Source organism: Miniopterus natalensis, chromosome 5, assembly GCF_054644295.1.
Source record: "Miniopterus natalensis isolate mMinNat1 chromosome 5, mMinNat1.hap1, whole genome shotgun sequence".
NCBI classification, from domain to species: Eukaryota; Metazoa; Chordata; class Mammalia; order Chiroptera; family Miniopteridae; genus Miniopterus; species Miniopterus natalensis.
The window spans coordinates 14,017,007-14,126,284 of record NC_142085.1 but is presented as its reverse complement, the minus strand read 5'-3'; the positions used below and the strand labels follow the sequence as shown (position 1 = coordinate 14,126,284).

Below are 109,278 nucleotides of genomic sequence, written 5' to 3'. Positions count from 1 at the left end.
TCCTCTTACATCCCTCATCTTCATATCATGGCACACGCACTCCATAAACACCTGTTAAATGAACGGGCTCTCGAAGCACCTGCTCAAGTTCTCTAACTCCTACAACAATGGGGGGGGGGGACACATACTTGTCGACCTAAAGAATGAATTAATTTCGCGAATACAATGCGTGAATGAGGGAAAATACTTATTGGAAAATGCTCGGTATTGGGAGAAACTTGGATTCCGTCGGCCGTGCGGCTCCGGGAAAGTCCTTTCCCTGTTACGATTCTCAATTTCATCATTTCGGGAGAACTCAAGGGCTAAGCCAGATCATCCCTAACGGCGTCCTCCCGCTCTGGAAACGGCGCGGTTTCCCGCGGGGCGGGGCGGGCCAGGCCTGCAAACGCCGGCCCCCCCGAGCGGAGGCCCAACGGCCGCCCGGCGGGCGGGGCGGAGGGCGACACCTCCCCTCGCCCTCACCCGTCACGTGGACGCCAAGGAGGACGCCCTGGGCCGTGGCCAGCTCGGGTTCCGCCGCCGGGGACTTCCCGAAGACCAGCAGGTCGGGAAGCAGCGCCGCCAACCGGGCCTCCACAGGCCAGAGCAGCGGCGCCCTCACCCGGTCGCCGGTCGCCATGACAGCGGCAGCTTTGCCCGCGGAACTACCGGAAATAGCGTCCCCCAGTATAGCAGCCAATCCGCATGACGGTCCTGGTGGGGCCCTCCCACGGACCAATCAGTGTGGGCTTTCTTGTGGCGGCGCTGATCTAAAGCTGCCGTGGGCCCCGCCCCACCTGCCTCGGAACCTCCCCCTTTGCTGTGGCTTCCGGGGCGGGGGGAGAGGCGGAAGGCGGGGCAGCCGAGAGCAGGGCTGTCAAAGCCTGTGCTAGTGAAGATGCCTCTCCGACAGAAGGGATCACCTGGGACGTGTCAGTAGGGTGGTCTCTGCGTCGTATCACGGGTAGAAACCGGCCTTCCCTTAATTTCTAAGGACAAGTTCTACTGGCACCTGGCTAAAGCACACTCGGTGGTTTTAAACATCGTTAGATTAAGGCTACTTTACTGTTGGTCTGTTTCAATTGTTAGGGGAGAGATTCTTCTGTTTCTGTTGTCAGCAGGATAGGTCTATTGGGTCTCTCATGGTAGGGCTCCCTGTGGCTGTGTTTTCTCTTAATTCCTGGTTCTGACTTTTGTATGATAATGACTCTAAGGTTGACAGTCTTGCTCAGATTCATGCAGAACACAAAGCCGTATGAGGATGAGCATGCAGTGTATTTTTAACAATCAGAAAAGCATTTTAGTCTTTTCTACAGAAATAAAAAAATCTAAAAATTTTATTTTCACTATAGTTCTACACCACCTAATAAATCAATGCTGTTTTGGAGGGCTAATTTTACTCAAGGAATTACTTCTTTGCATTTTGATTAACACTTCCAGTAGTAAGACCAAATATATAATCAGCCCACAAATGACAAAATACTTGTCAGCAGGGTAAGAAGGCCAAAAGGGAAGGAAAAGAGATTAAAAGGAGAGATAGCTAAGAGGCCTGGACACTACACATGTCTGTCTACAGAGATCAATTTCAACATTATAAACAACCTAGAACCCAAGAGATGTAGACGTCTCAAAATTCAAATCACTTTTTAGTATTTTTATAAATTTATTTTAAAAAATAACAATTGCAATGACATCAATGATCAAATCGCCTGTACTCCCCCTATTGCTGAGGGGAAAAATATATATAATTGAGTCCCAAAGGAAAATCAAGACATTATTATTATCAGGCACTCAATAGCCAAAAATGTTGGTCCAGTGGTATAGACACTGACATGTTCAATGTACCAGTACAATTAAAATATATACACTTACAATTATCCTGCAAAAAAAAGCACTCAAGAAGTGAAATAACTATGTATTAAACCAATTATTCACTCATCCATTCACTCTTTCTACATCTAGAAGTCATCACTACAGTCACAAGGATATATGAATAAAAGAACTTCTGGCAACAAATAAAGAAAAAATCCAAACCTCAACCCCCTCCACTTTGTGGGTTATTACGGTGTGCTAAAATGACCACAATAAAAGGGTCATGAGTTAGCTGAAATGCAATGACGAAATGACAACTGAAGCATTTAATTTTAAACAAAACTCAAATGCATGAAGAAGTAATTCTGCTACAATAAGGTTGGAATCACTATGTACAAACTTACACACACAAATAAATAGCATTTTAGAATTGCTATTGGCTTAAGTACTAGAAATTAGGTCTGAGGAATCTTTCTGAACTCTGTACCTTAAAGATTCTTAAACAAACCAAGGGATAGAAATTCCTTTGTTTTTAGTAATCTATCATCTGAAAAATTTGGGGATTACTGGATAAAGTTAACATCTAAAACTCATATAGAGCCAGAAGTTTCTAGTGAGCCTACCAAAGAATCAACCCCTCCACTCCCCCACATCTGGAAGCCAGATGACTGGATTCCAGGAACTAGAAAGATACTTCACTTCCTGCTTTCTTTGCATAGCTCTGTCCCTCTATTTCTACCATTACAATGCTTTCCCTTTGTGATGTTTCCTTTAGAGAGTTAAGTATTTTCTCTCTCTTAAAACAATCAGAGTAAAATATAAAAAGACCCAATCTTTACTCTTGGTATTTAAGTCAAACCCAAACGTTCCTCAAAATAATTTTCCTTTTGTTTTCACGATAAGCAGAAACTCTTCTGAAATATATTTCTACCGGGGTTCAACATCTAGAAAAGAAATGAGGCACAACCCATTCTGGGAACTGTGGCCCAATTCCCTTCCCTACAGGCACCTCTATTTCCAGTCTTTAATTTGTCCCCAGAATGTAGATGCAATGTGAAAACTTTCCTGCACAAGGCATATGGAGAAAGGGGGGAAGCAAATGGAAACTGGCACCGAGTCAGCTGCCATGGGAAGCATGAGTATGTCCGTTTTCTGGGGCCAGCACAAAGCGTTGCAGGAGTGAAGCCAACATCCACCATAAGCTTGAGCAGATAACCTGGAGACCATCCAGGACAGCTTGATCGAACAGTGCTTTCCAGAAATTGTCAAGGACCAAATCTCAGACTTCTACTTTCCGTTGTTAAAAGGTTATAGTGTAAATGTATTCTCTTCATTTTAATGATCCATCCTAGGCATCCATCCACTGAAGAATCATGCTATATGACAACACATGGGTGTATATACTACTCTTTTTCTAGACTGAAACACATAAACCCTTCTGTTTTCCAAATGTTGTCACCAAGCCTCTGATTGAAAATCTCTAGTTTGCCTCTCTGTTTAGGAGTTACTACAAATGTCCTCAGCACTTCAGCACAGTTGTATTGTTTTGTTCTCTACTTAGAAAGTTTCAAGGTCCAATACCTTCTAAATTGTATTAAAGTAACCATAGTAAGAACTATGGTCCAGATGACCTGTCAACAGATGGACAAGCAGATCACAACTGGTCAAAGCTAAAAAAGATTCAGCAATTATTATTTTTAATGCTTGATTCTTTTATCATTCTATTCCCAGAATTAGCTTTTCCTTCGCTGGAGTCCAAAAATACCAACCTATCATCTGGGCAAACAGAAATTCTTATTATTACCACAGATTATATGAATGTATCTCAGAGAATTTATTATTTCCATATTACGAGATGGAACTTCCATGCCCAGAAGTCATCTCTGAATACAAAGTGTCCATTCACATAGCCTGAGATCCCTTGTCAGAAGGATGGAGGATGGTGTTTAGATTCCACGGGAAGGAGTGGGCTGCAGCTTCCCTGATTGCAGTTTAGCTGGAGAAGGTTGTTCGTCCCTGCTGAGACAACTAGCTGGCTTCACCAGTCAGCATCTAAGTGCTGTGTGTGGTACTGCTGTGCTGGCATGAGTCCTTTGCATCATCCTAGTCCATGAAATGTCAATGCCATCAACAGTCTAAAATAGGTCCTGACTGAAGGGTGAGACAAAGCCTTGCAAGTTCAATTTGCCAGACACCACTGCAATTACAATACTGAGCCACTTATTAAAAACTAAGTGGGTTTCTGTCCTGTAGAAAAGGGCAGAATGTGATCATCAGTGTCCCATCGGAAGAAGTGATCAATTTCCTGGTATAGTGGCGAGGAACATGACCTTGATCAGCTCCATCACGTGGCCTGGGGTTAGGACACTCGGATGATCTGTGTCATTGCTTCTTCATCTGTTTGGTTTGGATCCTAGAGACAAAGAAAGCATAATAATGGTTAAAGTCCTTTGCAAAAGCAACAGGAACTTGTTGCTTTCACTACTTTATCATTAAGGGCATAGACACAACTTTGCCAAGTAACCCAAAGGCCTGCATGCAGTGTGCATACATGGATTAAAATGCAGCTCCATTTGGAAACAGGAGACAATAAATCTTATTTAAAAGGATTAAAAATCTGATCTAGCCTACACTCCATTCCTGAACACTCCAGAGTTGATAGCAGACCTGTGTTGTGCTCTACCCTTAGTGTTTAAGGGTCCTTAGAAGCAGCTAAGAAAAAGAGAGAAGCCGTCTCATGCAGTACTTTTGTGTCATTATTTTACAATCATCATATTTCAATGCTGAGCACTTAGCAGAGCTAAGTGATTGGGATTTATTTAATGCACTCACTTAGTTAAAAGGTATAGTGTAACCTAGAGGTTACAGATAAACTTGGTGCCCAGATGGGTAAACTGATTTGCTTGGGCTAGAGTCAAAAAGTTACTCAGGAGCCCAGCAAGGACCAACTGCCAAATCTCTTGGTACCCATTTAATATTCTTTCCACTAAACTCTGCCTGCTGCCTCTCACAACCCGAAGTGTTAAGACAAGATTTGCCTGTGGAAGTTTTTTGCAACACTCCACAATAACTGCCTTTAGTTCTTCTACACCAAGGCTCTGAAGCCTCAATTGGCATGATCTAAGGATAAGCTGAAAGATTCTGAAGGTGGTAGGCCTGGAGCTTTGTCTTGGTCAATGAGTGAGAAAAACAACAGCATTTACTGAGCCCTCAACATGCACTAGGCTAAGGAGGCACCTAATGTGACTTACTACATGAAATTCCCACAACATTCCTGTGAAGTATCAACAGCACCCCACTTTACAGGTGAAGAAACTAAAAGAGGCTAAAAGACGCTAAGTAACTTGACTGAGGTCATATTGTTAGCACAAGGAATTAGCAGAGTTCCTGGCACAATGCCCACAGCTGGCTTCTCTACATCTATACCCTGCATAAAAGAGTAATGAGAAAGGAGTGGTTCTCACACTACACATAGGAATTAATAGTATAGAAGGAATTAGTGCTCATGTGTAGGAACACCACAGAATACCAGTATGACTGGCAGGCATGATGAGGAAAAGTTCCTTGGATGTTGTACAGAAATAGTTTGTGATTTGATGCAGTAAAAATGAGAAACTAGCATGCATCCTTGAGCAGGGGCCTGAAACAATTATAAAAGCACTACCTTCTAAAGACTGACTGGGCTATAATGGAGGTGGGGTGTGATGGTCATACAGAATGAAGTAGCGGTGAGTGGGTGGCATCCATTAACTCAACAAACATTTACTGAGTGCTTGTTTAGGATGGGGCATTATGCTAAGAGCAAAACAATCCTCTACTCTTTACACAGCTAATAGTCTAGTGAAGGAGACAACCACTGCACAATTACACAAATAAGGCAGTTCAAGTACTATTAAACTCTAAAGAAAAGGTAGATGTGGGGAAATAATAGGGTAGGAGAGACAGACTCTGGATAGGGTTGGCTAGGGATAGCCTCTCAGATTTAAACCAAGACCTAAAAGATGAGATAGCCATGCAAAAAGATGGGGAGTGAAAAGCTTTACAGATTGGCTGTTTTGAAGACAAAGGTCCTAATGGCAGGAGACAGAACAATGAACAGTACAAGCAAGAGCATAAAGACCAAGGAGTAGGAGGAAATGAAGCCAGAGGCAGGCAGGACCTAGATCATGCAGGACCTTGTTGGCCAAGGTAAGCACTTTGGATTTTAGTCTTAAGTGTAAATGGGAAAGGATGGAGGGTAGAAGTTTAAGCAAGATGCTGATGTTATATGATATACATTTAAAAAAGATCACACTAAGATGTGGCTAATGGACCAGGGTGGCACAAGATTGGAAGGGAGACCAGTAGGGAACTGTTACATTAACTGAAACAAGAGAGAGAGGATTAGACTAGGCTGACAGCAGTTGGGAGGGAAAAAAGTAAACCGAATCAGATTATATTTTAGAGATAAAACCAAAAGTTGGACAATTCTAGTAACTGAGTGGATGGATATGTCACTTGTTGAGATGAGTGGTTGAGGCATTAAAAAAAAAATCAAGAGGTCTATTTGGATATATTGATTCAGAAATGCTATAGAATAAAATCAGTGGAATTAGATGTAAGAACCAGTACAATATAGGAGTTACAGAGTAAATCCTGGAATTACATTGCCTGGGTCTGAATTTCAGTTGTACCATTTTATTAAGTATTTTACTTAGGCTAACTATTTAACCTGTTCAAACCTCCGATTTTACTGTAAAATGGAAACGTAATTCTTACCTCATGGGGCTTCAGGTTGCTGTAAAGATTCAGTGAAAAAGAAAAAAGTAGCTTATAAAAGCACCTAACATAATGGCTGGCACATAGCAGTAAAGTGTTAGCTGGTGGTGTTCTTTGAAAATCAAGATAAGTGAGAGTATCAAGAAAGACTATTAAAAAAAAAGGAAAGTATTAATAACTGGCAAAGGTTGAGGGGGTAAAAAGGCCACTGGGTTAAAGACCTTTAAGTGCTAAAGACCTTTAAGACAAAATGGACAGAATGTTGCGTCCAATTTAGAGAATAGCAAGAGAAAAATGCAAAGGCTTCAACCCAAGAAAATAGAAAGCAAGAAGAATGAGAGGTTTAAGCCTTCTTACCTGCATATGAGGACTATCCTTCTCCTTTGGAGAGAAAAACCGTCCACCTTCACCACGCTTCCGTGCCATGGCATGACGGTGCCGAGACTCATGCAGGTATTTCTAAAACAAGAGAAATAAAACCATTTAACTACTAGCTGGAACCAGCACAGTTATCTAATGCACAAGTTCCATCTTCAGTAGTTCAGAAAAGCACTGATTAAAGCCATCATGGGCACTTACGACTTTGAATTATGGAGAAAGCTTTGGGGAAAACACTAGATAGCAGCTTACCGTATATAACTACTATGAGAATGTAAATGCTAAATAAATATTATAAATTCAAAAAAAGACTACTCGAAGGTATCCCAGAGACAGCTAACTATCACCCAATATGTATATATCCGTTCCTTTGCTTTAATAACGGACCAAATTTTCCTTGGGCAAATGGCTGCTTAGTAAAAAGACTGCATTTCCTACCCTTATTTGCAGGTAACTGTGGCCACGTAATTAAATTTTGGCTAATGAAATATATAAAACTTCCTAAAAGTTTCCTTGAAAGAGAGTTGCCTCTTTTGTTCCATTTGCTCCTAGGCTGGAGCCCAAGCAGCCATCTTGGACTATAAGTAGCGTACTAAGAATATCAGAATAAGACGGGGAGAATGGGTATCGAGGGCTGTGGAAATGTGCTACCAGCTCAGGACAATTTATCTCTGGACTTCTTTTATGTAAGAAAAACTTTTAAAATTTAAGCCAGTATTATTTTTTTGTCTCTGTAGTTGCAGCTGCATATAGCAACGACAAATGATAACTTTTATAAAAGATAAGAGCTATCTATCTACCTTCAGTTGTTTGGAAGGTACTCAAGGAAATAAATCATATAAAAGGTAATCACTTCTCAAAGCAGAGCCCTGGTACTCTCTTCCTACATCCTTCCCAATGTTACACATACCCTTCTTTCCTTTGGAATTTTCCCTTCTGCCTCTAGTTTGGCTCGGGCTTGCCTCCTCTTAAGTATGCGGTGGTACTGTTTGGCATTCACATAGAGAGGCTCTTCCTCGAGCATCTCTGCCCCAGGTAGAGGGATTCTTTGGATAGCAGGCACAGAGCCGGCACCAGGTACCATCTGTGTGAAGAGAACACTAGTTTATTAAAAAGTGACATGAAGTATGGACACAGGAAACAGTTTCTTAATCCATGTTAATCTAGTTTCTTCTGACTGCTACCAAGAGTAGCTTTTACAGGGTATTCAGTTAAATGCATTTCCTGGAGAACATTATGTTTTAGAACATAAAACTAAATGCATTTTAAACAAACATTACAGATAATTACATTATAGGGGGCCCAGGAGCCACACTAAGAAACAACATAACCTGATCCAAATTCTTGTCCATGCATGGCTCCAGTTTCTAGGAATGTCTGCTGCCATCTAGTGGTCCAGAACAGTAATCAAAGACAATAAAATAGTACAAAGGAAAATAGGGACAAATTTACCAAGTGCTACTTAATGCCTATAGTTATACAACTAATTAAGTTAACTTACTATATAATTCAATCCTAATTTTTCTAAACAAACAAAAACAAAACATTGTACTAAATGTATGATGAAACAAGTCTCCTTTGCCTCACTCCCTTACCAACTATAACAACTTTCAACATCTGCATTGTTTCTTCTGGTAGTTTCCTCCATCTCAGTGCAGGCTTCTATTACTCAATTCTTACGTTATCCATTTTAGGTACTACAGACTGACATCCTATTTTGACATATGAGGCTTTAGCTTTCACACACACCACCCAACTCTCCTTCCTTATCTTCTCAATGTATTTATACCACATATTTTTTCTTCTCTGATTATAATCTTTCTGAATTTTAGTTTACTTCTTGTTTCATCCACTAGAGACAATGTATTTTCCAACTGCCAAAGATCAGTAGTCTAACTCTCCCTATTATATCTCCAGCACCAAGAATAGTGCCTGGCACACAGTAGGTCCTCCGAATGAATTGTGGTCTGTTGTAATGTTTATTATAAAAGTAGATCGCTGTAACTGCCTTAAGGATCAATCTCAAGGCCAAGAAGTCAACATTATAAACAAACTTTATGAAAGACATCAAATTGCAGATTCAAGAATTTTGCAAAGACAGAGAGATATGTGGAAAAAGAAATTATAGGCGATAACAGTGAGCTGAAGAATCAATATTCTTACCATGACCATCCCTCCTGAATTGACCACATTGCCTGCCACTGGTAGTGTCACAGTGACAGTCCCTTGTCCACTGCTGGTTGTATTGGTGTTGGCTCCTGTCTGAACAATCTGTGCTCCTGCCAAACTGGCTGCTGGGATGGTGATCATGCCTGAAACAGGGACTGTAACTTTAAGAAAATAAAACATAAAACAAAAAACAGGTACACAGAAAGAAGGGAACAGAGTTAGGTCCTCTTCTATCTGGCACACTCATTCACCCTGGAAAAACATACTAAACAGCACAAGGGGGGAAAAAGCACTCACCCACTCTCTGCCTGGTTTAGTACATAAAACCCACATAATAATCTTTGAAACTATTAACTTTCTGGGTACTGGCTTTGAATAAATCTATCCTTGAAATGGATACTTTCCTGGGCATTACAATAATAGTTTTCAATGGGTGGTGAGGCAGTTTGGAAGCTTCCTCTTCTATGGGTCAGTCTGACTAAAGCTATATCCAGTTTTTGTACATATGAACAATCTGCTTCAGGATGGAGATTTTATAAACCTGTAAGTTGTTCATCCTAAACTGACAATGAACCAGCCAGTTGCAGGTCTGAAACTTAAATCAAGCACCCCAAGTTCCCAAACTATCAACAGCAGCACGTGAGGAGGATGTGTTTGCCATTATCTGTTTGGGCTCCTGCCAGTGCTCAATCCAGTTCAGGCCCTCTCTTGAGTCATACACGAGCACTGTTACTGTATTCACTGGATCTTGCATACTGCTAAGTCTTTAATCTTAATTACAAATCAAACCTTTAGTCATGGAATATGAGATGTCCTTTTAAGATTTAACTATCTGACAAATGCCTCCAAAAGCTCTTAAGTTCAGTTTGAGGCACCTCCTCCTCTCAAGCCATATTTCACCTCTCCCTTCTGTTTGCATCACCTATTCCTAGGACATATCTCTATAAGAGCTCTGCACTATATGTGTTCACAGTATGCCTTCTTTATTAGACTAGAGGCTGTTTGAGGAAAAAGTTCTTCTTTCTTAGCAAAGTTCTACATACATAATAGGCATATAAGTCTTTTTGGAATAAATTAACAATGGAGTGGCACAGAAAAAAATACAACTAAGCAACAACACTCCAAATGCCAACTTGATGCTGATCCATTTCTCCCTCTACCAACGAAGAAACTCCTATTTCTAATCTTTTATTTAGAAAGTGTTAAGCAGAAGATTATTATATTAGTTCCAGGTGTAAACCCCAGTAAATAGACTTTACATAACTTACTAAGTGATCATCTCAATAAACCTCATACCCATCTGACACCATACATAGTTATTAGAATATTACTGACTATATTCCCACGTTGTACTTTACATCCTCATTAGGCCCAGTCTTTTAACTACCACCCCAGGGACTCCTACAAATGGAATTAACAATGGTCATGTATTGGTGATAAGGAACCAACAATCAATGGAGACATATTTTTTAATAAAAAATACATTTCATGTAGAGGTCACCACAAAATTTCTGAAGTATCATTTGCTTAAGGGATGAAGATGATGCCCCCAAAAGTAGACAGAAATGAATGGGCACACTTACCTTGCTGGAGAATGGTGCCATCTGCATTAACTGGCTGATAAACGATGGTCTGCCCTTCAGCAGTCTGTGCCACTTGCTGACCCTGGACAGCAATCTGCTGTTGTGTCTGTAGGAAATAAATCATGACACAATTTAACAGATTCTAAAACATCACAAAGAAAAGAACCATATAGTCTTTTTTTTTAACATCCTCACCCAAGGATATGTTTTTATTGCTTTTAGAAAAAGAGGAAGGGGGAGAGAGAAACACTGATGTGAGAGAAACACCAATCGATTGCCTCCCGTATGCACCCAGACCCGGAATCGAACCCTGAAACCCAGGCATGCACCCTGACTGGGAATTAAATGCTCCAACTAACGGAGCCACCTGGCCAGGGCTAGTCTTTTTCTTAAAAATATTTTTGATGGTCTTCTCCCCCATTTCTACATGTGAAACATGGCTCAGCTGTCGGACCCTTCCAAATCAGCTATGCTCCTGTGTCCACCAGCTGGTAGAACTACCTGGCTCTGGCCAGCGGTGACGGCTGTCTGGGGCTGCTGGATGATGATCTGCTGGGTCTGGCCCTGCTGGCCCTGAACCTGCACGGCCTGCCCACCCTGGATCTGGATCTGTCCGGGTGGCACCAACTGTATCTGTGGAAGACAAAACAAAGAAAGCTTAGTACCTTGCTGACACTGGTATCTTTCGGTCCTAGAGCATTAGTTACCCAAATTACTCTACACAGTGGAAAATGCTGTGAAGAGGAAAAAAACAAAACAAAACAGCAGTCCTGTTCTGCTATTATTTATGAGAGATAACTTGTTTTCCACTTATGAAACAATGGAGGAGTTCTGACTGCTGCCCGGATACTGAATGATATTACGGAATCAATGGCAGCTTTTTAAAGATGATACTGCTGGCATCATGACATTTATTTTTAGAGCATGTTTATTTAAAAATACATTCTGAAGTATTTTTTACTGATGAAATGATATATTTTATATTCAAAATGATTCTTGAGAGAGTAGGTGAATACAGATGAAACTAGAAAGACTGATTATGTGCTGATAACTATTGAAGATGGGTGTGGTGATTCATCAGAGCATTCTCTTTTTTGTCTATGTTTGAAGTTTTCTCTAATAAAATGTTGGGGGGAAAATAAGTCATTTCCAGTTTTTCCAACTCTAAGCTGGAATTGTATAAAAATGTATACACCTCTATCAAGGAGGAGACCTCCTTGAAGGATGTATGTCTCAAGCCCCAGACCCTGCCAGATGAGCACTGGACCAATGGCAGTTGCAATCTCACTAACTCCATCCCCCCAAATTACAACAAGACAACATTTGAGGGCTAACAACTTCAATGTGAGTATTCAAACACAGTACAACTGTTTTCTCATCTTTAAACTAAGAACAAAACTACCTCCTCCCCTAAGTCATGAGGCCAGCTTTAGAACACTTTTAATGCTATTTAAAAATATTTAAGACACCACTTTAATAATAAACACCAAGATCGTGTCTTCGTAATTACAGTGGTTAAGCTTGGGCAGATGTGAAAAAGTGGGTCATATAAGGCTGGTTTGTTTTTTTAAACAAGTCAACAAAGTTTGGGAACCTTGGGCTCTGTGGTATTTATTACAGTAGTATTTATCAAAATAGGGTTCTGTGATTCCTTAAGTATAACTTAACTTCTGAAAGGGTAGGGTTATGAAGAGAGAAAAAACAAAATTAGACCCATAAAATAATTTCTGGAAGTGTTCGACTTCCCACTTGCAGGTTTACTTTAAGGAAGGGGCAATGTCCAAAAAAGATGACCAGAGAAAGCAAGAGTCAGAGAACCTCATTTTGAGTTTTCCCAAAAGTTTTCCAGGGAAGCCTCACTGTCCTGCAGATATCACTCCCACATGCTAACTGCCTTTACAAGGAAATTCTTCTTCCCAGTCCGGATTGTGCCATAACAAAAAATGTACATCTAATCCACATTAGTTCCTAACCTTGTTAGGTGAACTGTGTCTCACCCAGACTGTTGCCTAGTGTTTCAAGGTGAATGTAGCAGGTTATATTTTAAATCATATTTTAGATTTAATCAAGGTGAGATTCATTTTTAAGTTAAAGTTCAGAGATGGCTCCATCTAAATACGGCATTGCTGTTTTTAGTTTATACCTTTTGTAACTGCTGTCATCATTCATGCCTTATTCACCACAACTGTGTTGAGCATTTTTATATTTTTAGTAACTGCTTTTGCAAGCTAATTTATGTACTGATATTAAAATGAAAAAGTTTGTTTTTAAAAATTTAAAATAGTATACAAAATCCTTAAACATGCAGGGAAGTTGAGGCTATCATATCAGACATACCCACAGTCACTGTTCAGATTTAACAAGCTAATATTCTGTCATATTTGCTTCGTTTAACATTCCCTTCCCAACTAAAAGGTAATCACTCTACTAAAACTGGTGATACTCCTTACAGAGCATATTTTATACAAGTATATCCATAAAAATATATAGTGCTGCTTAATAAGTTTATAAATCTCAAGTAAATGGCACCATATTGTATCTTTTTATAATTTGCTTTTTTCAGTCAATGTGGTGGTTTTCAAGGTATAGCTAGTTGAAATAGAACTAGTTCATTCGTTTCATTTGGTATAAAGTATCACGCTAGATAATTATACTCTAACTTATTCATCCATTCCTGTTAACTTTTGGGTTTGGTACTATCCATGGTTTTTGGAATCTGGTAGGGATCTTGGAATATATTCCCCATGAATAAGGGGGATTACGGTAGTCAAATCAAAATTTTTTAAATGTCTTTTAAGAAATCCTTCTCTATCCCACTGCATAAAGAAAATTCTCCTGCGAAGAGAATCTAGTTTCCCAGTATGCTCTTTTACATTTAGATCTTTAATCTATCTAACAGGTATTTTTGTATATAGTATGACTAGAGATTTTCTTTTTCTGTATCACTTTTTTTAAAAATTAAAGTTGAGTTGATATACATTACATTAGTTTCAAGTGTACAATATAGTGACATAACACTTATATGCCTTACAAAGTGTCACCATAAGCCAGTCTAGTAACCATGTCACCATAAAGCTATCACGATATTACTGATTGTATTTCCTATGTCATATGTTACATCCCCATGACTTATTTTATAACTAGAAGTTTGTACCTCTCTATGCCCTTCACCTTTTTCATCCTTCCCCATCGCCCTCTCCTCTATCATCAGTTGTTCTCTGTTAGTTTTGTTTTTTTTAGATTCCACATATAAGTGAAATAATTTACTTGTCCTTCTGACTTATTTCAGTTAGCATAATACCCTCTAGGTCTATCCACGACGTACATCTATATAATTCTTAAACCATTTCTTCACTAATATTTTATGCTATTTTTGTTATATACCAATTTCCAATATTCTTGAATCTATTTCTTGGCTCTCTATGCCAGTTCCATTGTCTATATCAAGCCAGGGAGCCTAACCTAAAATTGTATGCAAAATTTTCCATGAATCTGGACATCTACACCTTTTCTAAGAGGGCACAGGATCTCGTTGGAATTCTAAAATAGAGGATGCAATGTAATAAAGGTTAAGAAGTACTTTTCTAAAAGAAATAGCTATTCAGAACACAATTCTTATAAAAAAGAATTGAAATCTTATGCATCGGAAGAAAGGCTATGGAATCTTACCTAGAGCCTTATATACGTAACAGAAAACAATTTTCCTAGGATGATTTGACTAGTTACTTACAGTCCTGCTTGGTGAGAGGAGAATAAAATAACCCTGTAAGAGACTCTTAAAGGCAAATATATAAATAAATTAACTAATTCCATAAAATCACAGAATTTAGAGCTGGAATGAACCCTAGAAATCACCTGATGTAAACTGCATTTTCAGATGAGAAAACTGACAATCAAATGACTTGGACAAGATCTGAAAGCTTGTTTAATGGCAGACCTGGGAATGAAAAGTCAGGTCACGGCAGCCCCAGCGCCGTTCCTAGCACTAGCACATCATCTCCATTCGAGAGTGGAAAGGAAGGCGTGGCGGGGGGACGACGAGGCGGCAATCAGAACAGAAATGAAATAGCAGTGTAAAATAGAGTCAAGTACACATACTTATTTAAAGCCTTATACATTTTTTCATGGAGAAATGTGGAAACTGTTTTTAATCCTAACTACAACTCTAGCGTGGCAAAAATATGCCAACAGCTTTAAAAATGCTCTTACTCCTTACCCAAGCAATCCCCCCCACTCCAAAGAAACTACCCAAAGAATTAATTCAACTGAAAAGAAAACTACCATGCTCAAGGAAATTTATAGTAACCTTACCTATAAAAGTAAAATAAATAAATAAATAAAAACAAAGTGTGCGTGGGGGTGGGTGGGATTGATGTGCCTCCCTCACAGGTAAGGATTTACCAAAACAAAAAGGGGCAAAGGAATGTGGAAAAATTAAAAGTCTGATTTATCAAGCAGTGTGATTATGGCTGACTTTTTCCAAATTATATTAAATTCCTCCAGAAAAGCTAAGACATTAATGCTATCACTTCAACTGTTAAAACAAAATATACACATATAGTATAATATTAATAGTTCTTCCCCATCCCCATGCTATTAAACATATATACAGAGGGGTCTGGCTATTAATTACAAAGATGGTATCACACAGTGCACGTTTTCTTACAAATTATTTTTCACCAGAAGTACCTCGATATTAACCACCCCCATGTCAACAGTTCATCCTTTTAATAACGTAATATTCCACATCTGAAGACAGTATGACTTATTCAACAATTTCCTTATTCTTATTAATAGACATTCAGGTCACAAAACAGCTTTTTGGCAGTATAAGGCTGCAATAAATGTATTTGTATATTTCTCCCTATATATTGATGCTTTTAGTCCTATAGGATTCTCAGAAGTGGAAGAGGTTTATGTATTTAAGAGTGAGACGCTTTTCCAAAATGACTTCAAAACTTCAAATTACCTAAATAATGAGTTTTTCCTTTTCTCCACACCCACTGTAGAACTAGATATAATCATTCTTTTTAATTTTTGCCAAATTGACAGAAATCCCTCTACTTACAAAATTTGATGCCAGAGTTGCATGTAACATCATACTTACTTCTTAATCTCTTCTATATTTTTGTCTTTACCTTTGTTTTCTGTTTCACAATCAGTCTTTCCAGTAGATTTATCTATTTTAATGATCTGCTTAAAGAATCAGATTTATTCTTTCTACATTTTTGTTAGTTTTCTACTTCAGTAATTTTAACCTACTTTTTGCTCATTTTGTTCTTTTCCTAACTTCTTATGAGAAATATTATTCATTTATTTTCAATTAAAATTAAAAGTATTTTGCTTTAAATACAGTGCTAGGTGTGTGTGATGGGTATGGACTGAAATAACTTTTTTTCATCACTTGCTAGATAACTCAAATTACATGGAAAGAAAAGGGGAACATTTCTGAGGAAAAACAAGAATCGCCAAAGCAGATTGTAAATTTCCTCCCTCACTGACTAGAAATACCAACAAAGGTCACCCAATGAATTACTTTTATTAAACAAGATTCCCATCTCTTCATATTCTTTACATTCATTCAAAAATCATGCCTAATTAGTCCTTACCAGAGATGTACAATTTCTGTCTAGTTCTGCTTTATCACTGGTACTACAAAGGTGGACTAATGACTAAATGCAAAGAGAGTAGGAAGCAATTATATGCAACAATACCAATTGTCAAACAGCTTGTAATAAATTATTCTTTAAAAACCTCTATTCTGATATTCTGTCCAGACACTTTCTCATACCACTCACCTGCTGCAAACCCTGTGTCCCAGATACAGGTACTTGCATGATGGTTTGGCCTTGTCCACCAGGGACAGCCTGGACCATGATGGGTTGGCCAGTTGATGTGATCAGCTGGCCCCCACTGACCTGTACCATTAATGGCTGCCCCTGGACCTAGAATAAAATAAAATAAGCACAATGAAATAACATAAAACACAAAACGGTTTTTTACTAAAAGACAATCACTGGAACTATTTTGCTGCCTTGCTAGAGGGGAAAAAGGCAGGAAAGACCCTAAGATAATAAGTCTCAAGTCCTGTCTTCTTCAAGCATCTATGGTATCTCTGATTAAAGGCCAAGCTGAATATTTCAGTCAGCTATAATGGAGTATATCAAGTCTTTGGAGGTTTCAATATATATAAGGCATTTATCACCAAATACAGGCTATATTCATGAGAAGCGTTTAATCAAAATGTCAAGACTATTTGCCATTTTAGAATAATATCCAAGAGTGATCTCTGGTCAGGGCTGAAGAGGAGGCAATGAGAAGGGTGGCTGGTGGTGGTGATGACGGTTAACTACAAATTCTAAATAACCCGGAGGAAGTAAATCAAACTGTACCCAGCAATGACCCCAGGAGGCTGGGTAACAAGCCTTTCTGGAATCTTATGTAGAAGACCTTTTCTCCCCATAGTTTCTCAAGCATAAATGAAATATACTTCACCTTATATTTTGGGAATTCTAGTTTGGTGGTTGATCAAAGAGCCCACTAGTAAAAACTGCCTAGACATACTTTCTGGTCAGTTTGCAGTACCTGCAGTGGAATTTCTCACACTGGACCCTGCAATACCTGCAGTTATTTTAACTAAAGTTAGTTAACAGAAGCAATGGCAAATATGGAAATTACACAGAGCACTCAAATATAGCAAAAAATTTCCCAACTTTGAAGCTCCCATGAATAAACAGAATATTTTAAAAGCCAGGACATTGTAAATGCTTTCTTGTACATTCCTGAGTCCCAATATAAAAATAACTAGCTAATAGAAATGCTTTCTAGAAGCCAAAAAACAAGCTATTTTAAAAGAGAAATGGAATGAATGTTCAACAGAATAGCTAAAAGTCAAAAACTTTCATTTCCAGATTCTGTTTTAAGGAATTACTTGTAGCATTACAAAAGAATATTTGCATGACTAAAATAGTTATTTTTAATGCCAGTGAAAGAATGTTCAAATAAAATTAATAAAAAGATCAATCGGTCCTAGGGAAGTAAATTAGGCATTAAGCACACCCTCCCAAGTGTACTAGAATCTTTAGAAAGTCAAAACCCTAGCTTTTGTTAAACCATTCATTGAGAAATTCCACTTTAATATTAAGAACTTTACAATCTGATTCTCATGCTTTCTCCTTTCCTTACTTCTCCACCTCAATCAAATCCCCTTTGTTATACCAATGTATGCATATGCTCTACCAGGAAATATTTTTTCAGAATATTTATTGCATGAATAACTGAAAGAACTATTTAAAATTCTCCAAAATAATGAGACCCTTAAGGAATGGTTTCCATTATTTCCATAAAGTGTCTCTATTTATTTTAAATAAAATCTACATAGGTAGGGAACACAAGTTTTAAGGCATAACTATAATAGTTTTCTGGCTCTCCATCATCTTAACTTCTCCCCTCATTGACATGCTGTAAGTGCACATAATAAACCATTTGAGACTCCAAGGAGCCCACTGTATTTACAACATGATTACAAGGATACATGCATCAGACAAAAAGCCATACAGTTAAGAGCATGTTACATTCCCATTCCACAAGTGGTTAATGACAATATTATTTTACACATCAATAAGATGAAGCAAGCATGAAAAACAAGAATTACAAGATGTTGGACTCTGAGATTTATAGTTTGGGAGAACCTCCAAGTTCAGGTTCTTTCAGCCTAATTTATGTTGAGAGTTGGCTGTATATCATCATCAAACACTGGGTGGCAGATTTGGGGGTTGGGTCAAAAGGGTAAAGTAAAATGATTACAATAAGGAGTAGTTAGCTGCAGGATGTTTAGCAGCACTAGTAATAAAGTGAGATGCCGGTTCTACATTCTAGGTCCTACTTTGAACCATTTCCATTTAATGGAGGGAAAAAAAAAAGGGCACTAAAGTCTTGCCAGTTTCTCAAAACTACAGTCATTTCAGTCAAAGTAGCCTACAGGCACAGAAAAGACTAATGCTCCTACTTCTAATTTTATATAGGAGCTGGCCAAAATATCACCCCAAATTTGAGTATTTAACTTGGCCAACATATTAGGGAAATGCATTGGTTAAATAAGAATTCTCATAGTGGCTGTAACACCTAAGACCTATAGAAAGCACATCCCACTTATGTCCAATCTAGAGGTAATCTTTGCGGGATAATCTTTGCGGATCTGATAAAAAGACAGGCCACTATTTTCCCAGGAAATAGTAAAGAGGCAGCAGTTAAGAGATTAACAAGATTTAGTGATTAGATGAAACTTGCCAAGTACAACGATTATTTTGCACCTGATTTGCCCTTTTAATAAAAATAAAGGACAATCTAGCCTAGCTAATGTACATATATTTTCTTTTCTACTATTATAATAATAATCATGAAATTTTACCTTGCAATCTGATACAGAGTTTGAGCTCTAAATAGGTTTTAATGTCACTTGTAAGAATTTCTTCCTGTCCCTTGTAATAATTCTTTCCAAGGCATTCCCAAAGAAATACATTTAGCTAAATGCCGTTTTCAGAAAATTCACACTGGAGTCACTACATGACTTGGCACGAAACATTAGAAAACTGGCATGGTATAAGCCTCAAAGACAAGTTAGCATCCAAGACATGCAACTGACTTTGCCATTCCTCCTTGAGATCCTACTACAAACAGCACCAGACATGAGGAAAGGAGAAGTTCATGCAGTGCTTACAGAGAATCAGAGAGGGCACCACTACCTGGAGGGTCTGGACTTGCTGGCCTGAGGCCGATGCCACCTGGGCCTCAGTCTGCAACTGGACAGCAGTGACACCACCCTGCTGCTGAGAACAGGAACAGGAAGAGCTTGAAATGTGTCAGGAAGGAAATGTATGGTTCAAGACATGAGATCACTTTACCTCTTAGAGGAGAGGGAGGGAGTTGTCTTTCAACAACCCTACCCTATGCAGGACTTTCCAACTGTACAGACTCCCTATCCTGAAGCTGTTTGGTTGAAGGAAGCAGGGTAGAAGATATTAGCCCTTCGTCCTCACAGTGGAACTCAAAACACACTTCCATGACTCAAAAAATGTCACTTGTCATCTTTAACACAAAAATTTTTAAAGCAGTCCTTCCCTCCACAAATAGGCATTTGGTCCTTTTGCCTACAAAGTTATTTTAATGCTCTTAATATTTCTTCAAATGAGTTCATAAGAACAAAGGTTTTAACAGCCTTAAAGATACAATGAATTTCTGGGGCTTAAATGCAATCATTAGAAAGAAAAAACAAAGCAATCACTGTGAACCAAATCATTTTCATGAGGTCACTACTCTCATGTCCCCAAACTAGGATTACTTCTACTCAACTGGAATACCTTAGAAGCATTTTCAACATAATTTTTATGTCCTGTAATAGTAAGTTCTGACAGAACAAAAATTCACCCACCAGGGCACTGGTGTGAATGGAAGGCCCTTTGTGGAATCCCTTTTACAAAGAAGGCAGTTGAAAGAAGCTGCCAGAGCCACAGCAGCTGTATGGAAGGAAAGACAAATAAAAGAGTTTAAATAATTACTCTATTAATCAAGAGTAGCTCCTTCCCTTGATCAGTAGATAGAAGAACTCACTATCGAAATTTCCTTTGCCCTCCCTACAAACTACTTTTCTGTATATCTAACATCCATTTTGGAAACAAAATATTTCCAGTCTTGGCCTAAGGTTATATTGATACATGATAATTTCTTTTCTTCTAGAGAGAAATACAAGGAAAGTTTCACTAAAATGAAGCTGGATATAAAGCACCAGAAAATGTAAGCTGTGTATAAATTCAAGAAAGCTATCCATTTAACTAAGAATAAACCAGTAGCAGGGAATTCCTTTCTAATGTGTGTTTATCCAAAAGAGCGGCTGTTTAACTACTATCCTCATGGTAAACTAGAACTTTTCAGAATAAGTACTGTGGTGGATCAAATCAAAGAGCTGGATTTCTTGGACGCTGACTATCCTGGTTTGTGTATTGTGGTCAAAACCTTAGTAGATCACTCACTAGCTTAATCAAGAAGAGAAACAACCAAATTGAATCCAGAAAAAACAAAAACTCCGAATTTCCATCTGAAAACAGACTAGGTGTTTTGACTTTTGGTAAGATAAAAAGGGGCAATTTAGTATTAAACCAAGCTCCCATGAAGAGCAAATTCTCAATGGTCACAGGCTGGATAGAGTTCTGAACACAGAAAACAGGAGAGAAATGACAACAAATTCAATCTTCAAAAAGCACTTCATTAGCACAAGTCCTCAGACTCATCATTTATAAGATCTGGTGCCTCTGAAGGAATTCCCCCATTGAGTAGTGCTGTTATCAGCTTCATTGCTGTGACATTTAAAGAAGTTTCACTTCCATACCTGTTGCTGAATCTGTCCGGCCTGTACAACAATCTGCTCTGTTGAACTATTGCTGTTCGCTGTATACTGCTCCATGGTTTTTCCAAGTTAGAATCCTGAACACAGTGAGTTTCACTCCGGAGATTGTAGAAGACTGTGAGATGCACCCCTATTAGAAATGTTGGGAAAGAAACAAGAGTAGGGATTGTCAATAAGGCTTCACCAGGTGATTAACCTTGAAACTTATCACTGTACTTTATTTTTAAGAAATCAGCATGAGAAACTAGAAAATTTTTATATACAGTGTCATTTTTAACTAGAATTACATGGCACAATCATAACAACACTACCATATTGCTATTTCACATTTTAAAAATGCTTTTAGTCATTTCATTGGCAATCTTACCTTGCAATACTAAACGAATAATACTTGCACCTTAGAAATACTCATGAGTTATAATATCACTTTGTCATAAGGCTTATTTAACACGAATTTTTAAGTCTGCACACATACTTTAGAGAAAAACGTTTAATTTATAACACACTTGTTGCCCCCCAAACATGTTACTCTAGTTTCCTAGGTATTTAAGACTTCAGGGTTTATATTTAGTAAGTAAATTACCCAGACCTGAAATCAAACGTTTATTTTGCTTATCAAAATCTCTATTAAGTGCTGCTAAGTAAAAAAGCCCTAGCGAAGATTTAGGAGTCTGCCTTTTAATCCAGAGCAAGAAATAAAACGGAATTATACTAATGGCAAAAATAATTTACAAATTAGAAATAAGGAAAATTTTTAAATGGCTAGGATCTTCTCTAAAAAGAACTTAAGTTTTCCCCAGTCTTGAATTTGAATGCCTAATAATATGCCGCCCTTTATTGTATCATTTTAACTTCTTACTATGGCAATTTTCAAATATATACAAAAGCAACGAAGAACATTATAATGAACCCCATAGCCCTCATCTAACTTCAACAGTTCTCAACGCACAATCTTGTTTCACATATGCCTCAATCACTTTCCATGCTCTGCTGGATTCTTTTGGAGCAAATCCCAGACACCACATTACTCCCCAAATCCATAAATACTTTAGTATCTATCTCTAAAGAGAAATACTTGTTTGTCTTTATCATTTTATCACAAAGATACTGTGTGTCTACAATATCATTCAAACATTAAAAAATTAGTAAGTCCTTAATATCATCATATAGCTAGTCAATGTCCAAATTTACCATTCTCATACACTTTAACAGTTGAAGGCGCTTTTTGAAATAAGGACACAATTAGGTAAATTGGAGTGATATTTGAGAACCATGAATCAAGATTTGATTAAAAAATTTAAGGGTAATTCTATTTAGAAATATGGGGGAGGCACAGGTATATAAACAAAATGCAGTAAATCTTTTTCTTCAATTTTTCTCTAGGCCTTCATAAATCCTAAAACTTGAATGATAAAATTATGTGAGCTAAGCTGCACATTACAGCAGCAAAGCAAGGCACCACTCTCCATAAATCTACACATAGTGGATGAAATTAATCACTTGTAAGGTGTCTCAATATTATGTGAAATAAAAATATATTCAAGTAAATGTCCAAGTATTTAGGAAGAAGTGTATTGATGTAAAAAATTTACTTTGAAATGAGTCAAAAAATAAGATTGATGGATGAATGGATGGAAGGATAAGTAGATATCTGGTAAGACAGGTATGGTACAATGTTAATGGTAAACTCTAGGTGGTGAGTATATAGGTGTTTATCATAAAATTCTAACTTTACTGTGTGTTTGAAAATTTTTACACTAAAATGTTGGAAGAAAAAAATCTAACAAAAATTAAATAAGCTCATCACTCATAACCAAAATGGTATGTAGTGTATAAGAGCCATAAATTAGTGACAGGATGACTGTCATCACAGGACCATGCACCTGGTCATACAGTTCACCAACTCAATACCTTTGCTCTAATGAAATACACACTAAGCAAGTACCTAGTTTTAATTTGGATTTACATATAGTCAATAAGGAGCACATATAATCAGCAACACAAGTAAATTTGATGGCTATATTCTCATTATACACTGACAAAATGCCACTCTGATCTTTACATCAGTCTCTTCTGAATTGGTTGACTGAGTCAGCTCCAAAGAGACACCTGAACAGTAAAGTCAGGTTTTGAACCAGACTAAGTGGCTCTGCCAGGGAAGTAAACTATCTTCCCTAAACTCTATCTTGTCTCTAACTGCCAGTTACACATGATACATATATATGACTAAAGAATTAAGGGTCGTGATACAAAAGTGTAAATGTGACTTCATTTATATAAAACCCTAAAGGACAATAGTAATCTAGAGACAGAAAGCAGATCAGTGGTTCCCCTGGGACTGGAGAAGGACAGGGGGAGAGGAGAGGAAGGGGAAAGTGGGAGACTGGTTGGGCTAGAGTACCTGGACCTTTCTGGAGTGATGAAAATGCTCCCCCCCCTCCCCCAGTTTTTCCACTGATTTTTAGAGTGGAGAGGGAGGGGGAGGCGCAGAGGGACAGGCATTGATGTGAGACACATCGATTGGTTGCCTCCTGCACACACCTTGTGGGGTGGGGGTGGGGTGGGGGGCTGAATCTGCAACCCAGGTATGTACCATTGACCAGGATTTGAACCTGAGAGCCTTCAGTCCAAGGGTCGATGCTCTAACCATTGAGGCACACTGGCCAGGGTGTGATGAAAATGTTTCATATCTTCATTATGGTAGTGGTTCCACAGCTGTACAAATTTGTCAAAACTCATCGAATGGAAACTTAAAATAATTACCCTTTGTATCTAAACTATATCTCAATAAAGTTAATAAAGTTAATTTAAAAAATAAGTATTGTCAACATAAGAAACATTCAAACCTGTGAATAATTTTTGAGTTTATTTGAGCCAAACTGTCAGACAATTGCAGGGAAGCAAAATCTCAATGGATTTAGATAATGCTCTGGAGAATGGCAGTTTTGCATCTTATTTTATACATTACAATCAAAAGAGGAGACATATGTGGATTATATAAAATCCATTGGTGATAGATTAGGGAGGCGGAAAGAAGCAAAGTGGGGAAACCTCTGGGATTGGATAAAAGGTAAAATAATAGACATACACTTCTTTTACTTAGGTGGGTGCAGGATAGTTAATAGTCAACAATTAACTTGATGACAATGAGGGGATTTGTAGTCTCTGCAGAGCGGTGCCTGTGCTTTGAAGGGTCTGGAAAAAGGAAAATTACTTGGACTTTCCAAAGATACATTATTGTAGATGCAAAAAGACAACAGACTGGCTCAGTTAAAGTAAAGATTGACTTTTGTCAGGAAAGATACTGGCCTAGGACATGACTACCCACTGTAACTGCTTTTAGTTAAAAAGTTTTTAGTCTATCCTTTGTGGACTTTAGGTCTTTGAGTTTGCAAGGCCGCTATGCAGGCCTTGTCAGGTTAGCATGTGGCTCCTTTTTGCCCACAGTATCATGAAGGAATGTCCTCTATATTTTAACACCACCCCAACCCCCAAACCCCTTATTATATGAGATTCTTTTCTTGACCACTAATTTCCATCTTACTCAAATAGCATATTAATTACTAATAAACAGGTCATGCAGATTTTCTTAACTAATTTATCCCAGAACACAAGTGCTACAAATTAAACACATTTAAATCCACTATACTCTGAAGGGTAAAGAAAGAAAGCAGCTTCAAATCTAATAGCAATCCTCTCTCATAATAATGTTAAACTGATTCAGTCTGGAGCATGATACTGATATTGCTAAAGGTGAATGCAGTAACACAACTGGCTTCAGTGAAGCCACATGCACTTATTACTGTGAGCTTCAGTTAGCAGAACTGCTACAGGCAGTTAGACAGACATGAACAGAGCAAGGATAACGGGCCAAGTACAGGAACTCACCAGGGCAGAAAGCCCCAGATGACTACCAAGGGGCAAAACTGGGAAAAGAAGAACCTCACCCCCAGGGTAAACTTTCCTTCCCTAGCATATTGCTGGTCATGTGGTTTGGACCCCCTGACCTTTTCCTCCCTAAAGATAACATCTAGGCCTCAGTTGTATTTCAGCTCCAGGCCCAGAAAAGCAGCAAAACTAGACAAGTGATGTCATGGCTGCCTTGGCTGCCTCAGGCCCAGCTGCATTGACCAATGACCCTTGCCCTGGTACTGACCAATCAGTGGAGACCACAACCCTAAAACAGCACACCTGGAAAACTGATGAATATTCTATTGAGACCCTCCTGTGAGGCCTCCCCTAAGATTTCCACCTTCAAGGGAGATAAATACCCTCAACACAAAGGATCCAAAGTATACCAGCTCCATTCCCTTCCGTCCTTCTTCCCTCTAAGGGACCCCATGAGACTTGCAACCAGGGGAGCAAGGGGCAGCAGCAGCTCATCCCGGGCTAACCTCCTAAATCTGTCTCCAAGGCTCCCTTTTCTCTGACTTCTCAGTGAGCCAAAGCAGCAAAGCCTAGGCTCTCCTGCTGCTTCTTCCATGACTTTCCTTGATGCGCTATCCTAAGTGTTTTTGCTGTGGCCAATACTTGCTTGCTTCGTTGTGCTTTATCTCTTGATTGAACTCTTTCCTTCACAAAGACAAGAACTGAGGTTGCATCATCTCGCCAATAACGGAACTGCAATAAAATCTGACGTTGTCTTTCCTTAAGTGCTACTCTGCCCAAGATTCTGACAAAATTAAGTCAGCCAGATTTACTCTGTCTAGCTCTTGTTTGTAACTCAAAGTTTTGAATGTTTTCTGCCACAAAGAGAGTGTTTATTCTGGCTAGTATGAAAATTCCCTTCTTTCCACTTCAAGGCACAGGAACTGAAGTGCAGCTAATTATTAGGAATCCACTCTATGTGGATCCACACACATTTTAAAGCTTAAACTTCCAGAAAGTCAACTGTAAGCATGTGAAAAGCCCTCATATTTGACAATCACTACCAGGTAGAGTCTAGAATAGAAGCTTTCAAACTTCTTTGACCACAATTCACAGTAAGAAACACATTTCTTATCATAAATCACTACACACATAACATTAAAAAAGTAACTGAAACAAAAGTTGCATGAATACTTATCTTTTATAAGATACTTTGGTATTTTCTATTTATTACAAAAAATCACCAGCATTAGCCCTCTAAATTGATTTTACAACTCAACAAGTGGGTCCTGATCTTTGATAAAAGATTAGAACTAAGAGCTGTCCAGCTTCTTCACTGTCCAAGAGGTTTCTGGATTAGAGTTTCTAATTTGCTTGTTTTCTCCACCAACAACGTATATCATGTCCCAGACAGTGTTTTAGAAAAAGAAAACTGACACAGATCCTAACTTCAAAGTCTTTAAATTTAGCAAAGGAGTAAAAATCTGTACTGGAACCAAAGTGAAACAAATTAATACGGCAATCTGGAGAAAAGAGATTTCTTCCACTGGGGATAGATAAATCAAAGAAGACTTTAGGAAAAAGGGGCATCTGACCTGGTGTTAAGTGCAAGACAGACTTACATGTGATGATGTGGGAGGGGGTGGAGGGCTTCAAACGAAGAGCCAGCATAGTAACAAGGACACAAAAATTTCAGCATATGAACAGCTTTTATGTAAAAGGCCCCATAAATCAAGTGAAAGATAAGAGGCCAGACTACTGTCTCTCAAAATTCTAAGCAAAATTCTTCTGCAGACAGGTGGGAGCTCTAGGTGTTTAGTAAAAAAGTAACCAGACTATAACTGTCTTTCAGAAAGTCTAGGTTGGTAGTTTTAAAGTGACCAGGTATGACACACTGCCCCATCTATCAATGTGGATAATAAAAATGAAAGAACACTGGATTAGGAGTTTTCTGAAACCTACCAGTTGTATCACCTTAGTAAATGTGATTTTAAAAAAACAACGAAAACAGATACCATATACTGAATGCCTACTCTCTGTGCTAGGGATTGCGCTAGGTGCTTTGCATAAGTAAAAACTTTTAAAGTCCAAGGTAAATCTCCCTTTCTTCCCCTAAAGAAGCCACTGTTGCCTGGCTGGGAGTGGCTCAGCGGTTGAGCCACCACCTAGGATCCAGGCGATTGGTGTTCGACTCCCGGTCAGGGCACATGCCCGGGGTTGCACGATCAATCCCCAGTAGGGGGTGTGCAGGAGGCAGCCTATCAATGACTCTCTCATCACTGATATTTCTCTCTCTTTCTCCCCCTCTCCTTTCCTCTCTCTGAAATCAATAAAGATGTATTTTAAATTAAAAAAAAAAGTGTTTTTTTTTGTTTTTGTTTTTTTTAAAAAGCCACTGTTATGGGACAGAACCTAACAAGTCAAAAACTTGTTTTTCCAATCTTAGAAAATATTCTTTATGGAGATATACAAGTGCTTTCATCAGTTGGGCTGTCCAGCCTAAACTCTTACCACTGCCCACTGCCCTGTCCTACCTTCCCTCTTTCACACAGCACAATTTGGTGCCTGTACCCATGCCCTTCTTTCTGTTAGCAATCCTCTTCCTTACTGTCAGGAGAAATCCAATCATCCTTGAGGCCAACCAAAGTGTGGCTAGGATAAGCCTTCTAGGAGAGTGTTGTAGCTCACACATCAGTACAGTACTTCACACAACTGAACCTGGCCCCGTTATAGGACTAACCGTTAGGTATTCATTAGTTGTTCATCTGTCAATCTCCACTAGGCAGGGAAGATTCTTATTTACATCTACCCACTCCTTCCCTATCAAATAGGTTGATGCCTGGTACATATTACTAATTGCTCCATACTTGGTTGTCAACAGATTTCTTCTCACCCGACCTAAAATCTCACAATATCTGCTGAAAAAACGTCAATATGGAATTGGTTTATTTTTTTCTACTACACTTTCCAAGAGAGAGCTGTGGACTGAGCTAGAAAGTCAAGCTTGACACGTTCAAAGTGACAAAGAAAGGTGAAAGGAAAACGAATTGTACACTGTCAAGGAATGGAGAGTTCATTAAATGAGCAATGGCTAGAACAGTATCAAAAGCAAGTCGCGCAGCCTCCGGGAAAAGGAATGCGAAGGGCTACTAGCAATCTCCTGTGAGGTTCCAGGCACCGCGTGGGCCGGCCTGAGCGCCGGGACAAGAAAGGGGAGACCGCTTGGTTGGGCTCCAAGACTGAGGTGTACGGTTCTGCCCTGGCGAGCGGGGCGGGGAGGGGAGGAAATGACGAGCCCAAAGGGGGTGGTAACGGCGCCGGCCCGGGTCCCGAGGCTAGCGTGATGGAAGGAGGGGCCCGGGCGAGCTGGGGGAGTGGGCGCACTAACCGACTCCCCCGCCCCGACCAGGGGGAAGCGGGGGCGGCCCCGCCGAGCGCAGAGGCGGGGACGGGCCGGGCCCCTCTTCCCGCCGCTCCCGGGGCCCTGTGGCCGCGGCGCGCGCCTTCCCGAGGCCTCCCTGCCGACCCAGGAGAGCGGGGGACACACGGACACGGCTCACGGAGGCCTGGGGGACGGGAGCCTCGCGGGGGGGAGGGGGCGGTTTCCCGTCCCGAGTGCCGGAGCGTGGAGAGTGCAAGGGCGGGCTTAAGTATGAGGCTGGAGCTACCAGGAGGAAACCACCGAGGCGGGCGCGTGTGTGTACCTGAGTGTAGGGACATTCGGGGCAGGCAAGCCCGCCACTCCCGAGGCCGAGGTCTGAGAACCTTGGTCTAAGGGTCGAGGGAACCGGGACGCTCCTCCAACTGGCACTGGCACCCTGCAAGGGTCTGGACCCCGCGGTGCCTGTCCCCGGGGGCGCCATCCCCGCGCGGGGCAGCCCCCTGCAGGCCTCGGCTGGGAGTGCCCCGGGCGCCCGCAGGCTCGGGGCCGGGGCAGCCAGCCCGACGCTCGGCTAGGCTCAGCTCGACTCCCCGGGCTCGACGGGAGCCTGGGCCTCTCCTGAGTGGTCAGCGAGACCCGCCAATCGGGGCGCTGGGGCCGGCTCTGGGCCGCTGGATATTGGCTCCTCACACTCACCGTGCCTCGCTCCCCCGGTTCGCTGCCCGCGCTGATTGGCTCCACTACCGGACTCCGAAACCCAATCAGAGGCTCCAGCCGCCGCTGCCGCCGCCACTGCCGCTGCCTCGCAAAATGGCGAACCCGAACAAAGGGGAATCGGGCCTCCCTCCAACCGCCTCCGCGCAGGCGCCTCTGAGGCCACGCCTCCTACCCCACCCCCCACCCCGCTCTGGGCTCGCCCCACCCCTAGTTGAAGGAGCTCAGCGCAGGCGTCCCTGAAGCCACGCCCACTTTCCTGATTAGATACCACTCCGGACCGAAAAAATACGCAGGCGCCTTTTAGACGCGCCAGTCTCTTCGACTCAAGTGCTACTCTGAACATGTTACTGCGCAAGCGCAAACTAGCTCCTTCGCCAACTTCCCACCCCCTTCTATGCAGGCACTGAAGGCACACCCCTGGGCTAATGCGCAAGCGCCGTTCCTTCCCGCTCGAGGCGGCTGTCTCGGTACGCATGCCCGGGTGGCCGCGGGAGACTCCACGGTATTTACCGCCGGAAGTTCAGCGGCCATCACCAAAGAGTGGTTCGGCCGGCTAGCTAGAGGGGCTTGTTTCCGCGGCGCTCCCGGGTGGTGGGCGGCCATTTTAAGTGCGTACTCTTCAGGGCTCTGGCGGGATTGGTTCCGCGTCTGGTCTCGTCGGCTGCTGCCAACCCACCAGGGCCGGATCTGGAGCCCTTCCCCGCGGGGCGGGACCTCCTCACCGCCGACTGCAGGTGAAGGGTAACCCCGGCACGGTGGGGCTTAGAGCGAGCTTCCTCGTTCCTTCCCACGGGACCGCGGGACAGGCTGTACACCTGGCGGACCCGCCTTAGGGTAGGAGACAGAGCGTGGGAGGCTCCTCTGGACTCCCCACACCCCCGAAGGCGGGGAGTAAGCCTTGAGAGGCCACCTCCCCTCCCCTTCCCGCGCGGGCCTGCACACTCCCCCTGGCCCGAAGTCCCTCCTTTTTCTTCTAGGCCGTACCCACCGAGCTCCGGGGCTGCCCAGCCTCCGCCGGGCGCGGGGAAAGGAGGAGGCGTGTCTTAGGGCCGCCTTTTCTGCGTTGGCCGAGCGGGCGCCCCTGGGAAGCGCCAAATGCGAGCCGAGCGCCGCAGCCTCGGGAGCAAAGGCATTTTTCCTCCTCCTGGCCCCACGAGCTGTGTATTGTTCCTACAGGCCGAACGAAGTCACATTCACTGATGAACGATGGGGGGGGGAAATAAGTGGGTGGTCAGCGCCATCTGAATACAGTATATCCAGGCTGCCTAAGCATTGTCCCTTCCTTTTTCCTTCTCGTAGCTGAAGAAACACTTAAATTCTGGAGATAGCAGCAACTCGGTATCATGGCCGGCAGCCCTAATGAAGATGCAGAAGGAAGCAGAGTGCGTAATAACTGCTCACTTACGGTGAACTGAAATTCAGAGTAATGGAGGTCAAAAACATAAACACTTTTTAATTAAACGAATAATTGAATTGTCTTTTTTTCTCTCTCTAGCTGATTTATTTTCGAAAGGCTAATACAACCTAGACAGAGACCAGCCGTCGCTTTCCTTTTGCATATGTTTTAATTCGTTGTGGTTAAATTAACTCCTTCAATTCTAAGGATTGGGCTTTTAATCAAGAAGGTGGGGAGGAGTGGTGGACATGGTAAAGGAAAACAAAGAAATAGCTTAGTATTTTTCTGTATCTAATAAAACATTTTTTCCCCTTTGCACATTTTAGATCGCTTATGTGAAAGGAGACCTTTTTGCGTGCCCCAAAACAGACTCTCTAGCCCATTGTATCAGTGAGGATTGTCGAATGGGCGCTGGGATAGCTGTACTCTTCAAGAAGAAATTTGGAGGGGTACAGGAACTGTTAAATCAACGTGAGTTTCGAAAACAGCTTAACTCTTCTGCTCTGGCTAGAGCATCTTTTGACCTCCTGTTATACTTAGTAAACAAGATATACTTGCAAAGAGGGGGTTCCTAACCACTGAGTACTTTTAAGTCATCAGATTAAGTTTTCCACCACAAAAGTAGCCTCTAGTTTGGGTCCTTATTAAATCAAGTTTGAATTCTTGTAAAAGTTTCTAATTTCTTCCCCCTCTACCATAAAGCTCTGTTGATAGTACTTCACTTTTCTGAAAACCTTAATAACTGAACTGCTTAGCAAAATCCACAGGTATTAGCTTGGCATTCAAGATCTTCTGTTTACCCATATTGTATTTAGTAGTTCGGAATTCTCTTTTTTATAGACTCCTCCTATTACTTTCTACCAATGATTTTTATTTTTTTTTAAATATTTTTAAAAATATGTATTTAAAAATATTTTTATAAATATTTTTTTAAGGGAGAGGGGGAGAGATAGAAACATCAATGACGAGAGTCATTGATGGGCTGCCTTCTGCACGCCCCCTACTGGTGAGCCAGCCACCAACCCCACCAGACAGGGAATCTAACCCACATCTTCTGGTTCATGGGTCAGCACTCAACCACAGCCACAGGGGCCGGGCTCTACCAATGATTTTACACCAGAGATGTGTATTAGAATCATGTGGAGCTTCTGAAAGAGTTGCTCAGACCACAGTCCAGGCTTAGTCATCTCCTCTACTGGTGATTCTGACCCCAGCCTTTCACAGCAATTTTTTACTGCTTTATATTGTAGTTATATATGAACATGACACTTTCTCTTGATTGAAAACTCTTATAATTAGAAACCTTTTTGTACACTTATGTTCCCCATAATGTTTAAACATTAGCTCTTTGTATGTATAAAGGTCATTATTGAATGAACACAGATTTGGCAAAGGAAGAATGCTGTATATTCTAAAACATTTCAAGGCAATAGACAAAGTTTTTTAAGTGAACAGTAAGGGTGTACTTGAAAACAGGAGCAGGACAAAAGATGGGGTGTGAGGTAAAAATAGTTGAGAAAACATGATTAAGAAAGCTAGAAGCTAAGGAATGTAGTATTTAGGAAGATACGGAGCATAGTGTTCATAGACAATAAATAGGTTTCTTTAGAGTTGAAAATTAGTTCTGAGGTAAACAAATCTGTAAAGATTTTTTAAAAAGGTAAGGATGGAGATCAGTGTTCTGATTTTTCTTTCTACTATTAAATAACTTTTTCTTAGAAAAGAAATCTGGAGAAGTGGCTGTTCTGAAGAGAGATGGACGATACATATATTACTTGGTAAGACAGGGCCAATTCTCAATATGTTCTAAGGGTTGGTGAACAGATAGGCTGTACTGAGTTTGTGTTGATCATGATATTCCATTCTAGACAACCAAAGATGTCAACAGGCTGCTGATTTCATGCCAACTCAAGTTCAGTGGTGATGGCTATTTGGAGCTCTGGGTTAGAAAAGAAGCTGCATCCTAGCTCCAAGGAAAAGAGTACTATGACATCTACCAAAGGCCTATTTTCTAAGACTTGGAAAAGTTAGGGATGCCTCTTATAATTTAATTCCTTCCTGAAAACCTTAATAACTGAACTGCTTAGCAAAATCCACAGGTATTAGCTTGGCATTCAAGATCTTCTGTTTACCCATATTGTATTTAGTAGTTCAGAATTCTCTTTTTTATAGACTCCTCCTATTACTTTCTACCAATGATTTTTATTTTTTTAAAAATATTTTTAAAAATATGTATTTAAAAATGTATTAGAAACTTTTACAAAATGATTAGAAAAACAATAGTATCTCAAGAGACAGATTCTTCCGTAGTAAATGCACTCAGCTGCCTTCCTGCCTGCTGCCTCAATGTGGGATTCTTCCACTAGCCAAATGGTCTTCAGCCCCAGAAAGAGTGGCTTCTTGGTGATGGTGCTTGGTGACTTACAGCCACCCCTCTATGAGCTTGATTTGGATAGCGCAGTAAGTGGGTTCATGTCTTTGAGTGCTGTCTTTAAGACTGCTGTGACTTCACTATTATTTGGAATACTACCAGTTTGTCTGTGGTCTTTTATAGAGAAACAAAAAGCAGGCAAGCATAGTTTCTAAGTAAATAGACTTAACAGGAAATTTCAGGTGGTGTGGGTTCTTGTTACAGATATACAGCTTATCTCTGGGAAGTGGCACAAAGACTTTCACCTACTTTGCTTAAAAACAATACACAATAGGCTCAGCCTGTTAACCTCCTGGTCTTGAGAAAAGGAAAGATTATTACCTGGCAGTGTCTGGGTTTTTCAGGCCCTATTTAGTTGATTTTCCTGAAGGTCTCCCATAACTGGAAGGGACAGTATGACATTTGTCATTTCTGCTTTTAAGACTATTCTATAAAAATACACTTTTTGTTTCAATTACCAGGATGCTGGGAGAACGTGGTGGCTTTTCTTTGGCTATCATTTTGGACTAATAGAAATTTGAATTCTTTCTTTGTACTCAGATTACAAAGAAAAGGGCTTCACATAAGCCAACTTATGAAAACTTACGGAAGAGTTTAGAGGCCATGAAGTCGCATTGTCTGAAGAATGGAGTCACGGACCTCTCCATGCCCAGGCAAGGAAATGTAGGCCCTATGTGAAGACTTGATTGGTGGGGTTTACTGTCTTAGACAAATGACTGAAAGGCTTAATCCAAAATACAGACTTAAAGGTGGACAAATTTCAAAACTTTAAAAAAATCACCAGTGAACCGGTTGTTAGACCTTACGCTAAAGCATACTAATTTCTTAGCCTGGATTGAAGGGCTCAGGATAATTATCTTAAAACCCACACCTGTCTCAACCTATGTAGTAAGGAGGAACCATTTTAATCACATTTGTTAAATTTCTGGTATCCTCTGCCTGAAGCCTAGCCTCTGCTGAAGCATTGTAAACTTAAGAACCAAGACCAAGCAATTGTGATTTCCCTCTGGGCCACTTCAGGTTTCCTAAACCTGTTAATCCTGTGCAGAGAAGGTTGTAAATGATCACTACCTTTTAAACTGCGTGCTTGTTGATGTTCACCTTGGCAGTAACCAGAGGGTATGTTCTTGATATAATGTCTTAGACCCTACCTGTTGGGAAATTAGGGAGTGGCGTTGGGGTTTTTAAGTGTGCCCTTTGAATCCTTTTCAGAAAATAGGTTTGGGGTCACTTCCTGTCACCTAGTTTTGAGTCAGTGTTGACCATGCATGCAGGTTTATTCCAAGCTCCAAGTTGGTTATGGGGCTATAGGGTCCCTTGTTACACTGGTCTTTAATATATTTATGGATTATGTATCAAACTTTTTTTAATCACAGTATTTTTTCAGGGACTTAATCATCACATTATATGAAATTAGCAGTTTTAAGCCTTTCTTTTTTCCCCTAGGAATGTTGAGGATCAATAAAGTAACATCTTAGAAGAAAGGTGCTGGGTAATAGAGTTTTGTGGGTCGATAAAGGTTTTTCACCAGGAAGTTGCAAAGACCAGAATTGCAATCAGCTTTGCATTTCTCAATGTTCCATCTTGACTTCTTTTTTTGCAGAGATCCTGTCTTTTGTCTTCCTTATAACCTTCCTTAACTTTTCATGATCATATGTATTTTTTAAATACCAGTCGTTTCTCATCTACCCACAGCCAGTTTTCATCAATAGGAGGGTAGTGAATCTCCCATATCATGGTGGTTATACATTTCTAAATGTTGCTTGAAATTATTGGAAAGGGGTAACCAGTAGGCAAAAGAAAAGTGACAGCTGTGGGATGTTAGTGCTGCCAGGAACAGCCTTGGGTGACTCACAGCAAGAATTAACTTCCAAACTTCCACCATGTCTGCCTATAAGGGGTGAGATCAGATCATTTGTTCTTATGCTCTGGGTGAATGCAGCCTAAAGGAAGAGGGAAGGTGTGATTTCCTAGATACCTTCATTATAACCAATGGAGATGTTTTGTTTTTTTCAGGATTGGGTGCGGTCTTGATCATCTGCAATGGGAACACGTATCTGCAATAATTGAGGAGGTGTTTGAGGCAACAGACATCAGAATTACTGTGTACACACTCTGAACAGATGAGCGTTTTGGATGTGTCCATGTTTTTCTGCGTCATCCCAGCTGGGCCGTTGGACTGGGCAAACTGACTAAAAATTGTCAGAGGAGAGTTTCATGTGAAGTTGTCTGTGCTACAGGCCATGCTTGGGTTTCTGTATTCCCGTGGTTGGACTGGGACTCTGAAGGAGGGATTGCTTGGGAAGTGTTGCTGTGATTTTTCTTTGCAGGTAGGTAGGTAGGTAGGTAACAGCCTGCTATTTGGCAGGAAACTAGGTGTTGGGCCCTATGACCCTGTTTTGCTCCAGGATTCTACCTAATTTGTTTGGCTCACCACTAGGTGGCAGCATTGATTCCACTTCTCTGCTGTTTTAAGAGAAATTTCAGGAAGGATGAACGTTTCACTTCGTTAATTTTGAATCTTTTGTCATTTTTTGCGTTTACTTGGTATTATCCTTATGTCCTCAGATTCATCCTAGAAGATAATTTTGAGGTTTTGTTTGTTTAAATTACAAAAATGGGTTTTTACATTGTAAACAAGGAATTTGTGTAAACAAAAAGGGGAAAATAAATATCTTCTTGGGCTACAGTGAGGTTCTGTATGCATGTCTGTGTTCTGACTTGGATAGTGAAGGATTCACCTGTAAATTCGGAAAATTCAGAAGGGGGCTCCAGTGGGAAGAGCAGCAAGGTTAAAAATAAGAATGGACAGCATCTATGGATCAACATACTGTAAAGGCAGGCTTCTAGAATCCCTTCATGCTGAACTCTTCGGCCCACTACATAGTGTCTGTGATTGAACCTGCCTGAATTTAGTCAGGGAACATATCATATATGTTAAATGCCTGGCAATGTGCTTATTGCGGAGTGATGACTCAGTTGTTCTCAATAAAATCGATGCATCTTTTAAAGAAAAAAAGACCCACTTCCAAAACAATTCTATTTTGGTAGTTGGGGGGTTAGGGAAGATGGCTAGGTTTCTTTGCGTTTTTAAGCTCTGGAGAAGGCTGAGGTGTAACCAGCTGGGATGGAGAACAGTAAATATTAGTCCCCTTCTTAAGCTAAGAGAGCAGCACTGTGTTTTCTTGGTGGAAGAAGGTGGTTCATGGATTTAGCCAGTGGTGCAGTATTAGAGGTATTGGGAAAACTAGTGGAGGTCCACCCTCCGCTTACTGTGATATTATGAGTTCAAACAGCCAGACGTATTGATTTTTCTCCCTTGAGTGAATTCCAGGCCTTCATAGGACTTGCTTTCCCAAGTGTAAAGGAACTGGATTTTAGAATGTGCTTGTTGAAACACCAGGAGAGCACTGGTTAAATATAACCTTTGTACTTTATACTTACGTTCTTACCACACTGCAGCCTGATAGGAGGCAGCAGTTTCAAAAAGTATTTCACGTCTTTTGTAGCTCTGTGAGGAACAGACAAGTTCGTGTAGTTGGGGTGGGGTACTGCAGGAGCAAGTTCATTGTCAAACTTTTGGACTAAGGCTTTCCTTGGAGAAGCTTTGCTTCTGTTCATTAGTAGTAGTAAAATTGAGGGGGAAAAGGGAAGGAATGTCTGAATACACAAAACGGAAAATGAGAGTGGGTGATAAGAGGAAGTATTCTGCTAACTATGCAAATAAATCTTAACACTTGGGTCAAAATATTGATTTTGAAGGCTTCTACATTGAAAGGGATCAGGGCAAGTTTTTTTTCATGTAGTATGAACCTTGGTTCTTTTAACAAAGCTTAGTCTTGTGGAAAACTGGCAGTAAGTGGAATGCTGGGGACTCAGCAGGGATGTGATAAAATGCTTTGTTATTTGTAGATAGTCTTGGGGTCAAATTCCGATGTCTTATCACACTCCAAGCCTGGGGAAAGGCATCGCCTGATAATCAGAATGAGCACATTATTCCTGGAAACCTAGTTAGAGTTTGGCAAACACCCAGAAATTCACCTGTGAAATTTTACTTCTACCTAGGACTCAAATCTTTTAAGAAATGACACTTTGATGTCATCATGCCATCACCATCAAGTACCACATGTTGACTACTCTTATATTGTGTATCTGAACATTGAAATCCTCCTACTCCTCACTTCTAATTAATCAAGAGGCAAATTTGCTTATTAATTGGCTGTTGGAACATGGATATTTTATAAACAGATTCCCCATGCCTTTTGTTTCCCCCTCTACCATATTCCTTGTCTTCAGAGAAGGCAAAAGGCACTCAAGGAATCAGAGAAGAAAATATTTTGTGAAGGTCGAGACCAGGATGAGAAGTCTACATGGGAGAGTTAGTATCCTGTGTTGCCTAGACAAGTCCTGGTTTAGGCCTCCCTCCCACTTACAGTGTGGCTTGGGTCATAGCCTGGGAAATCCCTATTCCTGGGACTTGATCACTTCTAAATGTCCAAGTTCCCTACAAAACCTGGTCACAGAAAAACCACACCACTTCTTTTATTGTTGCTGCTCATTTTTCTTTTAAAAAAAAACAACAAACCAATTTAACATAAATGCATTTCTGGACATATTTCAAAGATCTGCACAGATCTTGGATCTGAGGCTCTTTGCCTTAAGCAGCCCATTTTGGGGAATAATTAAGACCCTCAAACCCATGATGCCTGGTGCCCATGCATGGTTGCTATTTCTCCGTGCATCTCTCTTTCCCAAGAGCAGCCTTAGAAAGAGAGGCACAGCTAAAATGATTTACAGCATGAGAAATGTATTTTGAGTCCTCAGAGGGCCTTGTGCTGTGGGATTGGTTGGTGTCGAATGTTGTCCAGGTCCAAGTGGTATTAGGAAGTCAGGCATGTCCCAGATGACCATACGTGTCACCACTGTCTCTTGGCAGCAGGCAGACCTTGAGAAAACAGAAAACGTTACTGAGAGCCCTGCTGGCCCCAAACAATGAAGTTTTCTTTTTGAATTAGGGCTTCTGTGTGCCTTCCCCAAGTCCCTGAATTTCCCTAGTGTCCTGTGACTACTGGTTTACCCAGGGTTGGATTTGTACAGAGAAAGCCCCAGAAGAGATCTGCTTTAACTCTGTTCTTTTGTGTTGAACACACGGTTAAATCCTAATCTGTCAGTTTCTAAAAGATGGAGTAAGAAATACGAGGAAAATTTTATTTAACACATGTCCTTTTCTTGGGAGTATTTTAATTAAGCAGAGTTGTTCTTTTGGGCTTTTAGATACCTCTATTTCATGCCAATTTTTTTAAAACTTGGTACATTTGAACCTTTTTAGGAACATGAGCAGCTCAAGTAGAGTACAGACAGGGAAGCATGTTAATAATGGGTTCAGATGATAGTTATGTTCACTGATGGAAAGAGGCTTATAATGTGGAACATGTCTAATAATATTTTATTAAGAATAATTTTACTTAGAAATGGACTTTTTCCATCAAACTGATTTATCTATTTTACTTGTTTAGATTAGCATAAGGTACAACCCTCAATTATCCAAAATAAAGCTGTTTTTAATCCTCTTTGAAATGCTTAATTTTTATAGCAGATTTATCTATCTTATTTGACTTAATGGGGAAAAAAGCCAACAACACACACGAATCCCTGAGGACTTGCTAGTTAGGCAGCTGGAAGAAGTGGCCCGTGACTCTGAAAGATGTTTAAGAAGAAAGTATACTAGGGTTAAAAATTAAGCTACCAGTCATCCTGTAGAATCTATGTAGGGTTTATAATTACAGTGATAGTACCTACACTAATAAAATCTTCAAGGAATTTAAAAGCTAATTTTGTATCGTTAGAGGTCACCCTTAGAAATCTGTATTACGGTTCACCACCACTCAAAGTGTAGTGTCTTATTTTATATGAGCAGAGTATCACGTTACATTACCAGACCATAGTCTCATTGAATTCAATGAATGGGTCCTGCTTTTTGTAAGAAATGGCTGAAATGGTGTCGTCACGGATTGGCGAATGCTCAGCTGGAGAATGACCAGGCCCACCAAGTGCACGTGTAATAGCAAACACCTGCCAACATCAAGCTCTAGAAATGGATATTTTCAAATGGTGTTTATCAAGCGACATCTCTTAACAATATTAACAATGAGAGACACCAAAAATGAATAACTTCATGGAAGCATGCTCCTTTCATGCTTTAGTAATATGAGTTATTCCAGAATTAAGATTAAGAGGGTGGTTAGGACCCATTCTCTGTTACTGGAGGACTTTAGTCAGTAACTCAGGCCCTATAAAGGGACTTAGTCATAGCATTGCTGTGGGAGCAAAGCAGATTAGACCAAATTCAAAAAAAGATAGTATAGGATTCTTTACCCTGTTTCCTGAGGGTAATCATCCTGTTTCTGTGAGAGTCTAATTTACCCTCAGCAAGAGGCCAGATCGGCCTTAATTGTGTCCTAATTATTTGCTTAAATAGCTAATTTTTACTTCCAGTTCTCTTATCACATCTTGATTATCTGTAGGTGGCTACTTCGGAGCTGCTGACTAATTTACAAACATCTTTTTAACCCTTTAAACATTCCTGCGTGGGAGAACTTGTTGCTGTATTATCCCCATTCCTGCATTCAGCATTTTTCTAGAAGTCCCGCTGAGGTCTTCTCAACATTAGAAAGACGTTCCTGCATGGTGCATTCACACAGCAAGGACTGGTCTCCCTCAAAGCAGAATCATTCATTTGACAACATGTAAGCTTGCTTCTCTGGCCAAAAAAAGTTGGGGAATTTAAAGTATCAAAAATGAAAAGAAAAAAAAAGTTGCCCCAGGTAGAATGAAACACCTGCTTTAGAGAAAAAACTGGAACGGTAGGATTGCAAATGGGGTGGGAGCAAGGCATCTACAAGGCATCCGGAATGAGTACTTCTGGACACACGTCCATGGGGCGTGCTTAGGGGATTGAGATATATTCTAGGCCCTCGTTTAGTACCAGGCCCTTGCACCATCTAAATGTTACTACAGAAAAAGCTTTCAGATTCCCATCAACCCTACTTTTCCATGTTATGGGGAAAGTTAGTCTGACATAAAGGGGTAGGAGGAAAAAGCATCTAGGGAGAGGAATTTGGAGGAAATAAAAGCCAGGATCTTCTGCAATGTTTTTACAATCAACCCAAAGCAGAAAAATGAAATCCTTCCCCAGGAAAACCTAAGCCACTGCTTCCACCTGGCCTCGAGCCTCCCGCCCGGGGGATGCAGTCACGGGGCCACGACTCACGTGGGGCCGAGCCTCGTGGCCTACTTCAGGATGTCGGCCAACTTCTCCTCGTAGTACAGGAAATTCTCCTGAATGTCCTCCCAGGGCTCAAAGGACTTGGACTCGCCCTCTTCCTGCTCCACAAAATTCTGCCAGATGTACTCGAAGTCCTGGGGCTTCATGATGCGCAGCCTGCAGCCGGCCGCCTTCAGCTGCCGCAGGGCGGCCTGGATGGGGGGCTCCTCCCACATGAACAGGCGCCCCACCAGGATGAGCAGCCGCAGGTTCTTGGTCTTGCTCAGGGTCTTGGCGATGCGCTCGGCGCAAGCCACGCAGGGGCTGGAGGACACGTACCAGGTGACGTTGTACCGCAGGGCAGGGTCGAAGGTTGGCACGACGGTGTTGAAGAAGGCCTCCTCGGCGTGCGCCGTGGCGTGCTCGTCCTCCAGGTACCCCCGGGACGCCTGCACCTGGCCGCCCTTGTCCTGCACTTCGATCACGTAGCAGAGGAAGGTCTTGTTGCGCCCAGAGCTGTACTCCACGTTCCGGAACTGGAACTTGAAGTAGTTGACAGGCAGCCGCTCCCTGCGGGTCGAGAAGACAAAGGGACAGGAGGGAGAGAGAACGGTGAGTTCTGGTGTCTAGGCCCAGCCTGGAGCGAGTGGCTCTCCAAGACCTCAGCATGCGTGACAAAAAGGCACGAAAGAACCCCAAAGGGCTGACCTGGAGGAAAGAGACTGTGGAGTGAGGTGTGCATTCTGGTCACCCCGTTAGGAAGGGTCTCCAGACACCTCACTGTCACTCGCTGTGCACAGCACACGCCTACATTCGAAATGACTCTTGAACCTGGCTCTACGTTAGAATAACCTAGAAGGTTCTACAAACAACGCCTGGGCCTCACACGAAGCCAGTTAGATCAGGACATTTGATCGGGGGTCCAGGCATCAGCATTTCTAAAAGCTCTCCAGATGATCCGAATTTGTGGCCAGGTTTGAAAGCAGTGTTGAAATAGTAACTTACAAAGCAGCGAGCATGTGAAGTTCCTCGTGACAGAGCAAGGCAAAGATTTTGCAGAGCATTTCGTGCTTCCGTTCCGCCTCCTTGTCACTCGAGTATGCTACATCTTGGGCGTAGAGTGGCCTACAATTTGCAGTGTCATGCTCTCCTAGCGACTGTTTCTCAAGCTTACCTTTTCCCTCAGGTGAAAGAAGGGTTGTCACAAAGTGTCAAGAATTTTTAGTTTTGAGGCCACACTACCTAAGGGTACCTCAATATGACTTAGCTTGTATGTAGTACTGAATCAGTTCAAAATCATGAAAGATTTGGCCTCTGCCCTCTAGATGCTTATAATCCAGCAGCTAGATTCTAGCTGGGCAGGGAAGATGTAAATAAGACAGCTGAAAACAGTAGAAAACTGCTAAAAATGAGTAGGTAGAGTGAAGGACATAGGAAGGCTCTTGAAAGTTTAGCCTTGATTCAGGAGGCAATAAAGAATCATTACAGGTTCTTGAGTCACAAAAGACCATAAATCGCTTCTCAGCCTTTTGGCTAAGATCAAGTGTAGCTGTTCTTATCAGCTTAATATCTGAAACGTCCTCTACCCTAGGACAATATATTAAATGGGTTTTTGGAGCAGGGAGGTGGAATGGGAGCTTGCTCCATCCACTCCACTCGTTTCTTGCAGTACTTCTGGGGATGGTATGCAAAAGAAAGAAAAAAGGAAGACATAGTAAAAGTCATGCCCATAGAAGAGGACTGGGGTGGCTTTAGGCAGACAGAGGGAAGCTGGGGAAACCCAGGGACTAGAGAGGGCATCCGAGTTGAAGGTTGTTTCTATCTTTATGCATATCGTGTGTTTTTCTAAAATAGGAAGATTTGTGCAGGTTTGAAGGCCAAGGAGAAAGCGGAGGCTTTCACGGGGGAGAGAAGTGCCAGAAGGAGAGCAGGGGGTGAGTAGCTCCAGCTAGGCAGCTGGAAGGCTTTCTTTTTTAAAAATGGAATCTCTGGGGAGCATTTGCGATCTTGCTCCCCAGCATGTGTCCTCAGTTTGGCTCAAATAAACTCTTATAAAAATTTTCAAAATAAAAATTAAAATGTAATCTCTGTGGCTGCCCCAGAAGATACCCTGAGGCAACCACTAACTTCGCCATTGCTCCCCTCCCTGTCTGCTGTTTCCCCAGAGAGGTCACCTGACTCTCCGGGCTGCAGGGGAATCCCTGGTATCCCAGGGTCTTGGCTTCTTAGGGGTAAGCAGCAGGTGCCAAAGAGCTGAGTAAACCTGAGCTGTTTCCCTGCAGTATTCCCTTCCTCCCATCACCAGTTTTATTCTACCCAAGTTTCCATGTCCCTTGCTGGCAAGTTAAGTTTCCACTTCGGATGGACGTTTGAGGACCCGGCCCGAGGGATTCCTTCGGGTACTATACTTAGCTCTCTAAGCCCCTCTGTCCCAGGTTGGATGTGTTTATTATTTACTTAATATTTTGGGAGAATGGATGACCTGATGATTCTCCTCTTCTCTTTCAGTCTCCGTGGGCTTGGCTCTCCCTAGTTAAACTCACCCCACCAGACCACTCCTGAACTTTGCCCGTTACTAAATGATCCCTTCTCTTCCTGGAATGGCTTTTTCCTTCCAAGAAGCACAGAGCCTACCTTTCTTGCCCAAACCCTCTTTTGCTCTTCAAGGCCTTTTGCCAGATCACCCCACTACACCCCGAGTCTAATCCAGAGCCACCTGTATGATGGATTCTCAGAAGTCCTCACTTAATGTCATCAATAGTTCTGCGACTTTAAGCAAAACAATGTATAAGAAACCAATTTTCCCATAGGCCAAGTGATATAAACAAGACTTAAGTTCCTATGGCATCTCATCAATGTTATCATGAAGCATCGTTGAAAGAAAAGTGGTTATTGGAAGACCTGCTGTATTCATGACCGTGTGATAGTCGTGGGGCTTCAGCAATGGCTGTCTGTGGTCCCTCAGGTTTCCTTCTGGAACCCCCCAAAGTATTGCTCCAACTTGACCAAGTACAGTTCAACAGAGAGTATGAATTTGGCCCAGCGTGCAGTTGCCAGTTGGCCAGGTGATCTGAGACTGCTGCTTTTCTCAGCCCCTCAGCCCCTGGGCAAGGGGAGAGGACCCACAGAAAAGTGAAACCCAAGAGAGAGGAAGAAAGTTCGCTTCTATAAATACAAATTTCCAACCCCTCTGGCCAGCAGCCTCATGGTCTCCCCTGTCCCTCAGCAGAGACAATAGAAAGACAAAACAGATGCCTCAGGAAGGGAAGTGCTTTCAAGGGGCAAAAGGAAAGTCAGGGAAGGCCTTGGCTCCCAGCCTTTCCTCTGGGCTTCCTCAGAGACTGAGTTTGCCTGGCTTCTTCTTTTTGGTCTTCTGGAAGGAGCATAAAGATTGAACGGGGTTCTTTGGGAATCCCCACAGACTGAAACAGCTAGGCCCTTGAGGGAAACCAGGGGAGCAGAGTTGGTAGAGGTTGGAAACTTCCCCAGGGAGCTAAGACACCATGGTCATCTCGGTGATGTTACAGAATCACAAAGTAAGTCAACACTATTATGTCCACTAGTAGAAGGAAGGAAATACTGACACTTCTTAAATTATCAGGCATTTTTTTCTAAGTAGCATGAGATGCCTGAGGACCACATTTACTTGTACTCTCAACCCCAGCAGATGTGTCACTGCTAAAGAGGGTGTGGGGGGATGTTGGAGTGGTGGTCAGGAGAGAGGTGTAGACGGTAGATTTTTTACCTGGACTCAGTCACTTCTTCAGGCACAGAACCAACAGCATTATTCCTACCCACAGCCTCAGATGGCACCTCTTTAAGCACCACTTTTTCATGCTTTCTGCAAATAAGACCATTCACACTTCATCTGCTTAGGAAGGCTACTGGGCATTGCAATTCTCTAGGCAGGAAACAGACTCAAATATCTAGAAAAAATTGGTATGATGGATGGTCTGCTTGGTGGAGGGGGAAGGGATGTAAGTAAATGTGTGTGTGTATTTTCCCCCTCGTGTTCACATTTAAAAACATTTGCACTTCCTACACATAAATCTATACAGTGAAAAGAAGCAACCTGGAGGGGAGTAGATGCTGGTCTGAGATTAAACATTTGCTCCAAGATAACCCATGGAGTGGAAAATCCACCCACAGATGATTGAGTGTTGACTCATTTCAGCTTTCGTTCGCAAGACCTGCTTGAAAGAGGCAAAATTGCTAGTTTTAGTTCCTGTCTCCTTTTCAGACCACTTTCAAAGTGATGCAAAGGAGGGGCCTGGTCAGAAGGAGGCGTGGAGAGAAGCCGGAGGTGGAAGGGACTGATTTCCTAGAGCTGCGCAGGGGCGTGGTGGGCTGCCTGCTGCTGACTGGCAGTTCTGGGGAGCCTGCTGCCCAAGGCAGGCCCTGAGCCTGCCCCTTTTCCCTGGCACATGTCTTTGCCCTGGGCTCTGACCTTTCCCTGGCCCTCAGTGGAGACCAGGGTGGTCAGAGTTAGTGGTGTCTTCTGTTCTTTATGGAACAAACCTTCCTGGCATGCTCCAGAGTCCAGGTAGGGGGTGAGGGGCTATGGCATTAACAGTGGTGTCAAAGGCCCCTCACTCCTTGCCTGTCCCTTTTCCTCTGAAGCCTGCCTCTTCCCTCTGTGTTCCTCCCACGGCCAGAGTAAACTACTGGAAGCTAGAGCAGTGGTCGGAAGGGGATTGGTCCCTTTGATGGCAGGTTCGGCTTCATGCAAAATCATACACAACATAAACTAGAGGCAAACACAGGTGCTGCCAGGCTGAGCCACAGCCACTCCTCACTGAGATGGAGAGACAGGACACAACCAGTGGTGCCCAGAGCTTCCCTAGAGCATGCTGAGTCCAGAGGCAGCCGGGGACCGTGAAATCCTCCTCTGAGCCCAGCACTGCTTGATCTTCATACATCCTCAATTTCTCTCCTGGAGAAGTTGTCCCCGAGGTTAATTCCCTATCTCAACACCTGGCAGAGAGCCCAACGCACAATAGGCGCTCATCACTAGTTCACTTCCTTATTCAAAAACAAGTATTAATTACGTGTTAGGAGCTGAGTACTAGTCTTGGTGCAGGGACAAAGCAGTTAAAAGGCAAAGTCCCTGTCCTCATGGAAGTTAAATACTGGTGAAGGAAATGGGCAGCAAATAAATGATTCCTGTTCAGTAAATATTTGTTGACAATAAAAGCCACCTCTTTATGGCTTTTTAAAGCCACAGTGTGATGATTTGGAGTCAGACAGTCCTGGGGTTCGCACCCTGCTCCATCCACTAGCTTTGGGCAAATTACTCATCCCTCCAAGGTTTGGTTTCCTCATCTGGAAGGTAGGTTGAGGAACCCAACCCCTCAGGTTCTGAACCACTGTGGCCACTCAAGAAATTAAACTTAGTATTGAGGGATGGTGCCTTTTTTGGGCCTCAAACCTTATCCCTCAGAGCCCATCTTAAGCACTCACAACCTCAGCCTTGTCTACTCTTCCTCTCACTTTCAGAGACTCCTCTTTTTCAGTGGTGTGCTAGCTTAGCACCCAGCAAGCCACGGGAAAGAGAAAACACCCTCATTTCTAACTTTGCCGACTTCTGTAAACACTCTCATTATGGCAATTTCAAAAACACGGAGTCGGGAAGAGAGACACACAATGGGCTCTCAGCCAGTGTGAGCCGGCTTGGGCAAACCCTGCAGCTTCAGACCCTTTCCTAACGCTTTCCCCCACGTTCTTGTGACTGTTCTCAGGCCTGCTTCCATCCTGGGAGCCCTAGCAAACCAGAATCACGACACACAGGGTCTCTCTCCCTCCATTCCTACCTGGTGCTCCCTCCTCACCACAGACTGTTTGCTGAAAAGCCATCTGCTCTCTCCTAGCTTGTGGGCCAAGTCTAAGGAGCAGTATGGACAGGCCCATCCCCTACCTGTGGGGACCCAGGCTAGGAGAGAGCCTGCTTGGGACCCCTTGACTCTAGGACATCTGGAAAAGGAAGGAGAGGAGAGTCAGTCCCTCATCCTGTCCCTGCATAGACACAGCCGCACCTCTGGGCTATTTTAAGCCATCTGTTTACCCCAGGGGCCCAGGAGACAGATCTCCACAGCTGTCACTTGTGGCCAGGAAACACTCAGGGCTCCACCTCCCTCCTGAGCTGCTCTCAGAGCACCCAGCAAGCTGCCCGACCTGTGACCCTTTTTCTGAGCTTGGGTCAGGGAAAGCCTCTGAACCACACTGCCCTGCAGTGGAGACAGCTGGAGCTCTGTTTGGTAAACCTGGGAACCAGGATGCATAAGAGAACAGGGGAAAGGACACTTGGCTGGAGTCAGACGACCTGCCACTTACTGGTTCTGAGGGCTCCAACAAGTCACTCAATCTACCTGACTCTCAGTTTTCCTGTCTGAGAGTGGCAATAAAATAGCTCCCTCCCCAGACTAGCACCATGCTGAGGGTTGAATGAGCTCATGCATGTGACAATATGCCATGACTGTGAAGGCCTGGATGGATGTAAGTTGCATTAGAGGGTTTAACCCTTTAGGACCTGCCACCCTGGGACTCCAAAGCCTGCCCAACTCAACAAACACAGTCCAATTCTGTCCTGAACCTACCCTGTGCCTGTGCCGGGGAGGTCACAGCCCTGCACAGAGTGGGCCTGTGTGGTCACGTCTGTGTGACCAAGACAGCATGCACCAGCTGCTCATGTGTCAGAAAAAGGATCTCCTTCCACAGAGAGCTCCTGGAGTTGAGGACTCTCCTGGCCTGCTGGCTCTAGGCTCTCTCTATGTCTGCATTCATCTGTGCCCCTTGCTTTTTGAATCCTAGGTTGAGGGCGAGATTAGTTGGTTGGGCATGGGCTAACACAAGTTGTGGGGCTCTACCCTGAACTCTTACCTTAGGAATTAGCATGCATTTTCCCTCGGGTTCTCTTAGAGGTTGGAAACTATCTGAGCTGGAAGGGGTCTTGGGAATCACCTAGTGTAGCTTGCTCATGTTACAAATGAAAAACGCTGAGGCCAGGACTGGAAAGTCACTTGCCCAGCCTAAAGCGGCAGTTGCATTGCCACCCAGGGATCCTTCGGCCCCTTGAAGGCATCGCTCCTCCATTCTTTTGAAACTTCTTCGTGAGGCCCCTCCTCTGCCTGCGGGCATTGCTGGACCCCCCGGAAGGAAACCTTGGGGCTCAGGAGGAAATGTGGCCCCACGTATCCCCTTATTCTTTGCGTAGGAACTTAGCAGGGTTTTCTATTAAAGGGACACAGAGGGAAGGGGGGGGACCACTTGGGGTTATTCCTGGAGACCGCACAATGTGGACGGGGCAGAGGGACCCTGTTTGTAGCCCCCTCCTTGGGGCCTCGAGACCCTTTGCTCTGGGTCCTGGTTCCTCCCGGTTGTGGCTCCAGGGGTGGGAATCCCTCCTCTGTCCAGAAGCTCCTGGCCCTGGCCTGTGTTACCTGTGCGGTGACCTCTCCGTTTCCCAAGGCGGGGAGGGGATGCGACAGCCCCTGGGGAAACTCAGAAAGGACTGAACAAAGACAAAACCACTTCTCACTCAGGCTTGGGAAAGGATGGGTCTCTCTTCCCTGCTTTAGGACCTTTTCCTCCTGAGAGAGGCTCTAAAGGAAAGAGTGAGACCTGCAGATAGAGGAAAGGCCCCCTCGGAAGCAGAGAGAGAAGCAGAGGGAGGAAGTCCTTTGACTGGGGCCACATTTAGACGTGCCAGTGTCCTCACCAGAGTCCCTGGGACTGAGCAGGGAGGCAAGTGATGCCCCAGGACCAGGAGGCCTCAGGGGTGGTTGCATTACCTCCAAGGAGCTCCTTTTACCTTCCCCGATTAGAGGGCCCATGGTGTCGCCCTGAGAAGCCAAGCGGCATTTGCTGCTGTGTCCCCGGCAGCCCCTACCGCGCATTCCTGTGCCCTCTCGCAGTTTGACCCTGACTCCTACTACTAGCATCCCAGGTTCCCCCAGCCTGTCCCCAGCCCGTGCTCCCCTGGGAGGAGGACCCCAGGCCACACCAGCTCTCACCCTGTGACGATCTCAAAGGGGGGCAGCTCGATCAGCTCCTTCAGCTTCTCGGGGTCGTCTAGGTTGTCCAGATCCTCGCCATTCTGGGAGGCAGGCGCCGAAGCCTCGGCGGCCTCTTCTTTCTGGGCCATGGAGGGGCTGTGGCCGGGGAGTAGCTGAGGGAGAGGAGAGGCCGCGATCGGGGCCAGGGCCTGGCAGCAAAGCCCCAAGCAGCTGTCAGCAGCTAAATCTGCTGGGGGATGACAGGCAGAGGGCTGGGCAGGCCAGGCTGAGTGTGCTCACCCCTCGCTACGGGTTTTATAAGTAGAGGCTGTCTGCCCCTCCCCAGGCCCTTTCCCTCTATCTTTTTTTAATTGAGTGACAGCGGGCGCCAGGCTGGGGAGGAATGGAAAATCTGGCCCTGAGTATCCCCTATTTATCAGTAGGCAAAGACAGGAAGCTGGCAGGTGGGGATGGCTTGACCTGCCCTCCCTCCCCTCCCCAGTCGAATACCTATTCATATTCTCTCCCCCCTCCCCCCTCACCTCATATCCTTCCTTCCCTTTGTTTCCCACCCAGCTTTCCCAGCTCCTTGGGTGGGGATTGTGGAAGGGGCTGGGGGGCATCCTGAGGTTTCGGAGAAAAGCGTTCCCAGAGGTTTATGGAGGATGAGGCTCGTGTTGAGGTGGCTGCAAAGAGCCCCAGGCCAGTTTGGTTGGGGAAAGCTGGGTTCAGGTGGGATGAGAGCTGCTAATTTGGAAAGAAACTGAATTGTCACCCAAGGAGAGTGGGTGCTGATTTGTCTGTTATGGACACAAAATGCAGTGTCAAATGTGGGAGCTCCAGTAGTGACAATCCTGCCTGCCATTTACGAAGCTTAGAATTTTTGAAATAGGCCAGACAGTGAGTTTAGTGGTTTACATGTGAAATCAGACTTAATGGTCTCAACAGCCAAGCAAGGCCATGTGTATTATCCCATGTTACACATGAAGAAACTGAGATGCACAGAAGGATTAAGGGCCTTGCTTAAAGTCATAAGCCCATAAGTGGCAGAGCCAGAATTAAAACACAGGCTTCTTCTTAGTGTGATTAAATTTACTGGGATGACATTAGTTAATGTGATTATATAAGTTTCAAGTGTGTAATCCTATAATACATCATCTGTACAGAGTGGGGCAAAAGTAGGTTTATAGTTTGTATGGAAAAATATTACAATAATTAATAAATAATAACACAAGAATAAACTGTGTTTTGTGGACTCACAACTGTAAACCTACTTTTGCCCCTACCTATATATTGCATCGTGTGCTCACCACCCGAAGTCTAGTCTCCCGTCACACATAATTGACCCCCTTTTGCCCTCTTCACCCTCCCCACCCTTCCCCCCTGTAACCACCATATTGTTGTCTGTGTATGTAAGGTGTTTTTTTGGCTGGTTTGTTTTTTTCTTTTATTGCTTTCTGTTTTATATCCCACACATGAGTGAAATCATGTGGTTCTTGTTTTTTCCTGTCTGACTTATTTCACTTAGCACGATACTCTCAAGAGCCATCCATGTTGTTGCAAATGGCGGTATTTCATCTTTTCTTAGGGCTGAGTAGTGTTCCATTGTACATATGCACCAGCCTTCATCCAGTCATCCATTGGAGGACACTGAGGTTGTTCCCATGGCTTGGCCACCATGAATAATGCTGTAATGAACATGGGGGGTGCATATATCTTCATGAATAAATGCTTTCAAAATTTTCTGGTAGATACACAGAAGAGGGATTGCCAGTCATATGGTAGCTCTACTCTTAATTTTTTAAGGAAGCTCCATACTGTTTTCCACAGTGGCTGTACCAATTTACATTCCCACAGCCTCTCCAACACTTATTATTTATTGTCTTATTGATAACAGCCATTCTAAAAGGTGTGAGGTGGTATTTCATTGTGGTTTTGATTTGCATTTCCCTTATAGCTAGTGGAGTTGAGCATCTTTTCATATATCTGTTGGCCATTTGTATGTATTCTTGGAAAAAGTGTCTGATCAGGTCCTCTGCCCATTTTTTAATTGAATTGGTTGGTGTTTTTCTTGTTGTTGTTGAGTTGTATGAGTTCATTCTGTAATTTGGATATTAGCCCCTTATCAGAGGTATTGTTGGCAAATATTTTTTCCCTTTCAGTTGGATGCCTTTTTGCTTGTTAATGGTTTCTTTTGCTGTGCAGAAGCTTTTTAATTTCATATAGTTCCATTCATTTATTTTTTGCTTTTATTTCCCTTGCCTTTGGGGTTAAATTCATAAAACCCTCTCTGAGACCAAGGTCCATAAGTTTAGAACCTATGTTTTCTCCTGTGTATTCTATTAAAAGTCAGGATTTTTAGTCCAGATGTCAAACATTCAACCACAGTGCTGTTTCCTCTCAGTCCTTTATTTATTTAACAAATATTTATTGAGCTTCTACTATGTGCCAGGTGCTGCTTCAGATACCAGGGATATAGCAAAGAACAAAGCAAATGAAAATCTCTGCTCTCATGGAGGTTGAGGCGGTTGGACAATAAACAGGGTAAGTAATACATATACTTAAGTATTAAGTGCTAAGGAAAAAGGTGGGGAAGGGGGACAGGGTGATGAGGGAGGGATGTTACATCCCTATAGGATGGCCAGGGAAGGACTTTGAGAAGGAGACAGTTGAGAAAAGATCTGAAGGAGGTGAGGGGAATAATAATATGAATATCTAAGGGGAAAGTGTTCGAGTTGGGGAAGAGCAGGTGCAAAGGCCCTGAGGTGGGAACAAGCAAGGACACCTGTGTGATGAGGCCAGAGACATAAATAAGGGCTAAATGGCCTGGGGCCTTATGGGCTGTTTTCTCTGAGTGAGATGGGAAGCTGCTGTCTTTGAACAGATGAGTCACATAACCTGACTTGTGTTTTTACAGCATTGCTCAGGCTGATGGTTGAGAACAGATCAAAGGTGAGAAAGAGCGGAAGCAGAGAAACCAGCTCTAAGCCTATTGAAACTAGTGAGAGACGGGGCCCCCCGAGAACTCCCTGAGCTGGCACAGTGTCGGAAGATGGATGGATGGTTTTTGCAGTTCACACAATAGGTGCTTAGTAGGCATCACAGGTTTTCACATTTGGGGCAATGCAGACACTCTTAGAACACTCTCAGGGCAACGGAAGGGTGGGGTCAGGGTCACCTAGAGGTTGCAAATGAGGAATGAAGGACACTGGGGAGCTGGGCTGAGCATGGCTCCCAGTGGGTTTGGGTGGTGGCTGTAAGAAGGCAGGGGACACTTCCATGGTCTAACTAGAGAGTAGGAGTCAGGATGGTTTGGAGGACTTGGGGCTCTCTTCTCCAGAGAGTTCTGAGCAGCATGGTGTCCAAAGGTCCCAAGTGTTTTTGTTTGCCTGGGATGGTCACAGTTTATACCTGTTGTCCAAGCATAATTACTACTAGTGCCCCTTTCACCCCCAAATTGACCCAGTATAGACAAAAAATAATATGGTCACCCTACCTGTTGGGTTTATTACTAAGAGTATTCTTATCTAAAGACTACTGTTTTCAGGCTTTTTTCCAGGGGTATAAAACGAGGAATAGTGGTAGGAGTGCCTGTGTCCACAAAGGAAAGGAAGCGATAGCTGATAAACAGAAAGCACAGATTATTATTATTATCATTACCCAAACACACAGCATTTAAATGCAAAGGCTGACTTTCTTCTTCCATGATCCACATGTGTCAAGGGCTCCTGTGTGCCAGGCCCTGCAGTAAATACTATGTAACGTTTGGGGCACCATCGGGCACTCTCCTGCATGATCTCATTTATTCCTCACACCTGTCTCACAGGGGCGTGTGTTATGGGCCTTATTTTGTGAGTTAGGGACCTGAGGCTCAGAAAGGTGAAGGGATTTGTGAAGATTACAGGAGGAGGTAAATCCAGGTCTTCTAGGCCTATGTTCCTGCTTCCAGGCTGCACCCAGCTGGCCCTGATGGATATATCTCTATACCATTACCAACATGGCAGCTACAGTGATGTGGTTGGATCAAGGGAGGAAGAGTATCATGTCAGGGGGAAGAAAAAGGGGAGGAGGGGGTCCTTTCAGTTCCCTGTTCCCTGTGGGAAAGACTTCTTCCCTGAGGACAGGTTCTTATATTTTGGCGGTCCTGCATAACCCTGGATTGGGAGGGGGGGAAATCCATATTTATAGCCCCATCTGAGCCCTTGATTCGCTGTGTGGTTTTGGCCAAATCACCTGGCACCTCTGGGCCGCAGTGTTTGCACCTGCGATGCAGCTGAGCTATTGCTCTTTTCCAGGATGGTGAAGGGGTGGAAGTGAGGAAGCGGGGCTGGCCCCCGAGGACCTGCAGTGTGGAGACAACCAGCGCGGTGAAAACGTTCTGAGCGAGTGATGCTGGGAGATGGTCCCAGGCTGACCCCTCACTCCCACCACACCCTATAGTTTCTCCTTTGACACTTGAGCGAGCACCCTAGACCTTCCCCTGGGCTGATGACGGACAGCTTCCTTTTTCCACTGCTCCTTTCCAGCCCCCCGCCCCCATCTCTGGAGGCCCTGGGCAGCTCTGGCTATTTATGGTACCTCCTGGGGGCCTGAATTCCTGGCTGGTCCTTGATTCTACTTTCCAAGTCAGAACCGTTTCCCCTGCCGGCCCCAGAATGCGGCAGCTAATCTGGGGGATCAGATGCCGGGAGCCTGGCTCCTCCTCCTGCAGCTGCCACTGTCCTCTTTTTAGGGCCGGCATCCCCACCCCCACGTCAGCACTATTGAGTAAGTTTCTATCAATATGACCCTCCTGCACTGGAGGAATCTGGGAAGGAAGGCATCTACTTTAAGATCATACAAGGAGTCCGGGGGATGCTGGGATGTGAATCCAGGTCTGTCGACCTCCGAGTTCCATGCTTTTCCCACAGTGTCATCCTGCCTGGAATTCAGTGACAGTGAGAGCTGACACTAGCACAGCCCTGACTGGGGGCCTGACGCTGGCCTAAGCAGCTCACACGAATGAACTCATTTAGTCCGCACGAGGATGTGGAGGTAGATAGCAGTATTATCCTCAGTTTTTTGGTGAGGAAGTTGAGACCAGAGAGGTCAAGTGAGTTGCCCAAGGTCACCTAGCTAGTGAGAGCTAGTGAGAGCTCCGTGCTTCCATTGTCAAGCTCTCAACCCCTTCACCATTCAGTCCCTACTCCTGCCAGGACTCCGGAGGCCAGGCTCTGGGGGAGGAGGGGCACAAAGGGGAGTCAGGGAGAAGGGGTTCCCGCAGGGAGATTGGGCTCTGGAAGCACTTGGTACATGAGGGAGGGGATGTGTGTAGGGGGGATAGGCATAGAGACACCAGACAGCTGGTAAGTGGGGATGGCAGCCAAAAAGGGGATTCTCCAATCTGTTCCTGTAGGCCCAGCCCCATCTCTCCAGGCCGCAGTGGCCGCAAGGAGCTGGGCTAGGCCCAGAAGAAGCCACAGCCTGCCTCTCTGGGTGCCATGTCCCATGGTCATTTCAGGAAGCATTCGGAGGTGCTAGGAGGTGGCCGAGGAGGAGGGAACAGGGCCAGGCCCGGCTATGCCTTGGGGCTCGGCTGGATGCCGAGCTGCCCTCGTGTGGAAAGGAGTAGAGAGGCCAGGAGGCGGCTGGTGGAAATAGCCTCACCAGGGGAAGGTTTAAATTCTCACCCTGTGAAACAAGACACTGGGAGCAGGTTGATGGAACGGGCGCTGTATGTGCAGGAACAGCTGGGACCCCAACAGCGCGTTGCCCCAGAGACCCGGCTTGAGACTGCCAGCCCCTTGGTCACTACTGAGACGAGGTACACAAACAACGGCTGGACGACGGTGGAGCCTGCCCCTCTAGCAACCGCTTTGTTGACATAAACATGGGGGTGTCCAGAGCTTTTGGCTGGGTAGGCAGAGGGTGCCAAGGGTCTCCCCGAGTCTGAGGTTGAAGTGCTAGAATCCCAGGAGAGGCCAGGATTTTCATTGTCCTGTGCAGGACAAACACTTGGTTTACTATGCAGGACACATTGCCCTGAGCCAAGTGGTGACACCCAGGACTTCGGTCCTGGCCACCTCGGTCCTCCACTCCAGTGGCCACTCCCAGTGGCTCCCTTGTGGTGTCTTTGAGGAAAGCAGTCTGATAAGGATCATACACATTATGTGACCAATGCTGTTCCTCTTTGGAGAGATGTTTGCAGGTCAGAGAACCTGCTGGGAGAAAGCGAGAAACTAAACAATCTGCTCCGGAGAGGAGAATTTCCACCCTGAGAAATGTGTTGGAGTAGGTGCAGGTGGAGGGGAGGGGCGTTTTTCTGGTGCTCCCCTGAACAGGTAATGTCTGGGGGTCCTGGGGAACCTCGGAGATATATACACTAGAGGGACAAGTGAGCCTGAAGGAAGCCACCAAAGTTCCTGGTGTGACAGAGAGGTCTCCTCCGGGTTTCGTGCTAGAAGAGGGGCCCAGGTGTGTGAAGGGTCCTTGAGAGCAGGAAGGGGGCAGGAGCCTCGGGGACTCTACCTGAAGATGAAAGAGGGAGCCCAGAGTCGAGGGCGTCCCGTCCGAAGCTGGGCTTTGTTTGGATGGGTAGCTTGTGAGCCACTGTGGAAGATCAGCAATGAACCCTTAAACACAGGGCTCCTGTGCTGGTTCCTGGAACTGCGAGAAAGGGCCACTCTGGGAAGGTGAAACTGGGCTTGGGGTGCAGGGGACCCTAGGAGGTAGAATGGCTGGTGGCCAACACAAAGGAAGACAGACTTTGGAGCCCTGGCCCAGACCTGACTATGCAAGGCGGGAGGGGGTGGGAGGCCTTACCTTCCACCACAGCATCTCCTCTACCTGCCCGCAGGCAGGAGGGGCCAGGGATGCCCGGAGAAAACGCTTCCTGCACTCTGCCCCCCTAACAGCCCCCCCAGCACATAACCCTACCAGTCTGCCCCCCTCACCGGCCTCTGAGCCTCTCCTTTCTGCAGACATTGGCAGGGGCGGAAGAGTGAAGGATTCAGGGGAGGAAAGGCACTAGAAGACAGTAGGAGCCATACCACCCTGGGGTGCTATTTTACGTGGTGCCGCTCCCTACCTCTCCAGACATGGGGTGGGACAGCGACATGTGGAGAAGAGCTGTCTCTCCCCCACCCACCCAGTGAGTCATCTTCAGACACCACGTGCCCACTCAGAGGCAAATGGAAAAACACGGCCCAAGGACAGAAGCACACACGATTTGAGTGGTGGAATCCTGGGACACATCTGGCAAGGACAGGAGGCAGCTCTGACTATTTAGGCACAACTCTAGGTAACAGGAGAGGAGGGCTGAGGGCAGTGTGTGCCCTGGGTCAGGTTCAGGACTGGGGGGTGGGGTAGAGGAAGAGGCCCAGGCAGGCTGGGAGACTGGGGGATTGAGGCTGCCACCCAGGAACCAAGGAGCTGGTGCAGAGGAGGATTTTAAGGACGACTTAGGGGTCAGAGGAGGAAAGTTTGGGGTTGGGGTCCTGCCGTTTCCAGCTGTTTCTGTGCAAAGCCAGGAAGCCCTTTAGTTTGGCTCATGCCATGGCAGGTAGTCACTCTGTTCCAAGGCTTGGGACACAGTGCAAGTCAAGCTTCCTTCTAGGGTCAAGTTTCCAAAACTAAAGGCCTTCTGCCCCTGGGTTTGTGGCTTGAGCTCACCCTGGAGAGATCAAAGTGATGCCACAGGCATGGTGCGTCTTCCTGGAGGGTCAGTTTAACTTCTAGACTTAGCTGGTAACATGAATAAAATGGGAAGCACATATCGATGATGCTTATATGAGATGGTGATGATAATAATAATGACAGATACTTCTAGGGTGTTGCTTGTCTGAGGTCACACAGCAATAGCGGAGCCAGGATAAGAGCCCATGCAGTGTGGCTCCCAAACCATCCTCAATCAAGATTTATAGATCACACTCCTAAATTTAAAAGTTACATGTATAAATGGAGCTATAAATTCAACTGAAACAGCTTTAAAAATGTAACTGACTAGTGTGGCTCAGTGGTTGAGCGTCGACCCATGAACCAAGAGGCCACTGGTTCGATTCCCAGTCAGGGCACAGGCCTGGGTTGCAGGCTCGATCCCCAGTAGGGGGCGTGCAGGAGGCAGCCGATTGATGTTTCTCATCAATGGTTCTCTCTCTCTATCCCACTCACTTCCTCTCTCTCAAATCAATAAAAGCATATTAAAAAAATGTGATTGGGGTGAAGACACAGTCCATGTGAACATGCAGGATAACGGGCCAGGGACTTGTGTGTCTGGCACTGGTCAGGCCGGTCCACGACCTGAGGGGCAGGCCCTCGCACTCCTGGCTCTTGGGAAGTTCGAGACGACTTGAAGCAGGGTGGGTCTCCGACTGCTGCATGAATCAGAACCCTGCGTGCTTTCTAAATGGGTGGCCTCCTGGTTCCTCTCTTGGAACAGCTAACATTTGTTAAGCACTGCCTCTGTGCCAGACATCTTTTTATTCACTCATTTGTTTTTCCAACAATTCTAGGAGGTCCCCATTTTATAGACAAAGAGAATAAAGCGAGACAGTGAAGTTGGACCAGGTCACCAGTTAATAAATGACAGAGTCAGTATTCAAGCCCAGGTCTGGATCTCCAGGGCCAGAATTACAAACCACTGCACCCTATGGCCCTCATCCCCCAGATGATCTGATTCCGTGGGTCTGGAGTCCAGGCCTTCGGCCAGTACCCCAGGAGGTCCCTGGGCCACCCTTTGAGAGGCAACGCTCTGCGGCCGCTGTTCTCAATCTGGCTGCACTTTAGAACCACCTGAGAAGTTTCAAAACCTATTAGTGCCCTTCCCTTCCCTAAAGAGAGGCTATGTGGTCCAGAGTGGGTGCAGGTGTTGGTGGGGTGTAGGTCAGCATTTTGGGACAGTGGGTCACTGTCTTCATTTAATTGACCAACCAATCAATCACTCAATAGAAATGTATGAACACCTGCTCTGTGCCCTGTGCTGCACTGAGGTTGGAGATACAGAGGTGGGGGGGGCATGGCACATGTCCTCTAGGAGTGCAGGTGACCACCTGCCCACTGGGCAGAGCATGCCTGAAGTGTGGAGGTGGGGAGGGTGCAGGTTCTTTCTCGCCTGCTCTTCCTTGGTGAGCTCCAGAAAGAGCCAGACTCCCCAGATGTTGATGTCCTTCTGGTTTCTCCCGCTGTGAAGTCCTTGGCCCCCACCTGAGAAGACATAGTTGGCTCCAGCCCCAGAACCCAGGCTGTCAAAGCAAAAAGGGCCCCAAGAGACCCTCGGTACCTGGAGCTCTCAAATTTCAGTAAGTGGCTGACCAAAGTGCTGGGAGCTCGGAAAATGTGAAGATGCCTGGAGCGCAGCCCAAAAGTTCTGATTCCTAGATCTTGGGTGGGGTCTGAGGAATGTGCATTTTTAAAAAAAATATATATCTTTATTGATTTCAGAGAGAGGAAAGGAGAGGGAGAGAGAGAGAAACATCAATGATGAGAGAGTCACTGACCGGCTGCCTCCTGCATGCCCCCAACTGGGGATCGAGCGGCAACCCGGGCATGTGCCCTGACTGGGAATCGAACCCTGCTCGCCTGGATCCTAGGTTGACGCTCTACCGCTGAGCCACGCCCGGCCGGGCAAGAATGTGCATTTTTAATAAGCTCCCAAATGGCTCTGCTACACACTCAGCAGTGGTTCTCGGGGGCTTGCATCCTCCGGGAAGTTTTAACAACACGGATGCCCAGGCCCATCCCTGGAGAGTCTGGGCAGCGTTTTTAATAGCTCCCGGGGCAGGTGCCTGGGCCCTCCAGCTGGCTTTGGTTAGGATTTGGGCAGGTAGCCACAGGGCAGTCACGTCTTGCTACCATTAGGGCTTTGAAACAAGAGAAGATAAAAACAAAAGGCAGGAAAGACAAAAATAAAAATGACAATGAGAAGGTTTAGAAAGAGAGAGGGCTGGACAAGAAGCTCCCATTGAATTCACTCCTCAGCACTAAGCCTTTTTTTTTTTTAAAAACATTTATTTCTTATTATAATAGTTATTAATTGGTGTAAAAAACTAATAGTATGAGTATAAGAAAACAAAAAATGATCTATAATATTACTTATATTAATCACATCAGGACTTAGTATGGCATATATAATGTATAATGTAATATATCTTATAACTGTGTTATATGTTAAATATAGTCATTAATATAATTAATATAATATACTAATTAAAATAAGTTATTAAATAAAATATGTAATATGGTATATATGTATAGTATATATAATTAATAGAATATATAAGATAGAATATAAAAGCCTGACATGTAAAATTATTATTATTTCTGACTCTATCTACTTTTCTGTTTTATTTTTATGTCACTTTTCAAAAAGATTTTGTTTTTCAGGTAATTAGAAACCTAAGTCTACATTTCTGGGTCAGATTTGGGAGGGTTTGCAAGTGGAGTGGAGATGGCATGTCACCCTCCTCACAAGTGTCCACACATTCCTTCACACGTGCACACTTACATAGAAGCACACACTTACACACGTGCACATGCTTCTGTTCCCTCTCTGCGGCCCAGACCGTTCACTCAAACATGCCCTTCATGTCACATCCTCAAAGTTAGTCTCAGGATTTTATTAATTGATATTACTAAATTAACATTTATTAATACAGGATTTATTAACTTATATTAAGTATAAAGTAAGTTTCCTTCCTCTTTCCCATTTCTCTGAATTCTAATGAAAACTGACACCAGCAGATCCAGGAAAGCGGCCACATTGGAGTGAGTCACCTTCAGGGACCCATCAATGCCTGGCCATCTCTCCCTCCCCAGAGCCCCCCAGCCTGCCTTCAGTCTCTCCCACCCCTCGCTGGCCTGCCTCTTCCTTTCCAGTGCCTCAGTCACTCTTCTCCCCGGAGGGCTGGGGCGGGTGATCTGGACAAAGGCTGTCTCTCCACAGGTGGTAGGCGATGGCCGAGAAAACAGTGAGCCAGGCCAGGAAGGGGAGCAGAAGCAGGGCGGCCAGCTTGTTGATGGGATGCCAGATGAGCGCCATGCTCACCACCAGCCCGTAGAGCAGCAGCAGGTGCAGCAGGGCCTGGGCAGGGGCAGGGTGGTCAGGCAGGCTGCCCTGAGACCCTGGCCGCGACCTTTCTGCTGCGCCCTGGACCCCGAGCCACGCTCCTGGGGCTCTGTGCACTCTCCTGGAGCTCAGTCTGCCCACCTGCCCTGCCGGGCCCTGACTGATCTGCTGTGCCACCTGCTTCTGGGGCCCGGTGGTCTCCCCGGATCCTGCATTACTCCCACTGCTGAGCACCGTGCGTCTTACCAGACCAGGGGTACGGGCTACGAAAAAGAGAGTCAGGACGGTCCAGCTGATGACGAGCTGCACAGCGTAGAGGCCGAGAGGCAGGGCCAGGGGCCGTCCAAAGCCCCGGCCCAGGTCCTTCCACACCAGGTAGGAGGCATAGCTGTGAAGAGATGGAGGCAGAAACGCTCAGAGGGAGGGTGTTCCATGGCAAATGGAGGAAGCCTCTGGCATAAGGACTCCTGGTGACAAAGAGAGAACCCTGTGGGCTGAAATGAGGGCAAGTGTGTCTAGGCATCATTGGAGGGCTGGGAGGAGTCGGTGGGGACAGTGGGTGTGGTGAGGTGGGGGGGATGTGGGGAGGCTTGGAGAGGGCTGGCTGGAGTCCTGGGCAGGCGTAGAGGGACCACCACAGAGGCAAGGTGGGGAGCCATCCCTCTGGAGGTCAGCATGCAGCAGTAGTTCAGGTATAGGAGGCTTGTTCCCACCCCAGTGGGTACCAAGGCCAAGGATGAGAACTGGAGCTCACCCTATGATAGAGTAGATGACTGTTCACACGAGCAGCAGGACTCTGTGGGGTGGGCACCAGGTCAGCTTCTTTGAGCCATTACACCAACCAGACAGCCTATGAGGGGCGAGGAGCCAGATCAGGATGGGCCCCAGGTGGGGCAGGGCCACAAAGATGGCCCCTTGAGGCCGCATTCTCCTCGAGGCGGAAAAATCTGGGGGCAAGAACATGCTGATGGTGAGCCTTCCCCTTGTCCTTTCCTCGAGTCCCTCCCTGTTCCCTCCTCTTGCCTGACCATTCACTGGCCTGTGTCCTCTCCCTCCGCCTGCCCCCACAGGAGGCCTAGACACAGAGGCTGCCTCCTCTGCCTGGAGCCCCCCCCTTCCCTCTCCCCTGAGCCCCCCTCCCTTGCCCCTTTCCCGGTTTCCATGGATGTGTTTTTCCCACCCCTCTCATTTGGCACTCGGCCAATACTGCCTGGTATTAATAACTGCTTATGAGTTAACGGTTCCTCTCCTGTAACGTGTGTCTGAATCCTGGAACTCAGGTCCACCTATGACCATCTTTTGTACCTCCCACAGCAGGTGGCACTTGGCCAGGCCCTCGATGAGGACAGTGTCTTAGACTGAACTGAACCTAGCTGACATAACCTATTTGAAAGGAACGTGCTTGAAAGGCGGGAGCCTGAGATCCCTGCGGGTCTTCTCTAGTCAACAGTGGGCCAGCCATCGGCCCAGGGCTTATCTTCCTACGGCAGACTGGCACCCGACAGGGGCCCACCCAGCCTGAGCTCCTGCCAGAATTCAACTCAGCTGAGTGGCACTGTGGACTCTCCTCTGAAGCCTCAGGTTGCATCTACCCCTTGGGGGCTGGGGAGGCTCTTCCTACATCGGTCCACTTCCAGAGGTTCGGTGTCACAACCCCCCACCCCCAGATTCCTGTGGCCTGACTTTTCAAGGAGGCAAACCCCTGATCTTTCATTAAGAAGCTGCGTGCTCCTTTGCAGTTTGCTGAGCGTGTCATTCCACGCGGGACAATGAACAGACTCTCCTCTGCCCATGGCCCCCACCCATATAGTTCTTCTCATTTGCACATAAGATGCCAGCCTCCCCCCATGAGCCACAGGATTGGAAGGAAAAAGCACAGTGGTTATTGTCAGCGTGCTGAGGTGACTGACTGCCTGCTCCGTCCGTGCTCTCCTGTCCCAGCCCCTGACCGCGTCCTGGAGGTTCCAGGGACAGGGCTGAGCAGCCTGCCTGCCTGTGCATCCTTCTGTTCACCTGTTTCTGCTTCTCACTGTCCGTTCATCTTCTGCCTCCCTGTCTTTCTATTTGGTGTTTTCTATTGTTCTGCCCAGTGTTGGAGGCCCCCCCCGCCCTCCCACCACCATCCTCTTGTCCTGTTTCCCCCTTGTTTCCAGGCCCATGTTCCCCTACCTCAGGCAGCTCACCTCCCAGCCTGGGTACCCGATGATATATGCCGCGGGAAAGGCAGAGGAGGGTGGGGAGGGGAAAGGGTGGGTGGGGCTCCCAGCTGGCCCGCCTTTCTCCAATGACAGGGGTGGTGATATTGGCTGAGCAGCCCGGGTTGTTGCCTGCATGGCCTTGAAGGACTCTCTCAGACTGGGGTCCCCTGGTCTGCTAGTTGTGGCCTCTGGTGGGGCCTCTTGATGGATGGTTGAAGCTTTGGCTCTGTGAGACCCCGATCTCCTGAGACAGCTCAGCCCCAGGCTGCAAGGCTACTCATTGCTTAGGTCTCTGCAACCTGTGATGTGTCCACAGGGCTGGGAGGGACCCTCAGATTTCTCTAGAACATTCCTGTAACTGGGATTGACCCCAAGCACCAGCTTGGGAAATGAGTTCATGATACATGAACATAGCCCTGGTTGTAGCCTGCTAGTCGACAGGGCCTTTCCTGGGTTAGGCCTCAAGATTGACAGATCTTTCACAAACCCCTAGAACTTTATGGCTCAGAGGATAAGACAGCCTTCCGTGTGACTCAGACAGAGCTTTTCCCAGGAAAGACTGAGATCTCCCCTCTCCAACTCCATCAAAATTCTGGGCACCGTCCTTTGCTTGTGCTTTAGGCATGAGGTCCCCTCCCAGGCTGGCTGCTCTCCACTGTTCCTTTGCCCACCTCTTCCTTTGGGGACCCTGGGAGCTGTTCATCCCTCTTGCCTCCACCCCCGGGAAGGCAGCAGAGGGGTGGGGTACAGTCAGGGACAAGAGGCTAGAGAATCATTAACGGAGATGAAAGCAGCTGCAGTTACTTATTTTTTAGGGGAGATAATGCCTGGGGGCCTGGGGGAGTTCACCATGGTTCCTCAACCGCAGGAGGCCAGACCGTGGAGATAACAGTTACCACTTACTGAGCACCTGTTTTGTGTTGAGCACTTTATATTTATTAGCTCAATAATGCCAATAATTATCCCTCGCAAGGAAGACATTTGCATTTGACAGACAGGGAAGTGAGACTCAGAGAGGTTGCAATACTCACCTAAGATGACTTGGCTGGCAGGTGGGTCACCTGGGTTCAGTGTTGGCAGTCTGCATCCAAAATGCATCTTTTTTCTTAGTTGGTCCACTCATTCAGTCAACAAGTGTTTGTGGAGCACCTACTATGGGTCAAGCTGTACCAGGAGCTGAAGATACAGCAGCAAACAGCTAAAAACCATCCTTGTTCACAGGGACCTTTCATCCAGTGGTACCATCTTTACTAGATGGAGTTTCTAAGGACTCAGGCTGGAAAACAGACTGAAGTTCAGCTCTTTCCCCCCTCCCCCCATGTCCCTGCCAGCTTGGAGTGTGGGAAGTAGGAAGAGCACTGGGTAGGGAGCAGATAAGGGTACACCTCAATGCCACCAGCAAATTGCGATTCATTAACCTCTCAGTGCCTCCCTGTCATCTCTGTGCCTCTCTGTCATCCGGCTGGCAGCACCTGGGAGTTCCTTAGAGATGCAGAATCTCGGGCCCCACCCCCAACCTACGGGACCAGAACCGGAATTTTAACAAGATCCCTAGGTGGTTCAGGTGCACATTATAGTTTGAGGGGCTCTGGTTGATGTTCCCTCCTCTCACCCTCTGCCATTTCAACAGCCTCTGGCTCAGGAGGGCCGCTCACCAGCAGAGGGCACTGTAGGGAGGGCATTCTCCTGTACCCAGGGGCTGTACCTGTAACCAGGTTGTCCCCTCCCTTCCAGACCTATGCTGACAAGTTCTGGGATCTTCGGCTACTCCCTGACCTTGGCTGAACTTTGCCAACAGACAGGGGCAGGCTCCCCCACTCCGGGGGAGGGCGGCTGGGAGGCAGGACTCTGCCGGGAAGCACTGCGCCACTCCTGCCCGATTCCCCGCCCTCCGCACTTGTCTGCTGGCTCCGCAGCAGGGTCTGGCCGACCTCTCTTTTTCTCAGGGAAGAAACTATTGTTCCCAGATACTCTGGCAGCTTCTGGGAGCGCCTGCATGGTGAGGTGAGCACGCTCCTGGGGCAGCTGGGGTTGGGGTGGGCGTTGTGATGGGGCCTCCTAGGGCTCTTGGGAGGAGTCAGGCCACCTCAGCCAAGCCAGCCAGAGAGTGGAGACCCTCTGCTGGAGGAGGAGAGGAAGAAGGGGGTGGGAGATGGCCACTGCCCAGTGGGCGTGAGGACCAGGGGGGTGATTCTATGCACTGCAGACGTGAATGCTGTGCTGATGAGTGCCGCCCATGACTGAGGTTTGGACTCATCATCTGGGTACTTTTTATGTCCTTCAATACCTGGAGATCGATCAGGGTTGAGCGGGCATGGTGAGAACCAGTGACGTGGGGTACGGGTTGAGAGTTTCCTCAAAGGAGATGAGCAGAGCTTTGCAGCAGGAGCCTGGACCTTTGTGCTAGAGGAGGTGACTCCTTAGGGACAGTCAATGGCAGAAGCATTCCAAAGGACTTTCATCTTGGGGACCTGGGGTCTGGGGCAAGACACACTGGAGGTGAGGGTAATAAGACATGCGGCGTGGTGCTGGGAAGCTCCAGTGGACATTGAGCTGGTTGCCATGCTGTCCATTCAGGACCCTCCTGGGGCAACAGGGAGGGTGGAGTGGGGCCGAGGCAGCCTGGAGAGAGCTGTGGGCCGGGAGAATGGGCTGAGCTGGGGGCGGAGTTCACCTGCTCCCGGCCAGGCAGTGGACGGGGTCCAGGTGAGAAGCCCAGGGGACTTTGGGGAGCAGTACACATCAACTGCTCCAGGTTGGGAGGCTGGGCAAGGGGACCCTGCTGTGCCACATTACGGGGCGGAGAGGTTTTGAACTTGGTCTTTGGATGCCTCTGGAAGGCAGTTGCTGTAAAATCAGAGCAGAGGCACTCCTTTCCTCCACATTGGCTGCCCCATCCCCTGCCACTGGTACCTCGGCTGGCAGGGTTGGGGGTGTCCTTCACTGTGGAACCCAGGACGTGCCTTCAGTTCCTTCTATTTATTTGTAGTTTATTTTTGTTTCTTTCTCTGCCAACTTCACCTCTGCTAGAAGTGGAAGAGAAGAGACCTGGGGAACAACAAGGAGCGGGAAGGGAAAGGGAGTATTTCTGGAAGTCCTCGCCATCCCTGCTCATCCCCCCTTCTGCCTTCAGTTGTGGTTTAATAATCCCCACCCGTCCCCACTGTGGGGAGAAAAGTTGGGTTTCTTACCTGTGAAATGGAAATAAAAATAACACCTAGCTCATGAGGCTGCAGTGAGGACCACGAGGGGCACATAGAGCGCCGTGGTGCAGAGCAGAGCCTCATACATATTAGCTCTTCTTATTGTAATTAGAGGTCTAACGACCTTTAATGTGGAAGAATCCAAAGGCCTGGGTGGGATGTAATGGGAAGCTTGCTGTTCTGGCCCCATTCCCACCAGATCTGGGGCACTGCCAGCTCAACTGCTCCACTTGGGTGCCCTGCAGGAGGCCTGCAGCGCTGTCTGCACAGCTGGGTCCTGAGAGAGGGAACAATGCCCCGCCTTCCCTTCTTGTCTATATTTGCGACAAGGACTGGGAGACAGGTGCCACCCCAGTCTTCAATCCTCGGGATTCAGAGGAGCTTCTGCCCCTGTCTGGGCGGAGCTGGGAAGGAGACTTAGGCTCTTGGGGTCCCAAGGAAGGAAGGAAGCAGATGGGCACTGAAGGAGCAGGGGCCTGGGGTGAGGCCTCAGCTCCCCATGAGTGGTTTGAGCGAAGGGGGTGGGGAGGAACTTAGGCCAGACCCCAGGGAATCGGCCCCCGGAGTGAATGGGTCCCACTCCCCCAGAAGCTCCTTGAGAGCCAAGTAAGATGCCATCTTTGGCGAGACTGAGCTTCCCACAGTGCCCGGTACAAAGCTGGTCCTCAGAAAATATTCACGTGACTGGGGAAAACCGCATGTGGCAATATTTAATCAAAAGTTACTGAGTTTGATGGGATGGCATCGGAGGGAGATTTTGGAGGCACAAGGCTGTCTGGGGCTGGTGAGCTTGAGCTGGAGGGGAGGGGTCCAGATGGGGAGAAGAGGCAGGTGGGGAGCACAGGGGGGGGGAGTGTGAGGGAACGGCACCAGCAAAAGCCAGGGGCGAGAAGGAACGAGGTGTGGGGAGCTGGGTCTGGCCGAATGGAGCCTTGGAAATCAAGGGAGGAAGAGGGAAAGCAGGGCAGAGGGGCAGTAGCTCGGAGGGCCTGGGACAGCTGACATCTGTGCAGGAGGCGGCTGGAAGGTCCTGGGCCCGTCCGAGGCCCCCGCTGCATGTGGGCAGCAGGTAGCCGGGTAGCCAGGTGAGGGGGTGGTAGCCCTGCCTCATTCCAGCCTCACTGGAGGCCTCGCCTTTGTTTTACTTTTGCTTTAAACTTTTGTTACTCCTGGCGGGAGGAGGGGCATAAATAAATCAGCGTGTTTGTATAGTGCTCTGTCACCTACAAGTGCTTTTCACACGACCTCACGCCTTCCTCGCAATCACTCTGGGAGGTCATTTCCCCCCCACTTGTAAGAGCTTTTAGAAAGAACGGCAAAGTTAATATAAAATACATGCCTGGTGTGAAAAATTCAAAGGATACAGAGGAAGGAGAGTTTGAAGAAATGGGAAGCCCTGGTTCACACGGCCTCTCAGCTTCCCATCTCTCAGTACCGGCCAATGGGAATAGGGTGGGGGCGCACCCTCCCAGGCCTGCAGGCCCAAGGCAGGAATCACTAGCACAGGTGGCTACTGAGCACTGGAACCAGAACCAGTCCCCATCCTGCTGTGTTGTCGGTGTGAAAGAGACACACAGAGAAAAAGAATGCAAACTGTTTCATTAATAACTTTATATTGATTACCTGTCAACATAATACTATTTTGAATATATTGGGTAAAATATATTATTAAAATTAATTTCTCCCATTTCTTTTTACTTTTTTTTTTTTTTTTTACTGTGGCCGCTAGAAAGTTACACATAATATTTTTATTGTCCTGTGCTGCTCCAGACCTTTCTTTATAATTTATATCCAGGGTTGGCAAAAGGAGGTTTATAGCTGTGAGTACACAAAAGAGTTCATTGCTGTATTATTTATTTATTATTGCATTATTTATTTGTCTTATGTAAACCTACTTTTGCCCACCCCTGTAGACACACCCATAAATATGTATCCATACTTGTATATAGTTTTGATATTTACATGAATGAGATCAGGGGATGTCTAGCTCCTGTGAGTTGCTTTTCTGTTAAAGATTTTTTCTATAGTGAGAAAACTGACAAGTGAGGAAACTGAGGCACATTAAGCAATAAGACAAACTCACTCAGCCAGTGACCAAGGTGGCACTTGAACTCACATGCTCTAAACCCCAGCCCTTTCTGCCTCAGGGGAGTTTAATTTGATGTTTAGGTCAGGAGGAGCTACTGTAGGCCTGGGTAAGAGAGAGAGAGGCGAAGCTCTGTTAAAGGCACTGATCTGACTGGGGTGTTTGAGGTGCACTGGAATAAAGACAGTTTGCTCTCTCACTGCAGCCGTTTGGAAGCCAAGTCTTGGCCTCTACAACACTGAAAAGGCTTAGCCTGGCACTGGCCCCTTTATCACCCCTGCCCTTGGCCTTGGTTGTTACAGGGCTGCAGGGGAACTGGCAGCACCAAGTGACCAGGCAGATGTGCTCCCATGAGAATTCCTTCCAACCTGCCCAGTTCCTGCTGCTGGTGGGGGTTCCCGTGGCAAGTGTCCTCCTTCTGGTCCAGTGCCTTCGATGGCACCGTCCTCGCTGGCTGCTGCGGACCTGCTGGAAGCTGGATAATCAGGAGCAGCCAGTGCCTGATCCCACTCCCCTACCAGAATATGAGGCCCCAAACCAGTGCCCGTCGGTCATCATGTCAGAGATGGTCGCCTTCTACCAGGAGCTGCACACGCCCACCCAGGGCCAGACTGTCACCCGTCAGCTGATGAACAAGCTGCTGGTGTTTTCGGCTCGAGAGGTGGATCACCGCGGTGGCTGCCTGATACTCAGGGACACGGGCATCTCTCTGCTCATCCCGCCAGGTAACAGCGCCCAGCTCGCCTCTCTGCGAGTAGTTGTTCAGACTGTGTGATGTTCGGGCACCACATCGAAGGGAGCATCGTTCACAGACACCTTCCTAATTTTGAAAATTGCTTACATTTTTAGTATGACTTTATTGACTCCAAAGACAACTTCCCGGTAGGTGGAAGTGAAGTGCCTTGTCCTAATGAACAGTATGTCATGACAATACTCTGATAAAGGAACGTAAGGTGGAGGGAGCGCTCTTTTCGCAAATTCACACAGTTCCCTGCATGGGCTAGCGGCAGCCCTGTAAAGGAGGTGGGGGGCTCGCCCAGGATTACACTGCACGTCAGCTCACGGTCGTCTTGCTCTCCCTCCGTCCTGCCTTCCCGAGTGGGCACTGTCTCCCCTTCCACCTCCCCTCCCACTGTCCTGGCCTCCCGTGGCAGGGGTGCTCCTCCTGCTTGTCCGGCCCATCCTGTCCCAGCTCTCCGTCTCGTTTCCCCAGGTGCTGTGGCTGTGGGCCGCCAGGAGCGGGTGTCACTGATCCTGGTGTGGGACCTGTCGGATGCCCCACCACTGTCCCAAGACCAGGCACTGGTGAGCCCCGTGGTGGCATGTGGACCCCATGGGGCCTCCTTCCTGAAGCCCTGCACCCTCACCTTCAAGCACTGCGCCCAGCAGCCCAGCCATGCCCGCGCCTACAGCAGCAACAGGAACCTGCTCGATGACAAAGTCTGGAAGCCCCTTGGGCAGGCGGGGGTCCACACCTCCCTGGACGAGTGTCGCATCCAGCTCTCCCACTTCAGGTAGGCACGAGTCCATCGGCCTGTCCTTTCTGCCCCCTTTTTCTGTCTGCCCTGTCCTCCTCTCTCTGTGTGGATCTGCCCCTTTATCTGTCCCAGATGGCCTGCAAATCCCTTATTCCCCCATGTCCCTTCTCGGTCCCTCTGTCCTAATGTCTAGACAGCTTGTGCCACTCCAATCCTGTCCAGGACTGTACATCCCCCATGGTCTCTTTGCCTGTCTAGAAGGGTCTGACTTAACCCCAGCCCACTTTCTGGAGGGGCCTCGTCCCATGGCCACCTCTGACTCTCTAAGATTGTCTATGTCCTATGCCCCTGCTCAGGACCGTGTCCCAATTGCCTAGGGCAGTTTGTCCCCTCTAGTGCTCTAAGACACTATCCCATCTCTTGTCCGTCCTTAGCTCTGTCTTTCTAGGCTCCCTTCCTCTCATTCTCCTTGCCACCCATTAACCAGAGCCAGCCCGGCCATCAGTGGGCCCTTCCAAAGCATGGTGGCCCTGAGCCCGCCTTCCCACTGTCCTGTGCCGAGGATATTTGCTGGCTCTTCTCTACACTCTGTGATGGTCACTGCATGTGACTCAGGTTTTGTCCCCCTACCAAACCCCCCACTTCCTCCCTATACACACCCGGGCCTGCTCTCCTTAGCTCCTCGGAGGCTCCTGCGGAATCCTCTGGCACAGCAGGAGCTGGGTGGCCTGTGCGCTGGTGTCCCAGGGTCCACTCCACCCGGTCCCTGCCACCATCTCCATCTACTCTGCAGCCTCTACACCTGTGTGCTGGAGGCACCCGTGGGCCATGAAGCTCGCAAGTGGCTGCAGCTGGCGGTGTTCTGCTCCCCACTGGTGCCAGGGCAGACCCACCTGCAGCTGCGTGTCTACTTCCTCAACAACACGCCCTGCGCCCTGCAGTGGGCAATTACCAAAGAGCAGCCCCACGGCGGGCGCCTGCGTGGGCCCTGCCAGCTCTTCGACTTCACTGGGGCCCGAGGGGACCAGTATCTAAAGCTCAAGTACATCTCTGAGGGTGAGGGAGGCTGGGGACAGGGAAAGAGGGAGCCTCACTAGAGGGAGGGGTCTGGGCCTCCCCCGGGGGGGGGGGGACATCTGGGAGCCTCAGAGTCTTTTCAGAGACTCTCGGGCAGACTCCAAGGGGGCCCCTCTGGCTTCTGTTGCCTCCAGGAGCCCCCAGGCTCTGCCCACTTCCTCCCTCTGTGGCTCACTCAGCCCTGATCACTCCATGGGAGGACAGGGTGATGCAGGCGGGGAGGAGGGGAGGAGAGGCATGGCACCCCCGGGAGGGAGGGGGAGGTTTTTATTTCACCTGGGTGGAGCTGGTGTGGAGGAGCAGTCCCAGTCTGCTCTGCTTGGGCTCTCTTTCCTGTGTGGCACGGGCTTTGGGAATTGCCCCTGGGACCTAGGGCATTTGTATGGGCACACAACCATGGTTGCTTCTGGGGGTAGCAGATGAGAAGGTGACAGATTGGGGGAAAGGGTACAAGGGGGAGGGGTCTGTGTGCTGTGTGTGGTGGAAGGGTCCCCTGCCCAGGGTCTGGGGCTCCCACTCACTTGAGACGCCCCTCCTGACTTTGCTCCCTCCTGGTCCCTTGCCACAGCACCCTGCATGGTGCCTGCTGCAGAGCAGTTTTCCTTAAACACTGTGGAAGGCCCTGCTCTCTGAGGCCCTCCACTCTCTGTCCCCTCCCCAGGTTGGGAGAATGTGGATGACAGTAGCTGCCAGCTAGTTCCCCACCTCCACATCTGGCATGGAAAGTGCCCCTTCCGCTCCTTCTGCTTCCGGAGGAAAGCAGGTAGTCCAGGCGCCCGGGCTCTGCTCCCCTCCCCTCCCCTCCCCTCCCCTCCCCTCCCCTCCCCTCCCCTCCCCTCCCCTCCCCTCCCCTCCCCTCCCCTCCCCTCCCCTCCCCTCCCCTCCCCTCCCCTCCCCTCCCCTCCCCTCCCCTCCCCATCTGGTCACCCAGGCTCTCTGCAGCTCTGCACTGGGCCATGCCCCAGGCCTGTTCAAGGCCAGGAGCCACATGGACCTCTGCAGAGGGAAAGATGGCGCGTCTGACTTAGCTTCTTCAGATGTCCAAAGCCTCCCTGTGGAGTCCCTTTCAGGCCTCCTGCTCTCCTATGCCAGGCCTTTTCCTTTCTCACCTGCCCTGTCCCCTCCTTTTTGCAGCCAGTGAGAATGAGGACTGCTCGGCACTAACCAATGAGATCATCGTCACCATGCACACCTTCCAGGATGTGAGTTGGAGCTGAGTGCAGAGGAAGGGGAGGGCCTGGGAGGAGTGCTGGGCAAAGTGGGAGGGGGTCTGTGCCCAGTAGGCACGGCCCTGATCACATAATCAGGCAGGTGAAGATGGCACCTGGCCTCCAAGTTACCCTCCACCCGACTCCCTCGTCTGTTCATGGATGGATCCAGTAGGAGAGTAAAAGAACCCAGGGAACCTTCTCTCAACCCAGGGAAACTTGGGCATCAGAGAGAGGTGGCTTCTTTCTAGGCTGATTGTCTCCATCTGAGAGATGATATCTATCCCTAGTGTGGAGAGTGACCAGGAAGGGGGTCTTCGGTGGGTGGGATGGGAGTGAGGCGTCCCACTCTCTCAAAGGAAGATATGAAGAAATCAGGGCTGAGAGTCTTTGGGGAATCAGGGTGGCATCTTAGTGGAGAGCAGGCAGATACCCCTCGAGGTATCAAGTGGGGAGGAAGAACCAGGGAAAGGAGGAGTGGAGGGAAGGGGTCATGTATGCCATGTATCTCTATTTTTGGATGACCACCCCCCTGTCCCAGGACCCCGCCTAGGACTTCTCCTGGTGCCTTAGGATGCACTCTGTTTGGTCTTCATGTCCCAGGTCCTAAAGAGCTCAGCAAACTTAAGGCTGAAGGTTCTGGGGTTAGGGAAGCAGAGGGTGGGGTCCTGGGTGGGGAGGGCTGCATCTCCTGGTAACGTGGCTCTGAGTGACAGGCTGAAGGACTGTATGAGAAATGGAGGTAGGTCCCCCAGCTCCTTGATCCCTAAGTGTGTTTCCGGCCCCTCTGTTGGCACAGGGCTTGGAGACCAAGTACATGGAAATCCTCAGATTCCAGGCATCAGAGGAGGAGGCCTGGGCGGCACCACCCCCTGTCTCCCAGGCTCCCCCATGCAACAGGTGAGGTGGGGGTTGCTTGGGCTGCTGCCTGGGGGGTCTTTGGGATTCCCACCCCAGTACCTATAGGCAAATACAGCATTTGGGAGGGGTGTAGAACCAGACTGGGTGCCTTTGATCTTCCCCTCTGAGAACACCCCCCCCCCCCCCCCCCCGGCCCTCAGGCTGCCCCCCGAGCTCTTTGAGCAGCTGCAAATGTTGCTGGAGCCGAACAGCATCACAGGCAATGACTGGCGGAGACTGGCCTCCCACCTGGGGCTCTGCGGCATGAAGATCCGGTAAGAGGGGCGAGGTCTGCTGACAGGAGGGGAGGGGGGTTTTCAGACCACAGATAAGGGAGCAACTTTAAAGAGAGCGAATGGCTACTCCCACCCTATTGCCCATAGGAGGGCAGCTCCTTCTATTTATCACTGTATTGTCAGTACCTAGGATGATGCCTGGCTCTTAGTAGGTCCTCAATGAATACTTAAAAGAAATCAATTAACATGTAAGTTACATATTGAGTGATTGGCCTGCTGTGCCCTGAGGGGTAGAATGGCAGACTGCAGGACAATGTGCGTAAAGCATGCAGCTGACTGCCTGACATGTGGTCATAAATGTTGGCAGTAATGGGGGCAATGCCACCCTTGTCTCTGTCACGAGAAATAAGTGGGAGAACACTTCTGAGCTAAGCCCCAGAGCCCAGACTACGAGTGTAATGCTCAGCGAAGACTTCGCCTAGGCGATGGGACTAGAGCTGGGCCCAGCGGAGGACAGGGTGGATTTTAAAATCACCTATTTATTAAACATTTATCAAGTATCTGCTATGTCCTGGAAAACTATGCTAAGCTTTGGGACACAAGAGGAATGGTCCCAGCCCCCAGCAGCTCACACTCTAGTAAGAGATACAAAGAGCTTAACAAAATAAAGGCAAGTGTTCCTTGTGCCTTATGTATGTATACTATATTGCAGAGCAAGTTGAAAACAGAGGCACAAAATAGCTAAAGTAAGAATAATAATGACTGTGGAAATTATGATTAGAAGTCTGAACTGAGGGCTGCACAATGGTCCTTTGCCCTGGGAAGTGGGAATTAGAAAGGGCTTGGGGGGGTGGGGGTGGAATCGACCATTCTGCTTGGGGGGCTGCCTGCAAAGTGGTAAGTGGATAGCCTGAAGAAGGAAGGTTCAGGATGGGGGCAGGAAGGAAAGGTCAGAAAAAACGGGCGAGGTCAAGTGGTGGTTGAGCCAGAAAGTCAGGGATGTGGGCTTGGTTAGTATGCAACAGAGAGTCTGTAAGGTTTCTGAGCAGAAACAACCGTTTCCCCAGTGGTGGGCAGGATGCTGGGAGAGGGGAGAGTGTGTTTGGAAGTGGGAGGAGGGGAGTGAGGTGTCCCACTCTCTCAAGAGAAGATATGAAGAAATTGGGGCTGAGAGTCTTTGGGGAACCAGGGTGGCCAAGAGAGGACAGTAGCCACCTAAGAGGTCCTCTCATCCAAGACCTCCATACCAGAAGAGGAAACTGAGGCTTAGAGAGGAGTGACTTTTGAGCCAGGGCAATCTCAGATTTCAAAGTCCTGGGCCCCCCTCCCACTGCCTTGAGTCTCCTGGAAGGCAGGCAAGAGGACCAGAGCTAGGGCTGGGTGTGGATCTCACCGCAGTGCCCCCCCCCCCCGGTGGCCAGGTTCCTGTCCTGCCAGCGCAGCCCCGCAGCGGCCATCCTGGAGCTGTTTGAGGAGCAGAACGGCAGCCTGCAGGAGCTGCACTATCTCATGACACTTATGGAGCGGCTGGACTGCGCCTCCGTCATCCAGAATTACCTGAAGACCGACGGCAGCCCAGCCCCGGTCCGCGGAGGCGCCTGGGAGAACCAGGCCCTGGAGCTGGACGAGAAGCTCTGAGTTCCCCCGGGGGCTGGGCAGGGTGGGGCGCAGTCCAGTCTGCAGCACCCTAGGCCGTGGGGTGTGCCTGGACCCCGAGGAACAGAGTAGCTCTCTCTGGCTGCGCCCACCGACCTCATCAGAACCCTCCCACTGTCTGGGGCCACTGTGAGGCTAGACTGCCACTGTCAGCCTTCCAGGGCAGGGGCCACCTTGCGACTCACTCGTCCTGCATGCACATCCCCTCCTGGATGGCAGGGGGCGCAGGAGCCCAGGAGATGGCCCCTCGCGGTCGGCCTTGGGAAGCTATTACTACACCAATGGACTGTTAGGTTGCAGCGTTGGCACCCGTTGGGGACCAGTCAGTCCACAGTATTCACTGAACCCTTAGGGATGCCCAGCATTGCACTGGGCATCATGCGAATCCTGAACATATGAGAGAATTTGGAGCCTTGACAAGCCCACAGCTCTCTTGTGGGAGCGAGAAGCGCTCAGAGGAGCAAACTCTAAAACAACACATGCAGGGTGGCTACAAGTAGGCTTCCAGTTGTGAGCACAGGAAACAGAGTTTATTCTTGTACTATTATTTATTAATTATTGTATTATTTTCCATACGAACAACTGTAGACCTGCTTTTGCCCCAGCTGGCATATGCTGTGGATAGTGGAGGTGAGTGATATGAACTGTACCGCTTTAGGAGTGGAGGGGAGAGGGAGCTGAGCAGGGGCTGGAGCAGCGAAGATGCCGGAGAGAGATGTGAACATGCCAAGAGCGGTTCGGAGATCTTCAGGTGGGGGTGGAGGGAAGTGGTGACCGGACTGAGGGTAGGAGCCAGGAGCAAGCGTGGAGTGCTGGGGCTTTAAGGAGACTGGGCTCCTGGGTGTGAGGGGAGGGGATTCCGCAGGGGTTCCAGGCCAGATCTAAAGGGGGGCAGTCATACCTGGCTGTCCACCTGTCACCTTTGCCTTCCTTTGTCTCTTTATTCTTGCCTTGTCTTTCTCTCTCTGCCATTATATCTGTTATAAAACATCAAAGCTGAAAAGATATTCCAAGATTATATTCTTGCCCAACCTTTTTATTTCTTTATTTCAAACTGTATGAGTTTTAAGTCTCTCTGACTACATTTTGCTCTCACCATCTCCTGCGGTCTTCCATCCCTGAATCTGTCTCTCTGTTATTTTATGTCTTAGCATCTTTGTGTTTCTACCTCATTACTGTGCCTGCCTTTGTGTTTCTTTCTCTGAAACCCTCAGTCATTGCCTCAGGCAAATGTCTCTAAACCAGTGTTATATGTCAAAGGCTTTTGAAAGACACTGGGCTACCCTAGAAATGGATGGGTGGGGATTTTATCTCATGAATCATGATCCAGTTTAGGGTCAGGAAATAAAGGTAGTTATTAAAGAGCACCCCACCAGTCAAACAAATACTTATTCAGCACCTACTATGTGTTAAACACTATATAGGAAAGAGATTAATAGCTGCGTCCCGAAGAGAGAACAAAGGGTTTGACTGAACTCTAGCGATTCTTTTGTTTGCAAACAGGCGTTAATTTTTTTTTAAGGGCAGGCGAACAGTCTCTCTGGCAACACTAAACAATTTGCTTCTGTATTTAATTAAAATACATTAAGGCTTTTTCTATGATGAACAATGTTGTATAATAAAATATGAAAATTGCCTTTCCTTGTTACTAACTGTATTTTGCTAAGATTTTGATACATTTGGTTGTGGGTCTGAATGGTTTTATTTGGTAAAATTGTATGGATGGGGGCAGGTTCGAGGACGCATTTTGTAGATTGTGCTTCCAGTATGCAAATTGTCTGGGTCCAGCAAGGTAAGTCAGGGAGGTTCACTTGTCTTTCATTAGAAGCAAGTCTCCCTCTTCCCTCAGCCCCACCATCCTCTCCCACCCTTCTCATTAGCCGTCCCGCCCCACCAGGGGCTGCCAGCCTCTCCGGGTTGGTGCCTCGGCCTCCTGCCCTGGCACCTGCCTCAGGATCTCTTTGCTAAGAGCATCTTTCTTCCCTGGAGTCCCAGCACAGCTTCCCCCTTTTCTCCCATCATCTCTTCCTTGCTTTCCACGCCAGCCAAAGGCATCTTTATTTGTGTTCCTCCTTACCCTGGGACAAATCATTTAAGAGTTTCAAGTTTTCTGGAAATGTGAATAGAGGCCACAAGGGTTTCTGTGACGAGACTAATGCCTTCTGGCCCTTCTCCTCCCTAATTCCTCAGAATGGATCTGAAGTGCCAGGAAAAGAGGGTTGGAAACCTTGGGGTAGGTGGCAGGCTGCTTGACCGTGTAGGGCGGATCCTACCTTTCCCAAATCAAACCCGATCGGCATGTATTTGCTTGCACCTAAAGCTGAGACATGTTCTGGGCGCGTTAGGAGACTTGGTGCTCAGCCCTGGCTGTGGTGCAGGAAGAACAGCTCTCATCTCTCTGGCTTCAGCCTCTTTACCCTTAGAATGGAGCAACTGTGTTCCAGGCTCTCCAAGGGTCTTCTTTTGATTCCATAGGCTCATGCAGAGATGGGACACTGGCGACCCAGGACATGCCCTTGGGGATTTTCTTTGTGTATTTCCTTTAAATAGAGCAATTGGCCACTGCCTATGGCATTACTTCCAGCCTTTTCCTTGTAGGTTATCTGCCTGGTCCCTAAAATCCCTAAATTTGTGACTTCTGCTTTTTGCATATTGTAGAAGCCCACACCTAAACTCCTTCCTGTTGGGTTTAGAGCAGGAGAGCAATGAGCAGGCGAGGTCAGGCCTTGGTCTGCAGGGTTAGAGGTTCCAGTGCTCGGGGTAACATGTGTCCTCGGCACCCTGTCTGTCTGCTGAGTGACCAGATCCATGTCATGCCAGTGTCCAGATCCATGCTGTCCAACAGAAACAGAGTGAAAGCCACATATTTAATTCTATATTTTCTAGTAGTCATCAAAAAAATGTAAAGAGAAACCGGTAAAGTCAGTTTTTTTTTTTTTTTTTACAAATCATTCATGTTTATTTTTATTTTTGTGAAATCAGTTTTAATAATGTATTTTATTTAACCTATATATCCAGAGTGTTATAATTTCTATATGTAATCGATATAAAAATTATTAATGGCATATTTTGAATTATTTTTTTCATAAAGTATTTTGAATTTCGTGTGTATTTTGCAATTACAGCACATCTCAATTTGTATTGAAAACGTGCTAAATTTTTATTGGAAATATTTGATCTGTATTTAGCTTCCATAAAATTTATAGCATAAAAAATACATTTACATACACGAATTAAGCTAAAAATGAAGTTAGGTATAAATTTAAAAATTTAAATCAGTTGGAATAAAAAAAAATAAAAAAAAATAAAAATGTAGTTCCTCAATTGTGCTAGCTATATTTAAAGTGCTCAATAGCTATGTGGCTAGTGGGTGCTGTAATGGAAAGCACGGGTATAGATTATGGACCCAGCTGGGCATAACTTTATAGTGCGCTGGACCATTCATTCATTCATTCATTCATTCATTCATTCATTCATTCATTCATCCAATATTTGCTGACTACCCACCGTCACAAAGTGTTGGTGATAAAAATTCAACGACAAAAAGCATTCTCATTCTGTAGGGGCTCCTGGGAAGGTGGCCGTCAGAGAGAAGGACACCTTTCCCACCCCTCTCCACACCCGACTAAGAAGGAAATGAATGAGGTCCAGGCAGCCCCTTCTGCTGCAGGAATGGCACCCACAGTGAGACGGAGAGGCCAGGGCGTCAGTCGGGTGTCCCCGGGGCACCCAGCACAGCAGGTGGGTTCTCAGTTGCCCACAACAGAATTCACTCTCACTGGCTGAGGCCATCAGGGGAGTTTACTCTGAAGGATAAATAATAATTTGGAAGACTGAGAAATAAAATCAAGGTGAAGTTTCTAGCAATAATGCCCTAAAATTTGCGGTAGAACTAGCCCAAGGGAGAGAAACTGGTATTCCTGGGGCTGCGGGTAGTGAGCACTAGATCTCAGGAAGCGGCCGCTCCTGCCCTATCACTGCCACTTCTGAGCTGGGACTCGGACCTCACCACCGCTTCTGAAGGCTGAGGCCTCTGCTGCCGTCCACGTCGGCAAACATGGAAACGCCACGCACTGTACCGCCTGCTTCTTCATGCTACCAGTTTCTGGGTCAGTCTCCAGTATGGGCGTCAGATTGTCAGTGCCCTGATTGCATGCTAAATCCTAGCTGCAAAGGAGTCTGGAAATTTGAACTCTGACTTTAATATTGGAGAGGTAGGATTCATTACATGCAAATATTCCCAAATATGAAAAAAATATTCAAAAGTTGATGGACAGCCATGAATATGACAGATTTCCACTCTACCCAGGGTGTAGTTAATGCTGTGGCCCCAGGCAGCAAAGTCTCTTCACAGAAAGAGCCACGACCTCAGCAGGTGTTGGTGTAATTCCCTGACCTTCGGAATCATCTCAATAAAGCATGACTGCGCTCATCCCTCAGGATATCCCTCTGATCCCTGCACAATCCAGGATCAGACTTTGACATATTTCATGCGAATCCAGCAAAGCTCACCAAGAGCAGTGAGCTGATTTACTCAGTGCCTTCTCCAGTCCCACATACCTTCCTGTGCAGCAGAGGCTGAAAACTAAACCCACATTTCCCAGGCCCCTTGGCAGATGGGGATCTAGATTTGTTTAGGTCCTGCCACTGAGCTGAACTCATGTAGGACCTTGATTTGGCATTAAATAGTGTGGGAGTTGAATAGGGCATGAGATTGGCGCTTATTTTGAGGAGCCGAAGTCCATGAGCCAGCCACTGTGGCAGCAGCTTCCTGAGTTGGCAGCTTCCTCGGTGCCCTGGTTCTGTGGCGTGGTTTGAGGAGGTTTTGCTTAGAGTCTGTTCCTTCAGGCCCTCCAATTACTCCGTGAACTATCTAGATTCCGTAATACAGTGTTTTGTGCTCAGACTAGCTAGAGGGGTTTCTATAATGTACAACGAAGACCTCTATCCAGTGTGCCCATGAGCCTTTCTTTGGAAAGAGTGTCCCTTATTCTGTGATTATACCCTTTCTTCCTTGTTGGTGTCAAAGGGTCTATTATCTTATGAACATATAGTGATAGAGGTGATAGTTTCATGAAAATGTTTTTACCTGGCAAAACAAAAAGTTAGTAATCCTGTGCTGACTTTCCCCTTCCCAAATTAAAAAACAAAAACAAAACCAATGATTGTATTTGTGAAATACAAAAGCCTTGGAGCCCAGCCGGCGTGGCTCAGCGGTTGAGCATAGACCTAGGATCCAGGAGATCGCAGTTTGATTCCCGGTCAGGGCAAGTGCCAGGGTTGCGGGCTCGGTCCCCAGCAGGTGGAGTGCAGGAGGCAGCCCATCAAGGACTCTCTCATCATTGATGTTTCTCTCTCTCTCTCCCTCTCCCTTCCTCTCTCCGAAATCAATAAAAATTATATTTAAATAAATAAAAACCAAAAGCCTGGGAATACTCATTCATGAGAACCCTTTTCCTTACTCATCCTTTTAAAAGCCTTACACAGGGTTGGGCTTACATCCACTCAGCACACATCTGAATACTTGTTATGTGCTTAGAATCATGGTGTCCCCTCATTTATTTTCTTATCTTTAGGTATTCTTTCTCATGCTTTCTTAATTCTAACTTATGCTAGTTTCTTTTTGGTGGGGATGTTATGGCTCCTGGCCAACAAAAAGCTAACATCCATACTGGCTGGTTAGTGTCATAAAGACATTAGCCCAAGGACAGGAATATGTTTTATAATAGCTAGCAGCCTTCAGGTGGGAGTAGATTTGTTTTTCAAACACACTAGGAAAGATGCAATAAGAAAATGAAGACTAATGTTTAGGAAATGCTGGAGTGGGTGAAGATGGGATTTTAGAAAAATTTGTTAGTGGGACAGAGAGTAGAGATGGGATGGGGAAGGACCTACCAGCTTATTGGGGGGGGGGGGCAGCCGTCCTGTCCTTGGGAATCCCAGAAAAACACAGAAGCGTGTGTGACAGAGAAGGGGACCCAGTGGCATCAATCACCTTGGAGATCTACTAGGAAAACCTTCACATCTTGTTTGTGCCTGTTGTATACCCACCCCTGACTTCTCTTCTCCAATGTTGGGCTTCTTGATCTGGGGGTGAAGAGGCCACCTGTGGCCAGGTGGCAGAAGTGGACAACTTTCAGGGCACATGGTCTGAGACCTTCGGAAGCTCCCATGTCGGAAAGCCTCCTTCTTTGTGTGTCTGCGCTGTCCTTTTTGCCCACGACTACCCCCTTCTTTCTGGGCTAAGCTGGTCGCATATGACTCGGGTACATTTCCCCATGGGAGCAGATCAGGTGATTCCCTTACTCCAGCCTTTGTGTCTTTCCGTTAATGAACCCTTTTTAACTTATTTGGTTTCATCAAAGCAGAATGTGATTTCGTTCCCTTGAGGCCCCGTCTTGGAAGCCCAGTGATACGGGCCAACGTAAGGCCTCGGAAACTCCACAGACTCGAACTTAAACACCAGCTCTGTCGCTTTGCGTGAAGACCCGGGCAAGTGACGTACTGTGTGTGAGGCTCCATCTCCATGTCTGGGCGATGGGGGTAATAACACCCTCCTTGAAAGACTGTTGTGCGGGCGAACGAGACCGTGAGTGCAAGACGCTCAGCCTCTGCCTGCCCCGGTGGGTCTGGTTCAATAGTACTTGAGGTCCTTCTCTTTGCGGCGACCCCTGACCCTTGGGCGAGACGCGTATTGATTTTGGCAGTAGAACATCCCTTCCCTCTCTTCAACATCATTCTGATTTCCTTTCAGGAGTCATCTTTCCCCCCTGGGAGTAGTCTTAGAGGGCGCTAATCCTCAAGAGGCAGAATTCTTCTTTACTGCCCTTGGTGTAGACAGGGGGCTAGGACATGATCCAATATCACTCCAGACACCGAATCCTGGGGTAGTAGATAGAGGACTTGCTAAGAAGTGAATGTTTGTGTCCCCCTAATATTCATATTTTAAAGTATAAAACCCTGATATGATGGTATTAGGAGGTGGGGCCTTTGAGGTAATTAGGTCACGAGGGTGGAACTCTCATAAATGGGAGTAGTGGCCTTATGAGAAGAGACATGAGAGATCTTCTTTCCCTCTTTCTGCGCTGCTCTCTGCCATGTGAGGATATAAGTAGATGCCCATGTGAGACCAGGAAGAGAGCTCTCACCTGACACCGGATTGCTTGCATCTTGAGCTTGGACTTCCCAGTCTCCAGAACTTCAAGAATTCAACGCCTGATGTTTGAGCCACTCGGTCTGTGGTATTCTATTATTGCAGTCTGAACTGACTGAGACAGGCTGTGTGCAATGGCTGTGGCTCTTCAGAGCCATGGAGGTGCGCCTACATGGCTATTCCTCTCTCTGATGCCCAGGTTGCTAAGGGCCCCTCCCAGAAACTTCCCCTTTGGCTTATATTTGCAAGAATTGGTTTCTCTTGGAACCAAGTGCCCAGTATAACACCCCTTAACCTTATACTTAAGCCATGAAATAGCCTAGAATCTATATTAGTTTTCCTCTGCCGTATAACAAATTACCTCCAAAATTAGTGGCTTAAAACAGCAACCATCGTTTATTAGTTCTCCCTGTTTCTACGGGTCACAGTAGTTTTTGGTTCAGGATCTCTCTTGAGGTTGCATCACCTGAAGATTTGACTGGGGCTGGCAGATCCACATTCGCAGTGACCCATTCACATGGCTGGGAAGTTGGCGCTGGTTGTTGGCCAGGGGTCTCAGTTCCTCTGCACATGGGGCTCTTGTAAAACTTCTTGAGAACCTTCGCAGCATGACGCCACATTGTTGAGTCCAGATGTCCTGATGTGGCGGTCAGGGCTAAAACAGCCATGACCTCTGGGGCTTGGAATTGTTCTAAGCCAGGTAAGTCAACATTGCCCTCTGAAGGTGTTTCTAAGCAGAGGAGACTTATTTTATCTTGGCTAATCCTAACTGTCTTGTTCTCCAGCTGCCTAAAGCAGGATGTTCTTAGCAAATGTTGGGGCAATGCTGTTTAACCTTTTTCAGAAGGCTTTGGAAGTTCTCCGTACGCCTGGCCAATCATTTCTCAGTGGATCCTCACAACAACCCTACGGGGCAAGCAGGGACGGATGTAGGGACCTCACTTCACAAATGAGACTGAGGCCTATGGATCACAAGTGTTGGTTAGTCAGGCATAGAGGTTAAGGGCACAGTGTCAGGAAAGAGATAGGCCTGGGTTTCAAACCTGGGGCTGCCCTTTACCGGCTGTGTGATCTGAGTGAACTGCTTAACATATCTGTGTGCCTCCATTTCTGCATCTGTAAAATGGGACTTATTGTGGCATTATAGTGCCACAATAATGGTGTCAGTCTTCAGGACTGTCAGGATGAAATGAGACAGAGTGTATCGAGCACTTAGCATAGTGTCTGACACTTACTAAGCACTCAGCAAATATAGGCTGTTGTCATGAGTATTAGCTCAGGCTTGGCCAGGTTATGTATTTTAGCAATTTGCACAGTGGGTTGGTTTGTTCTCATTGGTGAACATTAGAAATAAGAGAGACAACCAACCCCCTCCTCACAGCAGCCACCTCCCCAGGGCTCCTCCTTCTCTCCCCTTCCTCCTCAGTTGTCTTGTATACTATCCCAATATTTGAAGAATGCGGGGTTGTAAGAATGTATGGGGTTCCTGTGCAGCATCCAATTTACTGCGGGCCTTCAGTAAACTGTGTTCAATAAGTACTTGTTAACTCAATCAAAAATCAAGTCATCCGTGTGGATAAATGATTAGCTGCCCAGCTGGCTGAGCAGCCCACACACACTCCTGCCAAGCTGCTCCAGGCGTACCTGCGGAAACCTGCTCATCTTAAGCCCAGACCTTGGACAATGCCACCTGTGGCCTTCCCCAGGGGCAGCTTTGTCATAGGCTGTGCAGGTCCCCTCAGACCAAAAATAATCTCTTGACATGTGACAATGCTTTTCAGTTTAACAGGCCATGCCACTGCCATTATTTTCCTGGATTTTCTTCCACAGAGAATTGAGGGCTGGGAGGGAGGTTCAGTGATTTTCCCAAGAGAAGGCCCTGGGCCCAAATCCAAGGCTCTTTGTTCTGAACCCTGGACAATGATGCCGCTTGAACAGTCTGCTCAAATCCTCACCCTTCCTAGAGCTAAGTCCTGCACCTCTACTAGACCCCTGTTAATAAAACATGCAAAACACACGTTTTATCTGATGAGGTAGCTATTGCCTCGGGCGATCATCTTCGGGTGTGAACGAGTGGAGGCTGACAGCTGTCCACCAGAACCTTTCCCTCTTCTTCACCGTACAAGAGTTGTGTTGGGTACACATCTCCCAGTGTCCCTGCGGTTAGGTGAGGCCGTGTGACAAAGTTCTCACCGACAGAATGTGAGTGGGGTGACATAGGAGACCTCGGGGCCCAGTGCCTCAGGGCAATCAGCATGCCTTCTCCGTGTTCCCTTTCCCCTTCCCGCTGGCCAAAAATGGACATGGCACTGACCCAGCTTCCACCGTGGGAGGACCACATCTTGGGGGATGGTGGAGAAACAAGTTGGAGGGAGCCTGGGTTGCTGCCTCTCTGCCTGAAGTGCTGTCTGCTGACCAGGAAGACTCCTCAGATATGACGTGGGGGAGAAATACACTTCTAACTTCCTTAAGCCACTGGGTTATTGTTGGATCTCTTTGTGACAGCAGCCTACTATCTGTCAGAATTAGATGAGTTTACCCACATGAACTGCTTGTCATGGGGCCTGGCACATAGTAAGTGCTCAGTAAATGTTGGCCCTTCTATGACTCTATTTGTGTAGCAGAACTTGGCATTCATCTCCGAGTCTCTGAGTGGAGAATTCAGGATCGGTTTTTCACAAGGCTGTGGACATGGGTTGCCCTGCCCTGTTGCCCCTCTGCCCAGGTGACCAAGCATGGCCTGGAGTGGGCCTCTGTCCCCCCACTGCATGGAACACTGAGAGGCTTCAGGCCAGGGCAGCCCGGTGGACTTGGCTGGGCTTGCTGAGACCAGGGGGTAGCTTTTTGAATCCACTTCCTAGTGACCTCTACGCCTGGTAGAGGGACCCTAGTGAGACAACACCCTGGAGTACCTGACAACAGAGGGCATGTACAGGTGGGACTGCAGTGAGCAGCATAGTATAGTGGACAGTGGGTGGGCTTGTGCTAGAAGCCTCCAGCGGTGCCCAGTAATAACTGGGTGAGATTTGGGGTGAGGTAGGAGCTCTGTAACAGTGAGTAGGGGCAAAAGCTGGCAAAACATGGGTGATGCCTGTTACCGTGAGCCTCTTTGTAGACAGGTATGGCTGGAAAACTTGGGTTACCCTAAAATAAAGCTACCCTAAAATAAAAGAGTGTACAGAGTCAGGGGGCAGCTATGACATCTTACTCGTCTCACGTTTGGAAAGAGGACTCCTACTGCACGGTCAGGCTTCCTGTGCTGTTCTTTACTCCCTGAGAACTATTTAGAATCTTCCCACCCGCACCCTGGCCCTGTATTTGCAACAAGATGTTTCTATATGGATTTTTTTTTTTAAGTTTTTTACCCTGAAGGAATTGTAGACTCTTAAGAACTTGCATAGAGTCCAGAGCACTGATGGCCTCATCGGCCACCCCTCCCAGGGGTGGCGCCTGAGCAACTACAGCGGGTCACCAAATCAGAGAATGAACTCAACTACCGCACACCTCGCTCGGGTTTCACTCGTTTTTGCGAGTTCTCATTGTTTCCTATGTCTTTGTGCATAATCCTCTGATATTTTATTACCTGTATAGATTCCTACGCCACCCCACCACATCCCAATGTCCTTTGCTTCACAGCAGCAGTGAATGTGTTAAAAACCCGAAAGTGCAGCGAGCAAGAGCCAGAGCAAGAGCCAGAGCTGTGTCCTCAGGCAGAGCCGGTTTCGGATCCTGGCTTCCTCGCCAGGGCCTGTGTGACCTTCGGCAGCCTGATAACCGAGACTTTCTGGGCCTGGCTCCCGCCCGGAGAATCGCGGTGATGGAATCAGCGCCTGTTCTCTGGCCGCGGGGCAGGTCGGATGCGATGGCTCTGGGCAGATGCGTGGCTTCTTCAGTAGCCCGGGGTCAGTGCCTTCCGACTTCATGGCTCAGAGTTGTTGACTCAGCATCAGAGATCATTAAGGTTCATAAGAAAGAAAGAAAAAAAGTAGGAGAATCTGCAGTGATGTGCTCAGCACACTGGAGCTGCCTTCTCAGCTCCCCTCCCTAAGGCACTTGCCTGTGACACCCTGTGTCAGAATCCCTGCCATCAGCCTGGATGACACATGTCCCACTCTGCCCCCTCCTCACAAAGCCATGAAAAGGAAGCTCCCCAGAGGCCCCATTGGATTCTTCCCCATATTTCTTTATTTTTCTAAGAGTCTTTGCAAAACCACCCGTGTTTCACACCTGCCTTATCACCTTTCCCCACTCCTTACCCCCACCTCCTTATTTTTAAATCATGGCCAATGGGAGCAACTCATGTTGCACATGAGACCATAATATACAGAAATACACACGTGCAAGTCAGGATTTTATTTAAGGAGAAGTTATTGGAGAGAGATTACTGGACTCATGTCAACATCTCTCATTAGACTGAGCTCTTTGAAGGCAACGATTCTCTGAGTTGTTAAGTCACTTTTGGGTACCCATGCATGCTAACTCCCCAAACAATAATCCCACACAAATAATGAGAGCTCCCACTGGATGAGCCCCTCCATGTCCTTGGCAGGCTGCTTTAAGCTCTAACTCATGTAGTATCTTGCTAAGTAGGCATGAGGCTGATCTCCATGTGTGGATGCGGGACTGAGGCTCTGCACGGCTCAGTGGCCCGCAGGACTTGGTCTTTCGCCCCCAGAACCGATGCACTCTGCACTTCGGCACGCGGCTCTCCGCTGGTGTCTGCTTGGCAAATACCACGAAGGCCCAGAGCAGCTCCCGGGGACAGTGTCAGCTATTCAAGGGTTGTGCGGCTCTGTCCTGTTCATGTCACAGGATCTCTCAGTAAGGATCCAACGACCTGTGGTGCGGGGACTGCCTGTTGCAGACGGTGGCACTGGGAACAGCATGCACGCGCGAGGGGACCTGCTGTCCTCCACTGCATGTCGGGTAGATACTTCTTACTTTCTATTCTCTTTTATTCCATCTACCGGCAATCGCTAACCCCGCCTGCAATGCTTTCCTGGCACGTAGGAAAAAATAAATTCAGGTGCATCTTACAGGCAACAGAATGGGGGTTACCAGAGGGAAGGGGAGCGAGGAAGACAACGAGGGTAAAGGGGGCCAAATACAAGGTGCTAGGAGACTAGACTTCGGGTGGGGAGCACACAGTACAACATACAGGTGTCGTATTATAAAGTTGTACACCTGAAACTAATATTATTAACTGATGTCACCCCAGTAAAATCAATAAAAGTATAACTACACAAAAGAGCAAAACAAAATAAATTCAGACTCATCACATTTATTGAAGGCTGTCTTCCCGTAGCCACTTCCACGGGTGTTTCCTTTTTGTGACACACCCAGTTGAGTGCTCCCACAACCTTGGGGTACAGGCATCACTCTCATCATTTGCGTGCAGAAAACCCAGCCTTGAGGGATTGAAGTGGCCCCCCGACCTCACACAGCCAGAGGACTTGGGTTTCGAATCCGGGTCTGTGCTCCTAAGCAAAAGTCTATGTAGTTTTAACATTTAAAAATTCGAAATGTGTAAAAGAGAAGTCGGTGGCTACCTGGTCTTTTGGCCTCTTGGTTCTCTCCCTTAGAGACAATATTACCATCTGCTGTGTTCTTCCAGAATTGTCCTAAGCGTAGGAACTAGATATGGGAGTAGATTATTTTCCTCGCTTTCCCCATGTTGATCTGTACTCTGCTTTTTCACTTAGCAATGGACCTTGAGATCTTTTTATAATCAGTTTGTAGAAAAATTTTCACATTTTCTACAGTTGCATAGTACTCCATTGTGTTGACGGACCACAGTTCATTGAACAAATTAATGGATATTTAGATCGTTTTCAATCTCTGCCATACAAATAATACTGCAATGAATAACCTTGCACTTACATCATTCTGCTCGTATGTGAGCATATTTATATAAAAAAATCACAGAAGTGCAATTTCTGGGTGAAAGGGGAATGTGCGTGAAAATCTGAGGGTGCCTGGCACTTTGCCGTCGGTAGCGTTATGCCGACTTACGTTCCCCAGTGGCCCTTCCTCTGCATCACGCCCTCTCAGAACAGGGGCCAAGCTCCAGGACAGCGGGACGTGCTCTGCTGGGACATGGTCCTTTTGCTCTGCCCCTGGCAGGCTGGGCTTCCTATCTTCTTGTATTCCGCCCTCCCCTCCACCAGGGCCGTCACCAGTTACTTTGGTGCTGGAAGAAGGGGAGATGTTTTCCCCAAACAGAAGACATAGATGTACTTGTTTACAAGTGATTCGCACCCAGAGCGTCAGTGAGCCCTAAGATCCTTGAAAGGCTCCAAAGGAGCTCACAGCTGGGGATGCTGGCGGCGGAGGCAGGCCACAGGCTTTAGCTAACTATTAATTATATTGAACATGCAGTGAGCATTCTTTAGTGCCAGGAATCGTGCGAAGAACCTTACATGGGTTACCCTGGCGAAGCCTCCAGATAACCCTGCAAGATGAGTACCGTCATTATCCCTGTTTTAAGGGCACAGAAGTGGAGACAATGGGACTGTGTTAAGTTTCCCAAGACCACATAATCAGCAAATAGCACCGCTGGGATCTGAGCCCTGGCTGTCTGATTCCATACTCAACCACTGCCCCAAACCACAGCTCCCAGGGGAGCAGAGAATCACCTTTCTGGCTCCTTCCCTCTTCCATGCTTGGTCCCCATCCTTTCAAGGGACCCTCCACCTTCCTCCCCTCAGCTCTCCGGGGCTGCCTTTTCTCAGGCAAGACTCAGCTTGTCCCATCGCCTTTTCCCTCCACCAGCACAGCTGATCTCTCTGTTGTCTCAGTTCCCAGCTTTTAAATCCCAGCTTCCCAGAGGTGCAGCGCTTGTATGGATAAGCAATAACAACCACAGAGGTCTCTACTGGATCTTAACTGGTGGAATTTCAGGTGCCAAGGTTAGCTGGGGGAGAGGGTAGCTCTTTTTGAGATGGTGTATGAGTGTATGTGTGTGTTTGTGTGTATGTGTATATATATATGTGTGTGTGTACGTGAATATGTGTGTGTATGTGTGTGTCTTTTCTGCCTCTTAAATCACTGTGCTTACACTGTGTAAGCAGCTGTCGCTGTGAGGAGGTTGGCCGGGGGCTACTGACAGGATCAGGAGTGAGGTTAGAAGCCTCTGCGTCCACTGAGCTCTCTAGTTGCTGGTCCCCACCCTCCACCCATTGGCCTGAGCATCCTACCAGCAAAGGCGATGTTGGGAAGGGCAGGGGGAAGCCCAGGCCAGGCTGGTGGCAGTGGAGCTGCAGACATGGAAGGAATTGGAGATGCCCTGAGTGGCTTTGCCTAGCCTCCAATATTCCTACAGCCAACCTCTCCTCCTTTTAATAATATAAAAGCTTTGCATGGTGGTTGAGAAAGGCAATCCTTGGAACTTAGTGACAGTGTGACCTCAACAGAAGGATTACTGATTGTAAAGTGGGGTTCATAATGCCATCGTCACAGGATGACCAAGGGTGAAGTGAGCTGAGCTGAGCTAAGAGACAGTGTCAGCACAAATGTCAGTCATTTGGCCCAGTGCCTGGCACAGACCAGAGCTCAATACATGGCTGTTATTGTTGTTGCTGTTATTTTGTGCAATGACTTTCTTTCTTTCTTCCATTTTAGCCAAGGCCTCTCTCTGATCCTAAACATTCATTTCTTCTTTCCTTCCCTTTGGTTAACCAGGGGTCCTGGAATGCCCACACTACCCTCTCATTGTGTGAGGCCATGGAAAGCTCACTGGACACGTGTGCTGACATCCCTGAGAGAGGAGGACTTGAGAGGATGTGGCCATCACCCCTGGAGTGTCTGGAGCTTGCAGCGAGGGCTTGAGAAGCAGAAAAATACCGAGCCCTCGCCCTTGCCATAAACAGAAGGACATTTCCCCCAGTTTTACTGAGAAATAATTGATGCATGTCACTGTGTAAGTTTAAGGCACTGATGGGTGGCATGGTGGTTTGACGTCCATCTATTGTGAAATGATCACTACAATAGGTTCAGCCAACACCAGTCATCTCATACAGATACGATAAACAGGAAAGAAAGAAGAAAAGAAAAAATTCTCCTTGTGATGAGAGCTCTCAGGATTTACTCTCTTAACAACTTTCTCATACATCATATGGCAGCATTAGCTATAGTCATGACGCTGCATGTTCCACCCTAGGACTTTCTTATCTCGTAACTGGAAGTTTGGACCTTGGGCTTTGGATCACCTTCTTCCATTTCCCCTCCCTCACCCTCTGCCTCTGGCAACCACAAGTCTGATATCTTTTTCTATGAAACTTGCTTTTTTTTTTTTTCTTCTTCAGATTCCATATGTGAGGTATACGACATTTATCATTGTGCCTGTCTTATTTCACTTAGCATAATGCCTTCAAGGTCTACCCGTGTTGTTGCAAATGGTAAGATTTCCTCATTTTTGCAGCGGATTAATATTCCTGTGTGTGTGCATATATGTGTGTATGTGTGTGTATCCATCCATCGATGGACGCTTAGGTTGTTCCAAGTCTTGGCTGTTATAAATAATGCTGCAATGAGCATTTAGGTGCATATATCATTTAGAGTTAGTGTTTTTGTTTCCTTTGGATACAGTCCCAGAAGTGGAATTGCTGGATCATATGGTAGTTCTGTTTTTAATTTTTTGAGGAATTTCCATACTGTTTTCCACAGTGTCTGTTCCAACTTATGTTCCACTAACAGCGCACAAGGGTTCCCTTTTCTCCACACCCTCTCCAACATTTGTTACCTCTTGTCTTTTTGAGGATGGCCATTCTAACAGGAATGAGATAGTATCTCATTGTAGCTTTAATTAGTATTTCCCTAATGACTAGTGATGCTGAGCACCTTTTCATGTGCCCAATGGCCTTTCCTCAATCCAGAAGGACATTTTAATCGATTTCAATTTAGAAGATTTTGACTGAGAACCAATTATGTGTTGGGGAGACCCAGAGACAACAGAAATGTGGACATGTCATTTGGGGCTTCTCACTGGATTTGGGATACCTCACCGAGGTACAAACCCTAACACTGGGAGCTGCCTACACTCGCTGTCTTCAACCCTCTCTTCCCACTTCCTCATGGACCTTGTCCAGCCTGGGCTTCTAGGGCACCCTCTGCCTGGACCTCCACCCCACCAGTGGCAGCCCCTTCTTAGTCCCCTTGGCTGGCTCCTCCTTGTCTCCTCCCTTGATCTCATCTAGTTCCATGGTCTAAAGACAACCTTGCCTCCAAGGCCTCCCAAGCTCATGCTTCTGATCTCCCCTCTCTCTGGGCTGAACTTCAGGCTCATCCATGCAGCTGCTTCCCATCCCATCACCTTCTGACTCGACAGTGCTGTTATTATATATTTACTTGCCTGTTTCTTTCCTCTGACCACAATGTAAGTTCCTATGGAGGCAGAACATTTGTTCTATGTACGGCTGCGTCCTCAGTGCCTAGAACATGGCAGTGACTCAATAAATACTTACTGAGTGGATGAGAGAGTGAACGAGCGAGAGCAAGAGAAAGGGTGTGATGCTATGGGAAGTCAGGAGAGCAGCGCCGAGCGTTGCCGTTACTCTACCTACTGTTACCTCAGTCTTGCCACAGCACTTTGCATGACTGTCGTGGCTGACAGCAACTCCATACGGGATTGTCGAAGGTGTCCAAAGAGTCCGCTCCTGCTCTTGCTCAGCACGCCTGTGTCCTGATGAGCCCCACCCACAGCTCCCAGGAGTTCCGAAGGCCACCCTCTCTGCCCAGCTCGCTCTTGGTAGGTCCTGCCTTGGAAAGCACAGCTGGACACTGGCCACTTAGAGCTTTTTGTTAAGGTCTGGGGGCCGGCAAAGACTGGAGACTCCAGAGAGAGGTTCTCCTTCACTAGATGTTGTAGCTGGGAAGGGGGAGGTTTCTGATAGAATAGGTAGCCTTTCCCCTGGGCATTTGGAAGGCCAGGGAGTGAGGAGAGGGGCCTGGCTGCAAGTAGGGTTTTCAACTGCCATGAGCTAAATTGTGTGTCCCCCTTGCCCCCTGAAACTCAGATGTTGAAGTCCTAACCCTCAATGTGACTGTCTGGAGATGGGGCCTTTAGGAAGTAATTAGGGATTAGGGTTATGTGAGCTCATGAAAGGATTATTGTCCTTATAAAAAGAGATACCAGAGTGTACCCCCCCCTTCCCCCGTGTGATCTAGCAAGGAACAGCCATGTGAGCACACAGAAAGAAGACAGCCATCTCAAGCCAGGAAGAGTTCTCACCAGCAACCGCACCAGCCAGCATCTGGATCTTGGACTTCCCAGCCCCCAGACTGTAAGAAATAAATTCCTGTTGTTGAGGCCACCCTGTCTATGGGATGTTGTTATGGCAGCCTGAGCTGACCAAGACATCAACCACCTCCATTTGCCCTGGCTGAGGGTTTCCTAGGATGTAGGAATGTCATTAAAAGTCCTGGGACCACGGGGACAAGGTGGTCACCCTGGCTATTTGTACGACTAGCCAGTGTGCTGAGGTGGGGGAGGTGTGTCTCAGACTTTTCTGCCTCTCCTTTCTTAACCCCTCCCTACCCCTCCTCACACCCACGAAGGCCAAGTTCTCACACTTCTAATAGCTGAGGTCTGTGTAGAAGACACGCTCTGGGGGCACACACAATTCTTGCACACAGGGAGGCTCTGGTCCTTGTAGAGAGATGTCTGATCACACACAGCAGTTGGGGTTGGGGTGGGGCAGGCAACAGGGCTTTTCCAGGACACATGCAGTGCAGTGGAAAGTGGCTGAGGTCCCAGAGATCCTGGTTTCAAATCCCGGGGCCCTCACTTACTGGCAGTGTAAACCTGGGCAACATGTAGCTCTGGGTCCTGCACTGCACAACTCCAGGGGGGTGTCTGGTCCTCTAACAGACTCCAAGTGCCATTCACACAGAACAAAATACAAATGGTGGGGCCTTTTAGCCTCGCACAATGTGACGGAACTGAATCACTTTATCTCACAGTCCATTTGTTGAACTTCCCCAAAGAAGAAGGTAAGAGCTACTTCATGGGGCTGCAGAGAGAATTCAACAAGATAACATCTTAGTAAGTGCTTGATAAAAATGAGCTCTTGCTTCCCTCCCCTTAAAGCCCCCTGCACAAGCAGTAATGTAGACACAGGGGCTAAGACTGGGCTTCCATCCAGATTGCTAGGGTTCAAGCTATGTGATGCTGGGCAACTTAATTAACCTTTCTGGGCCTCATTTTGGTGGCATAAAGTGAAGATGACAGAAGTACTTCCCTCATGAGGCTGGGTCCTTGGGTGGATTTCAAGAAGTACCACAGGGAGAGCACTACTGAAGCGCCCGCACCTAGAGAGGGCCAGTGGGAGCGAGGCGACTGCTCCCCGGACCAGGCTCTGCCCTGCCCCACCTTTCTCTCTTCTCTTCTTTGGCCTTCTGTCTCTGAGCTTTTTGGGACAAAGTAAAGCCTTCTTCTAAGATCATGTGCTTTTTCACCTTTCCCCAGAGTGGGAATGAGGGACTCACTGTGAGTGAGCCCGCCTGGCACCCGTTTCCTGAAGGTGTGCTGGGCAAGGCCCTAGCGGAGGTCAAGTGGACACAGTGGCGGAAGACACAGCCTTGCTCTCCAAGGAAGCCCTGAGGGCAGCATGGAGGAGGGAGGAGGGGCTCCTTGGCCCCAGAGGCCTTCCAGAGGGCACCAGAAGGGCCTGGACGTGACCCGGCTTCCTGTGAGAAGCAGAAGCTTCTATAAGGGCGCCTTCTCCTCTGCCCAAGCTTCTGATTCAGAGCTGCAGAAGCCCCTGGAGACCAGAGGCCCCTGTGACCTTTAAGGGACCTGTTTCTGGACTCCTTGGAGGCCGGGCTCAGATGGGGGTAGAGGACACCATCATGAATAATGCAGGTCGGCAGTTCTCAATGATGGCTGCACAGTAAATGCCACTGGCCAACTAGAGATTTTGATTTACATGGTGGAGGTGGGAGCCAGACACCCCTACTTCAACTTCTAATTTAGAAAAAATTAAATCTGCAGGTAAATTGAAAGAAGAGTACAATGAACACCTAGTACCTTTTGCAAATATTTGCCACACAGTTCAATCTCTCTCTTTTTCCATATATATTTTAAATAGAATCATTTGAATTAATTAATAGACATCATAATACTTCAGCATGCCTCTCCTAGAGATACTCCCCCACATAACCACAACACAGTATTATACCCAAGAAATGTAATACTGACATATATTATTTAATATACCATCCATATTTGAATTGCCCGTATGGTCTTCAGATGTTTTTATAACTCCCCTCCCAGCCCCCCTCCAATCAAGGATCCTCATCGCATGCCCCCTTTTAATTCTTACATCTAGAATAATTCCCTCCTATTTTTTGTCTTTTCTTGACATTGACATTTTTGATGAATCCATGCCATTTCTACTGGAGTGCCCTGCAGTCTAGATGGCTCTGGTTGCTGCCTCTGATGGAGCTCAGGATAAACTCTTGTAAGAACGCTGCAGGGCGGGTGAACTCCCCAGGCAGTGCACTGGGAGCCGTTTCATGTCATTGGTCCTGCTATTAGTCATGCCAAGCCGATCACTCGGTTAAGTGGTGTCCACCTTACTTCTCCACTGTGCCCTTTTGATTAATAAGTAATCTCAGGGAATTCTATTTTGATGGTATGAATATCTTACCAACCTCTGACCCAGTGGTAAGGCAGTAAGTACACAGATGATCCTTAGCTGAGTAGATTATTACATTGTAATGTGGTCAATGGTAATTTCCCCAATTTTATCATTTTTTCGACTTCAGTAACACTCCTGTAAAAAGGAGTTTCTCCATCCTTTTGAATATCACCATGAACTTTAAAAAATTCAATATGTCATAATTCATCACAAATATTAAAGCTCAAATTGTCCTAAATTTTGCCAGTGGGAGCCCCTTCAAGTTGGCTCTCATATTCCTTTGACAGGTCTTCATTAGGCTCTAAGCATTTTATTTTTATTTTTAGTGAACTTGATGGTCTAGGCTCACTTTGTAGTTTTGCTGCAGAATTGAATCAGTCTTTTCTCCAAGGAGCCCTGCCTGGTTTCTGTGAATGAAGAATGGTATTAAAAAAAACAAGATCTGGAGACTTAGTGTGCTCATTGTTGTTGCTTCTAGGCCTTTCCAGTGGGCAGAGCTAGGAAATTCATTTTTAAAAAAACAAATCTTGAATTCGCTGTGATACTTTCAATTCAAATCCAATGCCACAGGTTCTTCCTTTCCATATTGCTGTTTCCTTTCCCTCCCAGTGAGAACTTGGTTCTCAGCAACGTCAATATATTTACTAATTTTCTCTACCCGACAATCTACACAAAGCACTTTTAGTATTACTACACCAGAAATACTACAAGCAACAAACCCACTAAGTCTGAGTTGGTGCTTCTTTGTAGTTCTTTTTCTCTTTAGAATGTATTCCATTAGGGGCATATAGTCAGAAAGCACTGTGTTCAAAGTTACTTGAATTATGGTATTTTCCTATATGAATTTATATAGAGTTAGTTGTTGATTTTATTTTTGAAACATGTAAAACATTTAAATGATTGATAAATAAAAAATATGTAAAAAGGAATATATGTGAGGAAGTCTCGTTTGTACCATTTCCACTACATTTCTACGCACCTCCTGCAGATGAGTATTTTCATTAGGTTCTCAGTGACTCTTCCTGCCATTGATCCAGCTGAAGAGGAAAAGGGGACTTTAGCTAAAGAAACTAAGTGAATCTCTCTTATGTCTAGAGTAAAAGAGATTAGTACAAAAATGAAAGGAAAAATAGTGGTAGGAAATGGGGGTGGCATATAAGGCAGAAGCCAGGGACGCAGGAGATCTCAAAACTTCGGATGGCTCTGAAGACAATCGCCTGGGGGCCAGCCCTGCAGGAAGTGAGTGCTTCCTCCGGGTGGTCAGGTGGGCCTCCCCTCGAAGTGATGGAAGGGGTGGTTCATGAGCCTGCCAGGAAGAAAGCCAGAGGGCACTGGAGTAAGGGCTGAGAGTCATGACTAAGGGCTGTTAGCCGGGCTCTTAAGGGAAATGACACGGCATATAGAAGGATGGACAACTGCTGGCAAGAGAAGCAGCAGGTTAGTCTGGGATTCAGAAATGGCCATAGAAGCTGGATTCGTGTAAGAGGGCTCTCAGGGTCCCCTACATGATGCAGGGCGAGTGCTGAACCCAGCTGCGTGTCCTGTTTAAGAGCCAAGCCTGGAGGCTAATGCCTTGAATGAGCTAGGACCCCTGAATTCTCTGAGGCATCCTATCTGTCCCTGTCGAGCATGCAAGGATTAAGGGGGGCATGACTTGGAGAACATGATTTAATGCCCGGGGCTGAAGACAACAGGAGGGCAGCGCTGTCTAATGACTAGCCTGCCGCCTTCTCCCCCAGGGAGGGAGTGGTCTTCCTTGGAAAGGGCAGGGAGACCGCAAGGAGGGGGGTGAAGTCAGGGACAGGCCTGGAGGCGGGATCCAGCTGCAGCAGCTGCGAGGAGCTCGGGGCTCTGAGCCTGATGAACTGTGTCCTGCGGCCCTGGAGGAACTCGACCTGAGATTTCAGAGCCACTGTCGTTAATCTTTGATAAATTATAAAGGAGGGGATTTGTGCTCAGAGACAAAAGATGGGCATATGTGCACTTGACATTCAAAAAGGGAAAAAGAGAGAAGCCTGGAGGTTGCAGGGCAGGGCAGGGCGCTCTCACCAGCAGGACCAGGGGAAGGTGTGTGCGCCTTCAGGAAACCTGGTTGAGTCCCAGCCTAGGCCCTGGACAGGAGCAGGGCCAGGGCAGAGATCTGGAGGCGTGGTCCCCACTCTCAGGACCAGGGCGGTCTGGAAAGGGTGAACTCAGGGGAAAGGCGGGCGTGTTGGGGTTTCTCGCTGCCCCTTCTGTAGTGACACCTGGTTCGGCGCTGTGGCCGCCTGGCAGCCGCGCCTCAGGTTCAGTTCGCCAGAAGCAGACCCCGAGACAAGTTTTTGTGTAAAGCGTTAGGAAGGGTTTCCAGGAAAACTCAGCGGGGTGTGGGGAAGTGGGATGAGGGAGAGGAGGCACTATGGCCCAAAGTCCCCGGAAACCGGCTCAGTCCCTCAGGAGCCTCTGTAAACAGAGTAGCCTTCACTTCGGGAGGGGACTGATCCGGGATGGGATGGCAATATGCCCACTTCTCATTCTGTCACTTACTGATTAATGTCCAAGGGGGGTGGGATTTCCCAGGGGTGAGGGATCCTGAGAACAGTCCTCTGACAGAGACTAGGCGCTGGTTGACTCCAGGAGCCAGTCAAGGCCCCCGAGTGGTCACACACTGCTCGGCTCCACAGCCGGGGCAAGCTAGCGAGCCTGTGGCGAGGACCTGATCCAAGGCCGGCCTATCAGGTTCCCTGTCCTGGTGCTTGAAGCAGGGCCTGCGATCTGCAGGGTGGAGCCCGGGCTCTGCGTGACAGCCATGCTCCACCATTGGGGCTCCAGGGACCTGTGCCACGTGGTCTGACTGCTCGGAGCCTTTTGAATACTGTTCTCATGCTCGCTGGGGTTCCTGATGTGTGAAAACTACTGTCCCAGGGCAGAACTCAGAGCACTGGGACTTTTAGCATCCTCGTAGCTGGGGTGAGGCATGTGGCTCAGGCGGCACCGGTCAGGAGAGCCTTCCTGAGATTCCACTTAGAAGCAGATGCTAAGCCCTGTGTGGGGGATCCATTTACTGGTGCTGCTGGCAGCCCGGGCTCCTTGCTTTTAGGATATAATGTAAAATTCTTAACACAGAGGTGGCAGCAGCAGGCTTGCAGTAGAGTTGAGTTCCTGGCATCCAGAGCTAATCTAGTTCCTTTTGGGGGAGGCAATAGGAGTGACAGGTGTGAGGATGTTGTGGGCAGAGGATCCTTGGAGTCCAGAGAGGCAGCTGACCAGGTCTCTTGGCCATCCCAGTGGACAGAAGTAGAAATGCGATGGACTAAACACTGGTCAGCCATATTGAAGGAGAAGATGACCGATGTGCAGATACCAGCTGGGAAGGAGTCGCCAGCGGCATGCCTCAGGGGTCCGTGTCAGCTGTGTCCACTCAACATTGTCATCAGTGACTTGGGTGAAGACCTGGAAGGAGCGCTCCTTATGCTATGGAGAGCGCAAGGCTGAGAGGACTGGAAATGCATCAGGCCACAGCCTCAGTTCTTAAGATGAGCTTGCTCTCCGGGAAAACGAGGGTGGAGATAAGGCTCAATGGGACAGGCGTCAGTTCCACACCGAGGTTAGGAAAACGCGTGAGAGACATGAGAGGGGGTGGAGGAGTCTTCTGAGGGAGAGGGAGAGTGTTCCTCTTTGTATATTTATTCCCCACTTATTTCTCAAAACATTTCAGGGGCTTAGAAAAAATATGTGACATGGGAAAGAGTTAAAACATGGCTGAGACAACTGTGGCAGAGTTAAAAGTGGAAAAATACCGGGGGCTTCAGATATGCATATTTCCCAGTTCTGTGGATGCTACAGGAGGGCCCGCGCTCCCCTGTGGCTGAAGGGAAGAGGGGAATGTGATCTACCTGGAGATTTTCTAGTGGACATGAAAGATAAACAAGCCATTTACCCCGGGGAAGCTCTGCCTTTCTTTACAGTGATGCTGGGAAGAAAGTTGTCCTCTGGGTCCTCACGGAAGAACACCTGGGAGGCGGGGAGGACGTCCTCCAAGGCCGATATCAGAGCAAATTCAGCAGAAACAACTCTACCTAGAGCCAGAAAATGTCTAAGCGCCAGCTCTGGGCCGGGGTGGAATGCGTCTATGCCCAGCTCACTGTTTCTAACCGCCCCCCTCACCGATGCTCCCCTAATGAAACAATTTCACTTCATTTTTCTCTAGCTTACATAAATACTAAGTAATAATATTTTACTGCATAGGGTTGAACTTTTCAGAATCACAAACTCTGAAATATTTAAGATTTTGTGCTCTCCCCTCTAAGAACCAATTTTCTCCCCTGTGGGGGCCCTGTTATCTGTAAGAATGCAGACTCTGATGGCAGGGAAGATCCCATGTCGCCTGTCCTGCGGCAATCCTCCTCAGCGACAGAGGCTCAAGGTGCATGCGCTCTAGAGAGCATTTCTCTTTGGTAAGTCCCCCTCCTGGCGAGGGCTCTTATTTTTATTTCTTTACCTACTTTACCAGTCTGACTCCATGAGGCAGTTAGGCAGTGCCTTTCTTTTTCTGCAGCTCGTTTCCAAGCCCCCTGTTGCGCTTCTGTTCCTTAGCGCTGATATCAGCTCAGGCCGAACCTGGACCTCTTGGCCCCCTTCAGTTATCATGATGAGTCTTATTTTGGCTGCTTCAACCCTCTTTCAGGCATTGAAAGGTGCAGCCAGGTTAAATCAAAACTTTAACCTCTCACCCAACTCAAGACTTGTCCCCACCCCATCCCTCAGCTCATTCGGGAGCTGGGGCCTTGGGGAGGGGACAAAGTCTGCTCTTTACCACCCCTGCCTGACCTTGCCTGTAGCTTCTCGGCTTCTCTTTTTGGGTGGAGGCGTTAACACATTGCTGGAGGAGGGACAGAGTGCAAAGGTCAGTGGCCCAGTTGTCACACCAAATGATAAGAAGGAAGCCACTCTGCACCTCTCTGCACCCCTGCTACTGCAGGTCACTCCAACCAGCTCGCTATATTGTTTTATGGTTCCCTGGGCAAGCATCTCCATCTCTTCCTTCATGGGGAGAGGAGCAATGGGGGACATCCCAGCCTTTCTCACTAGGCTGACATCTCTCTCCTCTAGAGATGTCTCTACCTCAGTGGGCTCTTTGCAACTCTTGTCTTCTCTTGGGGTGCTGGAAGTGGGGGTGGCAGGACTCGATCACGCACCTTTGAATAAATCCTATAGGTATGTTTTCATCACTTCCTCTTTGGAATGTGAGGGGCACTTTTGCCTACTCTCTTCCCCTTTGGGGCATTAGCAGAAATCTGAGACGGCAGGAAAAGTCCCTTTTAATATTTTATTAAGTGTTGAAACTTCCTCTCTGCCTGGGCCCTCTTCCCAGAACTTGCTTGCCAAGGCGTGTCCAGCCCCTATGACCTCCGGAGGGGGTCATAGGAACCGATAAATCGCTGCTCCCACTGCTGCTCCCTAGCTCAGCGATCGCTCCAGACCCTGCCTTTCCGCAGTTCCCCAGTCTCATCCCTTCCTCTGTGCTGCTGATTGATTTCCTCTGGTCAGGTTGATTTCCTACCTGAGCTTCCCCATTTTGCTGTGCATGCTAAGCTTGTTAGGAACAAAATACTAGAAGAATTCAGTCTTTACTTCTGCGGCACCCTCTAAGGGGGTTGTGTGTTGGCCCAGCTCCCGCGCCCTTCCCTGCTAACTGGGGTGACGAGAGAAAGAAGGTGCATCTAGTAACACGTGAAAGTGAATGAGAGAGGAGCTGGGGGAGTAGATGGTGGGGCGACAGACATAGGCTGGAGTTTGGGCAAAGAAAGAGCTTCGGCGGGAGAGTGGATGCAGAGAGGCTTTGGGGAAATAAAGTTTCTTCGGTAAAGGCTTCTGTTATTTCCCGCGGCTTTGGGAGTCAGGCCTCCTCCACCCTGTCTCCCTCCCCACCCCCCTTCTTTTAAATTAGTGACCCTCTAAAGTTCTAAAGGTAGGAACAAGAAGATTTGATTTTGTCGTTTTGTTTGGGCTTAATTAGGGATGGTGAGCCAGTTCCAACCTGGCATTTTTGAGAGCTCAAGTTCACGTTCTGCTGCGTCAGCCCTGGGCACTGCCCGGGCTGGTTCTAGGGCCCTGAGCCCACTAAGCAGCCTCGACTTCCCAGAAAAGAGTCAGCCGGGCAGGCGATATGTCTGATTCTAAGTGTCCATCCAGACTTCCCCCTAATGGTGTAATGACTAAGTGTAATGACTTTCCCCTAATGGTGTAATGACTAAGTGTAATGACTTTCCCCTAATGGTGAGGCTGTGGCCCAGGCGGTGAGAACATTTGAGCAGGGGCGACTCCGGCCACATTGTAGTCCTGTGGGAGGTGCACTAGTCAGATAGGCTAGGCTTTGCTGTAACAACAGCACAAAAATCACAAATCTCTGTGGCTTACAACAGAGCTTTGTTTCTGATCCATGCTACATGTCCACTGTGACTGGGCTACAGCTCTGCCCCACGCTGTCTCCTCTTGGAGACAACGGCTGTAGGATAAGGCATTATCTAGAACATTAATGGTCATGATGACAGCAGGGGGACAAAAAGCCAGAAAACCACGTGTTAGCTCTAAAAACTTGTACCCAAAAGTGACACGTGTGACTTCTGCTCATTTCAAGTCATATTGTTACCGAACAGGGACCTGGGCCTGAGTGGGTCTGCATGGGGCCGCTGGTAGTAGGTGGGTTCTTGACTTCATGCAGGAAAGATCTCACAGCACGAGTTCAGGTGCCTGAGAGTGTGTTAATTACAGCTGGGGACAGTGAAGCAAGGAAGGGCTTAGGATAGAAGCAACAGGAGGGCCTAGGTGGGGCTGCTTTGGCTCACTAAGTCAGAGAACAGGGGCCCTGGAAACTGGTTCAGGACGTTATCCTGGGATCAGCTATTGCTGCCCATTGCTCCCTGGGTGCGAGTCTCGTGGCATTTAGGAGATGCGTGCCTGTGGGGGAAGAAGAGGGGGAAGCTAAAGGCACACATGTGCTCAGGGGAGGGAAAGTGTGCCTGGGCCCTTTGTGTTTTTTTAAAAAAAATGTATCTTTATTGATTTCAGAGAGAGGAAGAAGAAGGAGAGAGAAAACATCAGTGATGAGAGAGTCATTGATCGGCTGCCTCCTGCACGAGCCCACAACCCAGGCACGAGCCCACAACCCAGGCATGTGCCCTGAATCGAACCGAGATCTCCTGGATCCTTGGCTGACGCTCAACCGATGACCCACGCCCGCCTGCGCCCTGGATCCTTTGTCTTGAGGGCTTTTATCTCTCTTTTGTAGGTTGAACCCTAGGGGAAATCTCAGAGGAGGCTCTTAATAGAATATTCATCAGCTCTTCCAGGCGTGTCCTTTCAGGTTCGTGGTCTTCACTGAATGGTCAGTACCAGGGCAGGGGGTCACTGGTCATTGCAGCTGGTCCTGGCGTCACCCACCTGGTTTTGCTGCTTTTTTTGGGCCTGGAGCTGAAATACAGCTGAGGCCTAGAAGTTTTATCTCTAGGGAAGTGACCTCCTGTATCTGCTGTAAGTTGCTCGGCCAGCTTGTTCAGCCATCTGTCTCAGTTTCCCCATTCCTCTTGGCAAGGGATCGTCCGTGTTTCTTACTGTCCTGCCTCGGATGGAGCCGTCATATCCTGACATCCTTCTGCCGCCCGGTCACATCCCTCCATAACTCCTTGACATACGCCCACTGGCTGGCTCAGTTTCCTCCCAATGCCTCTCTCCCTGAGCCTTCATTCCCATCCCCCCTTTTCTCTCCCACTTCATTTCTTTCCTGATCTCCAAAACCCAGATGACTGTGACTCTGTGGTCACCTAAGGTTTTCAAACTCCTCTCTCAAGAGGCTGGTCATTTCCACTTCGGGGATTTTCCTACTATTTGTCCCGCTGAGCAGTGAGGTCTTAGAAAGTCTTTCAGTCTGAGGAGCTGAATTTCTACCACAGAAGTGATTCACTGAGAGACAGAATAGGATGATTTTTTCCCTTCATCATTAAAGAGATTTTTAATATTTTCTTAAATCATCTGGCCAGAAAAGAAAGGACTAACAATGACGGCTATAAAAGCACTTTAACTAAACAAATAGTTGGGGCCTGTTTGGTGCTTTTCTCATTGCTCCCTCCTTTTGCACCCCCAGCTGATTCTCACCCTTGATTTGGGCCCAGATTGGATCCTGCAGCGTCTGTTCTTCTCCTGAGGGGCCAGAGCACTCTGTCTTGGCTCCGGGGCCTCTCACCAGCAGCCATTAGAAACCTGTCCTGGGGAGAGGCTTTTGTTCCGCAGGCAGGGGTGTTTCTGGGCCACAGCCGCAGGCAGCCTTATTTCATGGTTTTTTTTTTTCCATATTATCTTATTTCATATTATCTCCCTGGTGCATGAAAGAGGCAGCCTTATTTCATGTGGGTTTTTTTTTTTTTTTTGTCTCCTTATCAACTGGGACAGTTTGTTTTTCCTTCTGACTCACAGACACAGAATTTCAGGACTGGAAAGGGGCTCCCCTGCTGTTTCCTTCAAGTGACAAAAACACAAAGATAGAGTGGAGCTGCCCAGAGTGCAAAGTTCCCTTTCAGCGTGAAGAATGCTTGTAATTGTCTTCTCCAATCATTTTCTTAGCAGTTTATTTACCTTATTTTGATTTTGAAGAAGCCCATTTCCTACCTTGTTTTGTTTTGTTTGTTTGTTTTACTGGCCTTAGGTGTGTCTTTTGTGAGCTGGTAATTGGCTCTCTGGTCTCTTAGCAACCAGGAACTTTTCCAGCTCGCCTCTGAATTAGACCTTGGAGTTGCAAAGTTTACAAGAGAACCCGCTGAAGGACAGTATCTCTGCCAGAGCCAACAATTTCAAACAGTGTTTAAACAAGAAAATTAACCAGGCTTTCAGGACACGTATATTTATAAAGGCAGCAACTAACAAAGCGCACGCTCTCCAGAGTGGCTCGATGGTCTGGTCGCTGTCCCAGCGGGCTGAGTTCTCCCTGGCTTTCTTTGTCCCCCAGTGCAGCTCAAGCCACCACCCCCTTGGGGCTCTGGGGCTGATGTGAAGCGGATGGAGCCTGCCTGGAGAGGAGGCAATGGTGGAGGGGCACAAGGAGGTCTGAGCCTGCCGCTGTCACTGGGGCAGGGGTAGGGGTGAGCTGCTGATCATGCCGTCTTGGCCAGTTTCATTCCGCACACATTGATTTCATGCCCGCTCTGGGCTGGGCACTGGCCTGGGAAATGCACAGAACACAGCTGTGCCCTGTAGATCTCACAGTCTAATGCAGACAGACATGAATAAATCAGCTACCCTCCTGCGTGGTGAGCCTGACATGCACGGCCATCCCCAAGGGACTGGGAGGAGAGAGGAGCGCTGGCCTGGGAGCGGGGTGGGCGCGTGTGAGTGACTGCATTGAAGGCAGGGTGGGGGTCTGGGGCGACGAGGCAGGGGCTTCCTCCCTGACCTGGGCGGTGAATCACAGGCTCCCGGCATCGGTCACGCAGGGCCAGGGAGCCCCGAGGTCAGTTACCTGCGAGCGTGAGAGTCTGCTGGTTCTCCGGGGTATCTGTGGCTATGTTAAAAACGACCCCAAGATGCAGTGTATAAACCAGCCACCTTTTTCTTGTGTTCTCAGATGTCCGCGGGTCAGGAGTTAGAAAAGGGCCCAGAGGACGGCTCTTCTTTGCTACTTGGTGTCTGGGTAATACCGTTCCTTGTCTCACAGGCTGACAGTGGCCCGCGCTGGTTAAGGTACAGGCTGTGCTGAGACTGTCGCCCCGACTGTCTACACGTGGCCTCTCCAGCACGAGGTCTCAGGATGCTCGGACCTCTTCGTGGAGGCTCGGGGCTCTCAGAGCAGCTGACTTCTTTGGGGCAAGCAGAAGTTGCACAGCCTTTTTTTGTCGCGTAGCGTGACCTCCACGTTCAGTTCAGTCAGTCCTCACGTAACATCATCGATGGGTTCTGTGAGTTTAAGCAAAACGAAACCAGTCTGGCCCTAGGCTCATCGATATAGACAACAGTTAAGTTCAACGATGTTGAACAAAATGAAGTTATTTCCTGTACTCTGTTGGTGGAAGCAGTCAGGCCCACCAGGTGAAGAGTAAGAGACATAGGCTCACCTCTCAATGTGTCAAAATATTTGCAGTCATGCTTAAGGCACCACACAAGGAGCCAGGAGTCGTGAGCTCTAGGCTGACTCTGCCCCTCACTTGCTGTGTGACCTTGGGTTAGCTGCTGTCCTCTCTGGGCTCTGGCCTCTTCAACTATACCATGAGGGGTTCAACCGGTTAATCTACAGGCCCTTTTAAGAGGAGCAGTGGCCTAGCCAGTACTCCTATTAACCGCTCATTAGGAATGAGGTGAATCTTAATTATGGAAATAGATCTATAATTGAATTATGTGGATCATTGGGGAAATATGATTTTTAGAACTTTCACACTGAAAGGGATTTGAAAAGCCATGGTTTAGCTTCCTTATTTTACAGATGAGAGACTGTGGTCTAGAGAGGTTAAAGGCCCAAGAGTGAGTTAATGATGGATGTTAACTGAAGACTAGAACGTGGGTCACTGGACCAACCATCCCGTGTGTTTGCCACTCTCCTGATCGTATGTGGAATAGTGTGTGGAATTTCATTCAAACGTCTGCCTTTGGGAGGCCATCTCTTACATAGACTGAAGGGTATCTGTAAGTAGCTGTCTGGAAATTTTCCATTGTGTCCAACCTGAGAAGTTAATTGGGCTTGAGGGCTTGTCGACCAGGCCTGTGCCCATTGATTGGCCCTCTGAGGTCATTGGCCCAGGACTGGAGCAGAATGACAATGCAGCTGGGACGCGGGTTGAGAAGGGGCAAGTACCACACTCAGACATGGTTCTTGTGCATATAAAATAGGGCGACTGAGCTACATATTAAATGACAAGAGAGGTCACAGGAGGTGAGAAAGCCAAGGCAAAAGAGAAGTCTGATTTCAGGTTAAATTGGACAGGACATTGAGCTGCTGAGAGAGAGAGATGGGAGGGTAGAAGGCCCTGTGGTGACAGGAACAGGAAAAGAACTGACAAAAAGAGCCATGTGGCTCTTTACAGCCCCAGGAAGGCTGAGTGAGAGAGGGCAGACGGACACCGCGCGTTGGGCATTTAAAAAGTGGGTGTGTTTCAAAGCCACATTTAGTGCTAGGAAATAAAGCAAAAAAAAAAAAAAAAATAGAGCAGATCATGAAGTAGTGGATCTTCATGACAAGTGGGACTTCCTGAACTGGATCAATCGCAAGCATAGCTTTAGATAGAGTCAACAGCGCAGGCTGATTTTGTGATGCTGTTTGCATATTGACCGGGAACCAGGCTCATCGGCGCCCGGCCAGCGGCCAGGATGTTGAGAGGACAGAGGAGAGGGCACACGGAGGAAGCCAGCTGAGCTTTTCGGGAGGCGCCTGGCTCCCTGGCCCCACTGTGAGCTCACACCGGCCCCATCCAGCCCCTCTAACGCCTCACCTCCTGCCCCTGCCACATGCGCGCTAGGCCTCCACTGTCCCATTCCTTCGAATCCGTTCCATTCCAGTCCCAATTCGTCAGGACCTTTCATTACAATGTTCAGCCAGCTTGTTTTTGCCCTCTCTCATTTCATTAACAAACCCCTTTGTTTGGTGCTCATCGCTGTGACACTGTAAGGTTTTGTGGGATTAAACTCCCAAGACACTAGATCTTAGGGGCCTAGGAGTTTGACACTCTAAAGCAGGGCATGTCGGCCTTTCTCTTTTCATAAACACACAGAAAATGATATTTGCATGGGTTGGAGGGCTCCAGCCCAGCCCAGCCCAGGCTCTCCCCAGCTACCCCCTGGGTTGAATCATCTGGGCAAAGCCGAGACCCATGCTCAGCACAGTTTGGGAGGCTCTGCTGGGGGCTGTAGGGTTTGCACACCTCCATTCACAATATGTTCCCTATGGAAGTTATATGTTGCCTGGCTGCCCTTTGGCTGACTCAGCAAATGACATCAGTTCCAGTGACAGGAAGGCCCCGTCCCTCTTCTGGTACCTAAGGCAGCGACACAATGGAACAGCTCGGCGGTGGTGAGGTCGCAGCGGGGTGGGCTTGTCTGCCTTAGCCTGGGGAAGGCAGCCACGGTGTTCAAATGCATTCGGGGGAAACCACCCTGCTAGTTCCAGAGCTAGTAAGGGAGCCGGGTCCGAAAGGAAGAAAAGGGAGTACCAGGCAGTCCCTGCTTCTGTGAGCTTTTATTTTAGTAGCGGGGATGAGACAGGCCTGGGATGACTGCAACCGAAGCCGGGTGAATGAGAACCACAGGGAAGTCACAGCCCCCGAGGGTTGAAAGGAGGCAGAGTCCAGCTGGGAGCGGAGCCGACAGAGGCCGCCGAAGTCACCTCCTTTCAGCCGGCCCGAGGGAGGGGCGGGCGTTGCCCGGGGATAGAGCTGCTGAAAGCGCATCCCAGGCCCGGGAGGAACTGGGGCTAAAGGACAAACGGCCTGAAACAGCAGATGGGGCAGAGAAAACCACACGGTTCAGCAAAGATGAAGAGCCGGCAGACTGTGCAGGGCCAGCATAGGGCAGCCACTTCAACCTTTCATCTCACGGCACATGCAACCTGGTTGCTAGAATTCTGTGGCACACCAAAAAATACATATTTTACTGATCTGACAAAAATAGGTGTAATTTTGATCGATTTACCAAAAAATTTATAATAGTAATTACCCTTTTTGCTCCAAAGTGACTTTTTAAAATATCAGGTGCCTATACTTGTATATAAGGATTTCTGGTGCCAATAATTAACCAAACAGACGCAACCTTATTATGTGATGTGACCAATAAGATGCAGCTCTATTATATGACTTATGTATTCGTGATCCAAAGCAAGACATTCCCACTGTCCGGCTGTTGTTGTGTTGGCTGTCGTCATTTTTTATTTGACACACTAAGGGAAAAGAAGTCAGTGTTCCTGACTAAATACAAGGTATTGCATGCTTTAAATATTCTGTGGCACACTGGTTGAGAATCGCTGGCATAGAGAAGTGAGCTGGGGGCAGGTTGTGTAGGACCTTGACTCCAGGGTGAGAGGTGGTATGGGATTAAGAGGCAACTGGAAACCGCTCATCCCAACTCTCCTTCTGGACCCATGGAAGCTCAGGGTGCTGGATGTGAGAGAACCAAGTATGTAAGGACTGACCTGGAGGATGCAGAGCCCAGGTGAGCCGACCAAAAGAGGAATCAAGACTGAACTCTCCCCAAGCATACATTCAAGGAGATGCAGATGCGAGGTGGGCTCCAGGTAGAAGACAAAAGTCTGGGAAGCTGTGATGCCAGATAAGAAGGAGAAGATTCTACACAGACGTGAGATAGAAAGGACCTGGTGAGCTTCCTTGAACTTCAGTAGGGAGTGGTTGACCTCAGTCATAAATGGGAGGGAGTGATTAAGGGCCCTGAACCAGCTCAGACTCTACTGATATCTGAGGAAGGGACTTAGGTGACCACAGCCGTGGACACTGGTGAGCTCTAGCTGGAAGCTGCATGTGGGTGTCAGGAGAGTCAGGCCACCATGGGCTCTGAGCTTGCCTGCGTGTTCTTGCCCAGTGCTCCAGATTGCAAGGCTTATCTGTCTCCTGATGCTGAGCAGTTCTGTAGCTGGGCATACAGGTAACTAAGTAGGTTAAGGCGACTGCAGTGTAGCTACTATGCAACTCATTCCTGACCCAGGAGCAGAGGAGGGTAACTGGCTGGTTTGCTGCTTGCTGGGTTTTGGGCTCTTGGGTTTGTAATGCAGCCCACTGTGTACGCAGGTGCTATATGGGCCCATAGTGTTGTCCCTGTGGGACTTGAAAGCAAGGGGAACCCATGCAAATATGGTGTTTGCTGAACCATGCATAATAGTCTTTTGCCTCTGACCCAGGAGGTCTTGTGCCTTTTGTCAGCATTTAAGCTAAATTGTGAGCTTGTAAGTAGGGTAAAATATAAGGCTTTATACAGTTTTTGACAGTAGGATTGATTTGAAAGAGAGAGCCTGGAGCTATGGAGAATGGTTAGGAGGCTATAGAAGTTAAGATGCTTTTGGCTGCAAGTAAGATAATATGCAAATAAAGTGGCTTAAACAAGAATGTCATTCAATGACTTCACATTAAATATGAGATTAGAAAATTCCAGAATTGGTTAACTTGGCAGCTCACCAACATCAGGTTCTGGATTAGTTTGTCTATGATTTTCTCCATTTTTTTTTCCTTTCCTACTCATGGTCCCAAGATTGCTGCCATAGCTCCAAGCATCACAGCCTCACCCAACAACAGATCCTCTTTCCCCACAAAAAGTGTATATGTCTGGGGAGGAGTTTTCTCTTTGTGCGACTCCCTCTTTCTATCAGGTAGGAATTTTTGTGTGCCTAGAAGTCCTCTTGGGAGATCTTCCTTCATGTTTCATTGGCCAGAACTGGGTACAGGCCCACTGGAAACCAATCACTTGCAAATGGGAATGAGATTCATTTAGACCGGGGGTTCTCAAATTTGAGCGTGCTTGTTAAACCTTAGGTGGCTTGTTAAAACACAAATCTCTGGGCCCCACTCCCAAGGTTCTGATTCAGTAGGTCTGGGATAAAGCCCAAGAATTTTTATTTTTAACAAGTTCCCAGATATGCTGATGCAACTGGTTCAGGGGCCACACTTTCAGAACCAGTGGTTTAGAGAGATGGTTCTTAACTGTGGTTGTATAGTAGAATCACCTTGGAAGAGTTATATATATAAAATGTAAATCCCAAGGTGATTCTCTCTCTCTCTTTCCCTCTCTCTCTCTCTCTCTCTCTCACACACACACACACACACACACACACACACACACACAGATGAACTGGAGATGGCTCATCTGTAGGACACCTAGTGGGAGAGGCCTAGCAGGCAGTTGAATGTAACCGAGGCTGGAGATGCATGATTAAGTGGTGATGGGTGAGGTGGCCAGAATCATAGCAGTGGCTTCCCTCTGGGGTTACCTCACCCTATACCCCCACCAGTCCTTGGGTTCAGCTATGTGCCCTTAGGCCTTAGCATCCCTAACTTGGATAGTTCAGTAAAACCTTGCCTGGGCTCCCTGCCTGCAGGCTCACTCACTTCCAATAATCCATTTCTGCACAACCTTCACAACAATCTTCCTAGGACAAAACTGTGATTATTTGACTTCATTTCTTAAAGCTCTTCCACGAATCCCCAACACTATGGTGAGGTTCTTAGCCAGCCCCCACCTCCTCTGACTTGCTGATCGAATTGCTCTGGGCTGGCGCCTGGGCACTAGTCTTTTGAAAATGCTCTATCAGATATTCCGATGCGTGGCCGGAGCTGAGCCTGCTGCCCCACAGGATGAAGTCCAAACCCCTGTGCATGGCGTGCACGCCTCTCCCCGAAAAGCTCCTGCTTACCTTGCTCGGCTTATCTCCTCCCCTTGTTCCCTGAGCTCACCCCGCCTCACCCCTGCCGTTCCCTGAAGGCACCAGGCAGTTCACACCTGCGTGGCCTCTACCCCGAAAGCCCTCTCCTCTGCTCACCTTTGCATCTTTACTCCAGGCTCCCTCAGCCCGAGGCTTGTCTCCATCTGGAGGCTTCCTTGGCCATCCAGGCGGAGCCCCCGCTTTCTCCCGGCTGCCCCACCCTGTCCCTTTCGTCCGGCACAGCACCCATCACCGACGGGCACAGGAACATAGTCATCTCTCTGATAGACTTTGCCCCCTCGCTTACTGTGTGACTTCGGCCAAGTTTCTTCAGCCCTGCAAATCACCCATTTATCTGTAGAAGGGTAAGTGATACCCACGTGTAAGTTTATTATGAGGTTTAAACAGAACAGCTTGTGTCCAGTACAGAGAGTACCTAGAGCACAGGGCCTGGCAGAGAGTGAGCCTTACTAAATGTGGCTGCCTCCACGTCCAGACCAGCACTGCCCAGTAGAAGCATAACACAAGCCACAAAAGTGAGCTACATATGCAATTTAAAATTTTCTTATAGCCATTATATTAAAAAGGTAAAAATAATTATTTTCAATAGTATATTTTAGTTAGCTCAATATACCCCAAATATTATTTTTTAACATTTAATCAATATAAAAATTATTAATGAGTTAATTGTATATGTTTTTTATATGAGTCTTTGAAATCCACTCTTATTTTATAGCCACAATTCCACATACTCAGTAGCCATGAGTGGCCTGTAGCTACTATATTGGACAGTGCGGTGCTAGATTCAAGAAATTCTGTGAATTTCTCGAGGACAGGACAGTGATTGTTCTCTGTGTCATTCAACGTTGACACATAGTAGTATTTAATAGTGCTTACAA

The 109,278-nt window shown here is 46.9% G+C and overlaps 5 protein-coding genes and 1 pseudogene across 17 annotated transcripts; 3 read left to right on the top strand and 3 right to left on the bottom strand.

Moving 5' to 3' along the window:
• Positions 1–1,298: 1,298 nt before the first annotated feature.
• On the bottom strand, positions 1,299–30,056 carry NFYA (nuclear transcription factor Y subunit alpha). Of its 11 annotated transcripts, none has more exons than XM_016212761.2 (10): positions 30,036–30,056; positions 21,064–21,211; positions 19,421–19,507; positions 16,478–16,624; positions 11,181–11,312; positions 10,680–10,785; positions 9,091–9,257; positions 7,838–8,011; positions 6,907–7,008; positions 1,299–4,204 (listed from the first exon to the last, which is right to left on the bottom strand). In XM_016212761.2, exons 2-10 carry the CDS (start codon positions 21,136–21,138, stop codon positions 4,151–4,153), a joined length of 1,044 nt encoding a protein of 347 aa, XP_016068247.1. In that variant the 5' UTR covers positions 21,139–21,211; positions 30,036–30,056; the 3' UTR covers positions 1,299–4,150. The 11 variants fall into 11 exon arrangements, with proteins under 11 accessions (XP_016068247.1, XP_087673506.1, XP_087673504.1 ...); XM_087817380.1 differs by lacking the exon at positions 30,036–30,056 and adding an exon at positions 29,027–29,130 and having other exon boundaries at positions 19,424–19,507; XM_087817378.1 differs by lacking the exon at positions 30,036–30,056 and adding an exon at positions 29,027–29,129.
• Positions 29,595–35,563, top strand: OARD1 (O-acyl-ADP-ribose deacylase 1). Of its 3 annotated transcripts, none has more exons than XM_016212774.2 (6): positions 29,595–29,781; positions 30,347–30,429; positions 30,770–30,914; positions 32,163–32,221; positions 33,415–33,527; positions 34,891–35,563. In XM_016212774.2, exons 2-6 carry the CDS (start codon positions 30,391–30,393, stop codon positions 34,991–34,993), a joined length of 459 nt encoding a protein of 152 aa, XP_016068260.1. In that variant the 5' UTR covers positions 29,595–29,781; positions 30,347–30,390; the 3' UTR covers positions 34,994–35,563. The 3 variants fall into 3 exon arrangements, with proteins under 3 accessions (XP_016068260.1, XP_016068257.1, XP_016068258.1); XM_016212771.2 differs by having other exon boundaries at positions 29,595–29,881; XM_016212772.2 differs by lacking the exon at positions 29,595–29,781 and having other exon boundaries at positions 30,272–30,429.
• Positions 35,564–37,400: 1,837 nt separating this feature from the next.
• APOBEC2 (apolipoprotein B mRNA editing enzyme catalytic subunit 2) lies at positions 37,401–48,346 on the bottom strand. The gene is made up of 3 exons (XM_016212770.2): positions 48,148–48,346; positions 40,145–40,708; positions 37,401–37,819 (listed from the first exon to the last, which is right to left on the bottom strand). The coding sequence occupies exons 1-2, from the start codon at positions 48,276–48,278 to the stop codon at positions 40,165–40,167; spliced, it is 675 nt and encodes a 224-aa protein (XP_016068256.1). The 5' UTR covers positions 48,279–48,346; the 3' UTR covers positions 37,401–37,819; positions 40,145–40,164.
• On the top strand, positions 41,652–41,825 carry LOC148093044 (U2 spliceosomal RNA; annotated as a pseudogene).
• A 10,638-nt stretch (positions 48,347–58,984) lies between the features above and the next one.
• Positions 58,985–60,097, bottom strand: TSPO2 (translocator protein 2). Its single transcript, XM_016212717.2, is given in 3 exon segments — positions 58,985–59,185; positions 59,417–59,558; positions 59,925–60,097. Coding segments are annotated over 3 exon segments (516 nt in total).
• Positions 60,098–66,997: 6,900 nt separating this feature from the next.
• UNC5CL (unc-5 family C-terminal like) lies at positions 66,998–73,194 on the top strand. The gene is made up of 8 exons (XM_016212705.2): positions 66,998–67,382; positions 67,871–68,171; positions 68,929–69,191; positions 69,874–69,975; positions 70,347–70,414; positions 71,220–71,320; positions 71,482–71,595; positions 72,978–73,194. The coding sequence occupies exons 1-8, from the start codon at positions 66,998–67,000 to the stop codon at positions 73,192–73,194; spliced, it is 1,551 nt and encodes a 516-aa protein (XP_016068191.2).
• Positions 73,195–109,278: the final 36,084 nt, after the last annotated feature.

Bases quoted from the DNA above. Each gene is read 5' to 3' on its own strand.
- NFYA (XM_016212761.2), bottom strand. From the start codon at position 21,138: ATGGAGCAGTATACAGCGAACAGCAATAGTTCAACAGAGCAGATTGTT. The intron at 10,786-11,180 runs GTAGTTCTACCA...TATTTCCTACAG, and splicing joins TCACCGCTGGCCAGAGCCAG to ACACAACAGCAGATTGCTGT. The intron at 8,012-9,090 runs GTAAGAATATTG...CTCTTCACACAG, and splicing joins ATTCAGGAGGGATGGTCATG to ATGGTACCTGGTGCCGGCTC.
- OARD1 (XM_016212774.2), top strand. From the start codon at position 30,391: ATGGCCGGCAGCCCTAATGAAGATGCAGAAGGAAGCAGA. The intron at 30,915-32,162 runs GTGAGTTTCGAA...ACTTTTTCTTAG, and splicing joins ACAGGAACTGTTAAATCAAC to AAAAGAAATCTGGAGAAGTG. The intron at 33,528-34,890 runs GCAAGGAAATGT...TGTTTTTTTCAG, and splicing joins ACGGACCTCTCCATGCCCAG to GATTGGGTGCGGTCTTGATC.
- APOBEC2 (XM_016212770.2), bottom strand. From the start codon at position 48,278: ATGGCCCAGAAAGAAGAGGCCGCCGAGGCTTCGGCGCCTGCCTCCCAG. The intron at 40,709-48,147 runs GTGAGAGCTGGT...CTCGACCCGCAG, and splicing joins CCCTTTGAGATCGTCACAGG to GGAGCGGCTGCCTGTCAACT.
- UNC5CL (XM_016212705.2), top strand. From the start codon at position 66,998: ATGTGCTCCCATGAGAATTCCTTCCAACCTGCCCAGTTCCTGCTGCTG. The intron at 69,192-69,873 runs GTGAGGGAGGCT...TCCCCTCCCCAG, and splicing joins GCTCAAGTACATCTCTGAGG to GTTGGGAGAATGTGGATGAC. The intron at 71,321-71,481 runs GTGAGGTGGGGG...CCCGGCCCTCAG, and splicing joins CAGGCTCCCCCATGCAACAG to GCTGCCCCCCGAGCTCTTTG.